At 41.5% G+C, this 143378-nt stretch overlaps 6 protein-coding genes, 7 long non-coding RNA genes and 1 pseudogene across 17 annotated transcripts; 7 read left to right on the top strand and 7 right to left on the bottom strand.

Moving 5' to 3' along the window:
* The first annotated feature begins 17111 nt into the window (after nucleotides 1-17111).
* Nucleotides 17112-19755, top strand: LOC116058727 (proteoglycan 4-like). Its single transcript, XM_036007695.1, has 2 exons — nucleotides 17112-17676; nucleotides 18868-19755. The coding sequence occupies exons 1-2, from the start codon at nucleotides 17112-17114 to the stop codon at nucleotides 19320-19322; spliced, it is 1020 nt and encodes a 339-aa protein (XP_035863588.1). The 3' UTR covers nucleotides 19323-19755.
* Nucleotides 19756-22386: 2631 nt separating this feature from the next.
* On the top strand, nucleotides 22387-23631 carry LOC118496320. The gene is made up of 2 exons (XR_004898882.1): nucleotides 22387-23006; nucleotides 23119-23631. It is a non-coding gene; the product is annotated as an uncharacterized LOC118496320 (long non-coding RNA).
* A 5496-nt stretch (nucleotides 23632-29127) lies between these two features.
* Nucleotides 29128-33672, bottom strand: LOC116058992. 2 transcript variants are annotated; one of them, XR_004107176.2, is made up of 6 exons: nucleotides 33557-33672; nucleotides 33262-33310; nucleotides 33010-33076; nucleotides 32535-32652; nucleotides 29319-29436; nucleotides 29128-29183 (listed from the first exon to the last, which is right to left on the bottom strand). It is a non-coding gene; the product is annotated as an uncharacterized LOC116058992 (long non-coding RNA). The 2 variants fall into 2 exon arrangements; XR_004107175.2 differs by having other exon boundaries at nucleotides 33561-33672.
* A 3118-nt stretch (nucleotides 33673-36790) lies between these two features.
* On the bottom strand, nucleotides 36791-61233 carry LOC118496264. The gene is made up of 4 exons (XR_004898809.1): nucleotides 61223-61233; nucleotides 50520-50528; nucleotides 40460-40466; nucleotides 36791-36920 (listed from the first exon to the last, which is right to left on the bottom strand). It is a non-coding gene; the product is annotated as an uncharacterized LOC118496264 (long non-coding RNA).
* Nucleotides 61234-67210: 5977 nt separating this feature from the next.
* LOC116058942 lies at nucleotides 67211-70035 on the bottom strand. Its single transcript, XM_031311933.2, has 12 exons — nucleotides 69997-70035; nucleotides 69850-69882; nucleotides 69711-69755; nucleotides 69467-69540; nucleotides 69292-69336; nucleotides 68980-69185; nucleotides 68698-68794; nucleotides 68266-68428; nucleotides 68047-68150; nucleotides 67841-67962; nucleotides 67621-67747; nucleotides 67211-67506 (listed from the first exon to the last, which is right to left on the bottom strand). The coding sequence occupies exons 2-10, from the start codon at nucleotides 69850-69852 to the stop codon at nucleotides 67845-67847; spliced, it is 855 nt and encodes a 284-aa protein (XP_031167793.1). The 5' UTR covers nucleotides 69853-69882; nucleotides 69997-70035; the 3' UTR covers nucleotides 67211-67506; nucleotides 67621-67747; nucleotides 67841-67844.
* A 1172-nt stretch (nucleotides 70036-71207) lies between these two features.
* LOC116058943 lies at nucleotides 71208-71869 on the bottom strand. The gene is made up of 3 exons (XR_004107160.2): nucleotides 71773-71869; nucleotides 71603-71660; nucleotides 71208-71249 (listed from the first exon to the last, which is right to left on the bottom strand). It is a non-coding gene; the product is annotated as an uncharacterized LOC116058943 (long non-coding RNA).
* Nucleotides 71870-74588: 2719 nt separating this feature from the next.
* LOC116058944 lies at nucleotides 74589-77064 on the top strand. The gene is made up of 3 exons (XR_004107161.2): nucleotides 74589-74598; nucleotides 76922-76928; nucleotides 76980-77064. It is a non-coding gene; the product is annotated as an uncharacterized LOC116058944 (long non-coding RNA).
* Nucleotides 76983-78190, bottom strand: LOC118496263. Its single transcript, XR_004898808.1, has 2 exons — nucleotides 77608-78190; nucleotides 76983-77495 (listed from the first exon to the last, which is right to left on the bottom strand). It is a non-coding gene; the product is annotated as an uncharacterized LOC118496263 (long non-coding RNA).
* Nucleotides 78191-79678: 1488 nt separating this feature from the next.
* On the bottom strand, nucleotides 79679-84249 carry LOC116058728 (proteoglycan 4-like). The gene is made up of 4 exons (XM_036007694.1): nucleotides 82792-84249; nucleotides 81975-82581; nucleotides 80363-80785; nucleotides 79679-79887 (listed from the first exon to the last, which is right to left on the bottom strand). Exons 1-4 carry the CDS (start codon nucleotides 84247-84249, stop codon nucleotides 79679-79681), a joined length of 2697 nt encoding a protein of 898 aa, XP_035863587.1.
* Nucleotides 84250-96171: 11922 nt separating this feature from the next.
* LOC116059006 lies at nucleotides 96172-100994 on the top strand (annotated as a pseudogene).
* dohh (deoxyhypusine hydroxylase/monooxygenase) lies at nucleotides 97484-111211 on the top strand. 4 transcript variants are annotated; one of them, XM_036007292.1, is made up of 7 exons: nucleotides 97484-97490; nucleotides 98630-98634; nucleotides 103021-103167; nucleotides 104049-104216; nucleotides 105370-105446; nucleotides 107254-107509; nucleotides 110411-111211. In XM_036007292.1, the coding sequence occupies exons 3-7, from the start codon at nucleotides 103062-103064 to the stop codon at nucleotides 110719-110721; spliced, it is 918 nt and encodes a 305-aa protein (XP_035863185.1). In that variant the 5' UTR covers nucleotides 97484-97490; nucleotides 98630-98634; nucleotides 103021-103061; the 3' UTR covers nucleotides 110722-111211. The 4 variants fall into 4 exon arrangements, with proteins under 4 accessions (XP_035863185.1, XP_031167741.1, XP_035863184.1 ...); XM_031311881.2 differs by lacking the exons at nucleotides 97484-97490; nucleotides 98630-98634 and adding an exon at nucleotides 102111-102232 and having other exon boundaries at nucleotides 103061-103167; XM_036007291.1 differs by lacking the exons at nucleotides 97484-97490; nucleotides 98630-98634 and adding an exon at nucleotides 102115-102232 and having other exon boundaries at nucleotides 103022-103167.
* Nucleotides 111212-112379: 1168 nt separating this feature from the next.
* Nucleotides 112380-120803, top strand: rsph4a (radial spoke head component 4A). Its single transcript, XM_031311989.2, has 7 exons — nucleotides 112380-112622; nucleotides 115235-115457; nucleotides 116101-116370; nucleotides 118133-118582; nucleotides 119511-119655; nucleotides 120276-120393; nucleotides 120502-120803. Exons 1-7 carry the CDS (start codon nucleotides 112534-112536, stop codon nucleotides 120731-120733), a joined length of 1527 nt encoding a protein of 508 aa, XP_031167849.1. The 5' UTR covers nucleotides 112380-112533; the 3' UTR covers nucleotides 120734-120803.
* Nucleotides 120804-122970: 2167 nt separating this feature from the next.
* lonp1 (lon peptidase 1, mitochondrial) lies at nucleotides 122971-142355 on the top strand. The gene is made up of 21 exons (XM_031311740.2): nucleotides 122971-123552; nucleotides 124491-124579; nucleotides 125450-125569; nucleotides 125662-125827; nucleotides 126881-126991; nucleotides 127111-127172; nucleotides 127727-127856; nucleotides 128025-128108; nucleotides 128190-128258; nucleotides 128699-128850; nucleotides 130832-130970; nucleotides 131084-131262; nucleotides 131720-131807; nucleotides 133451-133573; nucleotides 135315-135431; nucleotides 135620-135760; nucleotides 136077-136242; nucleotides 136742-136828; nucleotides 137186-137313; nucleotides 137542-137706; nucleotides 141720-142355. Exons 1-21 carry the CDS (start codon nucleotides 123031-123033, stop codon nucleotides 141873-141875), a joined length of 2994 nt encoding a protein of 997 aa, XP_031167600.1. The 5' UTR covers nucleotides 122971-123030; the 3' UTR covers nucleotides 141876-142355.
* Nucleotides 125637-133753, bottom strand: LOC118496291. The gene is made up of 3 exons (XR_004898835.1): nucleotides 133595-133753; nucleotides 130553-130558; nucleotides 125637-125647 (listed from the first exon to the last, which is right to left on the bottom strand). It is a non-coding gene; the product is annotated as an uncharacterized LOC118496291 (long non-coding RNA).
* Nucleotides 142356-143378: the final 1023 nt, after the last annotated feature.

Below are 143378 nucleotides of genomic sequence, written 5' to 3'. Positions count from 1 at the left end.
GAATATGAGACAAACAAAGCAAATGCTTTAAGGAAGCTAGAGAAACAGAGGAAAAGGAATATGAGACAAATGAAGCAAAGGCTTAAGGAAGTTAGAGAAACAGAGGAAAAGGAACTTTAAGTGAAGAAATGGAGAAAAGGGAGAAAAAGAGACTCTTTTTAGGAATTACATGCATGAATAATGTCGACTTCTGTGTGTATGAGAGAGAGTGTGTGTGAACAGCAGTGTGTGTGTGTGAACAAGGGTGTTTCTGCTGTGTGTGATAGGCTGTGCATGCGTGATAAGGATATCCTATATTAGATATATATGAAATATTCTGTTCATTATGGCTAAAAATATGAGTCTCTTTTTGAAGAGAACGTTTTCTAAAGTGTTAAAATATATGAGCCTTCTTTGGGAGGACTTTTGTTTAATAATCTTATGAGTCTTCTTTGAAGGAGAACGTTTTCAAAAACATATAAAAACTTATGAGCCCCTTTGGAGGACGTGAAAATAGATTAGGCTAACCTATAGTATAAATAAGAAGCTTCAAATTAGTATTTGTGTTTTATGTTTTGTGTTGGTTTGTTTTGTCCTGTGTCATTGTTGTTTTAATGTGGTCTGTTGAAGGGAAAAATGGAGAGACAATAAGTCTGTCTGTTGAGAGAATTTGTAAGAATCATTAAGTTTTCTTTGAGATTGTTTAAACTGCTTTATGATAGCATATTGCTATTTGCATTATCTGCTGCTTTGAAACTACTAAGATTAAGAAATTCTATGTTGAAGTAAGCTGAGTGATTCTTAGTTATTCTTTTGGTTGAGTGTGAGCCTAGGTTCCTTAACTCCAGTGGAGTTCCTCTCACTGTGGAATCACACTGCTGACTGATCTGCGCATGTCTAGGAATTTTAGGAATTCAAGTTTTCACAGAAAGTTTAGGCCACTCCTTACTGCACTAAAGGCAGAGACGGAGCGGCTAAAGGAAAAGGGGGATTAAATGTAGCTTAGTAAAACATTAAAGTGGCTGTTGCTTGACTATGAAACTATGCGATTAAGATCCATTAAATTTATAAATGAGAGTTATGTTGATAAAAAAGAGAGAGAAAATGTCATAAACACCTAGAGAAATGGCATTAGAATTTGAAATGTCCTTCTAATTAGGAAGCCTTAATTATGCTTGCTTCTGTAGCATGAAAAGAAAATTTGGGAGAAAGATTTGAGGATAAAAGTGGGATAATAAGTCTCAGGCCTGAAAGAAAAAGGAAAAAAGAGAGATTAATAGCTGGCATAGGTGATTTGCTGGAACTCAAATCAGTGATTGATCACCCTGGATTAAGAAAAGTCCAGCCTCTATACCTCTATTGAAAGTAAGAGATGAGAGGACTGATTGATGGGCTTCAGGATTGTCACCGCTGCCATTTTAAAATGTTGGACCACTTGTTTTGAGTGGCGAGGCATCTAAAATGATTTTACTTTGAATAAAACAATTCAAAATTTTATAATTCAATAAGGTTTTTGATTTTGCTTATGTTCTCCACTGTCACATGTGGTTATGTCATTGCACCAAGGAAATGAGTGACATTTGTGAAGGTGGAAAACAGAATGAATGAATCTGATTCCTGTGAAGAAACAGCGAGTAATTCAATCCTAATGAAACAGACAGAGTTAATAATGGGTAACCATTGTTACAAAAGATGGTCAGGAAAGCTGAGAGAAGATGTTAAGTGTATGCTGTAGAAAGGGAAAAGAAAGTTGTATGGGATAATGGAAAAAAGGCATGACTTTAAGAGAAAGTTAAGAGTACAATAAGGTACTAAGGTGGTTAAAGACAGAAAGAGAGTGTTGTGAAAGTGACAGAAAGATAAAGAAAGAGATAAATGTCCTTTTGAATTAGGATACTGGAGTTCTAATAATATATTATAAACTAATATTGTTGTTACAGAGACAACTGTAGCATTGGGGTTATAATCTACAGGAGGGTAAACGTTTAGATGAAAATAGTAAAAACTGCTATACCACAAGCACCAAAAACTTAGGAAAAAGAGATAAATTATGTAATTTTCAGGAATGACTAATGGTAATTTCCAAGACAAATTGCTTTTGGATATTACTGTAATCTAATATCATAAGAAATGAATTAGGATTTGTGTAGAACAAACATATGTTTATGGAATATGATGTTTTATTGTTGTTAGACTGTTCAACAAATATATAGGTCTATAAGTCCAGTTGAACTGATTAGCTGTTTAAATGCTTAGTTAGTTGACAGTACTGTTGGGATCATTTCTAGTTTCAGAAATGTGAGGATTTTTCTACATTGTTACTTTTAGTATTTGAAGTACATATTTTATGATACTTTTCTTACTTAGGTAATATTTTTGTAGCAACATTTTGAATCAATGATGTCATAGGTTAGAAGCAAGAAAACTAAAATGAGTATCCAACAAATGTGCATCCAGACAACATTTTGATTGAACCATTGGGACAAGAAGAAAATCCGAAAGCTTATGTGTCAAGAGCTTATCAAGTGTGGAGAAATATTACAGGAAATGATCCAGATGTGAGCCAACTGGAACAGTCAATTTTGCGAACCAAACTGCAGGAGGGGCTGCCCCTACCAGTAAGGAGTAAACTAGCAGAGGTGATTGGACTTGGAAGCATGGCAAAAGGTGCTTACACAGATCAAATAGCCCATCAAGTGAAGCTATATAGAAATGAGCAGAAAGAACAAGACCAAGAAACTCCCAGAACACTCAATCAAATACAACTGGTGGAGAATAAGAGGAAGAAGAAGAAGCAGGTTTTGGTTGTGCAGAATCAATGCCCACCAAATCAACATTCACCGCCACAACTTCAGCCGAGCCACGTCCAACCGCAGTTGCCCCAACCACCATTCGTGGTTCCAGTTGTTTTATATCCACATCCAGTTTTTGGACAGATACAGAACTGGAGAGGAAGAGGACGAGGAAGCTTAGGCAGAGGAAGAGGAAGAAGATTTGATTCATACTTTATGCAATCTCCACAAGCGTGTTTCAATTGTGGACAGGATGGACACTTTGCCCGTGATTGTAATAGACCAAGAGGTAATTTCAGAGGAAACTACAGAGGAGATTACAGGGTCCAGTCAAGGCCATATGGAGGACTGGTGAACCCATACAGGAGTCTGGAACCAAGATTCTAGAGATGCCCAGAAGATCTGAAAGGGGGTGTCAGCTGGTGTCATCAGGACCAGAAAGAGATCCAACAATTGAGGACAAGGACAGTCACAAGTTGATACAGATCTGCACAGATGAGCGTCTGACCAGAGAAAGAGGGAGGAGTGAGAGAGATCGGATTTGCTCTGACGCATCGACGCACCAACACATAAAAAGGAGGTAATGCACCGACAAACACACAATTTGAAAATACAATTACTCTAAAGAAGTAATTAATAGTAGTAAAGTAATTTTTGCTTTTAAAATAGAGTTACTCCTATGTGAACACACCTATGTGAAGGGTTAAGCCATACATCTAAATTAAACAACTTGGTATGAAAACTTTACATTTTGTCAGTACTGGTGAAATCTATTCTGTTAAATTTGGAATGATTTTCCTGTGACAGCTTCTAACAAGACTAGTGACAAATATGCTACTTTGGTTGCTGTGTCAGGAAATGTTAAAAGAACATTTCACTGTTTTATTTTTGTGCTCTAATGACATTTAGTTTACAACTTTTGAAGATGTTTCTATTATTTGAGTGTTGCCCAGATAATTTATTGGGAAGTAATCTCATGTATGAATTTGAATTGGATTGATGTAAAGTTGTTACAAACAGCAGATTGAGAGTGCTGCTCTCAGAATTTGGTTAAAAGTAAGCTTAGAACAATTGTGTAACTAAAAGTATAATAGGGATGCATAGAGAATGCATAAAAACATTAGCAGTGATAATGTGAGAAAAGATAAGACAACTCCCAATCATAGATATAGTCTACTCAAATTAAAAGTTTGTTTGCATTGGTTTATTTGTTGTTTATAGTGTACCAGTCATCTGTTCATGATTTCTCTCTAAGATTTGCGAATGGAAATCAGTTATTATAGCCCAATGATTGATCAGCATCTTTTGTTATTTATACAGAGGTTTAGAAATCTGATTTGAATTTCACTATTCTGCATAAGTTGCAGTGGTGTTACTTAAGGCTGTAGAGTTAAAGGGTAAAAACCAAATAATAATAACTTACAAAAACTCCAGAGTGAAGCTCTGTAGTTTATTGAATTTTGATAGTGATTACAATTTAATGGAATGGAACGATTATTCTGCATATTACATTAGCAAGCAGACTTGGTTTGTCTTGTGTCTAATTTAAACAGGAATGTCACATAGATGAGGTTGACAGAGTTGGACATGAGGAGATTTATTACACCCACTATCTGGTAACCAAACAGTGAAGAGAGACTTTTGTGTGGTACTTTGTAAAAAGCAAGTAATTACATGCTATAAAATGATTGGCTCTTAAAATAAATTTGGTCTTCTCTAATCCCCACTTGACTACACCAAGACGTGTTAAAAAGGGATGTTTATAATTTGTTTGATTTAATTTGTTGAAGGTGTGATTGATGCATCAGGATAAGAGTTATTTTTTTTTCAGAAATGATAACTTTTGTTGCTGACTATCAATGGTCGGCAAAGAGGGAATTAGACATGTCATTTAAAATGAGGGTTTGGTTTAATTTTTTGTTTTTTTACTGTAGCGAAGGGTCGACCTGCCTGAATTTGGACATTGTTTTGATTTTATTTCATTTTCTGAGGTTTTCACATGTATTTGCTTAAACCATAATTCTACATAAATTGATAAAGATTTATTCTCTAATTGATCTGGAGTATCAAGGTGGTCGCCTAGGCAGAGGGACCGTGGGAGAATTTTCCTATCTTGATTGATTGATGGTTACTTGAAAAGACAGCTGCCAGATGGGTTTTTCGCTCTCACACTCCAATGATTTCATTTTGTTACATTCTATAAGTTTGTTTACACCTCTAAAGTTATATTATAAGGAACATGTTATAATGAGAAATGTTATTCCTACTCTTTTTGTTTTTCGAGACTTTATTAAGTCTCGAAGGGGGGAAATATGTAGTATATGACCATTCTATAACTTTCTATAAACTTTGCTTAAATGTTTGTTATAAGGGAGTCCTATGAACTTTACTTTACACTTACTGAGAACATCTGGAAACTGTTAACATGAGCAGAGGTTCCCCCAAGACAGAAGAGACCTTTTTTGGAGTTGTGCCAGATAACAGGCTTGGATTGGCCAGTTCATATACTCACACATACACCCTCCCACTTTAGGTCATACAATGCATAGGATATATACGTGGCTCACACAAAGGAAAGGCAGAACGACTTTTGGAAGAATTTGGGTTGGTCGTTCTCCAAGCTTCCTGCAGGAGTTTGTAAAATTGATGCTGAATCTTTGCTTGTAATAAACCTTTTTATAATCAAGATCAGTGTCGGCGGATTCCTCTTCATACAGCATCACAGCACTACTATTTAAGACACCACAGTGATAAGTAATTTGATTCAGTATTATAGATTAAATCTTCCAACAGTATATAGAAACGTTTTGCATGGCTCTGTTATTTCATCACTTATTGTTTAATGATGTATGATACAACAGTGATAGTCATTTCGCCGCCCCAATCAGTACTTTTGACACGGAAAGTACTTTGTGTTTTTCTTTACTTGTAATTGAGTATTTGTACTCAGATAATTTGCTTCAGTAAAATAAGCAATGCAACAATGTTAAAGTATTCTGTTGCAACTTAAAATCCTGCATTCAAATTCATACTTCAGTAAAAGCACACAAGTATACATAACTGGTTTTGTACATAAGATGTCAAATTAAGATAAACACAGTGAAGTAATAACATACAGTAGCCTACATGACCTAACGGGGCGGCTGTGGCGCAGGTGGTAGCGGTCGTCGATTGGAAGGTTGGTGGTTCGATCCGAACCCCTACAGTCACATGTCGAAGTATCCTTGGACAAGACACTGAACCCCAAACTGCTTCCGATGCTGCGCCATCGATGTGTCAATGTGCGGGAATGTTTATCTGATGAGTAGGTGGCACCTTGTATGGCAGCCGCTGCCTCCCACCAGTATGGCGTCAGGATTATGTCATATCTCACGAGCGTGATAAAACATGTTCACAAGCAACCTATATTGTTTCTACATGTTTACAATCTATCACACTGAGTGAATTTGTCCATGTAGATAATAAACCTCAGTGTCCTATGACGCAGATTGAGTTCGTGAAAAAGCTTCTAGAATGAATAGCTGTGGATGTGCGGAGGGGCCCATAGAGAATGTCTTTCTACAGGGCCCAGAATTTTGTGCTATGCCCCTGTGTGCTTTAACAGCCATCACACATACTGCTGTAATTCTTAGCACCAGCCCAGGCCAGTGTGGTTTACTCCACGTCCTCCTGCTACAGCGTCACAACAATCACCATGTCCCTCCATTTCCACGAAACACACACATGACAGATTATACGTACCCACAGCTTATGTTATGCTTATGTCATGCTTATGAATGGGTGTTACCGTTAATAGGTGTCAATAAAAGGAAGGGGAACATTTGCTAGTTATAAATGCAATGCTTTTCCAAATTGACAGGAACGTCATGTTAACTGCTGCTCACTGCTGCTTCACAGTAGAGTTTAAACAACTGGGACTCAAAATGAGCCAAATCCCCTCTCTTTTCTGATGATTTTAAAGTCCAAATGACCCTTTGTTCCTCTAATGAAAGAAACATTGGTTGTCAATGTACTTTGGGAATGATGAGCTGCAGAATACATGCACCTGACCTTTTCTTTAGTTAGCTGTGGTATGATGAGCTGTTCACACTAACTCTGTGACAGGATAAGGTATTCCCTCAGTCAGGTCAATTTTTTTGCCCAATATCACAAATTGGCCTCAGATGGCTTTACACTGTACAGCATACAAGACTCTCTGTCCTTTGAACTATCCCAAAAAAAAAACATTGAACGGGGATAAATTGTAGAAACTTCAGGGTGAGCAACTGAGGAGGGATCCCTCTCCGAGGACAGACATACATGCAACAGAGTTGTGTGTACAGAACAGACCAGCATAATGAAATGACGGTAGCTTCCTCAGGGGAAATGAGAAATTAATTATAGCCTATTTATATGTAGAAACATATGGGCACGCGCCTCGGGCTTCATGTGCTGTAAATTTAGTGCTAACAGCCTAAATCTCGTGGTTAGTCTATGACAGGGTTCACCAACCTTTTAGAAACTGAGAGCTACTTCATGGGTACTGAGTCATACGAAGGGCTACCAGTTTGATACACTCTTCTGAAATAACATATTTGCTCAGTTTGCCTTTAGTTATATACGATTATTAATGATTAATGATAGTCATATATGTGAAGACACTGATCACGTTAATGATTTCTCATTATTAATAATTATCAACAATGACTTAACAAGGTGGGAAACAGATAATATCAATATTCAATTTTTATTTCAACATTTTTAGAACAGGCCTGAGGGCTACTCATGTGGTCCTTGGGGGCTACCTGGTGCCCGCGGGCACTGTGTTGGTGACCCCTGGTCTATGACCTACTCAGGCATCTTACTTTTACAGTGTTGAAAAAAAAACCAAGACAAAAATAGATATGTAACAGAGCCTTTCCTGTTTCTAAAATAGATGCAAGCAAAATTGGCTCAGCCTGGATGTAGTGTCATATGGATTGTTTATACAGTATATTGTAGTTCAGGTATTTAGGTAATGACATTAAAATCAATTAAATGTCTATCAATTAAATGTCTTGCCAGTTGGATCTTGTTTACCATGACCAGTTGAAACTGAGCTACATGAAATCCAATGGCCCACCTTCTTAATCATTAGTCAACCTCTTGGGGGGCCCAAGCCCCAGGGTTAGGGGACCACTACTCTTGATCCCTGGTGAGAATCAAATACCCGTACCCAAGTACTAATTAATAGCTAAGTAGAGTATTGTGTTTCTCATTTAAGGGGAGAATAGTTGATTGTAAAAGTCTCAAAGCTATTTATTCTTTTAATCATCTTTGTAATAACTTATCTATATTATTATTTACTGCTTTTTACACCCCACCCAGCCATAGAAAAGAGGCAAAATAAAAGTTTGCCAGAGTAGCAAATGCATGTCCGTACATGCCGAAATTGTCCCTAGACTCCCTACACATACTGGGGATGAGTGTCATTTTGAAAAAGTAATTGTACAGAGCCATGTTCAGAAGGCAGTGTCAGAAATTAAGGGGCTCAAAAATGCCCCATGAAACCTCAGAATTACCGTGGAAAAATGTGATAGAGGGACCAAAGAAAAATATATTTACCATTTTATTTTTATTCAATTTCCATCTCAGTGTCTAATGGACACTTGGGGTCCCTTTTATTGATTATATCAATAAGTCAAGTTACTCACTTAAACAGAGCAGTTACATATAAACAGCTAACTTTATGCACTAATGACGGTTTTTAAAGTGTCCCGAAGATTTTTTACATAGTCGGGGCAAAAGTTGTTCCCCGAATATTTTTAGATTTCATACACTGTCAGGACACAAATCCACGTACATAAAGTTGATTTGCCTTCTGATATAATCAATAAAAGGGACCCCAAATTTTAACAAATTTCCAATAAGAGTCAGATGAGGAATACCTAATCTCCTCTAAATTGGAGAATGGTTGAGTCAGGGTGTACAATTATCTCAATTCACACTAGTATCATCAATACCTGCAACAAGGTGAAACTATCAACTAGCAGGTATGACAGTTATAAAGTCAGACTGAGGTTATTGGCAAAAAAACCTTGGCTGGTTCAATAGTCAGTGTTCACAAATAATAAACACTAAATAAAGTAGTTTTGTGTAAACAGATATTTATTTTGAACATGTAATCAAAAAAATGCACAGCCAACAATGGAATTGAATATAATATGCTTACTACTTCATGTATTCCACATCATTTGCGACAAGCCAGTGGAAGGGTGCATTGTCACACTGGCCAAAAGGGACTAGCAGCTTTCCCAGGCACAGCTGACGCCACGGTGCAGGGATGCCCTCTGTTCGAAGGAGCTTCTCTGCGTGTGTCAGGGCGCTGTCCTGGAAGATAGCAACGGGCCTCTTCAGTCGCCATCACTGCGGCCTGTTGACGGTGTGCAGGAGCCTCTGGGTTAACGATGCGGATTACTGGGGTTGCCATCTTCACTCATAGATACTGAAATGCACTTAGACACAGTAACAGCACAGTATTAGTTTTATTTTAACGTATTCAGTGTCTAATATGACAATGCATGTTAGTGTACACAGCGAGGAGGAAGTGTCAGAGCAGGATGACAACTGCTCAACCCTGATTACAGCTCTTCAGATGAAGATAACTTTGAGGTAGAGTTCATATAACTTCTAAAGTTGACATGTTATCCACTTTTCAGCCCATTTCCCTCTGGCAAAGTTTGTATGCCATCTTTACATTCAAAATCGGTTAAAAATCCTTTGCCTCAAAAGTTGCCAGTAAAACATGTCTATCTGACAATTTCTATTTGATGAAATGCATTCCTGAGATGGCACATGCTGTCACAGCATGAACAGAAACATGAATTAGATTACTAATATGTAAAAAGTTAATGTTTTGTGACAGCAACAATAACTAAAATAATTACAGCAACAGTACCGGTAACTTTATTCTACAACATGATTTTTCAACCAGTAGTCATGGAATTTAATGACAACTAGGCTGACTAAAGCTTTGTCTGTCCTGACAGTACTATAATGAGGGATTCTTTCACTCTGACTGTCTTTACAGCCATCTGAAGGCAGCATTTATTTGGAGAGGAGGAGGGGAAGACGTCCTGGGCCACTATCCAAGTTTAGTAAATAGTGTTGTGGCAGCAACAACAACTTGACTCTACAACATGATTTTTCCACCGGTGATTATGGCATTAATGGAAACTCTGCAGACTATGCTTTGTCTGTCATGATGACAAGTTAGTAACGTTAGCGTTACTGTAACGGTAATGAATGATGAATGAAATCTGAAGGCAGCAGGTATCTGAGGAGGGTCGCCCCGGTCTACTGTAACGTTATTCGATAGAAATATTGTCGTAACGTTAGTGTTTAACAAATACAATAGCCTAATTTAAAAGGCCTCCGAGTAACGTTAACGTAGGCCGAGGACGGAGATTTGACCCGAGACACTGACATTTAGCTAACTAACGTTAGCAGTAACGTTAAGGTAACCGGCGTACGGTATAACAATATTCCGTAGTGGATACACAACAAATAAAATGTAATGTATTATTTAAAATGACTACGAATAGGCTGAGAATATTTTAATGAACGATTAGCGGTAACTTTAACGTTAACGTTATCTGTCAACATGACTTTGATCTAGCTAGCTAGTTAAGTTAGCTATAGCTAGCTTTAGTTGATACCATTAGCTTTTCCCAAAAGATCAAAAAAAATCAACTGGGAAGTACAAACAGTGAGTGTAATGAAGAATGAATTATTTCAGGCTTACTAAAAATATAAGCAGTGAGTGTTATAAAGAATTATTTCATTCAGACTTACCAGAAATACTGCAGGCTACGATCACCGGAGACCTCCGTTGACCGCAGCGGCAGGTTCAGCTTTCAATGTCGGCGTGTGATTGGTAGGCGGTCGGCGAATCCTACGTTTCCAATTGGTAGTCTGCAGTCAAACGGAGCGATTTAATTGGGGGAGACTACGGTCAGTCGACGAATCAGAACGCGTAACTGAACGTAGAATTTGCAGAACGGTAGACTCAACAACAGAACTAGAACAGTGGCACACAGAGTTCCTTCATTTCAACACAATCCTTTGGAGAGGTAAGTCGCACTTTACAGCAGAGCTAATGCTACTTTTTTACTCAACTCTTTCTGTTTAGTAGAGCCGTATTGTGTCGGGGAAGGAGTACATTTACTTTCCTCACATGTTTCTGTCAAATAAATATCTTTTATTATCAGTTATATTTATGAAGGTAAATATGGTGCAAAAAGGGAGAGCTTGTAGAATACAATATGAGAACTTGCAGAACAAAAAATCTGAACTTGTATGTTAAAATTTGCACTTGTAAAAATAAAATTTGCACTTGTAAAACATATTCACACTTGTATGTTAAAATTTGCACTTGTAAAAATTTAATTTGCACTTGTAAAAAATATTCACACACATGTGATCTGAATTTGAAGTCATACAAAGAAAAAAAACATGTAAGAGCTTGTAAAAAAAATCTGAACTTGTAAGTTGAAATTTGCACTTGTAGAAAATGTTCACACACCTGTATTCTGAATACACAAATGTGTATATTGATATTTACATGAACTCAATGACAGCTGCAAACTTATAATGCAACATTTACTCGTATACTTTTTTTTTAATTCTGGTTCATTTTCCATCACAACCACAACTCAGTGATTACAACCTCTCGAATCTGTCACTGCAACTTCACATATGTGCTCTCTCGCATCACAAAGTGGCCAATGTGCGCACCTCGACTTTCACAACACTCTTGACGATACATTTGGTGAAAAACTAATTTGTACCTGTGGACTTAGGCTGTGGAGCTCTGAGCTAACAGAACGGGAAAAGCCTTCTTATATACAGTCTATGGGAAAATCAGGGTTTCTATCGCCAGATGAGGGACAACTCTGTCTGGCTTATTTATGTAGCATGGGAACTTGGTGGAATAGCATGCTAGCGTTAGCTAACTAACTAGCAGCCAGCCCGCTTCTAAATAAATACATTTTAATTATCTAAACACTTTTTAACAGTCAAACTAAAACACTGGCGGTGAGCTCCACGGCCTGCAGCCGCAGACGGACCGTCATCAGTGGGTAACAGGTGCCAAGTTTCGCATCCCTGCCGAGAATTGCATCCACTAGGGAAAATAATGATTTTATAAGGCAAAGTACTGTTTAAAAACTAGGCAATAGTAAATCTCTGTCATGTTCATCAATAATGATTAGGATTTTAGAAGGTTTAGAGACATCAATGTTTTATCAGACTCTGTAGTAGCATTTCCTTGCTACCTAGATGCAATTTTCGGCAGCAATGAATTCTGCAGAAATTATTGTTTCTGCCCAAGCGGGTGCAATTCTTAGCAGGGATGCACATCAGCAAAGCAAGCTCTGGTCATGGCCGGGGGATGGGCCGCTGCTACCGGATGTGGGGCTCTCCGTGTCCCGCTGGAGCTCCGACTGCAGGTCGAGGTCGGCAGCGAAGCTTTCTGGCAAAAGCAATGTTGCTACGCTGGTCGATCTCCACTGATGACGGTCCGTCTGCGGCTGCAGGCCGTGGAGCTCACCGCCAGTGTTTTAGTTTGACTGTTAAAAAGTGTTTAGATAATTAAAAGGTATTTATTTAGAAGCGGGCTGGCTGCTAGTTAGCTAGCTAACGCTAGCATGCTATTCCACCAAGTTCCCATGCTACATAAATAAGCCAGACAGAGTTGTCCCTCATCTGGCGATAGAAACCCTGATTTTCCCATAGACTGTATATAAGAAGGCTTTTCCCGTTCTGTTAGCTCAGAGCTCCACAGCCTAAGTCCACAGGTACAAATTAGTTTTTCACCAAATGTATCGTCAAGAGTGTTGTGAAAGTCGAGGTGCAGATTGGCCACTTTGTGATGCGAGAGAGCACATATGTGAAGTTGCAGTGACAGATTCGAGAGGTTGTAATCACTGAGTTGTGGTTGTGATGGAAAATGAACCAGAATAAAAAAAAAAAAGTATACGAGTAAATGTTGCATTATAAGTTTGCAGCTGTCATTGTGTTCATGTAAATATCAATATACACATTTGTGTATTCAGAATACAGGTGTGTGAACATTTTCTACAAGTGCAAATTTCAACTTACAAGTTCAGATTTATTTTTACAAGCTCTCATGTTTTTTTTCTTTGTTTGACTTCAAATTCAGATCACATATTTTTTACAAGTGCAAATTTTATTTTTACAAGTGCAAATTTTATTTTTACAAGTGCAAATTTTAACATACAAGTTCAGATTTTTTGTTCTGCAAGTTCTCATATTGTATTCTACAAGCTCTCCCTTTTTGCACCATATTTACCTTCATACGAATCCATTATCACTGACCAGCACCACGATAAAAGACAATGAACCGCGGCACCAAACGACCAAAGGGGGGAGCCGAGAAAAAGAGAGAGAAAACAAAGAAAGTTGGCTTCGGGTGAAAAATATGCTAAATTAAGTGATTTATTTTCCAAACAAAAAGAGTGTGTTGCTTCAGATAATATATCCATTGACATACTATAGCTGCAACTAGTAGGCTACAGCAGTGACGGACTAGGATCAAAAAACGGCCTTTAATTGACATTTGCAACACAAGCCTATTTTCAAACCACACCAACCCGGCCATAGAAATAAAAACGTATCAGAAAGGTGTACCATTGCCATGTTAATGTAGGCAGAGAGCCAACCGCTAAATTAGTCAAGTTAACTTCATGTTCATGCCATTTTATTTCTATGCACCAACATCAGTGCACAAATGTCATAAAACATACCAAAAAACAACAACAACATAAAAAGCAAAAATGTGCCGACAACAGTTTAACATCTTAAAGCATCTGCAGACCACTAGCTAGGTGGTGGTGCTACGACATGACCCGCTCCACCACAAATACAACGGCTCCACGTTAAAGCACAGTAGCTAGTAATAATAAATAAATATATAACTACATAAATATATAAATAAATGTATAAATACATAAATAAATACATATAGAAATGCATAAATAAATACATGTAAAAAAATACAGAAATAGCCATTTATATTACCAAAATGTATTTATTTTCACTATATTTCTGCATTTTTTAAAATGTATTTCTACTTTCATTTATTTATTTATTTTTCCTTCTGTCATTTTTAGTCCTTCATACAATGCAGGGCCACAGTTCAAATTACAACAGTTTCACCAAAATATGCAGCTGCTAACGTTAATGGGTCAATGACGAATAAGGGTTGGCCAGATGAAAAAATTTTAAAAACTTTGAAAAAGCTTTTTTAAAGGCATCCTTGAGTTTCGTTAAAATGTATATTTTGTGTTATTGTACATTTTATTTCATTTGAAATAGGATTTTCACTTTTTTTTTTAATCAAAGTTAGGACCAAATGGACCTAAAATGTCAAGTGGTGTAACCACAAAGGAATGATTAATATTTATTATTTCATCCACTACATTGTTTGTGAGTGCACTCATACAAATATAACTCCTACTTCCAAATTTCACCCAAAAATAGATTTTATTAGGATTACTTCTAAATTTAAATTATATTTGTTATTGCAATATCAAGTGGTAACAACATTTGTTTTCTAAATAATCTTGGACAAATTGTGTAAAAAGTCTTAAACAATTGTTTCTACAGTGGAGTAGAGTATTACATTTTATCAAACATTAATTTACCTGCACATTATAATTTTTTCAAGAAAAATACTGGTTACCCCATTTGACACAAACCAGTTACACCACCTGACATGATGCTTGTAAGTGACACTAAACTCAAAGTAGTTTATTGAACTTGCCGTTTAATTTAATTTCAATGACAAATATTTACATATATTTAAAACTCATTAGATTAAATTAAACAACTAACATCTTTACAAATTTGTGTGTATGTGTGAACAGTATTTGTGTGTGAGAAAGAGGTAGATAGATCGGTAAAAGAGAGAGGGAGAAGCAAGTCTGTTTAGGGTTGTGCATGCTCTTTAACATGTTTACAGGTAAAGCGCTCATATTATGCTTTTTTGGATGTCATAGGTTTACAAAGTGAAAAAGCCCAAAGTCTTCCCCAAAGGGACTTACCATCTCCAACAGAAAACACTGTTCACAAACTGCTCCAAACAGCTCTATTGTAGTCCAGCCTTTACTTCAGAGACAAACGTGGTCACTTTGGAACACACGTTATAATGCTCGCATAGCTGCTAGCATGGCACACCCTAATACTCTGCTTCTGACTGGCTAGTAGTCCTTACCTAGGTACTGTCAGGACACGCCCTCATACTCTGCTTCTGACTGGCTAGTAGTCCTTACCTAGGTACTGCCAGGACACGCCCTCATACTCTGCTTCTGACTGGCTAGTAGTCCTTACCTACTGTCAGGGCACGCCCTCATACTCTGCTTCTGACTGGCTAGTAGTCTTACCTAGGTATTGTCAGGGCACGCCCTCATACTCTGCTTCTGACTGGCTAGTAGTCCTTACCTAGCTACTGCGCATGTGCGACTCCCAACAAAGATGGAACAGAAGTGAGATGCCTCACTCTGTAGCTAAAACAGAGAGCTCAACACACAGGGTGAAAACAGGAGCTGCAGCAATGTGCAGTACAACAAAAATATGGTGTTTTTTGAAAATTAAACCATGTAAAACTATTCTGGTACAACCTCTAAATGCAATTATTAACCTGAAAATGAGCATAATATGAGCTCTTTAACTTATTCTGGTGCAATTATCTGAATTCAATTTGATAAACTGCATTTTTTTCAATGGCATTTTTAATACTTAAGTAACTTTTATACTTAAATGTTTTAGGTATTTTAAAGCTGCTGTTCTTGTACCACATTAGGGGTCACAGTTCAACTGCCTCATTCTATGTTATTAAATTGTTAATAAATTATTGTAACATTGCAAAGGAATGATATGGAAATTTTAATTTAAGGGTAAAACCTTTTTTAAACACTAAGTCCTTGCACTATAATGATTTAGCCTAGCCTAGCTAAATAAGCTATCTTAATAAAGTGTTGGATGAATTACCTCCACTTTAAAAAAATACAAACAATGAACACATACAAATAGTTCTAAATAGTAATTAAGTTCATATAACCTCTTGGACCAGTAACTGAACTAGTTATATTTGAAAAGATTGGCCACAAATTGAGAGGCTTGTAATAGGAGTCAAATGGTGTAACCGGTTACACCATTTGACATTTCAATGTAAAATCAAATTTGTCAGGCATTATAATGGACACATATATCAGCATATGGCCTTGGTGTAAATAATCAAACATAATTTTTACACTAAATACAAATTTTTATTCAAAATGTTTTTCAATGTTTTACTTGGGTCATACCATTTGACATGTGAACCAAAGAACTGAACTTAACCTAAAAATGTCTTATTAACTTATATTTATCAGAGAGTTATTAACCTTGTGATGCAGCAGTTATGCTGATCAGGGGTCCTTTTCTCTGATGTAACTTCCTGTCATGTGGTCTTCTTGCTGATTTCAACAAAATGGCACCTTAAATGGTGGTTACACCACTTGACATTTCAGGAAGCTAGCATGACTGACAGGATTCCCTAAATTATTAAAATAAATAAGCATAATTTTAAAATATATTATAAATATGTATAATAACATTTAATTTAGGTTAATGCCCAAGTAGTTTATGGGATCTTTTATTAAGAAATTTGACGTTTTTAAGCTAGATCAAAATTTTGGTACAAAGTGTTGACGGTTACACCACTTAGACATTTTTGCCATTAATCGCCAATTATTCTCTTAAAATTAATTAAAACCAAACTCTTTGAAATATGGCCTCTAAAAAAGTATATATTAACGTAATTTTTTTTTTTTTTTAAATTTAATGTATTTAAATTTAATTTAACCTTATAGACACAAAAAATGGGCGTCACATTATTGACCCATGTACTGTTTATGTGTCTGACATACATTAATACTTGCTTGATTTATTTGAAAGTACATTATACTGTAGTCTGAAGTCTATATAAGTATAATTATTATTATTATTATTATACTAAGTGATATTTGTGGCAGACCTTTTGCATTTTTTTTATCAAGCACAGTGCAACAATGATGTGTGACCAGAGAAATATTTCTCAGTTTATTTAAGTTCAGTTAGTTAGTCAGGTTTAGTTAAGTGAAATAACTTGCTTAGTGCTTGAAACAATAATGTGATTATCAGTGAAGTAATTGCTGTGTGTGTTTGTGTGTTTGTACTTGCAGTTTCACAACGCCAGTATGCAAACGAGAAATCATCGAGAAAATGTTTAGATGCAATTTTGGACTAAATTTCTTTGCAAGACCTCGGTCTTCAAGAGATATGGACTCTTCTTCGAAGAAGTCCAAACAAAGGAGTGAGAGACCTTCATCTCCTGAAGACCTCAACCCTCCCACCATCATGAAGGAGCGCAGGCGAAAGGGTGAGAGCTTTTTGTCTTGTGCAGAAAACAAGCCCTCTACCACCAGGCAGCACGTACGAAGGTTTGAGAGCCCTTCCTCTTCATCTTCTGAAGACAAGCAGCCTTCTACTCCAAGGCGGAAGCAAGCATGGATAGGTGAGAGCCCTTCGTCTTCCTCTTCTGAAGATGATGAGCCCTCTACCACCAGGCAACGAGTACGAAGGTTTGAGAGCCCTTTCTCTTCATCCTCTGAAGACAAGCAGCCTTCTACTCCAAGGCGGAAGCAAGCATGGATAGGTGAGAGCCCTTCGTCTTCCTCTTCTGAAGATGAGCCCTCTACCCCCAGGCAGCGAGTACGAAGGTTTGAGAGCCCTTCGTCATCATCTTCTGAAGACGACCAGCGTTCTACCACCAGGCAGCAAGAACGAAAGGATGTGAGCTCTTTGTTCTTCGTAGGCACCAACATGAAGGAGCGCAGGCAAAAGGTTGAGAGCCCTTCGTCTTGTGCAGAAAACAGAGGACGAGAAATCATCAAGAAAATGTTTAGAACCATTTTTGGACTAAAATGCTTTGCAAGACCTCGGTCTTCAGGAGATATGGACTCTTCTTCGAAGAAGTCCAAACGAAGGAGTGAGAGACCTTCATCTCCTGAAGACCTCAACCCTCCCACCATCTTGAAAGAGCACAGACAAAAGGGTGAGAGTCCTTTGTCCTTTGCAGACATCAACCTTTCTACCACCTTTAGGCAGAATGGAGGAATTGATGAGAACCATTTGCCCTGCATTGACTCATTGATTGAGACGGAGATCATTGAAAGAGAAAAGCAGCGTTTGGAGGAGGGTTTAAAAAGAGAGAGAGAGAGCTGTGAAAAGATGACGAGAAAGAACCAGGAGAAGGAGAGGAAAACATTTGGTCTGCGTTCAAGATTGTACATTTGGTGGGTCAATCGGAAGATAGACAAAATTGCCAGGGACATCCAATCAACCTTTGTGGATGAGATCTACCTCCTGCGTCATGGTAAGAAAGTAAACTTACATTTTTTCACATAAAATGTCATACAGGTATATGTATAGCCTCCTTTTAGATCACAGTAGATCAGGGGTGGAACAAGTATTCAATTTCTTCACTAGTAAAAGTTCCAACAGCACTATGTAAAAAAAAAAGAAAAGAACTCCATTACAAGTGAAAGTCCTTCATTTAAAGTCCTAAAAAGTGAAATTATTATTCACTAAATTCATTGAAAGTAAGTAAAAGTAGTTGGAAAACCAGCCCATGTGACTAATATAGGCTAATTACATTACATTGAACCGTTACAATGAAACACACAAGGTGTGTTAATTAGAGGTGTTAGCTAAGATAGCTCTTATCTCACTTATGGCGCCAGGCCAACATATATTTTTAACAACTTGCGACAAAACAGATATGTTGACTATTTCCTTTTGGGAGGGGTGCGAGTGTACAACTGGACTCCAGACTTAACCTTTCATATGCTTTTGGTTACAGATCCCCTCAGAAATCCAGATAAAATGGCAAAAAAAGAATGGCTGCTTGACGTAAGGAGGGAGCTGGTCGTGTACAAACGCAGACAAGAATTTAAGGTGGAAAGGGAAGTGAGGAAGCAAAGACTGAAGGCAATGGAGCGCAGGCAAAATGGTGAGAGCCCTTTGTCTTGTGAAGAAAACACGCCCTCTACCACCAGGCAGCAAGAACAAAGGGCTGAGAGCCCGTCCTCTTCCTTTTCTGAAGATGACCAGCGTTCAACCACCAGGAGGCAGCAACAACAAAGTCCTTTGTCCTTTGTAGACATCAACCTTTCTACCACCTTTAGGCAGAATGGAGGAATTGGTGAGAGCCATTTGCCCTGCATTGACTCATTGATTGAGAGAGAGTTCTTTGAAAGAGAAAAGCAGCGTTTGGAAGAGGGTTTAAAAAGAGAAAGAGAGAGGTGTAAAAATATGAAGAGAAAGAACCAGGAGAAGGAGAGGAAAACATTTAGTCTGCGTTCAAGATTGTACACTTGGTGGCACATTGGCAAGGTAGACTACACTACCACGGACATCCAAGTGATCTCTCGGTATCTGAGCTACCTCCTGCGTTGTGGTAAGAAAGTAAACTTACATTTTGTCACATAAAATGTCATACAGGTACATGTGTAGCCTCCTTTTAGATCACAGTAGATCAGTGGTGGAATAAGTATTCAATTTCTTCACTAGTAAAAGTTCCAACAGCACTATGTAAAAAAAAAAAAAAAAAGAACTCCATTACAAGTAAAAGTCCTTCATTTAAAGTCCTAAAAAGTGAAATTAGTATTCACTAAATTCATTGAAAGTAAGTAAAAGTAGTCGGAAAACCAGCCCATGTGACTAATATAGGCTAATTACATTACATTGAACCGTTACAATGAAACACACAAGGTGTGTTAATTAGAGGTGTTAGCTAAGATAGCTCTTATCTCACTTATGGCGCCAGGCCAACATATATTTTTAACAACTTGCAACAAAACAAATATGTTGACTATTTCCTTTTGGGAGGGGTGCGAGTGTACAACTGGACTCCAGACTTAACCTTTCATATGCTTTTGGTTACAGGTCCCGAGAGAAAGCTGGATGCAGATACATGGGCTAACATAAGGAGGATGCTGATCATGTTCAAACGCAGAGAAGAATTTAAGGTGGCGATGGAAGTGAGTAAGCGAAGACTGAAGGTAGAGAGGAAGAAAATAAATGTAAAGAAGATGGAGAATATCCCTGTGTTATGCAGCAACTCAGAAAGCCCAGATATGTTAAATCTTCCCTAAGGGCCAATGCCAGTCAAGACACACAAACTCGGACTTGTTAACATATTGGTTAGGTTCTGGCAGAGACCTTAGGGTTAGGGTTAGACCCTAAAGACAGTAGAAAGAAGAAAGTAAGGCAAGAATAGGTTGGAAGTAGTAATAAAACGTATTAAAAAAAACACAGTACAAAGAAGGAAGGCAACACTAGGGCGACAAAAGTGAAAATTTCAAATAGCCTAAGCGACAAACTTCGGAAAAAAGCAGAATAAAACAAAAAAAAAATTTTTTTAAGAAGGGCGCCCGGATAGCTCAGTTGGTAGAGCGGGCACCCATATATAGAGGTTTACTCTTTGACGCAGCGGGCCCGGGTTCGACTCCGATCTGCAGCCCTTTGCTGCATTTCATTCCCCCTCTCTCTTCCCTTTCATGTCTTCAGCTGTCCTGTAGAAATAAAGGCTGAAAATGCCCCAAAGAATAATCTTTAAAAAAATAAATTTGAAGAAAAAAAGACGTAGAAAAAAGTAAGGAAGAAAAAAGTTAGGAAGACAAGAATAGGTCAGAACAAACGACAAAACCATCAAAAAAAGGTGAAAAACTTCAGAAACAGCGACAAAAACTTTGAAAAAGTGACAAAAAGAGTATAAGTAACTACAGTCTTATAACTGAAAAACATTTTGCAAAAAATGTCACGTACCCCCTGCAGTTCTCCAAAGTACCCCTAGGGGTACACGTACCCCCTTTTGAGAAACACTGGATTAGATCAGTGGATCACAGGTGGAGTGGGTCCTGAGTCCCGAGGAGACTTAATAATAGATTTAATAATATATTTTATTTGTAATGCACTTTACATTTGGAGCAAATCTCAAAGTGCTACAGTTAAGATTGTAAAAGCATGGTAAAAACATCAATATAAAATACAAATAGACGGAAAACTCAAGTTCTGCTAAATAGAAATGTTTTAGTCGTTTTTTAAAAGTCTCAATAGTTTGAGGTGCTCTCAGATGCCCTGCTCTGCCCTCCTACGTACCTCCGCTCAATTTTCATTTCCCTTCAGTACTACGTCTGGGTTTGCAGTATATTCTTGGGTTTTCTCCGATCAAATTTTAACGGGTCCAATCAGCGAACAGAGGGAGTGGCTGATAACGATGACGTTGAGGTTCGGTAACCTTCGGCGAGTTCCGTAATGGCGGCGGAGAAAGATGCGGTCCGTTGTGGCAACGCTGCGGAATATCCAGAAGTTAAAGCCCAAGCAAGAACAGTCTTTGCTGAGTTGTGTTGGTGGCCATGATGTTGTGGCCCTCCTCCCCACAGGGTTCGGGAAAAGTTAGATTTTCCAGCTCGCTCCGTCAGGGCTTAATTTGAGCCGGAACACGCCGGAACATGTTCCGGCACCTCCGACGTTGGATCCGGAACCTTTTTTATTGGATCCGGCCATGGATGTATTAAGAGAACGGATCCGGCACCTCCTGTGTCACTATGAAAAATGAATCGCCTAAATGAAAAAAAAATAAACTACTGTTTGTGTAGTGTTCAATGTTGTTATCTGTCTTGTTAGTCTTTATTCCCATTGGAGTTCCACAAAAGTCTTGTGTTTGCATTTTCGATGCGTTTTGAGGTGAATTTTCAGGGTAAGACAGAGGGGGGAGAGGGACGGAGGGAGGGGAGACAGAGGGGGGAGAGGAGACAGAGGGGGGAGAGGGACGGAGGGAGGGGAGACAGAGGGGGGAGAGGAGACAGAGGGGGGAGAGGGACGGAGGGAGGGGATCGGCACTTCAACAGCGTGGCGCTGCACTTGAATTGACACAGGCGGTTGTGCTGGTTGATTGCTGTTAGCCTCGTTTCACTCAGGGGGAAAAATGTCAAAAAGACAACAACGTTTGCTTAACTTTTTCAAATACGCTGGCCAGTCGGATCCCAAACAAGCAAAAATCGTTTCTGCCGATCAATAATGTGGAGACCACGGTGGGTTTTTTGTTTTAATTGTCCGATGGATAATTGCTGCTTGTGAAAACGATCGTTGCAGTGTACCTTTTCTTAATTTTTTTTAACATTTCGCACCTGTGCAGTGCACGTTCTGAAATAAAAAATAAACATTGCCCTGATGTACACACAGCGTTGTTTAGGCTTTTTTAGTCAGAGTCAGAGAAGCTACGTAGGCAGTGTAATATTTTTTTTTGGCTCCGTTACCTCCAACCCCCGTTTTGAGTCGCCGGATCCACCCCCCCTCTGCGCTCCGGGACCTTGCACTTTACAAAATAAGCACTGCGCTCCGTTAGTGGTGATGGAGTTGGCTAAGGCTAACGCTAGCGATGCTAATGCTAAACATAAGCCGATAGTTGTCGGTCTCCCCTCTTGTTGCACATGCGCGTGACATACGTCACGACCAAACGTTAGCGATTGGTTATGGCAGATCCAGAGTTAACACTTGTCAATGGAGAGAGGCCAGACTCTCTGTACAAATGAAATGTACCAGAGTCTGGTAGGACCAGGCTAGTCTCTGCAGGCTTTTCTTAGGGATCCCGATTAGAAGGGCGTTACAAAAATCCAGTGTGGAGGAGACAAAGGCATGGACCAGTTTTTCAGCATAAGGTGAGTGCCCTCCAGGAGGCGCTACAGGAGCCTCTGTTCCAGCCCACCTGCTTCTGCTGAATGTTCCTTTTTTTGGTTCATGCTTCATGATGATGATGATAACAGGTAAACAGACAAACCCTTTTATTGTTTCATTGCATTGATTTAGATGTAGATTGTATTAATCTTTTGTTTAAAGTTTTTGTTATCATAAGGAGCTTTTTATACTTATCTTTTAAGTTAAAGTAGCAATACCACAGTGTAAAAATACTCCATTAGAAGTAAAAGTACTCATTATAAAAAAATTGACAATATATGATAACTTATGAAAGTGAATTATTATTGCAGATGGTGAGTAAGCAGCATTGTATTGTTGTAGCTAGTCGACAGGTAGCTCATGTCACGCCCCCGCCTGCTGTGCACGGTGACAGTCTGACTTTCTTCTCCCTGCCGGATTGTTGCTTACCACTGAGTATGCTTTTTCACCAGCCTTCGAGAGTTATATCTAGTCTAGTTTCTTGTTTTTGTACTTAGCTGTCTGCTCCGCTCCCTGATGGTACTAACTAGAAGATCTATGTTCTCAGAAATAACCCACCTTCGGAATCCTCTGCTGCCAATAGCCACCCCACGCACTGGAACATCAAGTCTGCAGCCATACTGAGGAACACAGCCCAGCACCCCCTCTGCTAGCCCTGCATTCTTCGGACCCAGTACCCCCACTGCCAGTCCAGCCATCTTTGGACCCAGCACCCCCTCTGCTAGCCCTGCATTCTTCGGACCCAGCACCCCCACTGCCAGTCCAGCCATCTTTGGACCCAGCACCCCCTCTGCTAGCCCTGCATTCTTCGGACCCAGCACCCCCACTGCCAGTCCAGCCATCTTTGGACCCAGCACCCCCTCTGCTAGCCCTGCATTCTTCGGACCCAGCACCCCCACTGCCAGTCCAGCCATCTTTGGACCCAGCACCCCCTCTGCTAGCCCTGCATTCTTCGGACCCAGCACCCCCACTGCCAGTCCAGCCATCTTCGGACCCAGCACCCCCACTGCCAGCCCACACTCACAGCTTCAATAAAATAAGATTCTTTACCACCTACTCCAGTCTGCGCCTGAGTTCTGATCCTCCTTCCTGACAGCTTATTGTGTTTAACGACAAAAAGTCTGTTTCTATGGTAAAAGTCAACTGCAACTTTTTTGAAGTAACTATACCAACAACTGGGAATTGTATTCTGTGCTAAAACCAATTTTTGGGACACTATCATAAATAAGGTCCTTTTGGGAGCTCAGTAGTGAATATGGGACAAAAGAAACATCTGGAAAGTCTTCAAGATGATACCTGAAGCAGATGATGATGGAACAAAAGCAAGAAAAAAAAATCAACATTAAACAAATAAAGTAATAATCCAATGATGTGTTATGCATTTTGCATCACCTTGTGGTCACATCATTATTTGGTTCATGCTCAGTGTTTTTACAGATACATAATATGATGATTCTTCTGTATTTGTACTGGGTTGCATCCAGTTAACTCATATAAATAACAGTAGCAATGAAGCTGAATCACCTCAGAATTAAGTATAAGCAGCATTGTAGGCCTAATGTTGTAGCTAGATGGAACAAATGCTAATGAGTTATTATATTTGGTAGTTCTAAGCCATTTCCCCCCATCTTAGGTTCTCCCGGTCTCCCTCATGGATGAATGTATTAAGAGAACGGTCTCCCTGTGTACATCCCAGCATGTGGGTGAGGGCATGTATGACCTAAAAACAAGTCGAACACGTCGGACCAATCTCCAACAGGATGCATTTTGGTAGAAACTAACAGGTCTGAGGTCTTTAAAGTTGTTAATGTGTATAAATCTGTATTTTTTTTCCCACTGTTAGTCATTCAAGTTAGAGAAGACACACGCACGCGCGAGAAAGCAGGTTTGGCACAACAAGCCGCAACATGACCGGTAGTGAATTCATTCAGAGTGTGTGTGACTTGGCAACACAGTCTCACTCAAAAGCGTACAAATAACACGGGTTTACACTTTGAAAATACGTGCAATGTGTACGCCAAAGTCAAATTCTTCGTGCAGTAGATACGCAGAGCGCTCCAATAATAGTAAGGAGACCGGTGCGTTTTATATGCACGCGGCTCTTGCGACCTTGCTCACGCGTTCGGAAAGGCTCGGAGTTTCCGAAAATGGACGAGATATCCCCTACGACACGACGAGGAAGCTACAGGAGTTGCACTGTTACACGAGAGGTAAGAAAATGGGGAATGTGGCTCTTTTAATCTTTCCACAGGCTGTCTATAATGTTACAACCATACAGGAAAATACTTACAATACTATTACCAACTTTGACGTTAGAATATCAATGAACTTTGCTTTAGTTTTATGTCCGCTAAAGGAGGACGCTTGGCTAATGTTAGCTGACTTAGCTAGCTAGCTAACTGCTTTGCTCGGGGCAGTTTGTCTAGCTAATATGGGTTATGTACTAATTGCTTTGTTAAAACGGTACGGGATAACGTTATGTGTGTTCTGTAAGGATATGGGGAGCATATTTTGACACTTTATTATAATTTGTTTTATTGTGAACGTTTCGGTAACGTTAGACCAACTATGGTAGCATTACCCAGCTAATCTCCATTGACGTTTCATTAAGGCTGAAACCAAACCAACCAGCTCAGAGATGAATCGTAACCATAAAATATTTGATTCGGGGCCACATAACATTTTGAAAATGGCAAATATGGCAAAGATACAAATGTACATAGCTAGATATTGTTTTTGTGATTATGCTGGTGCAGTAACATTTCCAGGGAACGCCATCAATCAGAAACGTCGCTGTTACGCTTGGGATTGTGGGCAGTGTAGTACTTCTTCATGTAACATGACAACGCGAATAAAACCGGTTTTTCATATAAAAAACTTGATATACGGACTTGTTGCTTCTACAAGTGCAGACACGTTCGTTTCACAATCTCACAGCTCTTGGTCCAACCCAGTTAGACATTATACCTGTTAATCAAAATCCTTATGGAGAAAATAAATGGTATTTTTACTTCCGGAATCACACTGTTGAGCTGAATAATATGTTTACTGTATAAAATAGGCTACCACACGTGCAAAACCACAAAGCTGCACAACAAGACACAACACCTGCACTAGCGTTGGCTTTATTTGCTGCTACTTTGGGTTTGACTTAGGTCAGTTTCTGGGAGAAACAGTCTAGTGTGTGAGGCAGAAACCAGTTTAAGGAATGAAAAAATTACCTCATACCTGCATCAATTTTACTTTTTTGTACTTGTTTTCACTGACATATTGAAGTAAGGTAAAATATAAAAAAAAGATTGAATATTAATAGTCTCTTTTTGTTTTCATAGTCACAATGCCAGGTTCAACCTACCGCCAGTGCCCCCACTGCACAGAGAGGATTAACTGTGCAAATCGGAGATGCACTAAGGTAAAAATGTGCAGTGATTCATGACACTGTTTTTCTTTACCATCTCTATTCATTAATGCAATGGTCACCTTTGATCCAAGTTTTTGTGCATACCACGGTGTCCTTACAATGTAGTTATAACCCACCTGATAAGCATACTTAGAGACTTAACATTTTGGTATACAGTTTTTGTTTCATGTCATAATTGTCATGTCATGAGTGTGGCCATTACTGATTTATTGTTTGATTGTAGTAGAACATGCATCCACTTACTTGAGATAATCAGTTTTTCTAAATCTAAAACACACGGTAATGGCAACACGTTGAGTTTGCTTAGACATAATGCCTTATTTGGTGTTTTTAAGTGTGTTATGTCAAGTAGAACTTTATTTGTCCCCAAAGGGGCAATTGGTTTTGCAGCAGTGACAAGTACACAAAATCAATACAAATACAACAATACATAGCAAAATTGTAAAAACAAAACAAATTTAAGCTGATATTACCTTTTCCTATTTAAGTTTAGCAGTGAGATAGCTGAGGGTATGAATGAGTGTTATACATCTGTTGGTTTTGACTAGTGGGTATTTAAAGGGCGAACCAGAAGACAGGGTGCCCCACATACTGTATGTATTTGCATTTTACATATATCAGATACCCAGGGTTTGTATTTATGTTTTGTCTAATAAACAAGCAACATAAAATCATAAAAACAATTTCCCTGTTATGGGATTAATAAAGGATTTTAAAAATATTGAATAATGACAACTCATATATTATTGTGTTTTTGTTTTTTTTAAACCTTTTTTAGTGTGTAAAGCTGTTGGCTTTTAAAGCCAGACAAACAGCCCGCATGGGCAAATTCCGAGCGAATGCTCAGGATTGGGCAAAGAAATTACAGCGCTCAAGAAATCAAAGCAAAATCTTTGATAATAGTGCTCTAATGGTAAGTAACAGCATCTTATCTCCATGTTCAAACTCAGTCACATTCAACTGTATCCATGCCTGATTTCATTATTGTTAAAGAGAGGTGACCATTTTGATGATATTTGGACAGTATATGACAACAGCAACAACAAAACCAAAGTAATAAATTTGTTATGTGCACCTCACATTTAAGTAACAGTATTTCAATCAGAAGAGACCTCATTTGAGTGAACAATTATTTATTGACAAGTGCACAATAATGATAAATGATTGTCTTTGGCAATTAGACCCAAACGTGACGTCATATTTAAAGGGGGCCGTGAGTATGTAGGATACCCCCATAAAAAATTTAAATAGGAGCCAACTCAACACTATCTTGTTCTTACCATACCAGCAACAATTTAGTCTAATACAATAATTAAGCAGTAATGCATGGAGAATTACTACACTACAAATAATGTAAAGAGATCACGATAGGCTATGGTGCGCATGGGGTCATAGTGTATGAATGGGTCAGATAGACTGTGTGCAACTGTGTGAATCTTTGGCGATTAGACCGGTTATAGGTATGCTGTTGAGTAGTAGGGGGGCCCAACGTTTTTGAGGAATATTTTATACATCTTTACAGGTGCATGTAACTTACCTCACTGGCACCATAAGAAACCTAGCAAGAACTAGGGCTGGGAAAAAAAATCGATTTGATTTAAAAATCGAGTTGGCAGGTCAAATCGACTCATATTTTCAAAAAAAATCGATTTTTTTTAGATTTTTTTTCTCCCCCTGTTCAGTATAGCGTACATACATTTTGCATTCACCAAATCTTCCTTCAGGGTTTCCGTAGCACGCTCCCTGCGGCGCAGCCCTCTGCCCCTCCCCCCCCCCCCCCCCCCGAGGGCAGCGCATGCATACACAAACAACATGGCAGAAACAGCTGGCGAAAGAGAGCAGCTCCTTCCAAAGAAATGCTCTTCGACTTCAGTCGTGTGGAGTTGGTTTGGATTTACGGGATCTGATGAGGAACAGAAAACACCTCGATGCAAACTATGTCTTAAGGTTGTTGTTGTTGCTGGTAGCAGTATGACAAATCTGTTTCAGCAATTAAAGCGAAGACATGCGGCTGAGTGGGAGAAGTGTTGCCTTCTTCGAAAAGAAAACCACTCTAGTGGCGTGACGTTGCTCTTCCTCAGCTGTATAACACTCGGCACTACTTTGGATGTTTAACAATCTTTGTTGCACACTGCACAGTGACTTTTCAGTTAGAGAAAGGGTTTGCCTTTGCAATTTTGTTTGTTGATGCACTTTAATTAAATACAATAAATATATATTTTTAAAATATTTTGTTTTAAATGGAAGGGGGGGGGGATCGTAAATTGAGTTTTTTTTATAAAAAAAAAATCGCAGATTTTTTTAGGGAAAAAAATTGCCCAGCTCTAGCAAGAACAGAAGGTTAGACAAAAGAAATGCATGGCAAAATGAATTCATGTTATATTAATTAAGTTGATATGATAGGGAAGACATGTTAGAACATCAAACAATAAATTAGCACATGTGGACCATGATGCAATGAATGAAGTTACAATAGACTGATGCAATGCAGGAGGTCACGTGTGGACCATGAAAATGTATAAGGTCAATTGGTCCATGATACAGTGTAAAAGTCACGTTAGACTAGACCATGATGCAATGTGTGAAACCGCTTACCACAATAATATAAGTGACAAGTTACCAGATTGTAATGATAAACTCCCTTACCTGGGAGGAATAGGACACCACGACTAAAAGACATGAATGTGTAGTCATTGGTAGAATGCATTGTATATGAAGTATGTAAATCGGAAGCAAGGAAAATGTAGCATATAGGAGATTACGATGAATATGACAGCATTCATCTCATACCATTACATACTTACCATGATATGAGTAATATCTGAATACGATGATGCGAGGCAGTTGCTAAATGCATAAATATGATCAATAGTCAAAATGTAACAAATCGCTAGCAATGTCGGTAAAAATTATAAGACAGCGTACGTAAAAGATGCCAAGGTCGAACTCCTAAACCAGAAACTGACTACATATATGTAAGGAGTAGAGGCGTTTTGACTTTCTCTAATGTGGTTTGTGTTCACAATATGCATATGCGGGGGAAACGGGGGTGTTTTTATTTACAAAACAAATTTTTATTAAATGTTTAAAAAGGCAAAACAAATACATAAATATGGTAAAAAAAAGTTAGAACTTTATGCCACATGCAAATTCTTTGCCTGAAGAATTTGATTCCTTTCCAATAGGAACTCCTGAGAAAACAAAGAGGAGCATATTAACATACATTGAACCCATTTGCGTAGAACCCGATATGTAATCAGAGTAATGGAAAAGTGTAATGATCAACTCCTTTTGATGGCTTATTTTCCTTCTGAGGGTGTAACTACCTTTTCAGCAGTGACCTTGTGGAGCTCAATCTGTAGTTCTTTAGTCTTGTCTGATGATCAACATTTCTCAGCCCAAAGATTTGTTTGAGTTAATGACCTTAAAACACTGCTTTTTAATCTGCAAAACATGAAATACCTTAACAATCTGTATGAAGTGAAAGCTTTAGTTTCAACATTGACACATGCGACTAGTGCAAACCCCACTGAGACTCACTTATCATCAGGGGCGCCGCCAAGAATTTTGGGCCCCATGACAAAAAAACAAATTGGGCCCCCTCTGCGCAGCTGTTGTCACCACATCTCTAGGACCTAACTGGTTTGGATGGATCGCGGGAATGGGGGTGTTTGTTATTATTAGTGTTTTTGTTGTCGTTATTAATAATTGCTCAGACTTGCAGAAGAAAAGATTTGACACTTTGTTAGAGTCATGGATGTATTAAGAGAACTGGATACAGTGTTCGGCAGGAAGCCCCGTATGTTCCAGTGAGAGTGCTCAAAAGCGCATAAAGCAAACATGGAGCTCGGCTCTTCCGCATTGTTGGCCCATAACGCTGGTTGGCTCACGATGGGCATGCGCACTAGCAACAATTTGTTTGTGTTGTCGCAGCAACCGGTAGCAACATGCACGTTCATGAGCGTTTCTCTTGCGTCTCTTACAAGTGGTGAACTCATGAACTAGTCGTTTTCATTGTCTAAAATATTCACTAACGTTAAACACTGTTTTCGTTGTCCCCTATCGTTTACATGCTTAGCTAAATAAACGATAGATGCCTTTAGCTAGAAAACCAAGAAGATTTAATCATTATGTTGTGCTACTAGCTAGCTACTAACTAGCGCTAGCTAGCCGTTAGCCTGCAGTTTGGTGAACAAAGCTCATCCATGGCTTCATGGAATGCTAACGGGGGATGAGTGCTTATTAGCATCAAAATGGCACCATAGGAGGTTCGGGTTGTGAGGAGACGCTTACCACCTTGGTCTGAGTGCGCTACGGCAGGACCAAACCATTTCATGCAGATACAGGGGGGTGGTCGGTCTATATGGATGTTTACTTTTTTGTCAGTGGGGATATTTAACTTTTACTCCCAAAAACAAGTAAAAACAAAGAGATAATTAATTTTATTATTATATTTGAAATGTATATATACACACTGAATGATGATGGTTTAATAATTTTAGTCAAATTAGTTTTTACCTATTTTTTGGGGCCCCTGTCAGTCATGGGCCCTTGGAATTGTCCTAACTTTCCCCCCCTGTTGACCCTTTGCACGTGACGTCACGCTCCACTCGCGCGAATTATGAATGCCATGACGGACGGCGGAAGAGCTATGCTGTAGATGGATGGCAAGCTAAATTCGTACGTTTTCGTTCGTGTTTGTGTTCTCAAATGCACAATGTGCAGAGTAATCCTCACCAACACAAGCATGTGTATGTATTGCCTATCTGTTTCAAATGGAAATGAGTGATAAATAAAATGATCCTCAACCAGCTAGCTGCCGTGCTAACCAGCTAACAGGTTAAACCCGATGACCCACATAACTAGCTAACATCGGTTATTCACTGACCTAGCTACATATCCAAAAAAGAAAGCCGTTCCATTGATCATTTAACTTAACACACATACAAAAAATATTGGTTAAATTAAAGATGACATAGCATGGAAACTAGCTTCAAAAACGAGTTAAATGCGGGTCTGCGGAGCTCCTACCCCGGCTAGCTGACGAGCTAGCTGCAGCTAGTTTTGGACGGCTCGCTAGCTGCTGCCTATCGCGTCGTAATATCCACCGGTCAAATCTAAACATAGGCTACGCAGCAAAAATAATCACAGATAAGAAGATGGCTAGATGTTATAATTATGTGTGGTTACTACTGATCATAGACACTGTGATTTACTGCATGGATTAACGTGTGATAGATAATTAATGACTACACTTCTAAGAGCTGGGATGCGTTCAGGCATCCATTAGCTAGGAAGTTGCAGTGGCACACCCAGTGAACAACGGTATGGGTAGCCACGACCGACCATGTCCTCTAAAAACATGGGCTACGTGTTATATAAATCTTTAATTAAAAGGAGAATTCCGGTCAATATTTACGTTAGTCTTGATCGCTATGGTACGCGAGTACTTTCGATAGAAAAAAACCCGACCCGAATCAGTGCAGGTAACGCGGAGAAGCTGCAGCTACGTACTACAAGCATCCACTGAGCTAAAACGGCAGTGGTCGGGGCCTTTGTGCCTCTTAACAGACACAAAATGCAATTAATATGTCCGTGCCACATAGACAGGGCCCTTACGTGTCAACAAGATGCGTTTTCAACTCAGACTGTTTAAATTCACATAACTGGTCCCTGTCTCGATCCTGCTGGTAGCTAGCTTGCCCTGATAGCCGTTAGCTGCCGTCCGGTGAGTGCCGTCCAGCTACTACCACACTGTTTTTTTTTTAGGGGGGAATAAACTTCAAGACGTGACCCGTCCTCTGGAGGACATAGCCACACCACCGCCGCTCCACGGATTATTATTGGGATGATTATCACAGAAGCCTGTCTGAATACACTCACCGGACGGCAGCTAACGGCTATCAGCTGGACTGAGACAGGGACCAGGGTAGGTGAATTTAAACAATGTCTGAGTTGAAAACGCATCTTGTTGACACATAAGGGCCCTGTTCATGTGGCAGACATTAATTGCATTTTGTGTCTGTTAAGAGCCACAACGGCACTCTAAAACTTGAAGTCGGGCAGACTCAGTGATTTAAGGTCCGTGAAAACTGAGGGAGAACGAATTAAGGGTCGGTATCCAAACCTACCATCTCCAACTTCTCCAAATACTGCTCTTTGTGAGCACCTACCAGATGCCCTACCTCGACCGATAACGGCACGACAACTTGTTGTTCAATAGAATAAACCATATAAAGCCACAAATACAGTTTTAGTGTTATGTATTTCAAACTGATTGAAACTATGAAACTTTCCGCTCGTCCACTACTGTTTAGCCTGTGTTTCCGTCGTCCGTCATGGCGCCGTCACGTGGTCGTGTGACGTGTTTGCAAAGGGTCAATACTGCGCCCCTGCTTATCATCACTTGGTTTCACGAGAACTCTGCTCATGTTTAATCTTTTAAGGATTTACAAATTGCACATGACTGTTATTTCCAATCCCCTCATAAGTGAGAAAACAACAAGATGGAATTTAACATAACTTTGCATGTGTGCCATTACCTCAAATGACAGTAAACCATTTTCTTCTGAAAGTTTCTCGACTCGACGTTCAGTTAGATTGGTGTAATGTCCGAGGTCATTGAGGCGCCGATGAAGTTTTTCAAGATTTTGTTGTAATCTAAGACAAAAAAAAAAAAAAAAAAAAAAATTAGCAAAGCAGTTTCTTCTTACCCTTTTACATTAAATTAACGTTTTGGATGGGTTTAGGTATTAAATTTCACACAAATGGGTTATAGCTATGGCTAGGTTTAAGAAAGTAACAATTTATAATGTATAGGCCACGAGCTCAGCCTGTTCTGTTTCATTATTAAATGGACAGGGTCTGCTCAGAACAAAATTAGCAGGGGCGGTGTGCCACGGCATGTACAAGTACATTATTCACAAACTCCACTTGAAAACTGATTTAAAAAGGTGTTATTAGCGCTGTGTATGTATGCATTCATTAATGCAAACACATATCTGTCCTGGTACTTACATGTCATTATCAGAAGAATGTTTTTCTATTTCATTTATGAGAAACATCTCGTGCTCCAACCGGTCTTCTAAAGACAACAAAGTAAATATTGACCAGTTATTAAGTTTGCTATTGACCACTGAGTTTGAAGAAAAAAAAAAAAAAAAAAAAAGAGACAAACATAAATGAAAAGTTAAAAAGGTGTACTTATTGATCTTATCAACTTAACTAACATTGTTTTTATCCAAACACAAAAACACTGAAATGTGGTACCTCTCTGTCGTTCCATCTTCCTCTTAAGACATTCTTGTGCGTTAATAAGCTGCAGAGGAGAGTTGGAAATAAAAGCAGATCAGGCATGTTAAAGAATTACAATCAAATCATGAACATTCATGGATTTACATAAATAAAGGAATACATTACACAGAAGGGTATGTGATGATGTGGGGCTATTTTAATTCCAAAGGCCAAGGGAACTTTATCAGGATGCATTGTCATGATTCTCTAGGGCTGAACCCAGAAGCAGATCAGGACAAGGTGAGTTGAGAAAAGGTGAGTATTTATTTACAGACTTGTGGTTGCAGGAGAATCCAGGTGACGAAGCAGGCAGTGGAGGTGAGTAAGTGGAAGAGAATGAGCTGATCCAATCTTGTTACGGCAGAGGTGGAGTGAATCTTCCGGGAGAGTAACTGCTGACAGAAGAGACGGAGGTAAGTGAAGGGCACAAACAAATAACAAAGTAGCAAAACTGACTTTAAGCAAACTGAGGCTGAGACGCTGGCACAACATACTGTTGGTGGCTAACGATCCGGCAGGGAATGGATGTCAGGTCAGCGCTTAAGTAATGAGAGGTGGTGATCAGGACCAGGTGTGCAGGTAGCTGATGAGATGCAGGTGTGGGTAGTGGAGAGGTCTCCTGCCTAGCAATGTTGCCAGGCAACCGGACAGGGTGCGTTCAGGAAAACAGGCTCCAGGGCAGAATACAGGCAACTCAAGCAGAAAACAGACTCAAACAGCGGGATTCGTGACATGCATAGTATCCTGGATCGATGAAATAACTGGCCTTTAAAAATAATAATCTGCCTGCCTCTATGAGAATTTAACATAGGGGTGTACTTACTTATGCCCCCTGTATTTTAAGGAAGAACATTTATTTACGATACATTATTCAATCACAAAGAAAATCGGTGTCCTTCACGGTTAGATTTTTCCTCATTTTTTAATTAAGGCATTAAGATCAATTTACAAAAGATGATTTTTTTATTCCTCTTTTTAGTCAACTTTAGCATGGGTGTCCTAATTTTTTCACATGGAGGGAGAGGGGGGAGGGAGAGAGAGAGAGAGAGAGAGACAGATATAGATAGATAGATAGAGATCTCTCTCTCTCTCTCTCTCTCTCTCTCTCTCTCTCTCTATATATATATATATATATATATATATATATATATATATATATATATATAGAGAGAGAGAGAGAGAGAGATAATCATTTCACAATTGAGAGGCCCTGTGCCTTAATTTGAAGAGGTCTATCATGAGTTTTTGTCTGGCAATGCAGATAGAAAAGCTAAAATTCTCGTTAAGAAAGTTTGCATGATGTGCAACATTTATCTAGGCTACTAAGGACACATAATGCTCAGACTCACCCAGTGTTATGTGCAGGGGCTAAAGCAAGAAACCATTTGTGAGCCTGAAATGCTGTCCTGGAGGAAATGTGTACAATGTATTGAATTAGGTACAATATAAATTTAAAACTGCTCTATGCCTGAATTCCCTGACACTGCCTAAACGCACTACCCCCATTCAAAATGAATGGAAAGACCTGCGTTTTTGCTGGACCGTGGGACGGCCGACACAGGCTGTCTGAACACGCTCTTACCGTCTGGTGTCTGTCCTGCGCCTGTCTGATCTCGTCCTGCAGCTTGTCGTGTTCGACCTGCAGCGAGCTCAGTCTTTCCACAGCTTCTTCCAGCAGCCCGGCCAGCTCCTGTACCAAGCCGCCGAACGACACACCCAGCTCCTTCATCGCCTCCACCTGAGGGACACGGGAGGGAATGAAGGTGAGAAGGGTTTAGCACAATACAATTTCAGGTCATTCCTGTCATTGATTCTTTGGTAAAAGCTAGGGCTGTCACATGGGCCAAAAAGGACATTTGAATATTTGCTCTTAAAAAAAAAAAAAAAAAACACAGGTTGGAATATATTGAATATCTATTTTTGTGCATTATGTCCATAAGAGAGCAAACAATGCAATGGAGACATAACTTCTTGTGTAACGTTAGCTCTCTCTCTCTCTCTCTCTTCCTCCCTGTCTCCTTCTCTCTAAAGCAGGGTGTCAAACACAACTCCCCTAAGGGCCACACTAGAAAATGAGAATCACATCAAGGGTCAGACTTTGTTTATTGCTTTTGTCATGGGAAAAGTCAAATATCTTTGACTGTATTATTGCATGTTTTATATAGTCTTCTCACTTACAGTTTGGTCGACAAAAATGTCTAAGGAAATGCCAAAAACGTTTGGAAAAAGTGGCAAAAATGTCGGGAAAAAAAACGTGAAAAAGGGACAAAAAGTATTTGGGCCAAAATGTATATAGGGGCCGGATCAAAATTAGCAAGGGGCCCGATTTGGCCTGCGGGCCTTGAGTTTGACACATGTGCTCTAGACCGTGCAGGAGACAGGACATGACTCAGCAGATTAGACTGTCGTCAGAGCAATTCGTAATTTGGGCATAAACAACGATGATATTTTCTCGTTGTCTCTGCAGTTAAAGATTTAAGTTGGCGTCATTGTGCCGTCTTCTTTGCTCTCGTTGTTGGTTCACTTTTTAAAAATAATTTTGTTTACAGTCTGTTCGGTGTGTTCCGTGCCGTCGTCCGTTGGAGCCGTCGGCCTTCATTTTGGCCGACCCGACATGCTCAGTCGGAGACAGGGCAGTTGGGACTCACCCGGAAATGGCGAGCGGGATGAGTGACTAAGCCTCTCAAAATCTGACGAAAATCTTTCAAACTGACCTTTGTCGATCTGAAATGAAGACAGATTCAGCAACTGCATGGCCTATTTCGCTCTTAAAATGTTTTCAGAAACAAGTTTCAGTGAACTATTTTAGTCCAATATGAGATCGGATTCTGAATAAGTCGCCAGTAACGGCCGTTCGAAAAAATCCAAAATCCGGAAGCAGCGGCCAGATCATGTGACGCATTCATCCAATCAGCTGCCGGTTTTAATTTTTTGGGCGACAATACAGTCACGAATCCCACTGTTTGAGTCTGTTTTCTGCTTGAGTTGCCTGTATTCTGCCCTGGTGTCTGTTTTCCTGAACGCACCCTGTCCGGTTGCCTTGGCAACATTGCAAGGCGGGAGACCTCTCCACTACCCACACCTGCATCTCATCAGCTACCTGCACACCTGGTCCTGATCACCACCTCTCATTACTTAAGCGCTGACCTGACATCCATTCCCTGCCGGATCGTTAGCCACCAACAGTATGTTGTGCCAGCGTCTTAGCCTCAGTTTGCTTAAAGTCAGTTTTGCTGCTCTGTTATTTGTTTATGCTATTCACTTACCTCCGTCTCTTCTGTCAGCAGTTACTCTCCCGGAAGACTCACTCCACCTCTGCCGTGTCAAGATTGGATCATCTCAATCTTTTCCACCTACTCACCTCAACTGCCTGCTTCGTCACCTGGATTCTCCTGCAACAACATTTAAGTCTGTAAATAAATACTCACCTTTTCTCAACTCACCTTGTCCTGGTCTGCTTCTGGGTTCAGCCCTAGAGAATCGTGACAAATACAGATTAGCGCCGCCTGCTGTTATGGAGACATATTACGTCTCGTCTCTTCGGTGTGTTCTGAGGAACTTTTTGACCAACTCAGGGAGACTGATCAGTCCAACTGCCTATTCTGCCGAGGGTCAGCCGTCTGGTATGTCTGTAACTGATCGCGTGAGGCCGATAGCCGTGGTAGTGCCCTTTTCTTACTCTTATAATATTTGAATGTACATTTCTATATTCAAATTTAGAATATTTGTTGACAGCCCTAGTATAAACAGAAGACAGAACACAGATAGGGAGTCACCTCGTCGGCCAGAGCGTGCTGCGTCTCCACGGTGGCCCTCAGAGTGTCGTTGAGCTCCTTCACAGCCGGTCACAGGTCATCAGTGCACAAGGGGAAACAAGTGGATGTTAATAAGCGGTTTAATTTAAAATGTTAAATGTCTTATCGCGCTGATGTGAGCCCGACCCGAACATCATTTCTTAATATCTGTCCGAACCCGTCCTCGGTTCGGGTATCCATCCTCTAACCCCAACCTGATTAGAAGAAAAGTCTGAGGAAACCTGAACTTTGATTAAATAATTTGGGGATTATAATCCCAAAATTAGACATCAGCTTTAAACCAAAAAAGCTCCAGAAAACCTTCGTCTTCTCTGTTAAACTGAAGAAGTTGTCCTTGTCCCAGTCTGGATTCTCAAAAAATAAAATAAGTAAATAAATCACTGCAAGACAACAAATTTCAAGCTACCGAGCTGCCTGCTTGGTTCTTTCAGGGGATGATTGTAAAGATTTACAAAAGAATATGTTTAGGGCATTTCCTCTCTAACTGGGACATGTTGGGAGCGATTGGTGGGATTGCTGTGGACGAAGTAGATACACTGGTCAGAGCCAATGAGGTGTAACCATGTATCAGCTAATTTAAATAGCTGACGTTACTGTATAGTGCCAACAGTTAACGTCACTTAATATTGGATGAGGAGTTTTCTTTTGCAGGGTGCAAATGTTCCACCAATACATGTTCCTTCCTGAGACTATTTAGCAGAGCCACCATCGATGCGTCTGGAGCTTAGCGGCGCCAAAGACAATTGTGATTGGTTTAAAGAAATGCAAACAACCCAGAGTTTTTTTTCTCTCAGTCCCAGAATGCATTTGTGGCGAGACCTTCTCCAGACCAGACCTTCCTCCACAGCGCTGTGGAGATAAAGCTGGACATGCGAGACTATCCTTGTCCTCACCAGCAGCTGCCGCAGGCTCTCCTTGTCCTGCAGACACAGCGCCTCCTGTTGCTGCACTCTGTCCCGACAGCGAGACACGCCGTCGGCCACCAGCGTCCCGACGCCACCCACGAAGGACTCCACGGTGGTCGGAGGTCCTTTCAGAGCCGCCTCGTTAATCACGCACACGCCGTCTATATAGAGAAGCAGAGGAGGACTGAAATATTTAGCATGAAGGAAATTCTGTAAAAAAAAACCAGATTTTCTGAGAAAACACTTCACTAAATGTTCCTCCCGTCCGTTTCTCTGATCCCAAGTTGTTTTATTTCGTCACCGCCCAAACTAGCAGTCAGTCCGACCGGCGTCGCTGGTCTTCAGAGGAGGAACCCTTTAGATTTGATTGACCCTGTTAATTGCTCCCCTAGCGGGACACTACTGGTTACGATCCCTGCGGCTGTCTGGTCTCACCGATGGCCTGCGAGTAGCTGCTCAACATGTCGTGGTGTTTTTCTCCGTGCTGCTGAATGAGCCTGAAACCTTTTTTTGAGGGAAAAGTTTGGATCAATTTTTACTTCTTCCAACCATATGTTAAATTTAAGAATCAATGTAGATTTACATATTGCAATAATATCATAATCCTACAATGAATCTTTGTGAAAAACAAACTTTCTAGATGTTGTATTGTTACTTTGGCCAGGTCATCATCAAAAAAGACAATTAGTACATTCATGATTTTGTTTTGACATTGTTTGCTTCAACATACATTATTAAAAACGTTGCATTGTTTATCTTTTCATATATCTAGACGTCTAAACTTTGGGACAAGGCCGTGATGTTTAAATACCTGCCATGCTGATTCCAAACAGACAGCTTTGTCAAGGCAGTTTGGGCTTCAGACAGCTTTTACACAGTGGCCATCGTTCAAATCGTGTTCCTCTATGAACCTGCACACACATTGTTTGTATCACGGTCGGTCAGTGAAGGCGCAGTCGCAACGGTAGCCGTCGTAGCCGGTAACTTACTCCTATGACCGAGTGCACGGACCGAAGCTTTGTGACTCAGTCCCGGCGTTATGGGCGGGCTTTAGGGGGCTGGGCCCGCCCCCAGAGTCTGCTGTGCCCGCCCTGGACGGACCATGGATGTGACGAGCCCTTTTTTAACTGACAAGCTTGATTGGTTTGTCAAAACTGATGCGGTTCAAATGGAAATTGACATGCAGCCTGCATGTCAGGAAGCTATCGGGAATTTGTATGAGAGAATAGGTAGCTTAATGTAAACTAAAGAGATAATTTAGGCTATGGATATACGGCGTTTCCTTAATGTTAATCAACGAGCTCCAAGGTTGGTGGAAGAAAGTGACAAAGACGGCAAAAGTACAGGGAGTAACGTTAGTTCTGAAGTTGTCACTGCCGAAGCTAGCATTAGCCACGGTGCTGCTAGCCGACACTGTAACCCAAAGCAAGGGTTGTGTGCAATAGTTGTATGTTTAGTGTACATACTGCGCAGTGAAAATTAAGTCACTCTGCTGTTATAATACCAAATAAAATCTGTTAAACGTGTAGACCTGTATGCATTCATTCAATGCTCATTTGCAAGATAATTAAGATAATGTTACATGATGAGATTTATTTAATTTGTGCCCCCCCAAAAATAATGGCATGCCCGTCCGTGAATTTGTGTCTGGAGCCGGGTCTGTTGTGACTACCAGCACTTTCTTACCGCTGCTGCCGTGCGGTATCTTCCTTGAACATGTGCTGCTGTATGGCGTTATATATGTGTCACATTCCTGAGCGAGTAATTGTATGTTTTGAGCACAGAGAACTATATTTTGCAAGCGCATTACATTGCATTTTGAACAGAAATGTACACTCACAAAAAACAATTCAGTTTGAGTAAACAAAAACCTATTTCGTGCACAATAAATGTATTTGCATTTCTTTCTCTGCTCGCAGGTAGACGCTGCTGCACTCCGGTCATGTCTCCCTCGCTCTCAACCTCTTGTCTCTACGCGCTCAACTCTAGACATGCTCGATCAGATTTTCACAGCGTTACAAGTGTGCCACAAAACCAACCAATCGCAGAATCAAAAGGTCAATTCTTATGGCGTTATATATGTGTCACATTCCTGAGCGAGTAATTGTATGTTTTGAGCACAGAGAACTATATTTTGCAAGCGCATTACATTGCATTTTGAACAGAAATGTACACTCGCAAAAAACAATTCAGTTTGAGTAAACAAAAACCTATTTCATGCACAATAAATGTATTTGCATGTCTTTCTCTGCTCGCAGGTAGACGCTGCTGCGCTCCGGTCATGTCTCCCTCGCTCTCAACCTCTTCTCTCTACGCGCTCAACTCTAGACACGCTCGCTCAGATTTTCACATCGTTACAAGTGTGCCACAAAACCAACCAATCGCAGAATCAAAAGGTCAATTCTGATTGGCTGTTCATCTCCAATTAGATCGCAAGTAGCAGGAAAGACATACGGTGGCTCTGAAGGGCAAATCACCACAGCAATTAGAGAAACGCAACAACAAATCATAAAACACAACGGCAAATAGGAAAACACAACAGAAAAAATGAAAACACGACAGCAAATATGAAAACACGACGGCAAATAAGAAAACACGACAGCAAATAGGAAAACACGACAGCAAATAGGAAAACACGACAGCAAATAGAAAAACACGACGGCAAATAGAAAAACACGACGGCAAATAGGAAAACACGACGGCAAATAGAAAAACACGACAGCAAATATGAAAACACGACGGCAAATAGGAAAACACGACAGCAAATATGAAAACACGACGGCAAATATGAAAACAAAACGGCAAATATGAAAACACAACAGCAAATAGAAAAACACGACGGCAAATACGAAAACACGACGGCAAATATGAAAACACGACGGCAAATAGAAAAACACGACAGCAAATATGAAAACACGACGGCAAATATGAAAACAAAACGGCAAATATGAAAACACAACAGCAAATAGAAAAACACGACGGCAAATACGAAAACACGACGGCAAATATGAAAACACGACGGCAAATAGAAAAACACGACGGCAAATAGAAAAACACGACGGCAAATAGAAAAACACGACGGCAAATATGAAAACACGACGGCAAATAGGAAAACACGACGGCAAATAGAAAAACACGACGGCAAATAGAAAAACACGACGGCAAATAGAAAAACACGACGGCAAATAGGAAAACACGACGGCAAATATGAAAACACGACGGCAAATAGAAAAACACGACAGCAAATATGAAAACACGACGGCAAATATGAAAACACGACGGCAATTATGAAAACACGACGGCAAATATGAAAACACGACGGCAAATAGAAAAACACGACGGCAAATAGAAAAACACGACAGCAAATATGAAAACACGACGGCAAATATGAAAACACGACAACACGACGGCAAATAGAAAAACACAACGGCAAATAGAAAAACACGACGGCAAATAGAAAAACACTTCAACAAATCACAAAACACAACGGCATTAACTTCTACCGGAAAAGGTAGGGCCTATCTAGCAGAGGACGGACCCTCCTGATTGGACAGACGCACTGTCTGTCTTTTGACAGGAAGGAGAGGTGAAAAAATAAAAGTGCCTCACTGTCTATGCTTTTAACAGACGGACTAGCCGTTTCTCATTTCAAAACACTGGACGAAATGGATGTGGAACTGTGAACTGTGCTGTTGGTGAATCGGCGTCAGTCTGCTTGCAGGAGGAGAATATTCTGTCAGGAACTTTGCTCGCAATGTGCAAAGGTAGGTAACGTTACCGACACCGATAGGCTTTAATGTAAGCAATAGTCGTTTTGTCTTATTTATCCCATGTCAATAAATTAAAAACTCGTGGGAGTTCATGTTTGTACAGTAGTCATAACACTTACCGGTAAGGAGAATTGCAGTAGCTAACCGTTTACATTAGCTTGTAGTTTACTGCATGTATGCAACATTAGCTCATTGTCCAGTAGCTTCTAGCTTTCAGACAAATGCAGTGCAAAATATGTCTCAGCAACTACAAGGTAAACGCTACCAGCTAATGAGCTACCACAGGCAGTATGATATGCATTAAACTGCAAGTGAGAAAGGGTAAATAGTACTGTAAACACACAAGCTACAAGGCTACAACCAACATATGAAAAGTCATAATACCTCCATTGATAAACACCCACTAATACAGTAAAGGTAGGTGTAAGTGTGTTAAATGGTCAACAGTTGTCAGTTAAGACCATGATGAAGAAACGACACCACTACACAGTTACATGAAGTACCTTCATGTTTCAGTATGCTTAAATATACTTATGATACAATTCTAATCTTACCAGGACAGGTTGGATAACTACTGGACTAACCTAATCTTTCTCCTTCTGTCTGCAGTCCGGAAGCAACACCATCATCGGGAGCTGAGTCTGATCGCCGCTTCATGTTGAATATACTTGTGTACAGTATATAGTAATGTTTGAATAAATGTTATAATAAAGATACACGTTTCATTAATGTCTTTTTAGAGGTTGTATACCTAACTAGTTATTAAAACAGGTAGCATCTGAATATAATTACTCAGTTAGAAGTTTCCTGTGTCCAGGTCATAATTTGATGGAAAAATAAACATTGAAAAACAGTTTATATTATATACACATCCAAAAACTTAAAAGTCACAGACAAACTAGTTAATTTAATGCATTTATTTTTTGAATGGCAATCTCTAATATAGCAAATAATCTATTCAACATCTCTTTTTGGCCTCTGTCTCCCTGCTTGTCTTTTGCTTTCCCTCTCCTCCTCATCTCTCCCTTCTGGTGACGCTAGTGCAGCCACGACGCTGAAGTTGGCATCCGATTCGCAGCTTCTGATTTGGCAGTTAAGGAGAACTTAAAACTGTTTTTTTAACCTCTTACTGTATTGAATGAGTGTTAGTCATTAAGGTAAATTTATAATTATGTCTAAAACACACTTTTAGATTTGTGAAAGCTTTATTGTCTTTATGAGAACACAAAGTTTTTTTTTCACATATAAACCACATTAGACTAGGTCTAGATCCACCTAGACTTGTCAAATCTGGACTACATTATCCCAGAGAGTAAGGAGTCTTAAAAACACAGTTTGGGATGTGTGAAAGCTTTATTCTATTTGTGAAAATGTCATCAAGGGAGATTTTACTGTTTTTTGCATATGTAGACCACATTGGACCAAGTCCACATCCAAAACCACAATACCTAAACTTGTCAAAACTGGACAAGAATTAACTCACTCTCTCCATGTCATTTATTATATCCATGAGCAGGTCTTCCCCTGTACTTGTGTAAACACGGTAACGCAAACTTGGTAATCTACAGTGGGCAATACAGCACCGTAAAGAAAAGACCTTTACGACAGCAGGTGTGGTGAAAATACTACCACTTTTGTCCAAAGTGGCCGCTAGAATTAACACAAACTGAAAGTTACATATAGCCACTTTAAGTCATAGAAAAAAATGTCTTCATGAATATAATGTGGAACTGCTGTGGACCTATCTCTGACAGCAACACATTTAGGATGTATTTGATCCTGTCAGAAGACACCATGGTGCACACTTTATCAGAGAGTGTGTCACAGCTGTCGAGGAAGTTTGACAGGTATTTCACAATCCTGTCCAGCTGGGTTTCATCATCAAAGAAGATCGGGACCCAGCGTTCCCCAGAAGTGGGGTTGCTCCTCACCTGAGACAATGGCCTATGATTAAAATGAATTAAAAAAAATCTTAATACTCAGTCCTGCCTCTTTTTCTGAGGAAAGGTGAGAAAACAACACTTATGTTGAAGGAGAAGGATTTGAAGAGTAAATTAAACCACTGGCAAATCTTTGACGATATTTGGATTGATTTCCAAAAGGTAAAAATAACTTTTTCTACTTTTCTTTTGAAGTGAGAAGGAAGACCTGCTCATGGATATAAGAAATGACATGGAGAGACGTGGACTTGTACGTTGAATGTCAATTAGCAAAGGCCATGCTGTGGCAATAAAATAAAACAGTTTATTTAGCCTCTCTGGGATAATTTAGTCCTGATTTGACAAGTCTTAAGTATTGTGTTTTGGATCTGGACCTGGTCCAATGTAGTCTATATGTGAAAAATACAGTAAAATCTCCCTTTATTGCATTTTCACAAATAGAATAAAGCTTTCACAAATCTCAAACTGTGTTTTTAAGACTCCTTAGACTCTCTGGGATAATTTAGTCCTGATTTGACAAGTTTAGAAAAACGGTGAATTCTCCCTTTATTGTGTTCTCATAAAGACAAAGCTTTCACAAATCTAAAAGTGTGTTTTAGACATAATTAATAATTTACCTTAATGACTAACACTCATTCAATACAGTAAGAGGTTCAAAAAACGGAGGATCAGTCACTTAGCAATGTAAATTATGTTTCCCTGCTGAATCGGACAGTTTTAAGTTCCCCTTAAATTTCCCCTTAACTGCCGAATCGGAAGCTGCGAATCGGATGCCAACTTCAGCGTTGTAGTGCAGCCTCCATTTGTTCCTTAGTCCCTGTTAAAAGACAGCAAACACAAGAAAAATATATTTATCATTATAAATGCTATAACGGAATGTTATACTTGTTACATGGGAAACTACTCATACATTTTAGCTTTCATTTAACGTTGCTAGTGAAGATAACAAGGTGCAGCTTTACCTCCAATCCTGCAGCTACAACTGATAAACACACCAATTTCTAAATCTCTGCTAACATTACGCATATACAGTAACGGCTTACAAAAAGAGATGAAAATGCCACCGGACATTAAACTTTACGAACACAAATGGCATAAAAGACAGCAACACAGCTAGCTAGCTAACAGCCTAATGTTAAATGATAGGTTCAGTTAGCTTAACGTTAGCTCGGGGTGTATCTACCTAATTATAATAGCAATTTGTACCAGCATTAATGCGTAACGCTTGACATTGATGTAACACATTAACGGTGATAACAAATGTACGGCAAACACTAAATATACTTACATTTAAATGTTAATTGTGCCATCAGCGATGCCGCTCCCACTCCCACTTAGGTCCGCCATTGTTGTTGTTTTTTTAACGAGCCGGCAAAGCCGCGCGCATAGGATTGTGGGTGATTTGGGAGCGCGAAAGACAGACAGTGCGTCTGTCCAATCAGGAGGGTCCGTCCACTGCTAGATAGGCCCTACCTTTTCCGGTAGAAGTTAATGCCGTTGTGTTTTGTGATTTGTTGAAGTGTTTTTCTATTTGCCGTCGTGTTTTCATATTTGCTGTCGTGTTTTTCTATTTGCTGTCGTGTTTTTCTATTTGCCGTCGTGTTTTCCTATTTGCCGTCGTGTTTTTCTATTTGCCGTCGTGTTTTTCTATTTGCCGTCGTGTTTTCCTATTTGCCGTCGTGTTTTCATATTTGCCGTCGTGTTTTCATATTTGCCGTCGTGTTTTTCTATTTGCCGTCGTGTTTTTCTATTTGCCGTCGTGTTTTCCTATTTGCCGTCGTGTTTTCATATTTGCCGTCGTGTTTTTCTATTTGCCGTCGTGTTTTTCTATTTGCCGTCGTGTTTTTCTATTTGCTGTCGTGTTTTCCTATTTGCCGTCGTGTTTTTCTATTTGCCGTCGTGTTTTCCTATTTGCCGTCGTGTTTTCATATTTGCTGTCGTGTTTTTCTATTTGCCGTCGTGTTTTTCTATTTGCCGTCGTGTTTTCATATTTGCCGTCGTGTTTTTCTATTTGCCGTCGTGTTTTTCTATTTGCCGTCGTGTTTTTCTATTTGCCGTCGTGTTTTCCTATTTGCCGTCGTGTTTTCATATTTGCCGTCGTGTTTTTCTATTTGCCGTCGTGTTTTTCTATTTGCCGTCGTGTTTTTCTATTTGCTGTCGTGTTTTCCTATTTGCCGTCGTGTTTTTCTATTTGCCGTCGTGTTTTCCTATTTGCCGTCGTGTTTTCATATTTGCTGTCGTGTTTTCCTATTTGCCGTCGTGTTTTTCTATTTGCCGTCGTGTTTTCATATTTGCCGTCGTGTTTTTCTATTTGCCGTCGTGTTTTCCTATTTGCCGTCGTGTTTTTCTATTTGCCGTCGTGTTTTTCTATTTGCCGTCGTGTTTTCCTATTTGCCGTCGTGTTTTCCTATTTGCCGTCGTGATTTGCCCTTCAGAGCCACCGTAAAGACATCTACAGGGAAACAGTCTTTGACGCAACACCTGCCGTGATGCCCCAGCAAGGGTATCTCTGCTGTAGCCAGTGGGTACTTGGAAAGATTGTGGAGCAGCTTAACTAATTAAAATAATTGAATTATGATTGATTTAAAACAATATATCAGCTAAAACAGCTCAACATATGTTTAAACATATAGCGAAGTAATCAATGGTAGAAATAAACAGCTAAAAGTGGCCTACTGACTTAGCTAACAGTTGAAATGATTAGCTAAAAGTAATGGATGAATTTTGAAACATTAACCACACTTCAAGTAAAAGGCCTAGCTACCTAGTAGAATTTCTGACCAAACCAACCTAAATGTTTACAGTTCAATTGCATGAATATAAGAATATTCACTTTAATATGATAAATAGTGTGAATACATTGGGAATTGATAGGGCGGGGTATGTGAGTTTATATGACAGGGCTGTGGGGGAACCTCAGACCAGAAGGGTTGGAAAGCACTGATCTACAGTATTTTATATTATTGACCGACCGGTATATTACAGACATGCCTTAATAGTTGTGTTAATCACAATACCATTGTTTGAATTACATATCTCCATGTGTGACTAACGTCATCCTTCACAAGCAATCTAACATTAGCCCAGCATGGATAAAGTCTATGCATCCAACGTATTCATCCGAACACACCTAAAATGTCACAATCCAGCCACTTGTAAGAAGTTTGTAATACTGGTTACATAGTTATCGTGTTTTATTAACCTTAATTCTGTTAGCCAAAGTAGCTATCCGTTGCTAACGCTAACGTTAGCTAGCTAATTTATGTCAAAAAGCAGTAGCTAACTAATGTTACTGCCAAGATATGGTTTCATTGTAAGACAGCGTAAACACATGACAACACTTGACGAGTCTTACAACACCTCTCTGGTCTCTAGTGAAATCATATCTTGGCAGTAGTTAGCTAACGTTTCTGCTTTTTGAGATAAATTAGCGTTAGCAACGGATAGCTCCTTCGCAAGCTAATATAGCAACATAATTCAGGTTAATAAAATACGGTAATGTAACCAAAGTATTAAAAACTACTTAGCTACATGTGGCTATAGTGTGACAGGTCTACTGCTGTTCAGTCTCGCATTGTGAGACCTAGCTAACTTAGCTAGTTACAGTGCTGCGAGGTCTGTTCAGATGACATGTCGGCTGCGGTGTGTGAGCTAGCTAGATTGCTTGTGAAGGATGAGTCAAACTAACGTTAAACACACAAGGAGATATAAGTCAAAGAAAACAACGGCATTATAGTACACACAAATATTAAGACATTTCTGTGATATAAGTCAATAATACAAAATACTGACCGAAATGTGTTTTAATCCAGTAACATTAGTCGAACAGCTCCACTATAGTCAGTATTTGCTGTACCAACAGGTTTAAACTGAAAAAGACGGTTCCTCCTAGATTTTTGTTTCCTGCTACTTGTGATCTAATTGGAGACGAACAGCCAATCAGAATTGACCTTTTGATTCTGCGATTGGTTGGTTTTGTGGCACACTTGTAACGCTGTGAAAATCTGAGCAAGCGTGTCTAGAGTTGAGCGCGTAGAGAGAAGAGGTTGAGAGCGAGGGAGACATGACCGGAGCGCAGCAGCGTCTACCTGCGAGCAGAGAAAGACATGCAAATACATGTATTGTGCACTGTGATGTCACGAGAGGCTGTGTCCTGGAGGGACGTTACATTCCGTTGAAGTGGCTGCAATCACAAGCTGCTATGGCTCCATCTGCTGGTGCAGTCGGGAACTCCTCCAAGACACTACATTCCCACACACAGCTGAGACTGATCAGATCCTGATGAGCAGAAGAGCTTTTTAAAGCCTAGAGACACACCCAGTTGGGGAGAGACAACTACAAGCTGTGCTCGCTGCAGAGGAATAGAAAAAGGTGGAGAATCATTACCAGACGTCGGAAGGACTTACAGGCTGGATTGAAGTAAGGCTGGAAAGATTGTTTTACCTGAGGGAGTGAAGATTATGATTTAACAACCAAAAGAGACATTATTTAAAGTTTTGACCCGTGACGATTAACTGGGTCCCACCTGTGAAGTCCCTGGGACTGTAATAAAATCCTTATTTTGTTTGAACATTGTGTCCTCGCACTGCTTGAGCTGTCCCCGGAGAGCGGTGTAGCCTCTCATGACGTCACAGCACGAAATAGGTTTTTGTTTACTCAAACTGAATTATTTTTTGCGAGTGTACATTTCTGTTCAAAATGCAATGTAATGCGCTTGCAAAATATAGTTCTCTGTGCTCAAAACATACAATTACTCGCTCAGGAATGTGACACATATATAACGCCATAAATTCTGATTGGCTGTTCATCTCCAATTAGATCGCAAGTAGCAGGAAACAAAAATCTAGGAGGAACAGTCTTTTTCAGTTTACACCTGTTGGTACAGCAAATACTGACTATAGTGGAGCTGTTCGACTAATGTTACTGGATTAAAACACAATTCGGTCAGTATTTTGTATTATTGACTTATATCACAGAAATGTCTTAATATTTGTGTGTACTATAATGCCGTTGTTTTCTTTGACTTATATTTCCTTGTCTTCTTCGGGAACCATCACCTTATCGTGGTGGAGAGGTTTGTGTGTCCCTATGAACCTGAGGGCTGTGTTGTCTGGAGCTTTGTGCTCCTGGTAGGGTCTCCCAAGGCAAAGTGGTCTCAGGTGAGGGGCCAGACAAAGAATGGTTCAAAAAGCCTATGAAAAAACGAGGTAGAGATGATGTGACCCTGCCCGGAGGAAGCCCGGGGCCCCCGTCTGGAGCCAGGCCCAGATGGAGGGCCCGTCAGCGAGCGCCTGGTGGCCGGGTTTGCCACGGAGCCCGGCCGGGCACAGCCCGAAAAAGCTACGTGGCACCTCTCTCTCCAACCCATGGGCCCACCACCTGTGGGAGGAACCGCTGGGGTCGGGTGCGCTGTCACATGGGTGGCAGTGAAGGTCAGGGGCCTCGACGGACCAGACCCGGGCAGCAGACGCTGGCTCTGGGGACGTGGAACGTCACCTCTCTGTGGGGGAAGGAACCGGAACTTGTGCGGGAGGTGGAGCGCTACCAGTTGGATCTGGTGGGGCTTACCTCTACGCACAGTCTCGGTTCTGGAACCATCCTCCTGGATAGGGGTTGGACTCTCTTCTTCTCCGGAGTTGCCCAGGGTGTGAGGCGCCGGGCGGGTGTGGGGATACTCACAAGCCCCCGGCTGAGCGCCACTACATTGGAGTTTAACCCGGTGGACGAGAGGGTCGCCTCCCTACGCCTGCGGGTTGTGGGGGGGAAAACTCTGACTGTTGTTTGTGCGTATGCACCAAACAAGAGCTCGGAGTATTCGGCCTTCTTGGAGACCTTGAATGGAGTCCTGTATGGGGCTCCAGTAGGGGACTCCATAGTTCTGCTGGGGGACTTCAACGCGCACGTGGGCAATGATGGAGACACATGGAGAGGCGTGATTGGGAGGAACGGCCTCCCTGATCTAAACCAGAGTGGTTGTTTGTTGTTGGACTTCTGTGCTAGTCATGGATTGTCTATAACGAACACCATGTTCGAACATAGGGATGCTCATAAGTGTACTTGGTACCAGAGCACCCTAGGCCAAAGGTCAATGATCGATTTTATAATCGTTTCATCTGATCTGAGGCCGTATGTTTTGGACACTCGGGTGAAGAGAGGGGCAGAGCTGTCAACTGATCACCATCTGGTGGTGAGTTGGGTCAGAGGGTGGGGGAAGACTCTGGACAGACCTGGTAAACCCAAACGGGTAGTGCGGGTGAACTGGGAACGTCTGGAGGAGGCCCCTGTCCGACAGACTTTCAACTCACACCTCCGGCGGAGCTTTTCGTGCATCCCTGTGGAGGCTGGGGGCATTGAACCCGAGTGGACAATGTTCAAAGTTTCCATTGCTGAAGCTGCGGCGGGGAGCTGTGGTCTTAGGGTCTTAGGTGCCTCAAGGGGCGGCAACCCTCGAACACCGTGGTGGACACCGGTGGTCAGGGAAGCCGTCCGACTGAAGAAGGAGTCTTTCTGGGATATGTTATCCCAGAGGACTCCGGAGGCAGTTGCAAGGTACCGAAGGGCCCGAAGGGCTGCAGCCTCTGCCGTGAAAGAGGCAAAGCAGCGGGTGTGGGAGAAGTTCGGAGAAGACATGGAGAAGGACTTTCGGTCGGCACCAAGGTGCTTCTGGAAAACCGTTCGCCACCTCAGGAGGGGGAAGCGGGGAAACATCCAAGCTGTGTACAGTAAGGATGGGACGCTGTTGACCTCAACTGAGGAGGTAATAGGGCGGTGGAAGGAGCACTTTGAGGAACTCCTAAATCCGACTAATACGCCCTCCATGGTAGAGGCAGAGCTGGAGGATGATGGGGGATTGTCGTCAATTTCCCTGGTGGAAGTTGCTGAGGTAGTTAAACAACTCCACAGTGGCAAAGCCCCAGGGATTGATGAGATCCGTCCAGAAATGCTTAAAGCTCTGGGTGTGGAGGGGTTGTCTTGGTTGACACGCCTCTTCAACATTGCGTGGAAGTCAGGGACGGTGCCTAAGGAGTGGCAGACCGGGGTGGTGGTTCCCCTTTTCAAAAAGGGGGACCAGAGGGTTTGTGCCAATTACAGGGGTATCACACTTCTCAGCCTCCCCGGTAAAGTCTACTCCAAGGTGCTGGTAAGGAGGGTTCGGTCGATAGTCGAACCTCAGGTTGAAGAGGAACAATGCGGATTCCGTCCTGGTCGTGGAACAACGGACCAGATCTTTACTCTCGCAAGGATCCTGGAGGGAGCCTGGGAGTATGCCCAACCGGTCTACATATGCTTTGTGGATCTGGAGAAGGCGTATGACCGGGTCCCCCGGGAGACACTGTGGGAGGTGCTGCGGGAGTATGGGGTGAGGGGGTCCCTTCTCAGGGCCATCCAATCTCTGTACGACCAAAGCGAGAGCTGTGTCCGGGTTCTCAGCAGTAAGTCGGACTCGTTTCAGGTGAGAGTTGGCCTCCGCCAGGGCTGCGCTTTGTCACCAATCCTGTTTGTAGTATTTATGGACAGGATATCGAGGCGTAGTCGGGGTGGAGAGGGGTTGCAGTTTGGTGAGCTGGGGATCTCATCGCTGCTTTTTGCAGATGATGTGGTCCTGATGGCATCGTCGGCCTGTGACCTTCAGCACTCACTGGATCGGTTCGCAGCCGAGTGTGAAGCGGCTGGGATGAGGATCAGCACCTCTAAATCTGAGGCCATGGTTCTCAGCAGGAAACCGATGGAGTGCCTTCTCCAGGTAGGGAATGAGTCTTTACCCCAAGTGAAGGAGTTCAAGTACCTTGGAGTCTTGTTCGCGAGTGAGGGAACAATGGAGCGGGAGATTGGTCGGAGAATCGGTGCAGCGGGTGCGGTATTACACTCAATTTATTGCACCGTTGTGACGAAAAGAGAGCTGAGCCAGAAGGCAAAGCTCTCAATCTACCGGTCAGTTTTCGTTCCTACCCTCACCTATGGTCATGAAGGTTGGGTCATGACCGAAAGAACGAGATCCAGGGTACAAGCGGCCGAAATGGGTTTCCTCAGGAGGGTGGCTGGCGTCTCCCTTAGAGATAGGGTGAGAAGCTCAGTCATCCGTGAGGAGCTCGGAGTAGAGCCGCTGCTCCTTCGCGTCGAAAGGAGCCAGTTGAGGTGGTTCGGGCATCTGGTAAGGATGCCCCCTGGGCGCCTCCCTAGGGAGGTTTTCCAGGCACGTCCAGCTGGGAGGAGGCCTCGGGGAAGACCCAGGACTAGGTGGAGGGATTATATTTCCAACCTGGCCTGGGAACGCCTCGGGATCCCCCAGTCGGAGCTGGTTAATGTGGCTCGGGAAAGGGAAGTTTGGGGTCCCCTGCTGGAGCTGCTACCCCCGCGACCCGTTACCGGATAAGCGGAAGAAGATGGATGGATGGATATATTTCCTTGTGTGTTTAACGTTAGTTTGACTCATCCTTCACAAGCAATCTAGCTAGCTCACACACTGCAGCCATAGACTGTATATAAGAGACTGCAGCCGACATGTCCTCTGAACAGGCCTCGCAGCACTGTAACTAGCTAAGTTAGCTAGGTCTCGCAATGCGAGACTGAACAGCAGTAGACCTGTCACATTATAGCCACATGTAGCTAAGTAGTTTTTAATACTTTTGTTACATTACCGTATTTTATTAACCTGAATTATGTTGCTATATTAGCTTGCGAAGGAGCTATCCGTTGCTAACGCTAATTTATCTCAAAAAGCAGAAACGTTAGCTAACTACTGCCAAGATATGATTTCACTAGAGACCAGAGAGGTGTTGTAAGACTCGTCAAGTGTTGTCATGTGTTTACGCTGTCTTACAATGAAACCATATCTTGGCAGTAACATTAGTTAGCTACTGCTTTTTGACATACATTAGCTAGCTAACGTTAGCGTTAGCAACGGATAGCTACTTTGCAAGCCAATAAAATATATAGCCTTGGCGAACAGAATTAAGGTTAATAATACACGATAACTATGTAACCAGTATTACAAACTTCTTACAAGTGGCTGGATTGTGACATTTTAGGTGTGTTCTGATGAATACGTTGGATGCATAGCTGGACTTTATCCATGCTGGGCTAATGTTAGATTGCTTGTGAAGGATGACGTTAGTCACACACGGAGATATGTAATTCAAACAACGGTATTGTGATTAACACAACTATTAAGGCATGTCTGTAATATACCGGTAATAATAATAATATAATAATAAACTCACATACCCCGCCCTATCAATTCCCAATGTATTCACACTATTTATCATATTAAAGTGAATATTCTTACATTTTCATGCAATTGAACTGTAAACATTTAGGTTGGTTTGGTCAGACATTCTACTAGCTAGCTAGGCCTTTTACTTGAAGTGTGGTTAATGTTTCAAAATTCATCCATTACTTTTAGCTAATCATTTCAACTGTTAGCTAAGTCAGTAGGCCACTGTTAGCTGTTTATTTCTACCATTGATTACTTCGCTATATGTTTAAACATATGCATTGAGCTGTTTTAGCTGATATATTGTTTTAAATCAATCATAATTCAATTATTTTAATTAGTTAAGCTGCTCCACAATCTTTCCAAGTACCCACTGGCTACAGCAGAGATACCCCTTGCTGGGGCATCACGGCAGGTGTTGCGTCCAAGACTGTTTCCCTGTAGATGTCTTTCCTGCTACTTGCGATCTAATTGGAGACGAACAGCCAATCAGAATTGACCTTTTGATTCTGCGATTGGTTGGTTTTGTGGCACACTTGTAACGCTGTGAAAATCTGAGCGAGCGTGTCTAGAGTTGAGCGCGTAGAGAGAAGAGGTTGAGAGCGAGGGAGACATGACCGGAGCGCAGCAGCGTCTACCTGCGAGCAGAGAAAGACATGCAAATACATTTATTGTGCACGAAATAGGTTTTTGTTTACTCAACCTGAATTATTTTTTGCGAGTGTACATTTCTGTTCAAAATGCAATGTAATGCGCTTGCAAAATATAGTTCTCTGTGCTCAAAACATACAATTACTCGCTCAGGAATGTGACACATATATAACGCCATACATCTGCAGCAAAATATGAATGATGATTGAGTAGAAATGATGAGCAAAACAGAAATTCTACAGAAAACAAAAGAAGGCATACATGGTTCTAAAAAACAATTATTTGGTTAGTTTATGGCCAAAGCCATGTACAACACCAAGCCTTCCCTCAGCCCTACTATAGTATATTCATGTTCAATCTTAGCTGTTCTGCTGTCAGATTTCTCCAAAATTTAAAACAATTCTCACAGTTGGAAATTTTTATCTAGTAAAAATGGAAAAAATATATTGGATGAACTGTATGTATTCTGTGAATACCTATGCAAGTAGACACCATTTTTACATTTCTTCATGCCAGTTATACAAATAATTTTGATACTCCCCAACTGATCATCAGGACTAACTCTGTGTGAGAAACAGCAGTGTGTACAAAAAAATGTGAATCCTCAATGCATCTATTCTTATTGATGTGTTTGTATATTTTACTCAGTCTTTTTCAAAGCATATTGTAAATTATATCAAAGATAGCTCACTTTAACAATATTTTCAAATTCTCATGCAATAAGACGAGTAATTCGAGGTGACACAGGACATGTCAGAGCCAAGCACTAACTTGACAATCTTAGGAGACAAGAAGGGAGCAGGTGTGAACATGGGAGAAGAAAAAGTGATCAAAAAGTCAGAGGTGGTGAACTAGCAGAGCTGTAAAGAATAAGGAGGTTGTGTGTTGTTGTTTTTTTAAACGTGATAAGGGTCATTTCTGGTTTGCTGACTCAGTGTGTTTACGAATTGTTGGAAGAGGCAAATGGAAAGTGTTCAGGAGGATCAAATATGCCTTATTTTACTCTCAACATGAGACAGTAAGTGACAAAGCAGCTTGGGCCTCAGCAAGTGGAGTGATTTTATGAGATTTTTCGGTTTTGATGGAGGATGTAGGGTTAAATATGGAGCCAGGTTATCATCTATCTATGATGAAAAGACGACGTTCTGGATTTAGGGGTCTAGCATTTGCTGCTATTTTGTACCAAATGCTCGTCTATTTAATTTCCCATCAAAATATAACCTGCCGTAGTTTCGTATTTTTTGTGTCACAACAATCTAAATCGATTTATTTTTATAACTGGCACAGAAATTCTCCGTACGCTCCCTGATTTGGTTTACACCTCTAGATAACCTAAAACTGAAATCTTTAGAAGCAATGAATTGCTGGTATAATTAATAACGTATTTTATTCAGATAGTTATTTTGTGTATAAGAGACAAATTTTAAATCTTATTTCAGACACTGGTTGCAGAGACAAATAGGAAAGCTACTCATTAATTAACAGTCATAAGCTACAAGTGAGGTTTTAGTTGTAACTCTGGCACTCTGAGGCTTTTTATTTGTCCCACATATTCACAATCATTTTATAAGTATATGGTGTTTAATGCAGTAATGGTACTCAACCATTATGCGAAAATGACCATATTGCCCTATGGAAGACTGTTCTTCCCTATAGGTACACTGTAAATATCAACTTAATTTTGGCCTTAATGATACTCCATACTAATGCAGTGTCATATAACAGGGTACACAATGGGTTATGTCTATGTACCTTCATTCCAACTTTTTTTCCTTTCTTTTTTTTGCACTGATGAAGTGATGTTTGTGAAGTTTCATCTGTCTCTTGCTGTACCTGGAGATATTTATAGACCTTTACATGCAGCTGTTTGACTTTCCTTGAATAATATCCACACTCTGAGTACACTTTCGGAGTGGAGTAGATGCTTCTGCCAAAGGCTAGAACGTGCACGTTTTTCTCTTCTCGTTTACTTGACTGAAACAAAACCGAAACTAAAGAAGAATTACAGCGTAACTTATGGTACTAGATGCATTTTGGACTTCAGATCAACCGCTGTAGGTATCAGCTTTGTATTTTTTTTGTACAAATTTGTAAATACAATAACTTTTGGAATTGTCACAAAGGTTGTTGAATTGTTTCTTATGTAAAAACAAAAATGTTTTCAAAGTTTACATTGATTTCAAACCTTTGTATATTTTTGAGCTGTGGAACACTTTGTCTTGTATTTATTTTTTAGCAAAGCATTGTGAAAATCCCATAGTAAATCCTATCAAAGCCAAGTGCTAGCACCACAGGCTGCTCAGCAAATGTGTATAAGAAGACAAATAAATGTGACTGCCTTGAAAATGGACCTTTGGCTCAGGTGTGATGTTAATTGTTCTTATTTTAAAGGTGTTATACTATAATTTACATAACAGGTAAATGAGGACAATATGTCATGATTTACTGTAACAGAAGATACTACGTTTAGCTACGGTTCAAGTGGTGTAATTAAAAAAAAAAAAAAAACTAAGTACATTTACTTACTTTCATGCCATAAAACAAATCAGCACTTTATGGAATGTGATGCATTGTCCTTCATTAAACTACCCAACTCGACCAATTACAACAGTATTTGCTAATAATCTAATAATATACTCACGGGGCCATTTCTTTACATTGAGTACTATTACTTTTGGTACATTTGCAGATAATACTTGCATACTTAAGGAGAAAAAAATATTTTGTTGCTTAAATTAAATACAGGCTTCCTATGGCTTTTGTCATGTTACGATGTCACGTCTTGTCCTCACATCTGGTTTCCATTCTGTCACAAAAACAGACCTTTTTTACAGAGCTGATGTTCTCTACTGGACTGCAGTGTCAGTGTTGTCGTCACAAGATGGCGCCATATCTTACATCAAAAAGACTATAGAAGACTAGTTTTCACGTGACGGTAGAATTAGAAAAAGACGATATACAGTAAATCAAGTGGATAAAACATTCTGTGAATGAAGAATTGAAGAAGTGGTCAAAAAGCACTATAACACGGTCCCATACTGTACATTCATATCCAGACCATATTTTTCTTTTGCATCAATCAAATGCAGAGTATTTTCACAATACATGACTTTCTTAACCAGACTGTGGCAAGATTTAAACACCTGGAGTTTTTTTTTTTTTTTAGCAATATTCTAAACCACAAAAAAATGCCACAGTAGCCACTAATTTAGGATAAACACTAGAGGGTGTTCGTCAGACGAATCCACAGGAGAATGCTGGGTAATTTGATGCAAATTGAGTGTAAATTAAAATTAGGCCTCTTTGTGTCCTGGCCAGAGAAATAACACAGCTGAGATATTTTTTAAAACATTTTAACAAGTCTGAACTGGTTCCTCTCAACATAACAGACTCAGGGCTTAGCTGTAGTTATTAACATGTCATTTGTGCATGTGTTGTGTCACTTTCATGGTCATGCTCCAGCAGGGGCGCCGCCAAGAATTTTGGGCCCCATGACAAAAAAACAAATTGGGCCCCCTCTGCGCAGCTGTTGTCACCACATCTCTAGGACCTAACTGGTTTGGATGGATCGCGGGAATGGGGGTGTTTGTTATTATTAGTGTTTTTGTTGTCGTTATTAATAATTGCTCAGACTTGCAGAAGAAAAGATTTGACACATGTTAGAGTCATGGATGTATTAAGAGAACTGGATACAGTGTTTGGCAAGAAGCCCCGTACGTTCCAGTGAGAGTGCTCAAAAGCGCATAAAGCAAACATGGAGCTCGGCTCTTCCGCATTGTTGACCCATAACGCTGGTTGGCTCACGATGGGCATGCGCACTAGCAACAATTTGTTTGTGTTGTCGTAGCAACCGGTAGCAACATGCGCGTTCATGAGCTTCTCTCTCGTGTCTCTTACTGGCGAACTCATGAACTAGTCGTTTTCATTGTCTAAAATATTCACTAACGTTAAACACTGTTTTCGTTGTCCCCTATCGTTTACATGCTTAGCTAAATAAACGATAGATGCCTTTAGCTAGACAACCAAGAAGATTTAATCATTATGTTGTGCTACTAGCTAGCTACTAACTAGCACTAGCTAGCTGTTTGCCTGCAGTTTCGTGAACAAATCTCATCCATGGCTTCATCCTTCATCCACGTTACAAGCTTTACAGCATACAGCCCTCAGATGTATCATAAGAGAGAACCAAGGCGATGTAATCACTGTCTGTAGTAACGTTATGTAGGCATATAACTAGCTATGTATAGATCTTAATACAGTCATGCTAGCTACCCCTGATGTTAGCAACTAGCTAGCTAGCCGATAGCCCGCCAGTTTGGGAAACGCTAATGACGTTACATCCACGTAGCTAACAGGCTTTACAGCATAGCTACATACATCCCTCGGATGTATCATAACTTCATAAGATAATACCATGGACGTATTAATAGAACACATTGTGAATTACAACCATTAGCGATATCCATTATTACAGCTAGCTACATGAGCTCGGGTCATGTGAGTGGGCGGGCGCAGTCCCGCGGCTCTGCTCGCGTCCACTACGCGCATTCGTCATGCCAAATTTAATAATTCTGGATTCGCTTCTAGTGAATGTTAAAAATGTTAAAAACGTGACGTTTTAAACAAGGACCCTTTCAGTGTTCAGGCTGGTAAGTTGATATACCCAGAAACAAATTATCCGCTGAAATATAGACGCTTCTTCCGCCATGCAAAGTCTATGTGAAAAGTCTTTCTGGGCCATGGGGTGCAGTACCACCGTTATCCGCTAAGCCCATGGTGGCTTTTAGATTTGTTGCTCTTCCTGGGGGCTTGTGGACATTAAGCCAACAGGTTAATACCACTCACAGACTATAAGCTACCCACCTTTCTTGGTGAAAAACTGGGTTACAGTTTGACACCCTTTCATTTGTCTTTCCTCTCTCTTTTCTCCCTTTCCTTTTTTGAAAACCAGATTATGATTTAACGTTACTTGACAACACTGTAGTCACTGTAGCTAGTTCTGCTGCATCTGCAACTAAACACCGTCACTGAGTCTGAGTCATAAACCGTATATAAGAGTGGACCAACAGATCCCGTGTCTCTGGACGGAGACCAGTGAAGGATATTAGAAGCACTTTTCCGGTGATGGCTGAGCGTTACTGCGCAGCCTCCAACTGAGAGAGACGACGTAAATGTGCCGTGAGCAACGCATCTGAAAGTTGGAAGTCTTCTGGTAGCTGTGCCAAGAGAAATCTCAATAATTCCCAATCTTGCAGAGACGGAGAGCGTAGGTATATGTAAGGAGATAACATGGACACAGAGTAATCACTGCTAACTAAGATGCTAGTTAACATTAGTAATTAAACTTAAACAGCAAATGCAAGTCGAAGCGGTCTGCGAGCTTCTCCTGTACTATACGATAATTCCTCATACGGTAATTCCTCAACTATGAGACCGTAAGACCATATGTCTGTGTGGATTTCCGGGAGAGGTAGTCACATCTAAAGTGGATGAAGATGGTCATTGGATAGCTGTAGTAGTTAAATTAGAAGGGACATTTGCAATCTTAATTAATATCTATGGGTTCAATACGATTAGCCAAAACAAAAGAATTCTGGGAATGCTGACTGAAATTATTGCAGATTATAACAAAATGTATGGTATAAGGTTTACACTAATAGGTGGGGATTTTAATATGATACCGGATGAGTGGTCAGATAGGAGTCCTTGAATTTACAATGACTTCCACTATAATACTGTTCTGAAGGAATTCATACAGGTTAATTCACTCATTGACATCTGGAGGGAAAAAACCCTTTTATGAGACAGATAAAACCTAATGGGAGATCAAGATCGAGAATAGATCTTTGGTGGGTCACTTCAGAAATAATAAGTGCTGTGACAGATGTTTCAATATCTGCTGCTCCTTTAACAGATCATTGTGTAATTGGCATTACAATGAAACCAGGAAGTGATCATAAATTTAGGAAGAATTATTGGAAGTTTAATGCAGACTTATTGAATGTAGAAGAATATGTTGAGGAAGTAAAGGCTTTAATAGGGGAAATTAAGGGCGATGTGGAGGTAGATACATGCTGTAAGAAATGGGAATACTTTAAATACAAGGTTAGATGTCTGTTGTTAAAGTATAATAAAATTAGAGGGCAACAACAAAGGGAAAATGAATGGAAACAAAGTTAGTTCAAGAAATTAATGAATTTAGTAGAAAAGCTGATTTATCAGAAGAAGATACAGCAATGTTAGTAGGTTTACAAGCCAGGTTAGATAAGGTATTTGTCCAGAGAGCAGAAGGGGCTTATGTCAGATCCAGGCTAAATGGATAGAACAAGGGGAAAAGAATACTTCTTATTTTTTCGGTCTTGAAAGAAGGAGACAAGAAATAAATAAAAATAAATGTTTTGATGATCAATAATACAGAATGCTCTGACACAAAAGCAATATATGAAAATATTTATGATTTCTTCTCTAAACTGTACTCTTCATCCTATTCAGAGGAGGAGTCATTATCATTTCTGGAAAGCGTTAAACAACATATACCTCAAATTGAGGAGGGGTTCAAAGCACGATGTGACGCTGAGATTAATTTGAAAGAATTGGATATAGCATTAAAGCAAATGTCAGTGGGAAAATCTCCGGGTCAGGATGGATTAACTTCAAATTTTTATACATTTTTCTGGGACGATATAAAAGAATTATTATTTACTGCCCTAAAGGAATGTATTAAAAACAACAATTTATTAGCAACTATGAAACAAGGTATTATTATTCTATTACCTAAAGCTGGCAAGGACAAAAGATACATTGATAACCTGAGACCAATTACTTTATTAAATGTGGATTACAAATTACTTACTAAGGTTATGGATAATAGGTTGAAAGATGGTATAGAACAGATAATAAGCACAACTCAATCGGGGTTTCTCAAAGAAAGATCCATTCACAATAACATTAGACTGGTCCTTGACCTACGTGATTATAACAACTGGATTGACGACAGGGGTCTTATTCTATTTTTAGATTTTTACAAAGCTTTTGATTCAGTGGAACATGCATTTATTCTGAGACTCTTTAGAGTATTTTGGTTTTGGCTCAGAATTTATTGAGGTCATAAATATGTTATATAAGGACAGTAATAGCTCAGTTTCTCTCCACCAGGGAACAACTAGAAGGTTTGAGGTTAAAAGAGGCAAAGCAAAGCTATAGGCTACTTAATTCTTGGTTACAGAGGGATCTGTCTATTTTTGGTCGAGTTTTAATTACTAAAATTGAATCACTATCTAGAGTTATGTACCCTGCATTCTCTCTTGCCATCCCTGATAATCTAATTAAATAATGAATCAAACTAATTTCAAATTTATTTGGAAAAACAGTCATCATTATCTGAGAAAAGGTGATGTAGTGAAAACCTCAGAAGAAGGGGGTTTAAATGTGATTGACTATGAAGCAATGAATGGAGTGATAAAACTGAGGTGGCTTCAAAAATTTATTCAAGATAGTGATGATTCCTTCTAAGATTTTTGACAAATGTGGTGGGATAGACTTTCTTTTAAGATGTGATTTTAATGTTACCAAACTACCTGTCAAGCTGTCTAGATTCCATGAGCAGGTCCTCTTATACTGGAAAATGATTTATAAACACAACTTTACTCCACATAGTTCCCCAATATGGAATAATCGGTGCATCCTTTACAAAGGAAAATCGTTATGTTATGGTGATTGGGTTGAGCCCGCGGGCACCGTGTTGGTGACCCCTGTGTTAGATGTTTGTTATATATGTCAACGTTTATTTTCAAGTTTTATTTTGAGGGTCTTTTAAAGTTATTACATGCTGTCTCAGCTAGCAGTTAGCCGAATTAGCTGTTAGCTAAACTAACGTTAGCTTGCCTGTGGAGGCTAACGGCAGACCGCTACAATCAGCTAGCGGTTAGCCGAATTAGCTGTTAGCTAAACTAACGTTAGCTTGGCTGTCGACCGGAAGCGTGGAACAGATCGTGCAGTGTCGTAAATCCTCGTACAACCGCGCATGTGCGAACATTTTGCAGAACGGATCGTGTACCGACAGTCTTAATACACCCAGTGTTATGTGCCTTCTGGTTTTTCCACCTACTGGTTTCCGAGCTTGTCCAGATGCCGTGTGAATCTATCAAGGAGCCCGCGTCGACAGATTCGCTATACATTCATAAACATTTTACTGGCCTTTGCATGTCGCACCTCAATATAAACTGTACTGAACTTACCTTGCTAATTTTGATCCGGCCCCTATATACATTTAGGTTCACAATACATTTTGGCCCAAATACTTTTTGTCCCTCTTTCACAACGTTTTTTTTTCCGACATTTTTGCCGCTTTTTCCAAACGTTTGCATTTTCTTAGACATTTTTGTCGACCAAACTGTAAGTGAGAAGACTATATAAAACATGCAATAATACAGTCAAAGATATTTGACTTTTCCCATGACAAAAGCAATAAACAAAGTCTGACCCTTGATGTGATTCTCATTTTCTAGTGTGGCCCTTAGGGGAGTTGTGTTTGACACCCTGCTTTAGAGAGAAGGAGAGAGGGAGGAAGAGAGAGAGAGAGAGAGCTAACGTTACACAAGAAGTTATGTCTCCCGTTGCATTGTTTGCCCTCTTATGGACATAATGCACAAAAATAGATATTCAATATATTCCAACCTGTGTTTTTTTTTTTTTTTTTTTTAAGAGCAAATATTCAAATGTCCTTTGTGGCCCATGTGACAGCCCTAGCTTTTACCAAAGAATCAATGACAGGAATGACCTGAAATTGTATTGTGCTAAACCCTTCTCACCTTCATTCCCTCCCGTGTCCCTCAGGTGGAGGCGATGAAGGAGCTGGGTGTGTCGTTCGGCGGCTTGGTACAGGAGCTGGCCGGGCTGCTGGAAAAAGCTGTGGAAAGACTGAGCTCGCTGCAGGTCGAACACGACAAGCTGCAGGACGAGATCAGACAGGCGCAGGACAGACACCAGACGGTAAGAGCGTGTTCAGACAGCCTGCGTCGGCCATCCCACGGTCCAGCAAAAACGCAGGTCTTTCCATTCATTTTGAATGGGGGTAGTGCGTTTAGGCAGTGTCAGGGAATTCAGGCATAGAGCAGTTTTAAATTTATATTGTACCTAATTCAATACATTGTACACATTTCCTCCAGGACAGCATTTCAGGCTCACAAATGGTTTCTTGCTTTAGCCCCTGCACATAACACTGGGTGAGTCTGAGCATTATGTGTCCTTAGTAGCCTAGATAAATGTTGCACATCATGCAAACTTTCTTAACGAGAATTTTAGCTTTTCTATCTGCATTGCCAGACAAAAACTCATGATAGACCTCTTCAAATTAAGGCACAGGGCCTCTCAATTGTGAAATGATTATCTCTCTCTCTCTCTCTCTCTACATATATATATAATTAATATTTTTATTATTTTTATTAATTAATTAATGACTTTGGGCAGCAGCCTCAGGACAGTTGTGCGGTAAGGTTTTTTTTATATAAGTTACTTTCAGCGTATTGTGGGCATTATACATTGAGTCCTCTGACTCGAACCTTTGTACATACTTATACCATACATACTTTATTTGAAAACCTATGAAAATACTTCACTGAAAATGTTAGCATATGCCGCATATTAAGTTGATTTAAACGTGAGTTTTTCTAATTTTTTTTTTTTTCTGTCTCAACAGGACACTCTCAGAAGGCAGGTCTTGTTGAGGCTGCTTTCCAAATTTGAAATGGGACTCGCCAGACAGCCCATAGACCTTGATTATTTTGAGTTTACATGTAGGCAAGAGCTATATCTCTGCAATGCATTGTCACGCCATTTCAATGTACCTGCAGAGATACTGCAGGCCCTGGATGAGTTTTTTAAAGCAGTAAAGGAGCGCCTGGAGTTGACCAATGTACATATTACACCAAACACAGTACCTGGAGCAATGGGGCGTCCCATGCTTGATGTCGACAGGGACAGCATTGAGGAGCTCCTGGAATTGGACCTGCCTGTGCCCTGCATCTCAAAGATGCTGGGTGTGTCGAGGAGAACCTTATTTAGGAGGTTGAAGGAATTTTACCTTTCAGCTAGGAGATACAGTGTTATAGATGATGATGACTTGGACAATGTTGTGCAACAGATCAAAGATGAAATGCCAACTGCAGGCTACCGCATGGTCAAGGGGAGGCTACGATCTATTGGGATCAATGTCCAGTGGAGGAGAGTGGCTGCATCATTGCACCGTGTGGACTCTGTGGGCATCCTCTCAAGACTTGCTGGGTTAGGCTGCATCATACGCAGGACCTATTCTGTCAGAGGACCCCTTTCTCTGTGGCATGTGGACACAAACCACAAATTAATCAGGTTAGTGATTATAAATAGACCTCTGAAGTTCGCCTACAAAAAGGAACCAAAGCTGCCATATTTGCCCATATAAGGATATCTGAGTGTTAATTGAAGCTAACTACCTATGGCAAGTTGCATTGCAAGTTCCTTCTGGGGTAGCAAAAATCTAAGTTTGCCGTCTTAATGTACCAAAGATCACAGTACCCACTCAAAGGCAGAAGACAAAAGTGTGTTGCGCAAAACGTCTGCATTTTAGACTTCGTCGTCCCCGCGAGAGTTTAACAGCTGCGATAATTCAAATTCCCCATGTTGTTTTCCCATAGGAAAAATCACAAGATACCGGATCTCAAAGAACTTCAGAGGTCTATAGTGATAAACATCAATAGGCTGTACATTTTAGTTTTACTGTAATTACATTGTGTTAATTGAACTCATGTTTGCTCCAAAGGTACAACATTGTACTGTTTGGTGCAGTGGACGGGTACTCCAGGAAGGTTAGTTATTATTTGGTTTGATTGCATTTACATTGGTTCAATTTCAATTCTGGTAATGCATCAGACTAGACTTAAAACTTGAGGAGCCCCTTTCCATAACTTGTCATGCACAGCACACCATAATGTGAACTAGCTAGTGACACTTGTTTATTTAAAAGGACTGTTTGTTGTAATTTCATAATACAGGTGATGTGCCTGAATGCCGCCACCAACAACCTGGCATCCACAGCATTTTCTGCCTTCAAGAAGGCTACTGAGCGGCATGGCATTCCCTCAAGGTAAAACATTTTGCAATTTGTTTTTACACATTGCTACACAATGTATTATGATAGTCACTTTACATTACATTGTGTTTTGTTTGTGCATTAGAGTCAGAGGTGATCAAGGCGTTGAGAATGTTGACATTGCCAGATTTATGTTCAGTGTTCGGGGAACTGACAGGGGAAGCTTCATGTCAGGGAAAAGTGTTCATAATCAAAGGTTCGTCATGTTTTCACAGGCATTTGAAGGCTATTTTGTCATTACTCAAACTGTCATCGCATTTGTGTTCAAGAAAAAGAAACCAATACATACCCTGTGTTGGGTGACATTACTTTGAAAATTGATTCAGATTAAAACTATTCTGCATTATAAGGATTGAACGTCTGTGGCGGGATGTCAGGACCTGTGTCACCTCAAAGTATTACAACACGCTTCGGAGTCTGGAGTGGGATCAGCTACTTGACGTTTCCTCCACAGGTTAGAACTCAAATCACTATAACTGAAGGCTATTGAGAATGGGGGAAATTAACCTTTCAATATAAATTTAGCATGATTTTAATATGACTAAAATTCATATTAAATAGCAATAAATCAGTACGCATTAGGTTAGTCTATTCTTTGCTGAACTCTTACCCATACCTCTTTACACTTGACAGAAGACCTTTTCTGCGTCCACATGGTATTCCTCCCAAAATTGGAGATGGACCTTGAACATTTTGTGGAAGGTTGGAACCACCATCCAATCCGGACAGAAAATAACAGGACTCCCGAGCAGTTATGGCAGTTGGGTTTGATGAACACCGATATTGAACAGCCTGAAAATATTGAGGTATGTTCTCCTAATACCACCCTACTGAACTCTTGTTTTGCATCCCGGTGACAATTTAACCTACCGACGCAAACTGCATTAAGTTGAATCTAAAGGATTGTGTAATTCATTAATCTTTGGATATTGTTCTGTGCTAGGACATTGAGGAGCCAGACATTGCCACAGACCACGATGGTGAGATGGAAGGGGCGATTGTGGTTCCTGAAATTGAGTGTCCTTTGAGTGAGGAACAAAGGGAAGGTGTTCAGTCACTCATTCAAGACAATGACCGAGTTACACCTGCAAGGGAACTGTACTTGCTATGCCGTGAATATTTGTTTGGCACAGGTTAATACTTTAAGATCCCATATTATGCTCATTTTCAGGTTCATAATTGTATTTAAGGTTGTACTAGAATAGGTTTACATGGTTTAATTTTCCAAAAAAAAAAAACATTTTTGTTGTACTGCACAGCTCTCACTGCTGCAGCTCCTCTTTTCACCTTGTGTTCAGGTTTCAGTTTTAGCTAGAGAATGAGGCATCTTTTCTTCTGTACTATCTTTGATTCCACTTGCACATGCCCAGTAGCTCAGATTGTAGATCATGTCAGCTAGCTAGCTCCATAGACAGTAAAAGAAAGGTTGTTTCTCCAACTTTGGTCAGTTACAAGGCAGGATTAGCCAGGAGATTTCTTCTAAACGAGGGCGCACATGTAAGTTCTTTTGTAGATTATGGTGAACTTGTGTGTGTTGTAGCAGTGCTTTGCCATTGAGAACGAGGTAGGTTGTGGGTAGTTACGTAAAAAGCCTTGCCGATTTTGACCAGCTCACCCAGAGACTGAAGGCAGGACACATTCAGAAACCGTATCTCACTCTAAACAGCATGGATAGATTTTTTTTCAAAGTTTGTATATTTGTGGAAGCACCAGAGACACAACATAACACCCCAAATCCCAGAAAAAGTGATTTTGTAATAATATGGGCACTTTAAAAGGTTTGTAAATAAAGACAATCATGGATACATCAAAGTTGGTTATTTGTGGATTGTGACATTGTTATACTAAGCTTGATAATATTATTACAATCATTATTATAGTTAACCCTCAGAACTCCAGCAGCACGCCTTTAAAAACCTGAGTTTTGCTTTAAGACAATTAAGAGCGGAAAAAAAGATTTTTTTGCGCATTTGCGTATATAGTTGGTTAAAATGAAATGACAATACTTTTAATATTGCATAGGTTGTCCTGAAAAAAGGACACAAGAGTCAGTATTGCACTCTCCTGAGACTTAAGTCATTAAAACATAATGCAAAAACCTGCAAAAAATGGCTGGAGTTCAAAGGGTTAAGCATAACTTGAATATAACATTAGAATAATGACCCAGAACCATTTACACTCACCGTGAGGACGTTATTTTATTTCAGTCAGCATTCTTCTGACAAGTAGCATCACATCATTCAAATATTGAAAATAACAAACTGCATTCTGTTGGAAATAAATATTTCCATGCCAAACACATTGTGACAGAACTGATGGCAAAAAACATTCAACGGGACAATTACTGGGCACTGAGTCAAAAGCTCTGACTGGACAGACAATGCCAATACAAGATGTTCAATTTGACAACAAATTTCAATTAATGCTACTAAAACATGTCTTTAATCTGGACTTCAATATCATCCAACAGTTATTCAGCTGCGGCCAAAGTCATAGCCATGTTATAGCTTGAGCAATAACCCTTCTGAACTCCTCCTGTGTGGTGAGATGGGCTACAGGAAACGTTACTGAGCACGAGCAGGCATTCACAATTGGGTAACAGATGCTATGGGTCCCAAAACGCACCTGACAATCATGATCAAATTCTATTGTAATACTGAAACCCTCCCGGTCTGTGTGACTGAGGGGTATGTGTGCTTGCCCTGTCAGCCACTGACAGAACTTGCCCACATTAATTAGCACTGCCTTGTCACCTTCACCCTCGGCAACGCTTTCAGGCAAGACCGTGTTGATTCCTTCTTCTGAGAAAACAGATGGAAATGAAGTATAAATTGAGTGGTATAATTGAGTAAACAAAATTGCCCACATAAGTTATTACCTACTCTGTTATACGTTAACAATTACTACAAATTTACCTTCGTCCTCCATGTCCTGTATGAAGTCCTGCAGAAAATTGACTACTCTGCACTCTCTCTGACGCCTCATTGTACCCTTCTCACTGAAGACAGGCGATAGTGACTTCACCAAGAAATCAGCATCCACCTTAATTTCACCAAAAAGAACAAACACAATTAGTCTTAATCTAGAATTCTTGGACAATATTCAGTGTAGAATTCTTCAATATGTATTGCTTACCTTGCTAAACGATCCAAGGACAAAGAGCTGTCTGCAGATGTCCTTTTCTTTCTGGACCAAGCTGAGGAGGCCATACAGCTTCATACCGGAGCAGATTTGCTGGAGCATAGGAAGTAACCTCACTGTTGAGTATAGGACAAGTAGTAAAACAAGTCCAATTATATTCTGAAATTTGACCTTACATTAAACTTTAGGAAATATCCTACCGCAAAATGTCTTCCTTTTTTTCAACGGATACTGGTCCTGTATATCCACATGACAAAATCCTGTCTGTGCACTCCATCAGGGATGTGTTGTCAGCTGCCCGAATCTTAGAGGGAAAAAAAAATGAAATTAAGCATCCTAATGGTCAGAAAAGTGTGCAATTAATAATAATGACAACACTTCAACGATTTACACCACCCACACATAAAAGACATGCTTACCTCTTGTATTAAATCAATGAGTTCTGGATCTGTAACAGCTGTCTCAGTGATCGCTTCCTGGTCCAGTTCTCCAGTGGACATGTAGTTGTAACACCAGTCCATGAAGAAATTTGGTGGTGGTCCACCTTGAGCAATGCTCACTGCCAATATCTCTCCAACAGTCCTACATTCCATCCAGAAAACAAATAATAAAATAAGTATTCATACACCTCTGTGTGTGTGTGTGTGTGTGTGTGTGTGTGTATATATATATATATATATACACACACACATATACATATATACACACACACATATGTACACACACACACACACATATATATATATATATATATATACACACACACACACACACACACACACACACACACACACACACACACACATATATATATATATACATACATACATACATATATATATCTCTCCTACTTGAAGTGGTGTTTGTCCATGTCGGTCATTGAATACTTGGGGGTTTTGCCATTGTCCCCTCCCACGAAGAATCTGCTCTGTATACCTGCCACCATTTCTTTTTCAAATACAAAATTACAGACATGTAATCTACCATCTGAAGACATGACCAATTTGAACAGCACTTATGTAACTCAATACACATTAAGTTAATAGAACACAATGTATTTCCTTAATTCTTAAGGAATGAATTATTTAATGGAAAGAATGGAGAGAAAAAAAATTAAAAAGTAAAAAAATTACCAGTTAAAAACTCCTTCCTCAGAGCCCCTTTGTCAATCCCGGTCTCTCCAAGGAATGTTACCCTGAGAGGGTTTTTGGGGGACGCTTTCTTCTGGCGCTGCCACTGCTTCATCCCCCTTTCAAGCATGTCCTCCCTCGTCACATAGATGCTGAATATAGCTGTGTTGTCCACCCTTTCATGGAGTACTCTGATGACATCAGAAATGCTGAAAATGTTGGAAAAAGAGAGAAACGAAACACTGATCAGTCAAGATAATTCTAATTCATGTGAACTTTATCATATCTTCAGAGGGAATATTTATTTGTATGTACCTTTCAGTCGGATGTGTCTGGCTCTCCTCAGTTTCATTACAAACTCTGTGTAAACATATGCAACACATTGTGGTTATACTAAAGGCAAAGACTTAGTCAACTGCATAGCAAGATGAAAGAACAGTGCAATACAGAAATTGTACTTCAGAAAATGTCCAGGCAAATTGAGAAATACCTTTCACCACATATGCTTGCGTGGATTTCCACAATGTCAGAGGAAATCCACTCCTGACATATTGGACATGTTGTCTGATATAAACAAAATATGATTAACATTGCTTCTCATAACTGCTAATGAAACACAATGTAACAATTTAAAATTAAGTAAAATAGACCGACATGACAAACAGCAATTTTGAAGAACAGAATTACTACAGGAAGGAAAATTGCATTCAAGGTTTGTAGAGTTTTGTTCTTACTTTAACATCAGGAACTTGGGAACAGGATGGAAGCTCTGTGGAATCCTGAAAAGAAAGGATACATGTTAGAAACTTAGTGTAGCCCTTAATGCGAATACGCAAGGGGGGGTTGGTGAAGAGGAGATTGTAGTCTGCTCACCATACTCTCCAAATTAGATTGCTGCAGTATAGCCTGTAAAACATCATTGTGTCGTTCACATCATATTTCCGAAATGTAATAATCAATCTGTCTCTCAATAACAGCCATGTATGACCTTGATTGAAGACAAAGATTTTGATAGCTTACCCTTTCATCAACATCATCATTGTCAGAGTGGATCTATTAAATACACATGAACACAGAGGAATTACATTTTTTTCTTTCAATAATTAACAGTTTTAAAGATAATACCAACTTGTACACTGAATAGAGAAGGCTGAATATGGTTTATATAAGGAATAAGCACTACACCTTTTGAATCAGAATGTCATACCTCATCAACTTCTGGCGTCGTACAGGTCTCCACATGCAGACTTAATAGCTGCAACGGCACATGTTCACTGCACGACACACACCGGGCTTTTGGCATTGCCTCAAACTCCCGTGCCGTGTAAGGCAGGGGAGACATGTCCAGTCGGTGTTGTATAGGCATTACATATAGACAGCCCTTGCCTCCCCAGGACTTGAACAGCCCAGCCCCTGTGTAACCCATCTCATCTGGGGAGACTAAGGTCAACCGCCTCTGACCAGACCAGAAGTTATCTGTGAATTCAAAGCAAGCATTCAAGTAAAACTAGCCAAAAGGTCTTCAAATTAGACTGCAGGATTCATAAAAGATTGATTGTAGAACATGTTTTCTTTTACAACGTATTAGCCTGCTTCCTACAGCAGTGTAAAATCAGGTCACATAGAGTACCTCCTTGTGGCAAGCACCCTCAGGGACCTGAATGGTCCTTCTCCCCATCCCGGCCTGTAAAAGGGCGAGCTCTTCAGACTGTTTGGGGGTTTTATCACGTGGACGGTCCAACAAGAAAAAATGCACAGGGTTTATTTTGCTGGCAGGCCTTTTTTTTGTTGTCCGTACGACACAGGAATTCTGTCTCTCTCTAAAAAAAATGGGAAAGACCTGCGAGAAAGTGTGTAGATGAAAGTTAAATCTATTTAAGATCTCCGCTATAAAACTGTGTGAGGAGGTGTGCAGGGCTCTTGCTGAATGTCTGTATTAGTTTTTGTCCCCATTTTTTTCTTTTTTTGGGATGAGCACAAAACAGTTGGAAAAGTGTAGTTCGACAGACACATTCATTTCATTTAAACATTTAGAGGGTTTAGGCCAAATACATATATATCCGGGCTGAAAGGCACCTTTACCCTCGCTGGAGACTGGCCTTGTAATAATTGATATATGTTAGTTGCTTTGTAAAAATATTGTCAGCCAAAATGAATTAATAAATATCCAAACCTGGACATGTTCTGCTGCACAGAAGAACCTGAACCTGCATGTACACTGGCCGTCCCTGGTGGTCTCTGCTCCTCACTACCTGACCTTGGCTGTCCCTGAACTTCAGTTACAATACATTTTACTTAATTCACTGACTTCACATCACTGTTATGCATATCGGTATATGTGCAGTTCAGTGTCAGAAATACATTTTTTAATTTGTCATTCATTTAACATATAATTAGCTAGCCACAATATTTTCTGGAGAATGTGGTCGTTTTTTTTCGCATGGGGGACTTGGGACATTAAACTGCACGTACACTGTATATATATACACTAATGAATAGATGTGCTGTATGACAGCGCATGATTACAAGAATAGCTAATATGCTACACAATGCAAATATGTTGCCCGACTAAACATCCAAGTTCACTGATGCCTTGACCACACGTAGCCAGGTTATGTTAACTTACTGCCCAAGGTGGTCCTTAACATGGCCACTATATTGTTGGCCATCTTGTGTAAATTGTCCTGGAGGATTAGGGAGAAATTAGAACATCTCATTAGAAACAAACAACGCCACAAACTAATGATTAAAACAAATGAAAAACTACATTTTGAACATTGAGAATAAGGTTCTCACCTCATTTTGGTCCCCCATTTTCTGACGTTACCTTCAACTTGTGGCTAACATTAACAAAAAGTAATGTAACGTTAATACTTACAATATACGTACAAAGTCTAGCAATGTTGCTTTATTCTGTGTCGTAGCTAGACTATTCACGCTAACCTAACAATGCTGCAGTTTAAAACTTAGCTAATATAACGTTAACGTTAGGTTAACTTAGCTACTAGCCAGCAGACATAGGGAGCTAGCTAGCTAACATTAAAGGCAATTAACGTTAACGTTACTTAAACACTGATGTTAACGTTTGACTGCCTGCTAACGTTAGCTAACTAAAGTTAATATTACGTTAAGCTAAAAAATAAGTAACGTTGCCGTCACCTACATTAACATATTTTAGAAATGTAGCTATACTTTGATACGAATTAAGATGCAGTTTACTTTATAATGACGGTAACGTTAATGGTAGCTAGCTAGCTAGCGCATGCTAAAAACATAACGTCGTTGTCACCTGCACTAAAATATCTCCTAAATATAGCTACACTTTGATACGAATTGTGTTTTTTCCGCAGATATGACCAGCTTTAGCCAACAGCGACTTACCTCATAAACCGTCTTGTCTTGGTCAAGGTCTCTTCTTCCCTGGCTTTCTATGGTCAAGACCAAGGCTCATCCCTTCCTGGGCTTCCGTGTGGGAAATGACCAATCACAAGAGGGTCAGCGTTTGTTCCCTCCCACAACCTGTCAAAATTGGAGGTCGACTAAAGCGAGCGAGCAAAACTGTCACGAATCCCGCTCTCTGAGTCTGTTTCCTGCTTGAGTTGCCTGTATTCTGCCCTAGAGCCTGTTTTCCTGTTTTCCTGAACGCACCATGTCCGGTTGCCTGGCAACATTGCTTGGCAGGAGACCTTCAACTAACCACACCTGCATCTCATCAGTTACCTGCACACCTGGTCCTGATCACCACCTCTCACTACTTAAGCGCTGACCTGACATCCATTCCCTGCCGGATCGTTAGCCACTAACAGTATGTTGTGCCAGCGTAACAGCCTCAGTTTGCTTAGAGTCAGTTTTGCTACCTTGATATTTGTTTGTGCTCTTCACTCACCTCCGTCTCTTCTGTCAGCAGTTACTCTCCCGGAAGATTCACTCCACCCCTGCCGTTTCCAGATTGGATCAACTCATTCTCTTCCACCTACTCACCTCCACTGCCTGCTTCGTTACCTGGATTCTCCTGCAACCACATTCAAACCTGTAAATAAATATTCATCTTACCTCAACTCACCTTGTCCTTGTCTGCTTCTGGGTTCAGCCCTAGTGAATCGTGACAAAAACACCATTCCGAGCGAGCAGAACAAAAGCACAGGAGCAGAACTCACTTTCGAGAGCGCGTATGCCCCCCAGTGGTTATGTGCACTCGCAGCTGTTTGTTCCTCTCTCGCAGCTGTTTGTTCCTCTCTCGCTGCTGTTTTTTCCTCTCTCGCTGCTGTGTCTGCGCGTGTGAATTAATATTATTTGCTCGTGAAGATGTTTCACTGAGCTCTCGAGATTTGGCACTAATATAACGCCATAGTATGGTAAGTAGTGTTGAGTTGGCTCCTATTTAAATTCTTTATGGGGGTATCCTACATACTCACGGCCCCCTTTAAATATGATGACGTCACGTTTGGGTCTAATTGCCAAAGACAATCATTTATCATTATTGTGCACTTGTCAATAAATAATTGTTCACTCAAATGAGGTCTCTTCTGATTGAAATACTGTTACTTAAATGTGAGGTGCACATAACAAATTTATTACTTTGGTTTTGTTGTTGCTGTTGTCATATACTGTCCAAATATCATCAAAATGGTCACCTCTCTTTAACAATAATGAAATCAGGCATGGATACAGTTGAATGTGACTGAGTTTGAATATGGAGATAAGATGCTGTTACTTACCATTAGAGCACTATTATCAAAGATTTTGCTTTGATTTCTTGAGCGCTGTAATTTCTTTGCCCAATCCTGAGCATTCGCTCGGAATTTGCCCATGCGGGCTGTTTGTCTGGCTTTAAAAGCCAACAGCTTTCCACACTAAAAAAGGTTTAAAAAAAACAAAAACACAATAATATGTGAGTTGTCATTATTCAATATTTTTAAAATCCTTTATTAATCCCATAACAGGGAAATTGTTTTTATGATTTTATGTTGCTTGTTTATTAGACAAAACATAAATACAAACCCTGGGTATCTGATATATGTAAAATGCAAATACATACAGTATGTGGGGCACCCTGTCTTCTGGTTCGCCCTTTAAATACCCACTAGTCAAAACCAACGGATGTATAACACTCATTCATACCGTCAGCTATCTCACTGCTAAACTTAAATAGGAAAAGGTAATATCAGCTTAAATTTGTTTTGTTTTTACAATTTTGCTATGTATTGTTGTATTTGTATTGATCTTGTGTACTTGTCACTGCTGCAAAACCAATTGCCCCTTTGGGGACAAATAAAGTTCTACTTAACATAACACACTTAAAAACACCAAATAAGGCATTATGTCTAAGCAAACTCAACGTGTTGCCATTACCGTGTGTTTTAGATTTAGAAAAACTGATTATCTCAAGTAAGTGGATGCATGTTCTACTACAATCAAACAATAAATCAGTAATGGCCACACTCATGACATGACAATTATGATATGAAACAAAAACTGTATACCAAAATGTTAAGTCTCTAAGTATGCTTAGTCAATCAGGTGGGTTATAACTACATTGTAAGGACACTTCGTGGTATGCACAAAAACTTGGATCAAAGGTGACCATTGCATTAATGAATAGAGATGGTAAAGAAAAACAGTGTCATGAATCACTGCACATTTTTACCTTAGTGCATCTCCGATTTGCACAGTTAATCCTCTCTGTGCAGTGGGGGCACTGGCGGTAGGTTGAACCTGGCATTGTGACTATGAAAACAAAAAGAGACCATTAATATTCAATCTTTTTTTTTTTTTATATTTTACCTTACTTCAATATGTCAGTGAAAACAAGTACAAAAAAGTAAAATTGATGCAGGTATGAGGTAATTTTTTCATTCCTTAAACTGGTTTCTGCCTCACACACTAGACTGTTTCTCCCAGAAACTGACCTAAGTCAAACCCAAAGTAGCAGCAAATAAAGCCAACGCTAGTGCAGGTGTTGTGTCTTGTTGTGCAGCTTTGTGGTTTTGCACGTGTGGTAGCCTATTTTATACAGTAAACATATTATTCAGCTCAACAGTGTGATTCCGGAAGTAAAAATACCATTTATTTTCTCCATAAGGATTTTGATTAACAGGTATAATGTCTAACTGGGTTGGACCAAGAGCTGTGAGATTGTGAAACGAACGTGTCTGCACTTGTAGAAGCAACAAGTCCGTATATCAAGTTTTTTATATGAAATCCGGTTTTATTCGCGTTGTCATGTTACATGAAGAAGTACTACACTGCCCACAATCCCAAGCGTAACAGCGACGTTTCTGATTGATGGCGTTCCCTGGAAATGTTACTGCACCAGCATAATCACAAAAACAATATCTAGCTATGTACATTTGTATCTTTGCCATATTTGCCATTTTCAAAATGTTATGTGGCCCCGAATCAAATATTTTATGGTTACGATTCATCTCTGAGCTGGTTGGTTTGGTTTCAGCCTTAATGAAACGTCAATGGAGATTAGCTGGGTAATGCTACCATAGTTGGTCTAACGTTACCGAAACGTTCACAATAAAACAAATTATAATAAAGTGTCAAAATATGCTCCCCATATCCTTACAGAACACACATAACGTTATACCGTACCGTTTTAACAAAGCAATTAGTACATAACCCATATTAGCTAGACAAACTGCCCCGAGCAAAGCCGTTAGCTAGCTAGCTAAGTCAGCTAACATTAGCCAAGCGTCCTCCTTTAGCGGACATAAAACTAAAGCAAAGTTCATTGATATTCTAACGTCAAAGTTGGTAATAGTATTGTAGGTATTTTCCTGTATGGTTGTAACATTATATACAGCCTGTGGAAAGATTAAAAGAGCCACATTCCCCATTTTCTTACCTCTCGTGTAACAGTGCAACTCCTGTAGCTTCCTCGTCGTGTCGTAGGGGATATCTCGTCCATTTTCGGAAACTCCGAGCCTTTCCGAACGTGTGAGCAAGGTCGCAAGAGCCGCGTGCATATACTGTAAAACGCACCGGTCTCCTTACTATTATTGGAGCGCTCTGCGTATCTACTGCACGAAGAATTTGACTTTGGCGTACACATTGAACGTATTTTCAAAGTGTAAACCCGTGTTATTTGTACGCTTTTGAGTGAGACTGTGTTGCCAAGTCACACACACTCTGAATGAATTCACTACCGGTCATGTTGCAGCTTGTTGTGCCAAACCTGCTTTCTCGCGCGTGCGTGTGTCTTCTCTAACTTGAATGACTAACAGTGGGAAAAAAAATACAGATTTATACACATTAACAACTTTAAAGACCTCAGACCTGTTAGTTTCTACCAAAATGCATCCTGTTGGAGATTGGTCCGACGTGTTCGACTTGTTTTTAGGTCATACATGCCCTCACCCACATGCTGGGATGTACACAGGGAGACCGTTCTCTTAATACATTCATCCATGAGGGAGACCGGGAGAACCAAAGATGGGGGGAAATGGCTTAGAACTACCAAATATAATAACTCATTAGCATTTGTTCCATCTAGCTACAACATTAGGCCTACAATGCTGCTTATACTTAATTCTGAGGTGATTCAGCTTCATTGCTACTGTTATTTATATGAGTTAACTGGATGCAACTCAGTACAAATACAGAAGAATCATCATATTATGTATCTGTAAAAACACTGAGCATGAACCAAATAATGATGTGACCACAAGGTGATGCAAAATGCATAACATCATTGGATTATTACTTTATTTGTTTAATGTTGATTTTTTTTTCTTGCTTTTGTTCCATCATCATCCGCTTCAGGTATCATCTTGAAGACTTTCCAGATGTTTCTTTTGTCCCATATTCACTACTGAGCTCCCAAAAAGACCTTATTTATGATAGTGTCCCAAAAATTGGTTTTAGCACAGAATACAATTCCCAGTTGTTGGTATAGTTACTTCAAAAAAGTTGCAGTTGACTTTTACCATAGAAACAGACTTTTTGTCGTTAAACACAATAAGCTGTCAGGAAGGAGGATCAGAACTCAGGCGCAGACTGGAGTAGGTGGTAAAGAATCTTATTTTATTGAAGCTGTGAGTGTGGGCTGGCAGTGGGGGTGCTGGGTCCGAAGATGGCTGGACTGGCAGTGGGGGTGCTGGGTCCGAAGAATGCAGGGCTAGCAGAGGGGGTGCTGGGTCCAAAGATGGCTGGACTGGCAGTGGGGGTGCTGGGTCCGAAGAATGCAGGGCTAGCAGAGGGGGTGCTGGGTCCAAAGATGGCTGGACTGGCAGTGGGGGTGCTGGGTCCGAAGAATGCAGGGCTAGCAGAGGGGGTGCTGGGTCCAAAGATGGCTGGACTGGCAGTGGGGGTGCTGGGTCCGAAGAATGCAGGGCTAGCAGAGGGGGTGCTGGGTCCAAAGATGGCTGGACTGGCAGTGGGGGTGCTGGGTCCGAAGAATGCAGGGCTAGCAGAGGGGGTGCTGGGCTGTGTTCCTCAGTGTGGCTGCAGACTTGATGTTCCAGTGCGTGGCGTGGCTATTGGCAGCAGAGGATTCCGAAGGTGGGTTATTTCTGAGAACATAGATCTTCTAGTTAGTACCATCAGGGAGCGGAGCAGACAGCTAAGTACAAAAACAAGAAACTAGACTAGATATAACTCTCGAAGGCTGGTGAAAAAGCATACTCAGTGGTAAGCAACAATCCGGCAGGGAGAAGAAAGTCAGACTGTCACCGTGCACAGCAGGCGGGGGCGTGACATGAGCTACCTGTCGACTAGCTACAACAATACAATGCTGCTTACTCACCATCTGCAATAATAATTCACTTTCATAAGTTATCATATATTGTCAATTTTTTTATAATGAGTACTTTTACTTCTAATGGAGTATTTTTACACTGTGGTATTGCTACTTTAACTTAAAAGATAAGTATAAAAAGCTCCTTATGATAACAAAAACTTTAAACAAAAGATGAATACAATCTACATCTAAATCAATGCAATGAAACAATAAAAGGGTTTGTCTGTTTACCTGTTATCATCATCATCATCATGAAGCATAAACCAAAAAAGGAACATTCAGCAGCAGCAGGTGGGCTGGAACAGAGGCTCCTGAAAAACTGGTCCATGCCTTTGTCTCCTCCACACTGGATTTTTGTAACGCCCTTCTAATCGGGATCCCTAAGAAAAGCCTGCAGAGACTAGCCTGGTCCTACCAGACTCTGGTACATTTCATTTGTACAGAGAGTCTGGCCTCTCTCCATTTACAAGTGTTAACTCTGGATCTGCCATAACCAATCGCTAACGTTTGGTCGTGACGTATGTCACGCGCATGTGCAACAAGAGGGGAGACCGACAACTATCGGCTTATGTTTAGCATTAGCATCGCTAGCGTTAGCCTTAGCCAACTCCATCACCACTAACGGAGCGAGCTGGAAAATCTAACTTTTCCCGAACCCTGTGGGGAGGAGGGCCACAACATCATGGCCACCAACACAACTCAGCAAAGATTGTTCTTGCTCGGGCTTTAACTTCTGGATATTCCGCAGCGTTGCCACAACGGACCGCATCTTTCTCTGCCGCCATTACGGAACTCGCCGAAGGTTACCGAACCTCAACGTCATCGTTATCAGCCACTCCCTCTGTTCGCTGATTGGACCCGTTAAAATTTGATCGGAGAAAACCCAAGAATATACTGCAAACCCAGACGTAGTACTGAAGGGAAATGAAAATTGAGCGGAGGTACGTAGGAGGGCAGAGCAGGGCATCTGAGAGCACCTCAAACTATTGAGACTTTTAAAAAACGACTAAAACATTTCTATTTAGCAGAACTTGAGTTTTCCGTCTATTTGTATTTTATATTGATGTTTTTACCATGCTTTTACAATCTTAACTGTAGCACTTTGAGATTTGCTCCAAATGTAAAGTGCATTACAAATAAAATATATTATTAAATCTATTATTAAGTCTCCTCGGGACTCAGGACCCACTCCACCTGTGATCCACTGATCTAATCCAGTGTTTCTCAAAAGGGGGTACGTGTACCCCTAGGGGTACTTTGGAGAACTGCAGGGGGTACGTGACATTTTTTGCAAAATGTTTTTCAGTTATAAGACTGTAGTTACTTATACTCTTTTTGTCACTTTTTCAAAGTTTTTGTCGCTGTTTCTGAAGTTTTTCACCTTTTTTTTGATGGTTTTGTCGTTTGTTCTGACCTATTCTTGTCTTCCTAACTTTTTTCTTCCTTACTTTTTTCTACGTCTTTTTTTCTTCAAAGTTATTTTTTTAAAGATTATTCTTTGGGGCATTTTCAGCCTTTATTTCTACAGGACAGCTGAAGACATGAAAGGGAAGAGAGAGGGGGAATGACATGAAGCAAAGGGCTGCAGATCGGAGTCAAACCCGGGCCCGCTGCGTCAAAGAGTAAACCTCTATATATGGGTGCCCGCTCTACCAACTGAGCTATCCGGGCGCCCTTCTTAAAAAATTTTGTCTCTTTTTTCAAAGTTTTATTCTGCTTTTTTCCGAAGTTTGTCGCTTAGGCTATTTGAAATTTTCACTTTTGTCGCCCTAGTGTTGCCTTCCTTCTTTGTACTGTGTTTTTTTTAATACGTTTTATTACTACTTCCAACCTATTCTTGCCTTACTTTCTTCTTTCTACTGTCTTTAGGGTCTAACCCTAACCCTAAGGTCTCTGCCAGAACCTAACCAATATGTTAACAAGTCCGAGTTTGTGTGTCTTGACTGGCATTGGCCCTTAGGGAAGATTTAACATATCTGGGCTTTCTGAGTTGCTGCATAACACAGGGATATTCTCCATCTTCTTTACATTTATTTTCTTCCTCTCTACCTTCAGTCTTCGCTTACTCACTTCCATCGCCACCTTAAATTCTTCACTGCGTTTGAACATGATCAGCATCCTCCTTATGTTAGCCCATTTATCTGCATCCAGCTTTCTCTCGGGACCTGTAACCAAAAGCATATGAAAGGTTAAGTCTGGAGTCCAGTTGTACACTCGCACCCCTCCCAACATATTTGTTTTGTTGCAAGTTGTTAAAAATATATGTTGGCCTGGCACCATAAGTGAGATAAGAGCTATCTTAGCTAACACCTCTAATTAACACACCTTGTGTGTTTCATTGTAACGGTTCAATGTAATGTAATTAGCCTATATTAGTCACATGGGCTGGTTTTCCGACTACTTTTACTTACTTTCAATGAATTTAGTGAATAATAATTTCACTTTTTAGGACTTTAAATGAAGGACTTTTACTTGTAATGGAGTTCTTTTTTTTTTTTTTTTTTACATAGTGCTGTTGGAACTTTTACTAGTGAAGAAATTGAATACTTATTCCACCACTGATCTACTGTGATCTAAAAGGAGGCTATACATATACCTGTATGACATTTTATGTGACAAAATGTAAGTTTACTTTCTTACCACAACGCAGGAGGTAGCTCAGATACCGAGAGATCACTTGGATGTCCGTGGTAGTGTAGTCTACCGTGTTAAGGTGCCACCAAGTGTACAATCTTGAACGCAGACCAAATGTTTTCCTCTCCTTCTCCTGGTTCTTTCTCTTCATCTTTTTACACCTCTCTCTTTCTCTTTTTAAACCCTCCTCCAAACGCTGCTTTTCTCTTTCAAAGAACTCTCTCTCAATCAATGAGTCAATGCAGGGCAAATGGCTCTCACCAATTCCTCCATTCTGCCTAAAGGTGGTAGAAAGGTTGATGTCTACAAAGGACAAAGGACTTTGTTGTTGCTGCCTCCTGGTGGTTGAACGCTGGTCATCTTCAGAAAAGGAAGAGGACGGGCTCTCAGCCCTTTGTTCTTGCTGCCTGGTGGTAGAGGGCGTGTTTTCTTCACAAGACAAAGGGCTCTCACCATTTTGCCTGCGTTCCATTGCCTTCAGTCTTTGCTTCCTCACTTCCCTTTCCACCTTAAATTCTTGTCTGCGTTTGTACACGACCAGCTCCCTCCTTACGTCAAGCAGCCATTCTTTTTTTGCCATTTTATCTGGATTTCTGAGGGGATCTGTAACCAAAAGCATATGAAAGGTTAAGTCTGGAGTCCAGTTGTACACTCGCACCCCTCCCAAAAGGAAATAGTCAACATATTTGTTTTGTTGCAAGTTGTTAAAAATATATGTTGGCCTGGCGCCATAAGTGAGATAAGAGCTATCTTAGCTAACACCTCTAATTAACACACCTTGTGTGTTTCATTGTAACGGTTCAATGTAATGTAATTAGCCTATATTAGTCACATGGGCTGGTTTTCCAACTACTTTTACTTACTTTCAATGAATTTAGTGAATAATAATTTCACTTTTTAGGACTTTAAATGAAGGACTTTCACTTGTAATGGAGTTCTTTTCTTTTTTTTACATAGTGCTGTTGGAACTTTTACTAGTGAAGAAATTGAATACTTGTTCCACCCCTGATCTACTGTGATCTAAAAGGAGGCTATACATATACCTGTATGACATTTTATGTGAAAAAATGTAAGTTTACTTTCTTACCATGACGCAGGAGGTAGATCTCATCCACAAAGGTTGATTGGATGTCCCTGGCAATTTTGTCTATCTTCCGATTGACCCACCAAATGTACAATCTTGAACGCAGACCAAATGTTTTCCTCTCCTTCTCCTGGTTCTTTCTCGTCATCTTTTCACAGCTCTCTCTTTCTCGTTTTAAACCCTCCTCCAAACGCTGCTTTTCTCTTTCAATGATCTCCGTCTCAATCAATGAGTCAATGCAGGGCAAATGGTTCTTATCAATTCCTCCATTCTGCCTAAAGGTGGTAGAAAGGTTGATGTCTGCAAAGGACAAAGGACTCTCACCCTTTCGTCTGTGCTCTTTCAAGATGGTGGGAGAGTTGAGGTCTTCAGGAGATGAAGGTCTCTCACTCCTTCGTTTGGACTTCTTCGAAGAAGAGTCCATATCTCCTGAAGACCGAGGTCTTGCAAAGCATTTTAGTCCAAAAATGGTTCTAAACATTTTCTTGATGATTTCTCGTCCTCTGTTTTCTGCACAAGACGAAGGGCTCTCAACCTTTTGCCTGCGCTCCTTCATGTTGGTGCCTACGAAGAACAAAGAGCTCACATCCTTTCGTTCTTGCTGCCTGGTGGTAGAACGCTGGTCGTCTTCAGAAGATGATGACGAAGGGCTCTCAAACCTTCGTACTCGCTGCCTGGGGGTAGAGGGCTCATCTTCAGAAGAGGAAGACGAAGGGCTCTCACCTATCCATGCTTGCTTCCGCCTTGGAGTAGAAGGCTGCTTGTCTTCAGAGGATGAAGAGGAAGGGCTCTCAAACCTTCGTACTCGCTGCCTGGTGGTAGAGGGCTCATCATCTTCAGAAGAGGAAGACGAAGGGCTCTCACATATCCATGCTTGCTTCCGTCTTGAAGTAGAAGGCTGCTTGTCTTCAGAGGATGAAGAGGAAGGGCTCTCAAACCTTCGTACTCGCTGCCTGGTGGTAGAGGGCTCATCATCTTCAGAAGAGGAAGACGAAGGGCTCTCACCTATCCATGCTTGCTTCCGTCTTGGAGTAGAAGGCTGCTGGTCTTCAGAGGATGAAGAGGAAGGGCTCTCAGCCCATCGTACTCGCTGCCTGGTGGTAGAGGGCTGGTTTTCTGCACAAGACAAAGGGCTCTCACCCTTTCGTCTGTGCTCCCTCAAGATGGTGGGAGGGTTGAGGTCTTCAGGAGATGAAGGTCTCTCACTCCTTCGTTTGGACTTCTTCGAAGAAGAGTCCATATCTCCTGAAGACTGAGGTCTTGCAAAGCATTTTAGTCCAAAAATGGATCTAAACATTTTCTTGATGATTTCTCGTCCTCTGTTTTCTGCACAAGACGAAGGGCTCTCAACCTTTCGCCTGCGCTCCTTCATGTTGGTGCCTACGAAGAACAAAGAGCTCACATCCTTTCGTTCTTGCTGCCTGGTGGTAGAACGCTGGTCGTCTTCAGAAGAGGAAGACGAAGGGCTCTCACCTATCCATGCTTGCTTCCGCCTTGGAGTAGAAGGCCGCTTGTCTTCAGAGGATGAAGAGAAAGGGCTCTCAAACCTTCGTACTCGTTGCCTGGTGGTAGAGGGCTCATCATCTTCAGAAGAGGAAGACGAAGGGCTCTCACCTATCCATGCTTGCTTCCGCCTTGGAGTAGAAGGCTGCTTGTCTTCAGAGGATGAAGAGGAAGGGCTCTCAAACCTTCGTACTCGTTGCCTGGTGGTAGAGGGCTCATCATCTTCAGAAGAGGAAGACGAAGGGCTCTCACCTATCCATGCTTGCTTCCGTCTTGGAGTAGAAGGCTGCTGGTCTTCAGAGGATGAAGAGGAAGGGCTCTCAGCCCATTGTACTCGCTGCCTGGTGGTAGAGGGCTGGTTTTCTGCACAAGACAAAGGGCTCTCACCCTTTCGTCTGTGCTCCCTCAAGATGGTGGGAGGGTTGAGGTCTTCAGGAGATGAAGGTCTCTCACTCCTTCGTTTGGACTTCTTCGAAGAAGAGTCCATATCTCCTGAAGACCGAGGTCTTGCAAAGCATTTTAGTCCAAAAATGGATCTAAACATTTTCTTGATGATTTCTCGTCCTCTGTTTTCTGCACAAGACGAAGGGCTCTCAACCGTTCGCCTGCGCTCCTTCATGTTGGTGCCTACGAAGAACAAAGAGCTCACATCCTTTCGTTCTTGCTGCCTGGTGGTAGAACGCTGGTCGTCTTCAGAAGATGATGACGAAGGGTTCTCAAACCTTCGTACTCGTTGCCTGGTGGTAGAGGGCTCATCATCTTCAGAAGAGGAAGACGAAGGGCTCTCACCTATCCATGCTTGCTTCCGCCTTGGAGTAGAAGGCTGCTTGTCTTCAGAGGATGAAGAGAAAGGGCTCTTAAACCTTTGTACTCGCTGCCTGGTGGAAGAAGGCTGGTCATCTTCAGAAGAGGAAGACGAAGGGCTCTCACCTATCCATGCTTGCTTCCGCCTTGGAGTAGAAGGCTGCTTGTCTTCAGAGGATGAAGAGAAAGGGCTCTCAAACCTTCGTACTCGTTGCCTGGTGGTAGAGGGCTCATCATCTTCAGAAGAGGAAGACGAAGGGCTCTCACCTATCCATGCTTGCTTCCGCCTTGGAGTAGAAGGCTGCTTGTCTTCAGAAGATGAAGAGGAAGGGCTCTCAAACCTTCGTACGTGCTGCCTGGTGGTAGAGGGCTTGTTTTCTGCACAAGACAAAAAGCTCTCACCCTTTCGCCTGCGCTCCTTCATGATGGTGGGAGGGTTGAGGTCTTCAGGAGATGAAGGTCTCTCACTCCTTTGTTTGGACTTCTTCGAAGAAGAGTCCATATCTCTTGAAGACCGAGGTCTTGCAAAGAAATTTAGTCCAAAATTGCATCTAAACATTTTCTCGATGATTTCTCGTTTGCATACTGGCGTTGTGAAACTGCAAGTACAAACACACAAACACACACAGCAATTACTTCACTGATAATCACATTATTGTTTCAAGCACTAAGCAAGTTATTTCACTTAACTAAACCTGACTAACTAACTGAACTTAAATAATCAGAATTTTTTCTCTGGTCACACATCATTATTGCACTGTGCTTGATAAAAAAAAATGCAAAAGGTCTGCCACAAATATCACTTAGAATAACAATAATAATAATAATAATAATAATTATTATTATTATTATTTTTATAATACTTATATAGACTTCAGACTACAGTATAATGTACTTTCAAATAAATCAATCAAGTATTAATGTATGTCAGACACATAAACAGTACATGGGTCAATAATGTGACGCCCATTTTTTGTGTCTATAAGGTTAAATTAAATTTAAATACATTAAATTTAAAAAAAAAAAAAAATTACGTTAATATATACTTTTTTAGAGGCCATATTTCAAAGAGTTTGGTTTTAATTAATTTTAAGAGAATAATTGGCGATTAATGGCAAAAATGTCTAAGTGGTGTAACCGTCAACACTTTGTACCAAAATTTTGATCTAGCTTAAAAACGTCAAATTTCTTAATAAAAGATCCCATAAACTACTTGGGCATTAACCTAAATTAAATGTTATTATACATATTTATAATATATTTTAAAATTATGCTTATTTATTTTAATAATTTAGGGAATCCTGTCAGTCATGCTAGCTTCCTGAAATGTCAAGTGGTGTAACCACCATTTAAGGTGCCATTTTGTTGAAATCAGCAAGAAGACCACATGACAGGAAGTTACATCAGAGAAAAGGACCCCTGATCAGCATAACTGCTGCATCACAAGGTTAATAACTCTCTGATAAATATAAGTTAATAAGACATTTTTAGGTTAAGTTCAGTTCTTTGGTTCACATGTCAAATGGTATGACCCAAGTAAAACATTGAAAAACATTTTGAATAAAAATTTGTATTTAGTGTAAAAATTATGTTTGATTATTTACACCAAGGCCATATGCTGATATATGTGTCCATTATAATGCCTGACAAATTTGATTTTACATTGAAATGTCAAATGGTGTAACCGGTTACACCATTTGACTCCTATTACAAGCCTCTCAATTTGTGGCCAATCTTTTCAAATATAACTAGTTCAGTTACTGGTCCAAGAGGTTATATGAACTTAATTACTATTTAGAACTATTTGTATGTGTTCATTGTTTGTATTTTTTTAAAGTGGAGGTAATTCATCCAACACTTTATTAAGATAGCTTATTTAGCTAGGCTAGGCTAAATCATTATAGTGCAAGGACTTAGTGTTTAAAAAAGGTTTTACCCTTAAATTAAAATTTCCATATCATTCCTTTGCAATGTTACAATAATTTATTAACAATTTAATAACATAGAATGAGGCAGTTGAACTGTGACCCCTAATGTGGTACAAGAACAGCAGCTTTAAAATACCTAAAACATTTAAGTATAAAAAGTTACTTAAGTATTAAAAATGCCATTGAAAAAAATGCAGTTTATCAAATTGAATTCAGATAATTGCACCAGAATAAGTTAAAGAGCTCATATTATGCTCATTTTCAGGTTAATAATTGCATTTAGAGGTTGTACCAGAATAGTTTTACATGGTTTAATTTTCAAAAAACACCATATTTTTGTTGTACTGCACATTGCTGCAGCTCCTGTTTTCACCCTGTGTGTTGAGCTCTCTGTTTTAGCTACAGAGTGAGACATCTCACTTCTGTTCCATCTTTGTTGGGAGTCGCACATGCGCAGTAGCTAGGTAAGGACTACTAGCCAGTCAGAAGCAGAGTATGAGGGCGTGCCCTGACAATACCTAGGTAAGACTACTAGCCAGTCAGAAGCAGAGTATGAGGGCGTGCCCTGACAGTAGGTAAGGACTACTAGCCAGTCAGAAGCAGAGTATGAGGGCGTGTCCTGGCAGTACCTAGGTAAGGACTACTAGCCAGTCAGAAGCAGAGTATGAGGGCGTGTCCTGACAGTACCTAGGTAAGGACTACTAGCCAGTCAGAAGCAGAGTATTAGGGTGTGCCATGCTAGCAGCTATGCGAGCATTATAACGTGTGTTCCAAAGTGACCACGTTTGTCTCTGAAGTAAAGGCTGGACTACAATAGAGCTGTTTGGAGCAGTTTGTGAACAGTGTTTTCTGTTGGAGATGGTAAGTCCCTTTGGGGAAGACTTTGGGCTTTTTCACTTTGTAAACCTATGACATCCAAAAAAGCATAATATGAGCGCTTTACCTGTAAACATGTTAAAGAGCATGCACAACCCTAAACAGACTTGCTTCTCCCTCTCTCTTTTACCGATCTATCTACCTCTTTCTCACACACAAATACTGTTCACACATACACACAAATTTGTAAAGATGTTAGTTGTTTAATTTAATCTAATGAGTTTTAAATATATGTAAATATTTGTCATTGAAATTAAATTAAACGGCAAGTTCAATAAACTACTTTGAGTTTAGTGTCACTTACAAGCATCATGTCAGGTGGTGTAACTGGTTTGTGTCAAATGGGGTAACCAGTATTTTTCTTGAAAAAATTATAATGTGCAGGTAAATTAATGTTTGATAAAATGTAATACTCTACTCCACTGTAGAAACAATTGTTTAAGACTTTTTACACAATTTGTCCAAGATTATTTAGAAAACAAATGTTGTTACCACTTGATATTGCAATAACAAATATAATTTAAATTTAGAAGTAATCCTAATAAAATCTATTTTTGGGTGAAATTTGGAAGTAGGAGTTATATTTGTATGAGTGCACTCACAAACAATGTAGTGGATGAAATAATAAATATTAATCATTCCTTTGTGGTTACACCACTTGACATTTTAGGTCCATTTGGTCCTAACTTTGATTAAAAAAAAAAGTGAAAATCCTATTTCAAATGAAATAAAATGTACAATAACACAAAATATACATTTTAACGAAACTCAAGGATGCCTTTAAAAAAGCTTTTTCAAAGTTTTTAAAATTTTTTCATCTGGCCAACCCTTATTCGTCATTGACCCATTAACGTTAGCAGCTGCATATTTTGGTGAAACTGTTGTAATTTGAACTGTGGCCCTGCATTGTATGAAGGACTAAAAATGACAGAAGGAAAAATAAATAAATAAATAAATAAATGAAAGTAGAAATACATTTTAAAAAATGCAGAAATATAGTGAAAATAAATACATTTTGGTAATATAAATGGCTATTTCTGTATTTTTTTACATGTATTTATTTATGCATTTCTATATGTATTTATTTATGTATTTATACATTTATTTATATATTTATGTAGTTATATATTTATTTATTATTACTAGCTACTGTGCTTTAACGTGGAGCCGTTGTATTTGTGGTGGAGCGGGTCATGTCGTAGCACCGCCACCTAGCTAGTGGTCTGCAGATGCTTTAAGATGTTAAACTGTTGTCGGCACATTTTTGCTTTTTATGTTGTTGTTGTTTTTTGGTATGTTTTATGACATTTGTGCACTGATGTTGGTGCATAGAAATAAAATGGCATGAACATGAAGTTAACTTGACTAATTTAGCGGTTGGCTCTCTGCCTACATTAACATGGCAATGGTACACCTTTCTGATACGTTTTTATTTCTATGGCCGGGTTGGTGTGGTTTGAAAATAGGCTTGTGTTGCAAATGTCAATTAAAGGCCGTTTTTTGATCCTAGTCCGTCACTGCTGTAGCCTACTAGTTGCAGCTATAGTATGTCAATGGATATATTATCTGAAGCAACACACTCTTTTTGTTTGGAAAATAAATCACTTAATTTAGCATATTTTTCACCCGAAGCCAACTTTCTTTGTTTTCTCTCTCTTTTTCTCGGCTCCCCCCTTTGGTCGTTTGGTGCCGCGGTTCATTGTCTTTTATCGTGGTGCTGGTCAGTGATAATGGATTCGGTGCTAAAAAAACATTTTGAAACTATCATAGACTTCTATTGTAGTTGCTCGCTCTCGCCGTTCACGGGTACATGGTACTGTAAACATTCCCATGGAAACAGCGACTTGGACCAAACAATGACGTGGTTGCAACGCTTAGGATTGTGGGTAGTGTTGTTTTTCTACGTACGATAGCGACTAAAAAAATAACTTTTTGAAAAATAACTTAGACAAATTATTGATATTATTTTATTATTATTATATATATTTTGTATCAGTAGCGACCCATAATGGACCATAGAGGATGGCCAGTCCGTCACTGGGCTACAGTGAGAATGATAATATTAGACAATATTTCTACTATTAAGTAGGAATAATACAAATAATAAAAACACTACGATGAAAGCAGTGTTTTCTACGACTAGCTATCTCAAAAGACACCTTCACTGTAACACAACAAGACATTTGTTTTAGATCAACAACCCACAGATAATTTTAAAACAGGACGTATTTAGTCATACGTTTGAGAAATAATCATTAATTCACATGTGATCTGTGATAGAAGCTGCAGAATGTCACAAGTGCAGGGACTGCAAACCTCTCAGTCAATTTAAAGTGTCCTCGAGTGCAAGGAAACACTACACATGCAGTCAATTTTGTGCACATGCAATTTAGGCAACACGTAATGCAACATTTAATAATTAAAATTGTTTTGTGCAAGAGACAAAATGCATTTGCATCTCCTGATCACAGACAGCACATCTGATAGCTGGAATATATATGAAGGTAAATATGGTGCAAAAAGGGAGAGCTTGTAGAATACAATGTGAGAACTTGCAGAACAAAAAATCTGAACTTGTATGTTAAAATTTGTACTTGTAAAAATTTAATTTGCACTTGTAAAAATAAAATTTGCACTTGTAAAACATATTCACACTTGTATGTTAAAATTTGCACTTGTAAAAATAAAATTTGCACTTGTAAAACATATTCACACTTGTATGTTAAAATTTGCACTTGTAAAAAATATTCACACATGTGATCTGAATTTGAAGTCATACAAAGAAAAAAAACATGAGAGCTTGTAAAAAAAATCTGAACTTGTAAGTTGAAATTTGCACTTGTAGAAAATGTTCACACACCTGTATTCTGAATACACAAATGTGTATATTGATATTTACATGAACACAATGACAGCTGCAAACTTATAATGCAACATTTACTCGTATACTTTTTTTTTTTTTTTTTAATTCTGGTTCATTTTCCATCACAACCACAACTCAGTGATTACAACCTCTCGAATCTGTCACTGCAACTTCACATATGTGCTCTCTCGCATCACAAAGTGGCCAATCTGCGCACCTCGACTTTCACAACACTCTTGACGATACATTTGGTGCAAAACTAATTTGTACCTGTGGACTTAGGCTGTGGAGCTCTGAGCTAACAGAACGGGAAAAGCCTTCTTATATACAGTCTATGGGAAAATCAGGGTTTCTATCGCCAGATGAGGGACAACTCTGTCTGGCTTATTTATGTAGCATGGAAACTTGGTGGAATAGCATGCTAGCGTTAGCTAGCTAACTAGCAGCCAGCCCGCTTCTAAATAAATACCTTTTAATTATCTAAACACTTTTTAACAGTCAAACTAAAACACTGGCGGTGAGCTCCACGGCCTGCAGCCGCAGACGGACCGTCATCAGTGGGGATCGACCAGCGTAGCAACACTGCTTTTGCCAGAAAGCTTCGCTGCCGACCTCGACCTGCAGTCGGAGCTCCAGCGGGACACGGAGAGCCCCACATCCGGTAGCAGCGGCCCATCCCCCGGCCATGACCAGAGCTTGCTTTGCTGATGTGCATCCCTGCTAAGAATTGCACCCGCTTGGGCAGAAACAATAATTTCTGCAGAATTCATTGCTGCCGAAAATTGCATCTAGGTAGCAAGGAAATGCTACTACAGAGTCTGATAAAACATTGATGTCTCTAAACCTTCTAAAATCCTAATCATTATTGATGAACATGACAGAGATTTACTATTGCCTAGTTTTTAAACAGTACTTTGCCTTATAAAATCATTATTTTCCCTAGTGGATGCAATTCTCGGCAGGGATGCGAAACTTGGCATCTGTTACCCACTGATGACGGTCCGTCTGCGGCTGCAGGCCGTGGAGCTCACCGCCAGTGTTTTAGTTTGACTGTTAAAAAGTGTTTAGATAATTAAAATGTATTTATTTAGAAGCGGGCTGGCTGCTAGTTAGTTAGCTAACGCTAGCATGCTATTCCACCAAGTTCCCATGCTACATAAATAAGCCAGACAGAGTTGTCCCTCATCTGGCGATAGAAACCCTGATTTTCCCATAGACTGTATATAAGAAGGCTTTTCCCGTTCTGTTAGCTCAGAGCTCCACAGCCTAAGTCCACAGGTACAAATTAGTTTTTCACCAAATGTATCGTCAAGAGTGTTGTGAAAGTCGAGGTGCGCACATTGGCCACTTTGTGATGCGAGAGAGCACATATGTGAAGTTGCAGTGACAGATTCGAGAGGTTGTAATCACTGAGTTGTGGTTGTGATGGAAAATGAACCAGAATAAAAAAAAAAGTATACGAGTAAATGTTGCATTATAAGTTTGCAGCTGTCATTGAGTTCATGTAAATATCAATATACACATTTGTGTATTCAGAATACAGGTGTGTGAACATTTTCTACAAGTGCAAATTTCAACTTACAAGTTCAGATTTTTTTTACAAGCTCTTACATGTTTTTTTTCTTTGTATGACTTCAAATTCAGATAACATGTGTGTGAATATTTTTTACAAGTGCAAATTAAATTTTTACAAGTGCAAATTTTAACATACAAGTTCAGATTTTTTGTTCTGCAAGTTCTCATATTGTATTCTACAAGCTCTCCCTTTTTGCACCATATTTACCTTCATAAATATAACTGATAATAAAAGATATTTATTTGACAGAAACATGTGAGGAAAGTAAATGTACTCCTTCCCCGACACAATACGGCTCTACTAAACAGAAAGAGTTGAGTAAAAAAGTAGCATTAGCTCTGCTGTAAAGTGCGACTTACCTCTCCGAAGGATTGTGTTGAAATGAAGGAACTCTGTGTGCCACTGTTCTAGTTCTGTTGTTGAGTCTACCGTTCTGCAAATTCTACGTTCAGTTACGCGTTCTGATTCGTCGACTGACCGTAGTCTCCCCCAATTAAATCGCTCCGTTTGACTGCAGACTACCAATTGGAAACGTAGGATTCGCCGACCGCCTACCAATCACACGCCGACATTGAAAGCTGAACCTGCCGCTGCGGTCAACGGAGGTCTCCGGTGATCGTAGCCTGCAGTATTTCTGGTAAGCCTGAATGAAATAATTCTTTATAACACTCACTGCTTATATTTTTAGTAAGCCTGAAATAATTCATTCTTCATTACACTCACTGTTTGTACTTCCCAGTTGATTTTTTTGATCTTTTGGGAAAAGCTAATGGTATCAACTAAAGCTAGCTATAGCTAACTTAACTAGCTAGCTAGATCAAAGTCATGTTGACAGGTAACGTTAACGTTAAAGTTACCGCTAATCGTTCATTAAAATATTCTCAGCCTATTCGTAGTCATTTTAAATAATACATTACATTTTATTTGTTGTGTATCCACTACGGAATATTGTTATACCGTACGCCGGTTACCTTAACGTTACTGCTAACGTTAGTTAGCTAAATGTCAGTGTCTCGGGTCAAATCTCCGTCCTCGGCCTACGTTAACGTTACTCGGAGGCCTTTTAAATTAGGCTATTGTATTTGTTAAACACTAACGTTACGACAATATTTCTATCGAATAACGTTACAGTAGACCGGGGCGACCCTCCTCAGATACCTGCTGCCTTCAGATTTCATTCATCATTCATTACCGTTACAGTAACGCTAACGTTACTAACTTGTCATCATGACAGACAAAGCATAGTCTGCAGAGTTTCCATTAATGCCATAATCACCGGTGGAAAAATCATGTTGTAGAGTCAAGTTGTTGTTGCTGCCACAACACTATTTACTAAACTTGGATAGTGGCCCAGGACGTCTTCCCCTCCTCCTCTCCAAATAAATGCTGCCTTCAGATGGCTGTAAAGACAGTCAGAGTGAAAGAATCCCTCATTATAGTACTGTCAGGACAGACAAAGCTTTAGTCAGCCTAGTTGTCATTAAATTCCATGACTACTGGTTGAAAAATCATGTTGTAGAATAAAGTTACCGGTACTGTGGCTGTAATTATTTTAGTTATTGTTGCTGTCACAAAACATTAACTTTTTACATATTAGTAATCTAATTCATGTTTCTGTTCATGCTGTGACAGCATGTGCCATCTCAGGAATGCATTTCATCAAATAGAAATTGTCAGATAGACATGTTTTACTGGCAACTTTTGAGGCAAAGGATTTTTAACCGATTTTGAATGTAAAGATGGCATACAAACTTTGCCAGAGGGAAATGGGCTGAAAAGTGGATAACATGTCAACTTTAGAAGTTATATGAACTCTACCTCAAAGTTATCTTCATCTGAAGAGCTGTAATCAGGGTTGAGCAGTTGTCATCCTGATCTGACACTTCCTCCTCGCTGTGTACACTAACATGCATTGTCATATTAGAAACTGAATACGTTAAAATAAAACTAATACTGTGCTGTTACTGTGTCTAAGTGCATTTCAGTATCTATGAGTGAAGATGGCAACCCCAGTAATCCGCATCGTTAACCCAGAGGCTCCTGCACACCGTCAACAGGCCGCAGTGATGGCGACTGAAGAGGCCCGTTGCTATCTTCCAGGACAGCGCCCTGACACACGCAGAGAAGCTCCTTCGAACAGAGGGCATCCCTGCACCGTGGCGTCAGCTGTGCCTGGGAAAGCTGCTAGTCCCTTTTGGCCAGTGTGACAATGCACCCTTCCACTGGCTTGTCGCAAATGATGTGGAATACATGAAGTAGTAAGCATATTATATTCAATTCCATTGTTGGCTGTGCATTTTTTTGATTACATGTTTAAAATAAATATCTGTTTACACAAAACTACTTTATTTAGTGTTTATTATTTGTGAACACTGACTATTGAACCAGCCAAGGTTTTTTTTGCCAATAACCTCAGTCTGACTTTATAACTGTCATACCTGCTAGTTGATAGTTTCACCTTGTTGCAGGTATTGATGATACTAGTGTGAATTGAGATAATTGTACACCCTGACTCAACCATTCTCCAATTTAGAGGAGATTAGGTATTCCTCATCTGACTCTTATTGGAAATTTGTTAAAATTTGGGGTCCCTTTTATTGATTATATCAGAAGGCAAATCAACTTTATGTACGTGGATTTGTGTCCTGACAGTGTATGAAATCTAAAAATATTCGGGGAACAACTTTTGCCCCGACTATGTAAAAAATCTTCGGGACACTTTAAAAACCGTCATTAGTGCATAAAGTTAGCTGTTTATATGTAACTGCTCTGTTTAAGTGAGTAAATTAACTTATTGATATAATCAATAAAAGGGACCCCAAGTGTCCATTAGACACTGAGATGGAAATTGAATAAAAATAAAATGGTAAATATATTTTTCTTTGGTCCCTCTATCACATTTTTCCACGGTAATTCTGAGGTTTCATGGGGCATTTTTGAGCCCCTTAATTTCTGACACTGCCTTCTGAACATGGCTCTGTACAATTACTTTTTCAAAATGACACTCATCCCCAGTATGTGTAGGGAGTCTAGGGACAATTTCAGCATGTACGGACATGCATTTGCTACTCTGGCAAACTTTTATTTTGCCTCTTTTCTATGGCTGGGTGGGGTGTAAAAAGCAGTAAATAATAATATAGATAAGTTATTACAAAGATGATTAAAAGAATAAATAGCTTTGAGACTTTTACAATCAACTATTCTCCCCTTAAATGAGAAACACAATACTCTACTTAGCTATTAATTAGTACTTGGGTACGGGTATTTGATTCTCACCAGGGATCAAGAGTAGTGGTCCCCTAACCCTGGGGCTTGGGCCCCCCAAGAGGTTGACTAATGATTAAGAAGGTGGGCCATTGGATTTCATGTAGCTCAGTTTCAACTGGTCATGGTAAACAAGATCCAACTGGCAAGACATTTAATTGATAGACATTTAATTGATTTTAATGTCATTACCTAAATACCTGAACTACAGTATACTGTATAAACAATCCATATGACACTACATCCAGGCTGAGCCAATTTTGCTTGCATCTATTTTAGAAACAGGAAAGGCTCTGTTACATATCTATTTTTGTCTTGGTTTTTTTTTCAACACTGTAAAAGTAAGATGCCTGAGTAGGTCATAGACCAGGGGTCACCAACACAGTGCCCGCGGGCACCAGGTAGCCCCCAAGGACCACATGAGTAGCCCTCAGGCCTGTTCTAAAAATGTTGAAATAAAAATTGAATATTGATATTATCTGTTTCCCACCTTGTTAAGTCATTGTTGATAATTATTAATAATGAGAAATCATTAACGTGATCAGTGTCTTCACATATATGACTATCATTAATCATTAATAATCGTATATAACTAAAGGCAAACTGAGCAAATTTGTTATTTCAGAAGAGTGTATCAAACTGGTAGCCCTTCGTATGACTCAGTACCCATGAAGTAGCTCTCAGTTTCTAAAAGGTTGGTGAACCCTGTCATAGACTAACCACGAGATTTAGGCTGTTAGCACTAAATTTACAGCACATGAAGCCCGAGGCGCGTGCCCATATGTTTCTACATATAAATAGGCTATAATAATTTCTCATTTCCCCTGAGGAAGCTACCGTCATTTCATTATGCTGGTCTGTTCTGTACACACAACTCTGTTGCATGTATGTCTGTCCTCGGAGAGGGATCCCTCCTCAGTTGCTCACCCTGAAGTTTCTACAATTTATCCCCGTTCAATGTTTTTTTTTTGGGATAGTTCAAAGGACAGAGAGTCTTGTATGCTGTACAGTCTGTAAAGCCATCTGAGGCCAATTTGTGATATTGGGCAAAAAAATTGACCTGACTGAGGGAATACCTTATCCTGTCACAGAGTTAGTGTGAACAGCTCATCATACCACAGCTAACTAAAGAAAAGGTCAGGTGCATGTATTCTGCAGCTCATCATTCCCAAAGTACATTGACAACCAATGTTTCTTTCATTAGAGGAACAAAGGGTCATTTGGACTTTAAAATCATCAGAAAAGAGAGGGGATTTGGCTCATTTTGAGTCCCAGTTGTTTAAACTCTACTGTGAAGCAGCAGTGAGCAGCAGTTAACATGACGTTCCTGTCAATTTGGAAAAGCATTGCATTTATAACTAGCAAATGTTCCCCTTCCTTTTATTGACACCTATTAACGGTAACACCCATTCATAAGCATGACATAAGCATAACATAAGCTGTGGGTACGTATAATCTGTCATGTGTGTGTTTCGTGGAAATGGAGGGACATGGTGATTGTTGTGACGCTGTAGCAGGAGGACGTGGAGTAAACCACACTGGCCTGGGCTGGTGCTAAGAATTACAGCAGTATGTGTGATGGCTGTTAAAGCACACAGGGGCATAGCACAAAATTCTGGGCCCTGTAGAAAGACATTCTCTATGGGCCCCTCCGCACATCCACAGCTATTCATTCTAGAAGCTTTTTCACGAACTCAATCTGCGTCATAGGACACTGAGGTTTATTATCTACATGGACAAATTCACTCAGTGTGATAGATTGTAAACATGTAGACACAATATAGGTTGCTTGTGAACATGTTTTATCACGCTCGTGAGATATGACATAATCCTGACGCCATACTGGTGGGAGGCAGCGGCTGCCATACAAGGTGCCACCTACTCATCAGATAAACATTCCCGCACATTGACACATCGATGGCGCAGCATCGGAAGCAGTTTGGGGTTCAGTGTCTTGTCCAAGGATACTTCGACATGTGACTGTAGGGGTTCGGATCGAACCACCAACCTTCCAATCGACGACCGCTACCACCTGCGCCACAGCCGCCCCGTTAGGTCATGTAGGCTACTGTATGTTATTACTTCACTGTATTTATCTTAATTTTATATCTTATGTACAAAACCAGTTGTAGGGACCCTTGCTACTCGAAAACGTAATTTAAGTATTTAAGACGTGTGCACTATGTGAGCCAATGCCAAACATCGCCAGTAAGCATTTATTTTAAAACTTAGGCCATTTCCCATACATAGAGTCCATTCATATGTGTAAACATAAAACAAAACACATTAATTCCACTTTCCTTCTCGTAACATACTGCACGGTCAAAAAACTGTTTGCTCCCTTCTCTTCCCAACACCTGTGCCCAATTGGACATTGATTAAATCACCTCTGTCCCAGCCAAATGGACAGCGCCCTGGCTACCCCCGGTGGCGGGAGGATTAACAGCAACAAATAATAAACAAACCCAAATGGCTCTCACACTAGTTATGTATACTTGTGTGCTTTTACTGAAGTACGAATTTGAATGCAGGATTTTAAGTTGCAACAGAAAACTTCAACATTGTTGCATTGCTTATTTTACTGAAGCAAATTATCTGAGTACAAATACTCAATTACAAGTAAAGAAAAACACAAAGTACTTTCCGTGTCAAAAGTACTGATTGGGGCGGCGAAATGACTATCACTGTTGTATCATACATCATTAAATAATAAGTGATGAAATAACAGAGCCATGCAAAACGTTTCTATATACTGTTGGAAGATTTAATCTATAATACTGAATCAAATTACTTATCACATAGGGCAGGTTTTCCATTATTTGCAAGTTTGGTATTTGGACCCCCGGCTCCTCCTGTCTTCTTGTCAAAGTGTCCTTGAGCATGACTCTGAAGCTCAACACAGAGGCAGTCCATTTACCATTCAACATTTATTTTACAAACTGATCGGATGTTTTGTATTAAAATCTTAATCCACAAAGTAACCATGGCTGGCAAAATGCAGCAAAGTATAAAGTAAAATATTTCCTTCTGAAATGGTACAATTCTTCTTAAGTAGTGACTTTTTCTTCACTCTACCCATTACATTTCCAGGTTATATCTGGGAAACAAACAGGCCTCTATCTGTATCTTTAAGCTAATAAGCAACTTTGATGGAAACTAAAGCCAGTGTTCATTTATGGTGTCCGTCACGTTGGACGTTTTAAATAGTGTGTCAAGGAGTTAGGGACAGAGGAGTGTCACTGGCTGAAAGATCTTAAGTGTTTACACTGTGAGAGACCACCCACATAGCCAATTATGTAATAATTGTTACAGACCCAATCTGAATGTGTAAAGCTTCGTCCAAACGCAGTTACACTGCTGGTTTTGTGACATTGCAATAAAAAGGATGTAGCAACATATACACGATAGTCTTTTTATCATTTTGACGATATATCGTTATACCACCCGGCCGTAGTAGTTAGCACTATTTGCTTATTGTACAATTTATTCTGTGGAAAATCATGTATTTTTAAATTCATGAGAAATTCATGACAACAGAGATTGGAAGCTTGGCTTTGGTGTCACGTGATACTTTTGCAAGCTTACATTGGTACATGTACACAGACCCCATCGAGCAGGTCCTGCAGTTAAAGATAAGGGTTTCAGCAGAAAGAGACTCCCTGAGTTGTTCTTAAAGCTGACTGCTGTGTAGTCTCGGTACTCGGTGTACTACGAGTGACTGTCAAGCATGCTGCAGATACAGTATATAGATAAGAGACGGTATAAGCAGTTGCATAACTATGCTCCTTTTTCACTAGTTTGGTTGAAAACGTGTATCATCATTGATGGCCTTGTTCATCTCCTCTCTAGGCCCCTGCTGGAAGTTTTTGACAAGAGCTATTACATCACGGTTTCCTATGAGCAGTGCAAGAGAAGGAGAAGGTGAGTGGACACAAAACTTGTATTGTTAATGTTTACCCTTTATTTTTTTAATAAATACATTCTCACATTTACCCTTTTTGTAGTCATTGACTTCAGCTGATTTCTCCCCATATTCCTATTATGGCAAGAGCACATTTTCTAACGGTGTGTTATTATCTTCAGTACAAGACAGTACACTGTTCCCGACCCTCCCGGCCTGTTTGATGGCCATGGGAGTCACAGGACAGTGTCTGACTGTCCCGGGACACTCCTCAGGACACTACTAACAGGACAGGACAGTTTTTGCTGCTACTGCTGCTGGAGAATCACTCACTTTACTGCTTTGTGTGCAGCTGAGCTGATGATGGCTGACGCTGTGGGGCTTGTGAACACTTTGGACAACTGGAGAGTTGTGGACAAGATCATCATGTCCACCAAAACACCAGAGAAGAAGAGGATATTTGGCAAAGGCAACTTCCAGTCTCTGACAGGTATTATCTCCATGATGTGTCCAGCTGTGCACCTGTGCCGTGAGTGTGTCTTAATACGACTCTGTGCTTCTTTGACCCCTTCAGAGAAAATCAGGCAGACAGCAGGGATCACTGCAGTGTTTGTGAATGTGGAGCGTCTGTCTCCTTTGTCTGAGGTAGGTTTATTTGAAAATCACTCTCGGGCTGGCTGCATACAGGAAGGGTTTACACACTGACGGCCATGTTTTCCTCCACACAGAGGGAGTTTGAGGAGGCCTGGGGGGTTAAAGTCTTTGACAGATACTCAGTGGTGCTCCACATCTTCCGTTGCAACGCCAGGACGAAAGAGGCCAAGTATGGCCATGTATGGATGTATGTATGTGTGTGTGTGTGTGTGTGTGTGTGTGTCTATGTATGTGTGTGTGTGTGTGTGTGTGTGTGTGTATGTATTTATGGATGTATGTGTGTATGTATGGATGGATGGATGGATGTTAGGCATTGCTTCAGCTTGGTGATTGGTGCTTACAGGTGAGACACTGATAGAGGTGCAGCAGAGACTGCTGAAGGAGCGGGAGATGAAGATTCGCTCAGCGCTGGAAAAACTGCGGAGAAAGAGGCACCTGCTGCGATCCCAGCGGAAACACAAGGAGTTCCCCATCATCTCTGTGTTAGGATACACAAACTGTGGTGAGAGACCGGAAACAGTGCTGGAACTCATGTTTTATTGAAACATCACAAAACCAAACATACACCGTAATGTTGCCATATTCACATGCTTTTCCTTTCAACAGTCCTTACTTATGACATGTTCTTCAGCTGTAACAATAATTGCATAATTGCATTTTTGCAGATACAGTACATCTTACGAAACCAATACAGAAATAACTGCCATGAAATCATACTAATAAAAAAAATGACTTGGCCTTGATCATATTAGATTAAAATATAATATGCACTCTACCATAATATTATCATTGCAGTAGCAGAGGCATTACAGACATCCACCTCTTTAACCCTTGTGTTGTCTTCTTTGTGGCAACTTTGTGTTTTTCTGGGTCAAAATTTCAACATTTTGTTGTTATTTTTCTCCACTTTCCTCCACGTTTTTGTCACTTTTTCTCCAATTATTTCGTTTTTTTAATTACGTTTTTTTTTTTTTTTTTTCTCACTTTTTCCGATGTTTTGTTCTCACTTTTTTCCAATTTTTTTAACAAGTTTTTGTCACCTTTGGCGATGTTTTTGATGTTTTTTTAGTCACTTTTTACAGCATTTAAAAAAAAAAAATGTGGACGATTTTTTTCCTGCAGTTTTGTAGCTTTTTCCAACATTTGTCAAGTTTTTGTAAACAGGACAAATTTGACCCAAGGACAAAAGGAGGGTTAAGAATTTTGGCTTCTGAAGCCATAAGGCATATGTGATTATATTTCCAGTTGGTACAGTTTTGAACATTGTTTTGATAATGCCATGTTTAGCAGTTTGTGAGAATGTTGGCCACACTTTTGTTTTGTTTCTCTCCATCATCTGTCCAGGAAAAAACACCCTGATCAAAGCACTGACTGGCGACAATGGACTTCAACCCAGAAACCAACTGTTTGCCACGCTGGATGTCACCGTCCACGCCGGCCAGTTGCCCAGTCACATGACATGATGTTCTGTACGTGGACACCGTCGGCTTCCTGTCCCAGCTGCCCCACCAGCTCATCGACTCCTTCTCTGCCACGCTGGAAGATATTAAACACTCTGTGTGTACATGTACCTGGTGCTCATGTCAAGGGTGTTTGTGATGAAATGCAGATCCAAAGTTTTCAGTGCGACTAGTTTTAGAAGAGAGCAAGAGTTGTTGACTCGTCTATCCCGCCCTTCCAGGACCTGTTGGTTCACGTCAGAGACATCAGCCATCCAGAGACGGTGAATCAGAAGGTAAACGTACTGAGTGTACTGAAGAACATGCAAATCCCCGACCGGCTGATGAGCTCCATGATAGAAGTCCACAATAAAATTGACCTCATTGACAAGTAAGAGAAAACAAAAATCCACAAACAGATTCTAAGACTTTCAAAGATCTTTTAGAATGCAAAATAAGACCAAGTTTATCCTTAAAGGTCCCATATTGTAAAAAGTAAGGTTTCCATGTCTTTTTAGATAATAAAGCAGGTCGAGGTACTATGTAAATATTGTGAAAGTATCAAAACGCTAAATTCACAGATGTACACAGCACGTATTCAGAAACTGGGCCTTTAAAACGTGCCGTTAGGACTTCCGTACGGTTGTGACGTCACAACTACACTATAGATAGGTAGAAGGTGCCAATGGTGGTGCAGAGACTCAGAGAGTGAAGATGCAGAAGATCTGGGGTGGATCCCAAGTCTTTTATTTGATAGCTCCTCGCTTAAACAAGAAGATGTTCTGGTCCGTCTTCTTGAAGGCTGTCTCAGAGCGCTTATTCCTGCCCCGAGGAGCGAGGAGGGATCTCCGAAAGCTAAAAGCCGTCGATAACTCCGCTCATACAGCTGACAAATTTCATGTGAAGTCTTATCCCTCTAAAACACATTTCCTCGTTTCCTCTCTCCTCGCATCTCTCCTCCTCGTGTCTCACCCATGCTTCCTCAGTGGAATGGATTAATACGCGAGGAATTGAAGCAAGTGAAGGAACCGTGGATGCAATTTAAGAAAAGTGAGATTCAGCCCAAGAGTGCAGATGCGGAAGAGACAAAACGCTGACCAATCAGAGGAGACTGGGCTTTTTGCCATAGTGGGCCATAAAGAGACAGGCGCTAAAACGGAGCGTTTTCAGACAGGTATATTCAGACAGACTGTCTGTCTGAGAAAAATAATGTGTTTTTGAACATTAAAGCATGTGTGCTTTAAAGTGTAGAAAATAATAATACAAGTATTAACATAGGGCTGAGGAAATGAAATTAGAGTTGCCTGTCTAACTCATGTTTATTGAGCATGAACATGGCTTACAATAGAACTTGTCCCTCACTTTTAAGAATTTAAAATGGTCATTATATTGTCTTTAGTCTGTCATCTTCTAACCCATCCTTCTATATACTGTCTATGAACCCATCCTTAGTCAGATGAACTGATGCTGTGATGCATTCTGGGTAGTTTTCCCTATCTCCTTGTTTAATAGATGACTAGAACATGAGGTATTTCATTTTATGTTGGCTGGTAAACAACAACGAACTGGTATACGTGCAGTTTAGTGTCCCAAATTCCCCATACAATGTCCTTAATTAATTATGAACCTGCTAAACCAGCTGTGCTACCCTAACCCTACCCCTAACCTTAACCATAACCTTAACCTGTCTCAAATGAGACCCTCATCATTTGGGACACTCAGTTTTTGGAAAATAATTTGTGACACTAAACTGCACGTAAGCCCAACGAGCTTTTTTTTTTAGAAACCACGGTCCTCTTATTTATTTGTTTATTTTTAAATGTATTGTGTGTTTTCGGTATTTTATTCTGAAAGGTCATTCCGGAACCTGGTCCTGCCAGCGGAAGTTGCAACAGGACGCATACGTGCAGCCGCGGCACCGAACACACCGAACACACTCGTGGTTCCGCAGCAGCTGTTTCAAACCTCACCTGTGGACCCAAAGGTTAGCCAGAGCGCGCGCTCGCGCGCGCGCGCGTGTGTGTGTGTGTGTGTGTGTGTGTGTGTGTGTGTGTTACGTCAGCTAGCTGTGAGGGAGGGTTAGGAAGTTAGGAGACGGGAGCTAACAGTTAGCTTCACCCGGGCTACCGTTTTCTGGATTAATAAACTCTATTAGCGGTTCTGCACATGCGCACATACGCTTACAGTACACATGGATTGAGTCTTGGTGCAGCATAAATGATTTGGTGTCTCAGCGTTCTGTAACCACGGTTGTTGACGTCACGACCCCTGTGACGTCAGCCTGAAACGTGGCTGGTAGCCCAGATCGATGACAGTCGGCCTGTGTGGCTCTCCCATCAATAGATCTGGATCAGTAGTTTGATGAACTAGGTGATGATTTCATATTATCTCTGAGCAACTTTTTGTCTGATGACATTTCAGAGAAAATATGTGTAAGTTTGAATTGGTGTTAGTCCTTCAAATGTTTCAGCAGTTGTCTGTCAGCTTAGTTTATAAGCTCACTTCATCAAATTCTACTGTGGTCTCTCAGCTGGATAACCACGCAGACCTGCCACTTAACCCACCTAGTTCCAAATGGAGTTAAACTGTGATTCCTAGTGATGTCATCAAATGTATGTTTCTGATCAACAGTCCAAAACCCACCTATTATCAATAATTATATATAATAATAACAATATTAATGTAATGTTAGGACGAGGAAAAGCAGCACAACAAGATAATGTTTTGGACCTTTTTTCATTTGATCCATTCGACTGTCTGCAGTCTTCAGAGGACCGAAGACAACCCAGCTGTGGGTCTCCCTGTGCGGCAGAATGGCCAGTGTGGACCAGGTGGCGGCGGTGGGACAGGTTCTGGTGGACCCTGGAGTGGACCTGACCCGGCGCTTCAGAGCCTTATTCACCCTGAAGAACCTGGGAGGTAACACGTGTCCAACAATCCAACACACATCCATGAACAGGCTGAGCATTTCAAAATAAGAAATAGAATGAAGGCAGTCAAATTAGAGCTGGGCAATATATTGATATTATATCGATATCATGATATGAGACTAGATATCGTCTTAGATTTTGGATATTGTAATATGGCACAAGTGGTGTCTTTTCCTAGTTTTAAAGGCTGCATCACAGTAAAGTGATGTCATTTTCTTAACCCACCAGACTGTTGTAACTGTTCTATTATTTGCCTTTACCCACTTAGTCATTATATCCACATTACTGATGATTATTTATCAAAAATCTCATTGTGTAAATATTTTGTGAAAGCACCAATAGTCAACACTACAATATCGTTGCGGTATCGATATCGAGGTATTTGGTCAAAAATATCGTGATATTTGATTTTCTCCATATCGCCCAGCCCTAAGTCCAGTCAGAGTCCTCAGATCATTTATAGGGGTCCCCCTACTTTATACGACCCCTGGGAGCCAGGGTTGAAATGTTGAATATCCTGTAAGCAAAAAAATGTCACTCAAATGTAGATTTGTAGGATCACCTGCTTCTAAAGCATTTGTCCTGAGACGTATTATTAGTGAAAGTTTATTAATTATTTTACCTCTTAATTTCGAGCTATTTGCTTTTATCAGGATCTGTGGAAGTCATTACTGAAACGCACACACACACACACACACACACACACACTGTTCTGTGAAAACACATTTAACGTGACGCACGTGTGGTCAAATCAACCAAACCGAGAACGGGAAGAGTGTGTGTGATGCGTTGTGTGTTGTGTGAGCTGATTGGTGCTGTAGCCTCTGTTGGCTGACTGCTGCGAGCTGATTGGTGTAACCTGTGACTCAGGAGCTGAAGCTGTCGACTGGATCAGTAAAGCCTTCACTGATGACTCGGCCCTGCTGAAGCACGAGCTGGCTTACTGCCTGGGACAGATGCAGGACGTCCGGGCCATACCCCCTTTGACTGCAGTCCTCAGAGACACACAGCAGGAACCCATGGTCCGCCACGAAGCAGGTAAACATGTGCACTAATGGTGTTTTTCCACAACATGGTACCTGCTCGGCTCGGCTCGACTCGACCGCGGTGCCCCGTCCTCCTTTTTCCCATTGCAGATTTAGTACCGCCTCATGCGTGAGGCGAGCGTGGCTGGTCGTTATAGCGACAACGCGATACACACACACACACAGAACGTCGAAAGTGTGTTGTTTTTGATTCTCGGCATGTGGCTGTTGCCGCAGCCAGAAGACACATTTTGTTTCAAAAGAAAAAAAACACCGCTGGCTAAACTATTTAAAAATGGCGTGTTTGTTCACTACACCCCCGTCTGTCGCTAGCAATGATGACGCAGTGATTAGTGACGATTCTCTCCGACCAATCAGCGGTCTGCAGGTTTTCACGTCACCTTTTGGTATCGGCTCAGCTCGCTTAGAACCTCGACGGAGGTGATACTAAAAAAAGTACCAGGGACTTTTTTTCATAATGGAAAACCAAAAAAGGCGAGTAAACAATCTGAACACACTAACACGTGTATGCAGAAACGTGTGGCTGAATATTCAGATCAGGAGGTTGGCGGTTTGATTCCCGCGCAGCCTGTTATTATTCATAGAACGGTTTGATTCAAGCTCAATGCATCATCATGTCTGCACGGTGATAAATGGCCTATAGTCGGGAGAACTAGCTGATAGTGTGTGTGTGTGTGTGTGTGTGTGTGTGTGTGTGTGTGTGTGTGTGTGTGTGTGTGTGGTTGGGAGAGAGAAATGAGCAGCTAGGTGGTAGTAAATAGTGTTTAGCGTTTCCTGTTGCTGAGGCTGAGCAAATAATAACCGTGTTTCTAGTATTTATCATGTGAATGAGCTGATTTCTCTGTGCTCATGGAAACACCACAGCCAGAATGGGACAGAGACGGGAGGCAGATTATACTCTTTCTCCTCCTGGAAGTCATAACTCTGAACACACAGACATGAAACGCACATTGATGTCCTTCAGCGTGTGCGAGTAGACTGTAATGTTCCTCAAATTAAGAGGTACACACTCAGTGTGTGTGTTTGGTAATGTTCAGACTCTTCATACGCACCGTCACATCTCATTACAGAACACATATTTTACTCCTCAGTGATTGACAGGATACTAACCAGGTTACTTCTGATCTGTGTGTGTGTCTCTGCAGGGGAGGCTCTGGGAGCGATCGGTGATCCTGTGGTTCTGGACCTACTGAAAGAGTACAGTCAGGATCCTGTTATAGAGGTAGGACATCATACTGAGCCTGGAACTAGCGAGGCAGCGTTGTCAGCCAATAAAGCCCTCAATAAAACCTTTTGAGTGTGGGCGCAGAATGACTCTGGATTTAACAGCGAGCTCAGAACGTGTCCTAGGGAAAAGGGTTAACTTTTGTGTGCCCTCGGTCGGAACTTTAATGGGTAAAGATAGAAACAATCTTGAAGGCCATGAAAAGTTTTAAAGCTTCAGACTTCATTCAAACTAGAGGGAAACTGTATGGCCGGCACCAAAATATGTGTGATTATCAATGTCAAAAAATATTATTTCTGGGGCGGCCTCTAGCTCACCCAGTAGGAGCGTGGGTGAGCTCTAACCTCACCCACGCTCTAACCAAACAACCATACAAGTTTAATGTGTCTGTATGTTAAAAGTATCCTACTTTGAAAATGAACACTTGTTGAAATGATATGGAAATGCACCTTGTGGATTTTATTTGATAGACCTAATAATGTCAAGACTGTGTCCTATATATATATATATATATATATATATATATATATATATATATATATATATATATATATATATATATATATATATATATATATATATATATATATATATCTTTGGCTATAGGACACGAATTAGACGTCATGAGGCTGGGACCCTTGCTGGGAGGACATTCCAGTTACTGGACCTCTTCCCATTTTAATTGAATACAGAGGGAAACTGTATGGCTGGCACCAAATGATTAAAGTGATTATCAATGTCAAAAAATATTATTTCTGGGGCGGCCTCTAGCTCACCCAGTAAGAGCGTGCGCCCCATGTAGGCTGAGTCCTTTGCAGCAGCGCGGGTTCGAATCCGACACGCAGCCCTTTGCTGCGTGTCGTCCCCCATCTCTTTCCCACCTTTCCTGTCTATCCACTGTCACTATCAAATAAAGGGAAAAACCCTCCCCAAAAAAATAAATAAAAATAAAATATATATATATATTATTTCTGTCACATAGGATTTATGACTTATTGAGCAAATGGAAAAGTGGCTGTTTGAGCGCCACCAGGCTTTTTTTGTTACCCGAGTAGTGGGGAGACTTCTGACGTGTCTGTAGGCGTTTCTGGGTTTCTGATGGAGCTGCACAATTAATCGCAATTATATCGAAATCGCAATATGGACTAGTGCAATATCCTAATCGCAGGGGCGGTGCAATATTTGTTAAAGGCAAAATGTGTGTCAAACCATTCTGAATGAAGTATTGTGGTGCTGCAGGGACGTCCCGGCCTACAAATCCTATCCTACGGACTAAAGCTTTTTGAGAGGATCCTCTCAAAAGTCACACTATAATCATTTTAATTTGAATATTTTTTTAATGAAAATGAGAATAATGAAACAAAAATGATCATTCCCTCCAATATCGTGAATCATATCGCAATTGCAATATTAGTCCAAAATAATCGCAATTAGATATTTTCCTCATGTCGTGCAGCCCTAGCGTGCGTGCTTGTTTTACTATATTCGTGGGGTCCAAAAACCGGGGAATACAGTATACTTGTGGGGTCTGCACAGCCTTGTGGGGCCCAAAATGCTGGACCCCACAAGGTTAAAGGGCTGTTTGAGGGTTAATACTTGGTTTTAGGATTAGGGTTAGAATTAGGTTATGGTTAGGGTGAGGGTAAGGGTTAAGGTTAGGCATTTAGTTGTGATGGTTAAGGTTAGGGTAAGAGGCTAGGGAATGCATTATGTCAACGACGGGTCCCCACAAAGATAGTGAAACAAACTGTGTGTGTGTGTGTGTGTGTGTGTGTGTGTGTGTGTGTGTTTTTTCTCTCTGCAGGTGGCGGAGACATGTCAGCTGGCTGTGCGGCGGCTGGAGTGGCTGCAGGCTGGAGGAGACACACAGTTGGACGATGGCAGCACCGATAACAACCCGTACTGCTCCGTGGACCCGGCCCCTCCAGCCCTGAGGAGGAGTGTGCCCGAGCTGCGCTCCATCCTGCTGGATGAAAGTCTGCCATTGTTTGAACGCTACCGTGCCATGTTTGCCCTGCGTAACCTAGGCAACGAGGAGGCGGTGCTGGCACTGGGAGACGGTAGGATACAGCACCATCCATGCAGCACACAATGTAACTTCAGCTCTCTCTCTCAGTTTGAAGCCAGTTTCACGTTTAACTGTTTTTTACAGTGACAATTCATTTCATGATCACACTATGAATTATAATCCTGGGCCACCATTTCAAGGAGCTCAGTCATTTCAGTTACTGAGCAGCTCATGGCTTTATTGGAAGGGAATTTTTCATGGTCTGAAATAAATGTTTCCGTGTTACTTTGCACACGTCTGACAAAGCTGGTGCCGTCCTTAACTACGACCAGCGCCCAACCACCTACCTCCAAATTCAACTTTCCCTGAGTCTTTCCTCATGAATGTGACCATGATCAATAGTGGTCCAGGGGCCCATTTTACAAAAGCCATATGTGAGCACTACTTAAAAATGTTACTCATGAAATGCATATCAATGTGAGAACTTTCCAGCAGGCTTTAATGTTTGTCTGTATTCAATTAAAATGGGAAGAGGTCCAGTAACTGTAATGTCCTCCCAGCAAGGGTCCCAGCTTCATGATGTCTAATGTGTGTCCTATAGCCGAAGAGATAGGCTATAGGACACAGTCTTGACATTATTAGGTCTATCAAATAAAATCCACAATGTGCATTTCCATATCATTTCAACGAAGTGCTAATTTTCAAAGTAGGATACTTTTAACATACAGACACATTAAACTTGTACGACACTCTTATGAATAAAATGAGTCCTAGCGTATTTTAAGTAAACCGAATCTTCAGAATAAAATGAATAAAAAGTGAGCAGCCACATGTTTTCCCAGTGAGAGAAATGTCCTGCCAGTAGTTTGAATCTGGGCTTGACTGGAGTTCTATAAAATAGTGTTGAAAGCAGAGAAAGCTGAGCGCTGTACAAGAATCCAGACAAGGTCGGAGTGGGTGGTGCAGCTTTGGTTAGAGCGGGTCACTTACTCCATGCTGTCCTCTCTCTCACGTCTCTCTGAGAGGCTGTTCTCTCCAGCCAACTGTCTACTTAGCAGCGCCCATTGCTGTAAAACATGTCAGAATGAGCAGGAGAGGAAAGGATCTCATGCTGCAAATCACAGCTTGCGTGTTGCGAATATGACGAAAACGAGAAATGAGGGCACAGAGCGACACAGAAGAAAAGAGACTAATAAGCAGGCGTTAGATTTCCGATTTTAAAAAAAAACAAAAAAACGTGAGGGTAGGGCTGGGCGATATGACCTAAAAATAAAATCCCCGATTTTTTCCAAAAAAATCCGATTTAAGATTTAAATCGATTTTTTCTCCCCCTACTTAAAATCAATCTGCAGATGACAAAGAAATTGTTCAAAACAAGTTTTAACTTTATTTTGTTTTGACTCACACACGCGCCCACACATGGGGCATGTATACCATTATGATTATTCATGCCAATTTTGTGGAAATATAAATTGGGTTGAGTGTTGTCCCTTTTTTTGGATGGGGGGTGTTATATATTCAACAACAAACAAACGGATGCGTGAGATAAAGCTGTTTTCACACATACAGGTAATTCACTTCTTGTTCCTCGCTAAAAGTTCAAATCATTTTAATGTTGTTGCACAACCTTGCCCCTATTTTCACCTGTTACTGAGTAACGTACATTAACATCCCATGGTCTCTTGAATGTAGCATACCTGTAGCAAGCTCCTAGTAGTAACTAGCGGTAGAAACAAACGTTGAAGAGGAGCTCCGTGCTACAGAGCAGCGACTGCTAGTTGTTTAAGCCGCTACAGACCTCCATCACAGCTCGGTCGTATCAGCGGCATTTAGTAGATGTGTTGAGCCGCAAAAGAGTTCCTCAACACCGCCTCTGGTGCCCCGCATGGTGGTCCTTCAGGTCAGCGGTAGCTGGTGGTTCAGTTATCCGAGAATAGGTGACTCTCAGCCGGGGACAGAGCATCGCGAGCTGCCGGTCATTTCGGCGGAGATTACGGATAAGTAAGTAATGAAACTACTAGTTAAGAAAAGAATTAATGTTAGTCCCTGTCGCTGCCATGTTGTTTGTGTATCTCTATGGCAAACGCGCGGGGCGAGGGCTGAGCCCGTTCGGAGCTATGGGAGCCCAGAGGGGAGCGTCGGCGGATGTTAAGGAGAAAATCGATTTTCATTTAAACAAATCGACGTTAACTACACATTCAAGTTAATCGATAAAATCAATTTATCGCCCAGCCCTACGTGAGGGATTATATGGGTGGGGCTATCATTAGGTGTCATCCACTGACTGTTACTGACGAACATTTGGACTGATGAATCTCGTGTCTGATCATTTCAAGAGGGCCTGACAGTGTCAGCATGAGTGTGATTCAGGCAAGCTAATGAGTAAACATATTTTTTTTTTCATATTTTAGTTCCAAAAATGTGAAAGTGAATGAATTAGCAGGTGTACTCTGGAATGATAAAGTCATGTGACAGTCCTACATGTCATACATGCAGTGAAGCCTACAGTTGTCCTGTAACTGTCTCTGTGTCTGTCTGTGTGTCTCTTGTCTCTGTTCCTCTGTGTTTCTCTGTGTCTGTCTCTCTGTTGCTCTATGTCTGTGTCTCTGTCTCTCTGTTGCTCTGTGTGTCTGTGTCCTCTGTGTCTCTCTGTGTGTCTGTCTCTCTGTTGCTCTATGTCTGTGTCTCTGTCTCTCTGTTCCTCTGTCTCTCTGTGTGTCTGTCTCTGTGTCTGTCTCTCTGTTCCTCTGTGTATCTGTGTCCTGTGTCTCTGTGTGTGTCTGTGTCTCTGTGTGTCTGTATCCTCTGTATCTCTGTGTGTCTGTGTCTCTGTGTGTCTGTGTCCTCTGTGTGTCTGTATCCTCTGTATCTCTGTGTGTCTGTGTCTCTGTGTGTCTGTGTCCTCTGTGTCTCTGTGTCTGTGTCCTCTGTGTCTCTATCTGTCTGTGTCCAGGCCTGCAGTGCTCCAGCGCTCTGTTCCGTCATGAAATCGGCTACGTCCTGGGGCAGATGCAGCACCCGGCGGCCGTCCCGGCCCTGCGCGCCGCTCTGGAGCGCTCCGGGGAGAACCCCATGGTCCGACACGAGGCGGCAGAGGCTCTCGGCTCCATCGGTCGAGAGGAGTGTCTGGCTGTGCTGCAGCGTTACCGTGGAGACGGAGAACGCGTGGTCAAGGAGAGCTGCGAGGTCGCTCTGGATATGCTGGAGTACGAAAACAGCGAGCAGTTCCAGTATGCAGACGGACTGGTCCGGTTACAGGGTTAAAGGCTCCGTCAACACGGCTGCTACCCCAGCCAGCAGAGAGAAGAGCTTTGCGGTATGAAAGATACTCTGCACACAAACGTGCAGCAGGCGGTGAGAGCGTAGCACCTACGCTCAGATTCAGGCTGGAGGTAGGAGAAGTGACGGATCCATTCACAGGCTTTTCCTCTGAAGGCGTGTTTCTGTCTTGTGTTTGTGTCTGAGCTGAGTGACAGTCCTACAGAGTGGACTCAGAGAGAACTAAAGGTTCTGATCCAGGCAGCTGATCACTTCTTTCTGCTCTCACACACACAGATAAAAGCCAAAGATCTATCTGGATGTTGGTCCATTCTAAACTTGTAACTGCTACAGAGATCAACAGCGTAAACCATTAGTAAAACCTCATTCCCTCATGCTCCTCCGATTGCTCGGTTACTAGATCACTGCAGGTTTTTGTATCTTGTATTCAAATTGATCCTGTTTGTCGAATTAAAAACGATGCTGTATATATTCATTTTATCGTCAAGTCTTTTTATCTCTTCAGTCCCGTAGCTGCGGTTCTCTTTGTAGCGTGATGTGACAATCTCTGAGGGAGCTGATTCTCTGTTTGTCCCAGTTAACGACTGCGTACATATGCTCGGAGATATTTTCCATACAGGACATGAGGGCTCGCTGAATGGTTTGATGCTACCTGATCTCAGCTGAACACTATGGAGGAGTTTGGAGCCAGCATCAGCACTGAATGAGGGAACATCTCTAGGAAGCCGTGTTTGCCCCCACACAGTTAGACTGACCATTATCTAATATTATTCTAGAATAATAATGCTGCTATTCTCTGATCAGTGACAAAGGGTTTACAGTTTGGGACAGTTAGATTTATCTTCAAACAGCTACAAACACATGGTATGCCCCCCCCCCCCATATCTGTCCTGTTTCATTCACATGTTTTTTCAAAAGAACACCAGATACTATTATTTAATAACAGCAGTAATAAATGTATCCACATACTTACTTACATTTCCAGTTTTCTTTTTTTTTCTTTTTTTTTACCAATATTTTATTTTCAAGAATATTTCTTTTCCCCGGCTGGTGAAGGCATGTCCCGCCCTACTCTGCCTCTGATTGGCTTGGCCTGGTCTCTTACCCTAACCCTAACCAATCCAACTAACAAAGGTTTTGAGTACTGGCCAATCAGAGGCAGAGTAGGGCGGGACATTCCTCTAGGCAGAGGAAAAGGCTTGTGGGACAGTCTTGGACAGTAGTTTTTAACCTTAAAGATACGTCTGTTTGTAATCCAGAAAATAATGCTTATTTCTATAATTTCATTATTCACACACACGTCATATGCTAGATTTTATATTCACAAACAGACATTTTCTGCCTAAAGTACATTTCCTCATAGAACAAAATTCTTTTCTAAAGTCCCACAGTTTGTAAAACAACAAAAAAATATTTTGGAAACTGCAGCGCTTCTCCCCAGAATCTGGATATGATTTTATTTGTGTATAGGCTACATGTTAGTTAATCTTATTCTACTGTGTATTTACATAATTTATCCTTTATATTCATCAATTTGTTTGTATGAATTATTTTTTGATTTGTATATGTGTTAATGTTTATTTTTATCCTAAAAACAAAAACCCTCCAGGCAGGGGCTCCATGGGCTCGCGGTGCTCTTGCAGCCTAGCAACGGTTGTGTTCCCGTGACCATAGCAACGGTGCATTTGGCGTGCTAACAGAAGTTGTTGTGGCTGCCGTTAGCCGGTGTGTGTGTGTGTGTGTATCGAAGCTGCTGGAAGACGAGACGAGAAGAGAAAGAAACGGAGGAGAAGAAAGATGGAGTCCGAGGACAGCCGGCGGCTGCAGTCAGCGGCCTCGCTCAAGGCCTTCCTGCTGAAGAGCAGCACGGAGAGCCACCTGAACCTGTGAGTAGCTGGGTTAGCTCTACTCAGCTAACGCTAGCTCACTCGGCTGGCTTCGGGACATTCCGTGATCCCCGCTGTAGACTGCGGTCAAGCCGACAGTTGGGTTTCGTTGCGCGTCTACTCAAGAAATTACGGTACCGGTGCCGGCGCATGTATATAAAGAACCTCAAACCGCAACATGTCCCAGACCGACCTAATGAAACCATGTCATACGATATATAGAGTTAGAACAGGATTACTTTCACATCTGTTTAAATACATTTTACTGCAAAATAAGTAGAAAGTCACCTCCATTTTATATGGAGTGAGAATTAAACCTAGTGTTTTTTTTTTACCTAGCTAGGTTATAACAAAACAATTATTAAACAATTCCATAAGAAGTTTGCTGAGAATCCCACTAAATGAGATTCTAAATTATTTGCGGTGGTCACTGACCTGGGGAGGGGGGGGTCGATGGACGGGAAGAAGTGCAGAATTCTTATATTAATTGTGGGCAGCTTAAATAGACAATCTGCCCACAGTCCCATCCTCAAGTCTATAAGGGTGCAGGGGCAGTTACAGCACACAATGTAATCTTTCAACAAACAAAAAAGACAAACGTACATTTTCTCTTTGACAAAACAAAAGATACCACAAGTTGTAATTCTGTTTAACAGTCAGACGCTGTTCACCTCTTTTGTGACCTTCTGCATGCAAGACAAAAAAAACAAACTTAAATGTTACTGTATATGTTGTTGACTTGAACATGAACAAAATGTTTGCAACTTACCAAATTTCCCTAGTGGGGATTGTTTTGTGTCTCTTACACATAAGTCGATATTGACTAGATAGATAGATAGATAGACACTTTATTCATCCTGAAGGAAATTTAAGGCATCCAGTAGCTTAGACAACCATAACACAACAAACACATATACACACACATATCACACATACATACAAAATAAAAATAAAAATCACTCATAGAAATGCAATGACCATGATAAGGTGCTATGGTAGACTGTGTGCAATGGTGGTAGCGCAACAGTGAACAGTGCAAGGATTGAGCAGTGCAGTAGATTATTATTAAATATTAACTATGAAATATTAACATAACATATTAACTGACTGATTAAGTAAGAATAAGAACAATATATAACAGGGAATAAGTTATAAGATGTAGATGTTATGACCACAGTCCAGATTGTGTAGGAGGGCTAATATAGCCTATAAGACAGTTGTACAGCAGAAAAAGTGATATAATTTTAGGGGCTGAAAGCGACAGGCTCATGCTGAAAAGTCCATTTCTCCCCTCCCCCTTTGTGTGGTGGTAGCAGGTAATGTTAACGTTAAAGCATTGTAACCTCGACAACGCAGCTGATAACGTGCTAATGTTATATCCTTACTAGCTAACTTTAGGCTTCTTGCATTACTAATAACAGGCTAATAACTTCTTTGAATTTCTACGAGATTAAAAGCGTGTTAAGAACATAATACATTAACCTTAACTTGAATGCATCCGTGTTGGAGAAATTGTTCTGAGGTGTTCATAATACCAGGGTTTTTCCTGGCTCAGAATAGGCCTTACACATATGAAGCGGGGGGTCTGTGGGTCCTCCCCCAGGAAATTCTGAGCATCAAAAACCTAAAGAGCATATACGTCAGTATGTGGCGGTCAACATTGATTGTGCGGCGGGCCGCCACAAGTATATCAATGTATGGGAAACAGTGCACATGGACTTCTGCTTAGAATATATTCTCAACTGTGCTAAAATAAAATCTGAAAACATTTGATGCCATCACTGTTTTGGAGGACAAGATCAAATTGTGTAATTTAACATATTGAATATAATTCCTGTTGAAATTGTCTTAAAAAATATTATAATATTTATTTAATAAAATAAGTTGTTAAAGGTGCTCTTAGCGATGTCACGCGTTTTTTAGGTTACAACATTTTTTGTCACATACAGCAAACATCTCCTCCTCACTATCCGCTAGCTGCCTGTACCCTGAACACACTGTAAAAAAACGCGGTCTCTGTAGACAGCCCAGGCTCCACAAACGGCAACAAAAACAAACTGCGCCAACCTGCACCACCAAACATAACAAACAGCATTCCAGCCAATAACCGACAAGAAGGAGTTGGGGGTGGGGGTTGGGGGGGTTAGTGCGCGGAAGCAAGGAAGGGAGGGGGAGGGGACGGGATGAGGAGGAGGGAGGGGCGAGCTAGCCTCCGTTTTGTTTGACAATATTTTGAACGTCAACAAGAAGTAACGTCACCCAACATCGCTTAGAGCACCTAGGTTTGCTGAAATGTTCAAAGGATTCTTGTTGACCGTGACTTATCAATGAATTGACTAAGCTAATCATTTCATGTAAAAAGCAGGAAACCTGATGATTGTTATCAGTGAGGGAGAACGTTTCAGTTCCATGTGTCTGTGAAGAAAGCTCTCAGTGGGTCTCAGGTTTATACTGAAACCAGAGAAGAGTCCTAAACAGGAGCAAGCCATGCTGCCGCTCAGTAAGGAGAGTCATATTTGTATATTTGTATACGTGTTTATGGGTTATGTTATGTTTATGTATCAGCATCTGAGATGATGGATGGTCCAGACGTTCTTCTTCCTGCTTTCCAGCTATGACCACCTGACCGGGCTGCTGCTGAAGGTGATGGATGAGCATCCTCCCAACGTGGTGGATGTGATTGAGGACATGAGCCGCGATGTGAAGCGGGCCGTGTTGGAGGAGCAACAGAGCAGCCTGAGAGAGCTCCCAGAGACCAGCGCTGCCGAGCTGCTGGCGGAGCAGCAGCGCTCGCTCTTCAGCCGGCCGGAGGACGCCGACCAGGAGGACGAACTGGTACTGTCGCACGCACACACATGCACAAGCGCACAAACACAAACATGCACTAGGGGTGCAGCACAGGTCTGACCGTTAGCATCACATGCCTCATTAACGAACATGTACCGAACCAACATGGTGTGGCTATTCAGGGTTCATACGTTTTGAAAAAACCTGGAAAAGTTATGGAATTTGAAAAATGGCAGTTCCAGGCCTGGAAAGGTTTTGGAAACATAAAAAGACCCAGAAAGTTTTGGAAAAGTCATGGAATTTTTTTTTTAACACAGTATAATAATATGTGATTAATAAATGTATTTCACGTCGTCCTAACCTCACCGTTCTATTCGGGGCGCGATATTACGACTCCCACTATGAACCACATAAATTGTCATTTATTTTATTGTTAAACCTCTGAGGGTAAACTTTAACACAGATTTTTATTCTTATTGTATAATGTCGACTGACATTTTCAGGAATACATAGTCATGGAAATTTGCCAAAAAGTCATGGAAAAGGTCATGGAAAACATTGGTTAAAATGCGTATAACCCTGGCTATTACTTATAGTGAATATGAATAATACTCATAGAGAATATGAATAAGAGTGTTAGCTCATAGAGAATATGAATAATACTCATAAGACTGTTGCTTGGTGTGGTCAGATGGAGACGCCCCTCCCTAATGTGAGCGAGCTGGGCTTCTACCTGGAGCAGGCGGGGGTGGGGCTGGGCCGCGAGGAGACACAGAGGCTCTTCCTGGCTCTCAAGCAGCTGGTGGAGTCGCAGGTGCTGCTGCACTGCCGCCTGTGGGGCAAGATTCTGGGCACAGAGAGCAGCTACATCGTAGCTGAGGCAGAGTACAGAGAGGGGGAGGAAGAGGAGGAGCCCAGCCTCGATGAAGACGAGGCAGAGCCGGAGACGGAAGACACCGAGGTGAGGACACAGTTCATCTGCTTTATTTCCCCTCCAGCTTCAGACGCACCCAGGCTCCTGCTCTAAAGACACGCCTCCCTGCTCTCTGATTGGCTCCTGTTTTAATGAGAAAACCCAGCACTTCCTCAGGGCCTTTCTCCTTTCCCAAATTTGTACCTCCTTGACTCCTTGACTCCTCGACTCCTCGATCTTCCGGCTTGTGACCCGGAAATTATTCTCAGGCTGCTTAAATGTCCGCTGATGATATAATGATAATGATAATGATATCAGCTGTAGTGACATTACTGCATCATGGAAACGTTTAAGTAAATTGTTATAGAAAACACTCATACATCATTACAATACATCATTTAAAAAGCAACGCAGCCTTACAGGGAGTGTAGAGAAGTATCCATGCGGGTCTCTGAATCGGAAAAAAAAAATTCATTCAGGTGGGGGGAGGGGGGGGTGGTTTTAAGTCTTCACGCAGATTCGGATGAAGAGCTGTTCCACGCATCAATAATAGATCGATAGAGTGAGTTTTTGTAGCTATATAATACTGCATATATTTGTAATTCTTTTCATACAAACATTTGTATAGCCATACTTTATAAGTAGGCTTTATAAATGTATAAATGTGTGTATGTGTGTGTGTGCGTGTGTGTGTTTTAAATACAACAAATAATAATTTACAACATCCCTACATTTTTATTACACTATGTCACGTTGTGAACTGAATTCAACGTAAATATAGAAGTTGTCATGAACACTGTTCTTCTCATCTGACAGAAATCATAAAATACAGTTAATGACAAAACAATAACAGCCGATGCAGCTGTGCTGCACGTCATATTTAATAGCCTGTGGGCGGGACTAATGCTGCGTTCCAGGCAACTCGTAACTCGTGTTTTCACAACCTTCTACCCGTGAAAGTGCCCTGGAACGGTAGTCAAACCCGTAACTTTTTAGCTACTACTCGTGAACTCGTACCAGATGGTTGTACTCCCAGTTACAGTTTTTGACGTCACACACACATTAACAACAATGGTGACCCCTGTTGATGCTGTACAGACGCTGGTGACTAACAGTGAGAAATAGAAATAAATAGACATAAATAGGCAACGTAAAGTCATTCCACACATTGTAATCAAAACAATACACAAACGATTATGTACTACTACAGGTTATGTTTATTAAATGAAGCCCAAAATATGTCTCTGACTAGAAATCGCTAGTATCAGCTAGCGCAAGCAAACGTCAACGTTAGGTAGCCGCTAACGCTAGCTAGAAGGGTTTGTGGTGACTTTGCCTGGAACGCTAACAAGTTGTGAGTCGTGACTTGAAGTCGTAACTTACGGGCTAAAAATTGGGTCTGGAACGCAGCATAAGACGCCAGGAGAGGAATCGAGGGGAGGAATTGAGGGGAGGAATTGAGGAGAGGAATCAAGGATGTACAATTTGGGAAATGAAAAAGGCCTTCAGTCTGATGTTCATGTCTACTGCATTACTGCCATCAGTGTGACACAACACTGTTCTCACCCAATCAAGTGCTGTTAGCTACCGTCAATGAAACCCAGCACTTCCTGTGGTTGTTTCACATTAAAAGCTTAAATAGTGCTCCTCTTTCCTGGGGGGCTTTTAATGTGAACTATTTATTTAACTGTCCCTTGTGATTTGTATTTCCTGTCCTGTAATTTGATCATCCCAGAGTGTCCCTTAATCTCTTGGAGGGACAGAAGTGACATTAATTAAGTTTCTGGTCTTGTGCTGGCTTTGCTTTCAGACGGACCCTCTCCCTCAGTCGACCTATAAACCCCTCCCAGAAGTGCCGAAGGAGGCCCTGGGCACAGGGGCTAACAAGTATGTTTATTATGTGTGCAAAGAGCCGGGTCTTCCCTGGGTGAAGCTCCCGTCAGTCAGTCCTGCGCAGATCACCGCTGCTCGCCAAATCCGTAAATTCTTCACGGGGAGGCTGGACAACCCGGTGGTCAGCTACCCGCCTTTCCCCGGGAATGAAGCCAACTACCTGAGAGCACAGATCGCTCGCATCTCCGCCGGAACACAGGTCAGCCCCCAGGGCTTCTTCCAGGCCGGGGAGGAGGAGGGCGATGAGGAAGACACGTCTCCCCGGGACAGCTACGAAGCCAATCCTGACTTTGAGGGCCTTCCGGTTGCTGAGATGGCGGAGACTCTGTCCAGCTGGGTGCATCATGTTCAGCACATCCTACAGCAGGTACGGTCTGATGGAAGCATGCAGCCATCTCTCAACTCAGGGCTTTGTTACAGGGGCGCTATGCAAGTTTGGCAATTTCTTCGCTGTTTTCTCGCTTTTTGCTCGCAGGTTTCTCTATAGAGCTCCCCCTATAGACAAACATATTGGTCTGATTATTTCTAAAGGAGTTTGGGTCATGCAAATTACGGGAGTTTCCCGGGCGAAATAACAAACCAGGAGGGGTCCGGGAGATAGGGCTAAAAAACGGAAAAACGTGAGTGTTGGCAGGTAAGGTAGACAGCTAGCTAGCTAGTAAGCCCGTAACAGACAGCGAAAAACCTTTACAGACAATAGCAAACATCCTGAGGTCACAATAACAAGAAATACAAAGATTAAACAGAGTTTATCCCAAAGATACTTACAAGTGCAACAGCAAGAACGCCAGGTCAGCATCGGATTAGCAGGCTTCTGTTTGTCTCAGTTCTCGCCATTCTGAAAATGCAAGTCCGATGTTTACTCGTGTCTGATTCCTCGCTCGGTCAGTCTGCCGTTTTCCTCTTTCTCTGTTCCTCCGACAATGCTTTCCTAGCTTTCTGGTTCTTTTTTGCCGGCTCAGCCATGACAATAGTGTGAAAAACTCCATCGCTACCTTGTTCTTATAGCTAGCCGGTTCCTGGATGTGTGCAGTGCCGTGAAGCAATTTGTTACATCGGCAGACCTGATATCACGCGATACTTCCTGACGCTGAGGCCGGCGGACTGCCGGCCCAAAGTTGCAAGGGTGGTTTTTCCGCTCACAGGCACTAGGGAGGAAGCAGGACGAACACCATTCAACCCGACAAAAGTCATATATAACCATTCCAATGACTCCTAAGCTGTTCGGTTAAGGTAAATTAAGTTAAAAAAAACTGCATAGTTCCCCTTTAATGTGTGAATGTGGACTGCTTTAGGGCCGCTGTACCTGGGTGAACCTGGCTGCGAAACCAGGAGAAGACCCTAATGAGGAAGGAGAGGCAGAGGAGAAGGAAGAGGAGCCTGATGAGCCCGAGCCAGAAGTCGGACCCCCTCTGCTCACCCCCCTCTCCCAGGATGCAGGTCAGTCTTTGACTTTACAAACCAGTGACGGCTTCCAGCTGCCAAAATCCAGCTAAGAGTCAGGAGGTGATAAAAATGTTGATAGGCTATAGTCAAGATTTTAGAATTGAACAACAATCAAGGCGGTTCAGGTTCTTTCAGGCGCCATGTTCGCCCATCGCCCTCACCTGTCTGATCCTCCACAGGCCTACATGCTGTGATATGTTCGGATATAATTTATCTTAATATCATAAACATTGTTTATTGGCCTGGACCGGATAATCAAACTTTGAAGCTGATCTGAGCCCAGAGATCATTATTCTTTAATGATCTGTCTGTTCTCTGCTCGTCCACAATTCTTTTCATCAGCTGCTGGTTTCCCTCCATGTCGTTTCTATGATTACCTGCGCACAAAGCGCAAAGAGATAGGGCTCTTTGTAAGAAAGATACAGTTGTGTTAGTGCACCAAAACAACAATACAACAGTTGACATGATCTCATTTGTTTTTGGAAAGCATGATAACTAATTATTGATATAAACCTATACGTATCTAAATGAAATAGCATATACCAGAGTTAGTTTTTTGGTCCATAGAGCCATGACTTTATGTCCTTGAAGTCTTTTTAACGTGTGTGTCTCAGAAATGTTTAGCACTCCTCCCTGGACCTCCAAGGTGTCCTCCACTCTCACCTCCCAGCATGCAGTAGCTGTGCTGCGCTCTAACCTCTGGCCAGGCTCATGTGCATATGCTTGTGGAAAGTAAGTCAACAGATCAGAATACTCTTGACTTCTTCTGTTGGATCTCTCACAGTATCTTGAAGGCAATGTTGCAATTTACAAACAACCATTCCCTGTCTCTTCATTCAGGAAGTTTGAGAACATTTATGTTGGCTGGGGTCTGAAGTATGCAGGGGAAGGCTACAGCCCGCCTGTCCCCCCGCTGCCACAGAAAGAATACCCCAGCGGGCCCGAAATCACAGAGGCCCTGGACCCGTCGCTGGAGGAGGAGCAGGTGCTGAAAGAAGCTTTGGAGGAGCAGCAAGCTGCCCAGGAAGAGCTGCAGGACTCGGGAGACGAGGCTGAGGAAGATGACGACTGAGAAAACACATTTTATATTTCAAGTATTTATTTGTGAGTCAGTGGCCAATAAATCAGTTTACTCAGCAACATGGCTTGGTGTTGTAAGCACAGGTAAATGTACTTCTGTATGTCTGGACAGGCTGCAGTGCAAAGATGAGGCAGTGCTTGTTCTCTAAAAGGTGTCCTGTGGAGTTTCAGACCACGAGCAGCACCATGGAACCGTGTTTTACGTTTGTTTTGCTCACTGATCTGCAGCTGCTGTTCATGTTCAACACACACAGTGAAGAAGAAGACTGCTAGCAAGTTCACATAGACATTAAAGGTCCCATGGCATGAAAATTTCAAGTTATGAGTTTTTTTTAACATTAATATGAGTTCCCCCAGCCTGCCTCTGGTCCCCCAGTGGCTAGAAATGGCGATAGGTGTAAACCGAGCCCTGGGTATCCTGCTCTGCCTTTGAGAAAATGAAAGCTCAGATGGGCCGATCTGGAATCTCCTCCTTATGAGGTCATAAGGAGAAAGGTTACCTCCCCTTTCTCTGCTTTGCCCGCCCAGAGAATTTGGCCCACCCATGAGAGAGAGAGAGACATCATGGCTTGCAAAGTGGCAGTTGGTCAAGGCCACACCCCCACCCTCCACCTTGCCCCCCTCTCTCATCTTCAATAGCATTTAAAGCTACAGACACAGAAATGGCACATACTAAGTAAAGCTCATTGTGGGACTGGCTCTAGTGGCTGTAATTCTGCAACAAGGCTGAATTTCGGGAAAGAGACTTCAGATACAGTATTAGGGAACCACTAAGGCCTATATAAAAGAGACTTCAGATACAATATTAGGGGACCACTAAGGTCTATATAAAAGAGACTTCAGGTACAGTATTAGGGGACCACTAAGGCCTGTATAAAAGAGACTTCAGATACAATATTAGGGGACCACTAAGGCCTATATAAAAGAGACTTCAGATACAGTATTAGGGGACCACTAAGGCTTATATAAAAGCATCCAAAAAGCAGCATGTCATAGGACCTTTAATAATGCAGGGTTCAAACTTTTAAGACAATGTTTCATGAGGAGGGAAATGCACTCATGCACATCACACACAACGCTGGCTGTAACCAGAAGGACATCTGTGACATCACAGAAAGAGATGTGAGGTACACGAGTCTCAACAACATAACACAATACTTTAGAATTAGATTAGAAGCTTTTCTGATCACAATGAAAAGATTTTGGTTCAACATGCACACCAAATATGCGTCAACTTTTGCAGAACAGTGTCTTGGACGACTTTCCTCAGTCCTTATTGTGTGACGTCTGATACTTGAAAATGACAGTTGTAGCAACAGCCCTTACGGATATACAAACTCAGCAGAGAACTACAGTAAGTATGAGTTAGGCTTAAATCTAAGAGACCAAGACAATAACATCTGCACAAACATGCACGCACACAATTTGTCGTGTCCAATAAATGTATGTATTATTGCTTTTTTTTAGTGATTGCTAGGAGTTTACATGCGGATAAAAACGTTATGTTTATAACATAGATGATATGTTTTCATTATGAGAAATAGAATTAGGATTTAAACATTCAATGGATAAAGGAACAACATGAAACGTAGAAAGAAAAACTTTCATGTCATGTAACACGAAGAAGCAGGTAAACAGCAGAACATTTGATTTCTGTGGTTCTTTGCAGAATATTCAGTTCACTACACTGCGTTTATGTATTTATTGTGAGGAACCAGAAAGACTTTATTAAGTGTTAAATAGGAGAAAGGACAGAAGAAAATAAATGGAATAAAATATGGTAAATAAAAAAAGAAGAGAAGAAAGTATTTTCAGCCTAATAACGTTTATTGTGCATACTTTACATACATTTTTTTTTTTTATGTTAGTTAAAATATCACATTAAAATAAAATCAGTCTGCAGAATATATGACGACATTTCTAACAGAAGGTTCATAATGTTGGAAAGATTCTCCAACCTTAACCAAAGATAGCTTAAGGTTAAACCGTATCTGCCCCAACCTCTGGGGCATGTGTTATAATGGATCCCACGTAACTTCTAGGCAAGACCCGCCCTACGAAGCAGCTCGATTGGTTGGGGTTAGGCATTGACCTCGAGTGGTTAAGGTTAGGATAGCCGACTGGTCAGGTGATAGGACCTGAACAAATTGGGTTACGATGCCTGGCCAATAGTAGTGTGTGAATGCTATTGAAGGGCGGGTCTTGCCTAGAAGTTGCGTGGGTTCCTTAGTACGTCATCAGACGTTGACGGAAGAAGGTCGGTCACGCTGTAGAAAGCTCCAGATCAACATGGCGACCTGCGTGAAGATGCTCTTCGCTGCTCGGCAGCTGCACAGAAACTCGGCTCTGCTAGTGAAAGTGAAGTGTTCCTCCATGGTGCTGAGGACCGGCAGCAGCCGGGCCCTCCTGCCCGACACAGCGGCGCTGAGCCGCCTCCAGACGCCACGCTTCTACACCAGCACCGCGATGACAGCTGGCTGCCGACTGCCCGCCAGACCTCACCGCTGGATGCGGGTCGGAGCCGCCGCTCTCCGGGGCCAAACCGAGCTCCTTACACCGACCTCTCGACCCTACATGGTTCAGGAAAGGATGTTCGGGAACCGGGCCAGCGGTGCGGGCTTCTCCGGGGAGGACGGCGGGGACAGTGCAGGCTCTGGGGGAGAAGAGTCTGGGGGAGATGGGGGTGCCCCGTACAGTGGACCCCAGATGACGGCTCTCACCCCCATGATGGTTCCGGAGGTGTTCCCCAATGTGCCGCTGATCGCTGTGAGCAGGAACCCGGTGTTCCCCCGCTTCATCAAGATCATAGAGGTGAGGAGGATGAAGGACACGGGATGATGCAATCACACAGCAACACTGTGTTGTCTCTTTAGACACTAAGATACACTAGTGTCCCTTTAGAGAGACACTGCTGTCTCTTTAGAGACACTCTGAGAGACACTACTGTCCCTTTGGACTCTCTGAGAGACATTACTGTCCCTTTAGAGACACTCTGAGAGACACTACTTTCCTTTTAGAGACACTCTGAGAGAAACTACTGTCCCTTTAGAAACACTCTGAGAGACACTACTGTCCCTTTGGACACTCTGAGAGACAGTGAGAGACACTACTGTCCCTTTGGACACTGAGAGACATTACTGTCCCTTTAGAGACACTCTGAGAGACATTACTGTCCTTTTAGAAACACTCTGAGAGACACTACTGTCCCTTTGGACACTCTGAGAGACAGTGAGAAACACTACTGTCCCTTTGGACACTCTGAGAGACACTACTGTCCCTTTAGAGACACTGTGGAGCTGCGTTAGCGCTAGAGCTGCTCTAACACATGTTGTCCTCTGTGTCTCTGGACGAGCTGGTCAATAGCCCTGATGATGTCACAGTGATGTCACCAGGGTTAACTTAGCTCACGCTCACGTTCCAAAGTCAGAATGTTTTTAAATTCCACACAGAGTTTCCTTAAATATGGAAACTGACAGCAGATAAAATATAACTGTGTATTAGGTAACATACCCATTGTCTTTAATCTGGACTGTTCTAGAAGCCTCTACAGATGTGTAACATCTGTCCCCACATCCTCTGCTGCACTGATAGCCGATTGGTGAAGTGTACAAAACTCTATTTCTATTTCTCCTTCCTTTTTGGAGTGCCCTTGCAGGGAAGGAATGATTCCGGGACATTTTCTAGCAGGGTGAATGTGATATTTCAGGACAAAGAGCAGAGCTCATCGTGTCTGTCCTTGTTCCTGTCAGGTGAAGAACAAAGCGCTGATGGAGCTGTTGAGGAGGAAGGTTCGTCTGGCTCAGCCGTACGCCGGAGTCTTCCTGAAGAGAGATGATAAGTGAGTGGTTTCCATGCCTGAGGTCTAACACTGCATGCTCTCCTTCACTGCATGGAACACAAACTCCAACGTTGGTTGTTTGCTGCTGCTACTTCACATTAAAAGCCTTCCACCGGCCAATGGGAGACTTTTATTTTGAAACAGCTTCAGGAAATGAATGTAATTGTCACTGAGATTGGTGGGGCTTTATTAGACAGTCCTTCCAGAAAAATGCAAGTTTTTTTTGTGATTGTTGCGGGCAGAAATCCTTGATTATGTGGCACGTTTTCTTAAAAAATGCGATGGAATATGCGGGATATTTATGCAATTTTATGCGATGAAATTGCAGGAACTTGCAGAAATTGCGGGAACTTGCAAAAACTGCGGTTTCATCATGGCTTCATCGCGGGGTTTGCAGCTTTTCGATGACGTTCACGTCGCGTAATTATGTCACTTCATAACGTTCCCATGGCAACAGGGGAAAATGGCTGCTCTTGTGTGAAGTAAACTCAACATTTTTCAACTTTCTGCTAAGATATGTGTGACTTTTTTTCAACAAAAATGCGGGGATTATGAAATCATGCAAGCCCCGCATATTTTGCGCGGAAATCAGCAATTTATGCGGCGAAAGTGCGGCGTATTTGAAAAAAATGCAGCCCCCACATAAATATGTGGACTTTGGCTGATTATGCATTGAATTATGCGATCGCATAATCACGTTTTTCTGGAGGGACTGATTAGAGGTCTTATTTTTCCCTTGACGTGGGTCTACACACAACAGAATGTGGATGGATGAGTTTAAACTCTGTCAGCCGTCACGTGTATTTGCCGATATATATGCGTGCAGTCATCTGGAAGTGACCTGCTGCCTGCCGTCCCTGTCTCCTGCAGTAATGAGTCCGACGTGGTGGAGTCTCTGGATGCCGTCTACTCTACAGGGACCTTTGTCCAGATCCATGAGATGCAGGACCTGGGGGACAAGCTGAGGATGATCGTCATGGGACACCGCAGGTTAGAGACGCCGAGAGAAAGAAGAAGACGCTGCTGTCCGTGCTGCCCTGCGGCCTGCTGTTACCTCTGCTCTGTGTTCTCTGCTCTGTCAGGATCCGGATCACCAGACAGCTGGAGGTGGAGCCTGAGGAGGCAGCGACGTCCCCCTCGTGGTCCGAGTCGGAGTCCGAGTCCCAACACAAACCGCCACAGAGACGCAAAGCCAAACGCAGCCGCAAGGACCAGCCGGGGTCAGTGACGGAGCAGCTGGAGGACAAGGTGTGTTACATGTCATGTAGACCATTACACACACACACACACACACACACACACACACACACACACACACACACACACACACATGCAGACGTGCAGACGTGCAGCACACGCACACACGTACACATGTAAACACAAGCACTCTAAATGGCCCCAAGTTGATTTCCTGCTGCAGTGTATGTGAATGACATCAACTGACTGGAAGTTAACAAGGGGCCAGGCTGGTGCCTAGCAATGGCATTCTGTTGAAAAGGTCTATATCGCTCTCAGACAAACAAACACACACACACACACACACACCCCGTTCATACGGCCAAGCAACACTCACACCTTCTTCTAGGCTGTGTGGTCGTTATTCTCCTTTTCTGGGCTGGTAGTGAGTCAGCACACACTGATACTGCTTAACTATATTTATTCAAACACTGGAAATGCAACACAGCTCTTAGGCAGAACAGGAACCCTAACCCACCGGAGCCTCAGATCCCCAGGAAAAGAACCAGGTCCACTGATCAGCTGCTTTCGGTAAGCTGAAAGATAGCTGAAAAGTTTCACCACTGAAGTACATTAAGTGTGGCCAGGCCCTGCATGGTTAGCTGATGCTGTGGCCCCGTCCTATAGAGGGGCCCATGTGCTCACATGGAGGATATTTCTAAGTGAAGTTGTGTGTAAAGTGACTCGGAACACCTGCAGCCAGGTAGAACTGCTGGGCTCAGAGTCAAAAAACGAAGCTGCACAGCTGTGTGTATTTACAGCTACCTGCAAAATGCATTGGGGGGGTGGGTGGTAGGTGGGGCCGGGCCGGTTAATCCAGATCTGGCTGAATCCAGTTATCAGATGTGCCCTGAGTATTTGAGCTCACAGTAAAGACAAATGATGAAGAACAAACAAGAGAAGTTGATGATGTTTGCTCTGACCTCCTTCACTTTGGTACCACTGTGCTTCTCATGTGAATTACAGATATAAGAGAAGAATAATTTATTTATCCAATAGTTGAACTGTTATTGATGAGCAGTTTATAGACATGGTGATGTGACGTGTGTTGTTGCTGTTGGTCAGGTGTCAGAAGCAGACCTGAGTCCAGAGCTGCAGCCTCTGTCCTCCAACATCCTGATGGTGGAAGTGGACAACATCCAGCATGAACAGTTCACTGTCACAGAGGAGGTCAAGGTACAAACACCCAGCACTGAAGGAACAGTAGGGGGCAGTAGAACGCTGCATTTCATTCACAACACAGAAAGCTCTAAAGAGTGTGTGTGTGTGTGTGTGTGTGTGTGTGTGGAGAGCAGGCGCTGACAGCAGAGATAGTGAAGACCATCAGAGACATCATCGCTCTGAACCCCCTCTACAGGTCAGTCCCAGTCCGTCCTCCCCCTCGTCCCATCATCCCGCACTGCTTCTGCTCTTTACGATGCAGCATGCAGCGCACACAGAGCTTTTAGGCCTGCATTAACAGTCAGATGACTGCTCGCTCTGTGTTACAACCAGGTCCCCTGCAATATTTTACATTGTGTTCTGTAGTGTTGACATCCTTAATCTCGCTTTAATTTCAAGGATTTGAGCTCCTTTTTTGTCTTCAAGTAATTGAGCGTTCAGGAAGCAGTATCGCTATATATATATATATATATATATATATATATATATATATAAAAAATTAGGAGTGTTGTAGAAATTTACAGTGGAAAAAATTCTCCTTGTTCTCTTAAAAATCACAAAGTCACTGGTGTGAAGAATCAAGTCTTTATAGCTCGCTGCATGGAGGGGAGGCATCTGAATGCAGTCCTCTCTAGACTTTCAAAATCTTTTGCCTTAAATATCCTCAAGTAAATAATCATAAATCTACAGCCTAAATGTTCATTTGTGTGTGTCTGTGTCTATGTGTGTGTCTGTCTGTGTGTCTCTCAGAGAGTCGGTCCTCCAGATGATGCAGGCTGGTCAGAGAGTGGTTGATAATCCCATCTACCTCAGTGACATGGGAGCAGCCCTGACAGGAGCAGAGTCGCAGGAACTACAGGACGTCCTGGAGGAGACCAATGTGAGCAGCCTGTATGGGATGGTGGGGGGGTGGTAATTTGGCAAATGGACGTCTGGTCCCGTGATGAAGATGGGCACACAGACGCCATATATGTCGTCATATGAAGGTGGTGGCAGCGATGAGTTGAAAGTGTTGAGGCCTTTGAAACACGCCGCTGTCTCTCCGCAGATCCCGAAGCGTCTCTACAAGGCTCTGTCTCTGCTGAAGAAGGAGTACGAGCTCAGCAAGCTGCAGCAGCGACTGGGCCGAGAGGTCAGAGGTCATCTCCACACGTAGTAGCTTTCGCCACTCACCACGCTCCGTCACTGATTCCTGTCCCTGCTCTGCTCACAGGTGGAAGAGAAGATCAAGCAGACCCACAGGAAGTACCTGCTGCAGGAGCAGCTCAAGATCATCAAGAAGGTACGACAGATACACACACACACACACACACACACACACACACACACACACACACTGACAGACACACACACACACAGGCAGACATACACACAGGCAGACATACACAGACTGACAGACAAACGCTGCCTGTCGGTCACTGTCTGTCAGTGTGCGTTGTGTCTGCATTGTGTCTGTCGTTTCTGTTGTTGTGTGTGTGTGTGTGTCTGTCACACCAGTGTGACCCCCACAGCAGACGTGGAGCTTTTATTCATCGCAGCCTGGCTGTCGTACTGGATTAGCACGATGTATCCAGCAGCTGCAGCATATCACAGAATATCAGTATTATACAGCATACAGTGTGAGATAGTATCTTTACAGGAGCTGTGCTTCTGTGTCCATCACTGACTGTCTGTGTGTGTGTGTGTGTGTGTGTGTGTGTGTGTGTGTGTGTGTTGTTTCAGGAGCTGGGTCTGGAAAAAGAGGACAAAGACGCTATCGAGGAGAAGTTTAGAGAGCGTCTGAAAGAGAGGACTGTCCCGCAGCACATCATGGACGTCATCAACGAAGAACTGAACAAACTGGGACTGCTGGACAACCATTCGTCAGAGTTCAAGTTGGTCTTGTGTATTTCCTGTCCCACTAGCCTGAGAAGGCCTTTGAGTTATGATCCCTTGACAAATACTAAACACAGTGGCACGACATCCATAATATGTACACGTACAGTATATACAATTTAATATTCAGCATCTGTGGGAAATGATTCCTATTGTCATAATGAACCCTGAGCTTTTTCTTTATAGTGCTATATTCAAGATCTAATGCAACACCATTTAGGACATTAATGCCTTCCATTGTGGATACGTAGCAGCTCTAGTTAAAGAGACAGTTGAGCTGTTCGGTGCGCTTGTATGAGCTACAGTAGATGGCGTTCGGCACGCCCCCAGTAGTACCCACACAGAAGTCAAGCAACGTCCTGCTGTGGACGGGGCAGCAGTAATGTAACAACATCTGCTGACCGCCATCTGCTGTAGCTAATACACTGACAACAACCTTATTGCTCAACTTCTGAACTGTCCCTTTTAATTGCAACACTCATTGCCTGCAGGTGGCACTATTGTCAGGATGGCAGCAGCGTGTGCTTTCTCTGCCTGTAGATTAGAGTGCGGATCGGGCCGCATTTTTCTGTCCGAGCCTGGCCCGCGTCCGACAGAGCAGTAACCGAGCCCGGCCCGAGCGCGACAGGCATTAAGATATTTCTGTCCGAGCCCGACAAAATTAAAATTAAAATTAGAGATGGCCCGATACCATTTTTTGCTTCCCGATACCGATTCTGATACCTGAACTTGCGTATCTGCCTTACCGAGTACCGATCCGATACCAGTGTGTCATATATTTTATTATGTTTTAACAACTGTATACTACTATCCCTGTATGGATGTGATATTATTTCTATCTTTATTGTCAGTCTGGCTCAGGTTAAACTCTTTGTGAAACATGAACGCCCCAGAACTTTCTTTTATTATCCAGTTTGACAGTCAGTTATAACGGAAAAAGAACATAAATAAACTACTTTTAATGTAGATTTTCTTTAGGGCTTTATTACGTGGTATCAGATTGGTGCATAAGCTCCAGTACTTCCCGATACCGATACCAGCGTTTTAGGCAGTATCGGAACATCTCTAGTTAAAATCTCATTTTTTTCTCATACTAATGACACATGTACGTTTGTTTGTGTGGAAAGCCCGCTTTTATTAAGCAACTGTAGGAAGGCATTCAGAAATGTCAACAGATGAGCGCATCAGCGCACACGGGGCAACAAGCGCACGTTAACACAGGCGCGCACCTACATCATAAGCTTTTTTAAATTTGAATTTGATAAAATGTTCAATACCTTTTCGCGCTGATGTGACCGAGCCCGACCCAAACCCGAATATAATTTCTAAATATCTGTCTGAACCCCGCCCGGCCCGTCGGGTCCCGCTGGATCCCGACGGGGTCGGTTCGGGTATTCATCCTCTACTGTAGATGGAGCATATCATGTGTTAAAGCTGCAGGCGTGTTGCAGTGAGATGACTGTGAGTCAGGTGGTTGCACTCTGTGTCAGGTACCCAGTTGATCTCGTGTCTGCTTTGGGCAATGGCCTAACTGTCCTTACTGAAAGGTGGAGTTTTGGACCTCTGGTAGCAATGTGTTTAGTGGGTCATTGTTCTGTTGGTGACCAGACAATGGTTTCACACTGTTCAGTGGTTGACAATTGGTGGTGCCATGCCAAGAAAAGTAACAATATGCCAGCAAACCGCAGGGAAGAGGAAGACTTCTAGCTGGCACGATGTATAATAGTCCAAAAGATTTGGGTTTCACGAGAAAAGAAATGAACTGAGCAGGTTTGGAGCGTACATACAATGTGTGTGTGAACCGAACCTGAGTGAACGTAAAGAGACTTTTCTTCTGTGGAGAAGAAAGCTCCACAGGAATGCTGTGATGGTCATCTTTCTGTAGCCAAGCTAGTTCTGTTGATATATCAGACCCATTTCACACTGAGGATACTGAAATCATTTGTTTTATACTGCAACAAACACCTGTGTGTGTTTCAGTGTGACCCGTAACTACCTGGACTGGCTAACCAGCATGCCCTGGGGCGTCAACAGTGAAGAGAACCTGCTGCTGGACAGAGCCAAAGAGGTTCTGGAAGAAGACCATTATGGGATGGATGATGTTAAGAAGCGCATATTGGTTAGCACGCACGCACGCACACACACACACACACACACACACACACACACACACACACACACACACACACACACACATAATTACTGTATCCTTGACTTCCTCTGTCTCTGCAGGAGTTCATCGCAGTGAGCCAGCTGCGTGGCTCTACCCAGGGGAAGATCCTGTGTTTCTACGGTCCTCCGGGCGTAGGGAAGACCTCCATCGCCCGCTCCATCGCCAGAGCCCTCAACAGAGAGTACTTCAGGTTTAGCGTGGGAGGCATGACCGACGTGGCGGAGATTAAAGGACACAGGTGTGGAAGTGTATACTGCCATTATCACAGAGGAGCCTTATGATAGTTCCCAGTGTCAGTAGCACATCCAGGGCTCTGTCTCTGGGCCATGGAGGGAATCTGGATAGTACTAGAATCAACTGCACCCCGGTGTGCTGGGTTACAGCTGCACAGGCACTCGTATTGAATTTCAGGGCTGATAACTGATCCATTATAACCAATGTGAACAGAACAAGTAAGGTTTATACTTTTGTTTTTCAAATTTAGAGAGACTTGGCCATCCCTATAATAAAGAATACATTTAATTATTGTTAACTTATTTGTAATAACCTTATTCTATGTTTCAGTATATAGACTAATGAACACCAGACTTTGCATGTATAGGCTCAGAAACCCATAAAATGTGGGATAAATGTGCATCACACAATCAATCAATCAATCAATGTCTGTGTGTCTGTCTCTCTTGCTCTCTCTCCAGGAGAACGTATGTTGGTGCGATGCCGGGGAAGATTATCCAGTGTCTGAAGAAAACCAAGACGGAGAACCCTCTGGTGCTGATCGACGAGGTCAGTACGGTGCTAGTCTCGTATTGCCAGACCTTCCTCCACAGCGCTGCAGAGGAAGATCTGGCTAGTCCACACCGCATACCTGGATGGGAGAAAAACGTGCTCTCGTTTATTGGCATTTCATTAAACCAATCACAATCGTCTTGAGCGGCGCTAGGCGCCGGAGGGAGCCACGGTGCCGCTGCAAAACAGTGTTGGGAAGGAACTTGTTTTGGTGGAACATGTTTACGTTCAAAAGTAGTTTTAGTCGTGTGAGAGAAAACTCAGATTGGACAGATAGTCTAGCTAGCTGTCTGGATTTACCCTGCAGAGATCTGAGGAGCAGTTAACCATAGTCATCAGAAATCCACCAGAATTCAGAACGCCAACACAAAGAAAAAGGAAGGTGACGGACATCCGGTGGAATTTCTGGCGGCACCTGAGCAATCCTGAAATGAAACGTTGATATAGACTAGTATGGTGCTAACATGCTCACATTAGCATGTTAACAAGCTAGCATGTTGATGTTTAGGAGGTACAATGTTTACCGTGTTAGTTTAGCCCAGGGGTGTCAAACTCAATTTCGCTAAAGCCCACACTGGAAAAAGAGAATCGCATCAAGGGCCAGACATGTATAGTTTATTGACATGCTTTTATTTCATCGAAAAAGTAAAATATCTTTGACTCAATTATTGCATGTCTCATATAATCTTCTCACTTACGGTTTGGGCCACATAAAGCCCTGAAAAAGTGAGCAAACAAGTTCCAAAGCCATCCCAGAATTTAGCAAATCAAGCAAAACAGTGATTATATTTTCTAAGTAGGCTACCACACAGCTGACTCACAACAAGCTCTTTCACAGCTGGAATATGCAAACTCTGGTTCTGGGGGAATTTCTGAGTCTCATAGTCGGAAAATTTGCCAAATTCTGCTTTTGAGTGTCACGTAATTGCAAGTTGAAAAACAGTTTCCCATGTTTTTGGTTTGGCGCACCACTAGGTGGGCCAAAATATATTGTGAACCTAGATTGATATGCGGGCTGGATCAGAATTTGCGAGGGGCCGGATTTGGCCCGCGGGCCTTGAGTTTGACACATGTGGTTTAGCCTGTTAGCATGCTAACATTTGCCAAGCAATAAACAGAAAGTACAGCTGAGGAAATATTTTCTGAATGAAATGATTTCAAACTTCATTCATTGGATGTCCCCACAGTGTTGCATGCTGGGAGAATTAGTTTTCCAGTCCGGAACCGCGCCAGTGAGCCTGGATCATTATGTTGGGTTAGGGTTAGTTAGGTTGTTGCCCCGTGCAGTCTCCTCAGTGGTCAGATGAAGAGGTATAAACTGGGATGTGTCAGTCCACAGTATGTTCAGCAGATATTCCAACAGTGCTAACCCTAGACTATCCTGTTTCTGTTGTGAAGAAGCTAAATGTTAATTCCAGCTTGTTAGATGCTGACCTTACACTGAAACAGCTTCCAGTTTGTTTACCAGTGACTGCTGATTGCTTCTCTTCTTCCTCGACTGTTGCTCAGAGGGATCTCTGTCTGGACACAGTCAAGCTCTGTGGCAGCAGATTGCAAACTTTTCAACATGAGTTTATGTATAGGTGTGTATATATTTAAATATGATTCTAATGTGTCTTTCTGTAACCTGCCATTACCAGGTAGATAAGATGGGTCGCGGTTACCAGGGCGATCCATCGTCCGCTCTGCTAGAGCTTCTGGACCCTGAACAGAACGCCAACTTCCTGGACCACTACCTGGACGTTCCGGTGGATCTGTCAAAGGTGCGTTATTATTGATCCCACTAGGGATTGACCGATATGGATTTTTTAGTGCCCATACCGATTTTTTTTTTTTGGGTAAGGCTATTTGCACCCCTGGTACAATTAGCAATGTATGCTATTCGTACCCTTGTGCAATTAGAAGTGAATGCTATTCGTACCCCAGTACACACAGCAATGTGTTCTATTTGCACCCCTGGTACAAATATCAATGTATGCTATTTGCACCCCTGTGCATTTACAGTACCGTGGCATATATTTACACACAGTTATCCATACTACTCATGTATTACACCTTTTTGGAATATTATCGCCCTGACATTCTTACCCTAACCATAACCAGTCCCACTCCTCTTGCCTAAACCTAACCAACCCAACCAGAGCAGGCATATTCATGAGTCTTCTCCTACCACCCTGCAAAAAATTTCACATTCGCGGGCCCTGACTTGCGCAAATGCATGCAAATTATCCAATCCAAAATGAAAAAAACAAGATCACCTCACTGGGGAATCGAACTCCAGACTCCCAGACCAAAGCTCAGTGTTCTAACCACTCACCTAGCAGTTCTTACAGAATGTTATGTAATTGTTTACCACTTGGTATCTCCAAGCCTCGGTTGCTAGGTAACCATACTGTACATAAAAAAATAGGTACTAACTAACAAACTAACGGTTGTATGCTTTCACTGAAGACGGAAAGCGCAACTGTAGTATCCATTTTCCGCTAGAAATTCAATTGTTACAAAACTTTCCTAATATGCCAGTTTCTGCGGTCATGGAAGATAAACGTCCGCCATGATTTCGGTGCACGCAAGCAACGTGTTTTTGTTGTTGCATCACAGGGTGTGAATAGCTCAGCTGTGTGGCCGAGGCTATTCGTACCAGGGGTGCAAATAGACACTTGTCACTATTTGGAGCCGATACTGCTTTTGCTCCCTCAATTTACATCATAAAAATGTAAACCCTGCCACAATGGATTTGTTTTCGGAATGTGTTCTGCCATTTCTTTAAAAATAATAAACAGAAACACAGATCAGTGTCACTTCTGCAATCATCTTACATTTATATCACCCAAATTATGTGTACAATGTGCATCATATGGATGGGTGCACTGCATATGGATAACTGTGCAAGGGTAAAAGGCTTTCATCAACAACACAGCCTTGGTGATGCATTGCTTGCTGACATATTATAAGACAGATATAATCAGGTCATCACAAAATGTCCTTTGTCAACACATTTTAAATAATTTAAGAAAACAATAAACCTGAAAAGTAGCCACTGAAATAAAGTGCTTGATTTGTAATTTAAGACTGCCATGGTGCTGGAAGCCTGGCAGGCTTTCAGCACCAGCACTCTGCTAGTAGGGGAGGGGCAGTGCATGGTCTGCACGTGAACTGCAGCGTCTCCAGCAAAACAGAGCTACCTGTGGACGCCTGTCTGTAAATAATCCCAGGAACGAACGCAGCAGTTAAAACGCAAATATCGGTCCGATATATCGGCTGGCTGATAAAATCGGTCTATCACTAGATCCCACATAACTTCTAGGCAAGTCCCGCCCTACGAAGCAGGCCGATTGGTTGGGGTTAGGCATTTGACCTCGAGTGGAGAGTGAGTGTGCTCTTTATGAACATTTCCACAGGCCTCTACCGCTTCCTGTGGCGTTCTCGTCTAAACAAAGTGAACATTGACATGTAAACTGCAGTGTATTTAAGCCCCGCCCATCTCCGTCTGCTCCAATAAAGGTTTTGTTTATCTGCACGGCCAATGTGATTGACACGATCCCAGAGCCTCTCCGGGACAGGATGGAGATGATTAATGTGTCTGGATATGTGGCCCAGGAGAAACTGGCTATCGCTCAGGTAACGCCACGTCTACCTCTGCACTTCTTACATCATATCCTGAAAAACCTTAATATGTGTTGTTTATTTTGCATAGTTTTTGAAATTGTGTTGTAGAAGTGTTGTTTTTATGAATATTGTTGCATATTTGTAATGCTAGTTTTTTTTTCAAACTGAATGTGCCCTGCTCTCCATGGTCTGCGTGTCAGAATTACCTGGTCCCTCAGCTGCGCTCCCGCTGTGGTCTGACGGAGGAGAAGGCCTCTATCTCCTCTGACGCCCTCAGTCTGCTCATCAGGCAGTACTGCAGGGAGTCTGGAGTCAGGAACCTGCAGAAACAAGTGGAGAAGGTAAAATACTACACACACACACGCTGAGGTGAACTAGTATCTCTCGGGCTGTTTGTTAGTCAGAGGCGCGTGCAGCCGTTCCTGGCCCAGACTCTGATGATGATGATGAGAGCCGTGTGGGGACAGTCCCAGCACAGACTGAAATGTTTTCAGTATTTCAGTACAGCTCCTTTTTAAAGTCACTTTATTCATTTGGAAACCAATAACTCTGATGAAAACAATGCTATTTCTCATTTGGATGGCACGCTGCAGCAGAAAGCAGCACATCCTCCGCAGTTTGTTTTTGGGCGTAATCCCTTTTCCATCTGTCGTTCAGGTTTTTCGCAAGGTGGCGTTCTCTATCGTCAGCGGCGAACAAACCGCAGTGACTGTTACGCCTGACAACCTGCAGCTCTATGTGGGTAAACCTATTTTCACAGTGGATCGAATGTATGATGTCACCCCTCCAGGAGTGGTTATGGGGCTGGCATGGACTTCTATGGGTAAGGCACGCACGCACACACACACACACACACACACACACACACACACACACACACACACACACACACACACACACACACACACACACACACACACACACACGTTTGTTTCACTATCTTTGTGGGGACCCGTCATTGACATAATGCATTCCCTAGTCCCTTACCCTAACCTTAACCATCACAACTAAATGCCTAACCTTAACCCTTACCCTCACCCTAACCATAACCTAATTCTAACGCTAATCCTAAAACCAAGTCTTAACCCTCAAACAGCCCTTTAACCTTGTGGGGTCCAGCATTTTGGGCCCCACAAGGCTGTGCAGACCCCACAAATATACTGTATTCCCCGGTTTTTTGACCCCACGAATATAGTAAAACACACACACACACACACACACACACACACACACACACACACACACACACACACACACACACAAACTAGTATGGATAAAAGATGCAACATGCTGAAGGCCTGTCTGCATTGTGTCCTCTGTAGGAGGGTCCACGCTGTTTATCGAGACTTCACTGCGGCGTCCTACTGGAGGAGCAGAGACTAAAGGAGAGGGCTCACTGGAGGTGACAGGTTAGTCTGATATCTTCTCCAGATAGTGAACACAGAGCGTGGTCAAGGTGTTGGTGTAGTTGGTCTGATATCTTCTCCAGTTAGTGAACACAGAGCGTGGTAAAGGTGTTGGTGTAGTTGGTCTGATATCTTCTCCAGATAGTGAACACAGAGCGTGGTCAAGGTGTTGGTGTAGTTGGTCTGATATCTTCTCCAGATAGTGAACACAGAGCGTGGTAAAGGTGTTGGTGTAGTTGATCTGATATCTTCTCCAGATAGTGAACACAGAGCGTGGTAAAGGTGTTGGTGTAGTTGGTCTGATATCTTCTCCAGATAGTGAACACAGAGCGTGGTAAAGGTGTTGGTGCTCCTCTGCAGGTCAGCTCGGCGATGTGATGAAGGAAAGTGCAAAGATCGCGTCAACCTTTGCCAAAACCTTCCTGATGACCCAGGAACCAGATAATCACCTACTGGTCAACTCCCACCTGCACCTGCATGTCCCTGAGGTAACCATGGTGATACAGTGCTGTATCTTAATGACATACCACTTACCATTGCGTCATCCTTTTTTTAAATCCTTTTTACTTATTCTTCACTAGCTACTACACGGTATGCAAGAGAAAGTACGTTTTCATTTGTGTAGCATTTTTCCAAACGGAACAGCTCAGAGCCACTCTGCGTAGATCTGAAATTGTCCCGCTTGCTTTGTCGTCTATAACGCTGCTTGTTTCTAGGGGGCGACTCCCAAGGACGGACCAAGCGCTGGCTGCACCATTGTCACAGCACTGTTGTCCCTGGCAACCAACCGACCGGTGCGCCAGAACGTAGCCATGACTGGAGAAGTGTCACTGACAGGCAAAATACTGCCAGTAGGAGGAATCAAAGAGAAAACCATTGCTGTAAGTACAAGACACACACACACACACACACACACACACACACACACACACACACACACACACACACACACACACACACACACACACACGCACACACGTACGTACGTCAGGGATGATGTAGAGCGAGTGTAGAGGGTGATGCAGGACCTGGAGGTGTTAGGATGATTTAGTAATTCTGTTGATGTGGCTTTTGAAATTTAAAGCAACACTATGTAACTTTTCCAGCTTCGCCCCCCCCTACAGGTTGGAAGTGGAATTGTCCATTACATTACATTGTCCAGTTCATTCAAACTACAGATCCGCTACCCGATCTGGCAAACTTGCATAATGTAATGTAATGGACAATTCCGCTTCCAACCTGTAGGGGGACCGAAGAGGGAAAAATTACATAGTGTTGCTTTAAGTCTAGTCCAGAAATACACCAAGATTCCTGACATGGTTTAACGTGTTAATGGCACCTTGAGCAGTTGGGGATTCAGTGCCTTGCTTAAGGGCGCTGGAGGTGAACTTGCACCTCTCCAGCTACCAGGCCACACTCCGTACTTTGGTCTATAGGGGGACTTGAACCAATGACCCTCCGGTTTCCAAGCCAAGTCCCCATGGACTGGGTAAGGTCTCAGACTTTTGACACGTGGCAGCTCTGAAATTGCAGTCCTAACCCTAAATCAGAAAAGCTACAGGTAAAGAATCTGGGTTCAGAAGGTGGCATTGGAGCTGATAACACTTTCAAATGTGCCATCTCTTAATAAAGCTAAAAAATGTGAAGTTTGTCTTTAGAGGAAAGGCCATGGAGTAACTACAAGTATAAGTGTGTATGCTCAACAGTTGTCATTTTAGGTTGCCTGTTAAATCTTCATATTTTGTTTGCCCAAAGATCTTTTTTATACATGATTACCTTCATATAGTAGCTAGCTGGTGTTGGTTTGATAGTTTAGGCTGAGGATAGGTTTTCATAATGTCAAGCTAAGAAAAATATTGAAAATATTAGTGTAGTCATTTGTTGAAGTAAAACGTTACGTTGCTCTGGAGTTAAGTTATTGGAAATGTTTGGATCAGATCAGCTGTGCCGGTGACTCGGTGCTATGCTAAAAAATAGCTGCTAGCACTTGCGTGTCAATTTCACAGACATACGGGAAGTAACTCTCTCGATAGAAAAATTTGCAGCAGATATCTAAGTTATAGCAATATTGAGCTAGCTAAGCAGTTTGTGGTTTATATGTGCGGGATTTATTGAGTTCGTCAAATCCCACGATCTCTACAAAGCTAACGTTAGCTCAATTAACTGACTGACTAACGTTAAAAAGGGACAGGAAATCGTCTCTGTTGCTTGAAATTTGCGGATGTATTAGCTAAATCTATCCATTTAAAAAAATATTTTTTTAAGCAGTTACCTGAGTAACAACTAGATTGAGCTAGCAAAGCAGTTTTGTGTTTAGAAGTGTTGTATTTATTGAGGTTGGGAAATACTATGACCTCTACAAAGCTAACGTTAGCTTAAGGCCCTGACAGGCAGAAAAGGCAGTCGGACTGATCAGTCGGCTCCCCGAGGTCCAAAAAGTGCCTCGGAACACACCGAAGCGACGCCGACTTGAGCGTACGTTCTGCACGTGCGCGAGACATAATACAAAAAATTAAAACCGGAAATGATGAACGCGTCACGTGGGTCTGGCTTCTCCAGCTGACCGATAATGGGGCTTGTTCGAAATACGGTCTCGTATTTTACAAAAATAGTTCACTGAAACATTTTAAGCGAGAAATAGGCCGTGCAGTTGCTGAATCTGTCTTCATTTCAGATCGACAAAGGTCAGTTTAAAAGATTTTCGTTAGATTTTGAGAGGCGTTTGTCACTCATCCCGCTCACCATTTCCGGGTTTAGCACTCCACCAATCAGATTGGTCATTGAGTCCGACTGCCCGCCCTCCGACCCAGCAAGTCAGGTCGGCCAAAATGAAGGCCGACGGCCCCTCCGACGGACCACGGCACGGAACACACCGAACAGACTCGAGTCACTGATCTCACCAGACTGTCCGACGGCCGATTATCGGGTTGGTGTGTCAGGGCCATAAGTTAGCTTCCTGACTAAACAGGGACCAGAAACCATAGTCTCTGTTGCTTGAAGTTGGTAGGCAAACTTTCTCCTTTGGGATGGAATAAGATTTTAGTCCAGGTTTTCTTACAACCCCAAATCAGAAAAAGTTGGGACAGTATGGAAAACACAAAGAAAAAAAGAAAGTAGTGATTTCTAAATGTACTTTGACTTGCATTGCTGACAATACAACAGCACATAATTTAATGTGTTCCTCATGATTTTTATTGTTTTTTTTTTTTTCAAATAATCAAAATTCCTATTTTGGTTCTTGCAACACATTTCAAAAAAAGTTGGAACAGTAAAGCATTTACCACTTTGTAATGTTGCCATTCCTTTTCACAACACTAAAAAGACGTTTAGGGACTGAAGACACCAAGTGATGAAGTGTTTCAGGTGTAATTTTGTCCCATTCTTGCTGCAAACAAGTCTTAAGGTGGGCAACAGTACGGGGTCTTCGTTGTCGCATTTTGCGCTTCAAAACGCACCACACATTCTCTATTGGAGACAGGTCGGGACTGCAGGCAGGCCAGTCAAGTATCCGTATCCTCTTCCTCCGCAGCCAGGACTTTGTAATGTGTGCAGAATGTGGTTTTGCATTATCTTGTTGAAATATGCATGGACGTCCCTGGAAAAGATGTCTTCTTGAAGGCAGCATATTGTGCTCCAAAATCTCTATGTACTTTTCAGCATTAATGGTGCCATCACAGAAGTGCAAGTTGCCTTTGCCAAGGGCACTGACACAACCCCATACCATGACAGACCCTGGCTTTTGGACTTGTTGCTGGTAACAGTCTGGATGATCCTTTTCTTCTTTGGTCCGGAGCACACGGCGTCCATTTCTCCCAAAAATACCTGAAATACTGATTCATCTGACCACAGTACACGTTTCCACTGTGTGATGGTCCATCCCAGATGCCTCCGAGCCCAGAGAAGTCGACGGCGCTTCTGGACACTGTTAACATAGGGCTTCCTTTTGGCACAGTACAGTTTTAACTGGCATTTGTGGATGTAACTACGTATTGTGGTACTTGACAAAGGTTTGCCAAAATAGTCCTGAGCCCATGTGGTGATATCGCTTATAGATGAATGACGATTCTTGATGTAGTGCCGCCTGAGGGATCGGAGATCGCGGTTGTTCAGCTTAGGCTTGCACCCTTGTCCTTTTACACACTGAAATTCCTCCACATTCCTTGAATCTTTTAATTATGTTATGCACTGTTGAAGGTGAAATAAGCAAATGTCTTCCTATCTTTCTTTGAGGAACATTGTTTTTAAACATTTCAATAATTTTCTCACGTATTTGTTGGCAAACTGGCGATCCTCGGCCCATCTTTGCTCCTAAAGGACTAGACCTTTCTTGGATGCTGCGTTTGTACCAAATCATAATTACAATCACCTGTTGACATCACCTGTTTCAAATCACATCATTATTTAACCAATTTACCTGATTACTAGCCCTAAATTGCTCCTGTCCCAACCTTTTTTGGAATGTGTTGCAGGTCTGAATGACAGGAAAGGATGTATATTTACAAATGAAATTAAGTTGAGCAGACAAAACATGAAATATTTTGTGTTCACATTGTCTGCAATGAAATACAAGTCAAAGTACATTTAGAAATCACTACTTTCTTTTTTTCTTTGTGTTTTCCATACTGTCCCAACTTTTTCTGATTTGGGGTTGTATACAACTGTTACTACGGCCAAATGCACAGCATAACGGGATGCCAGGCAGATTGTACTAGTGTGTTTTGCGAATCTTCTCGTGTGTATCGCGTATCAGTCTTATGGGTTGCTATGCTGTGACCGGACACAAACACGGAGGCGCCAAGGTACCGTGACCCCAGGTGGTCCCTATGAATAGTTGTTTTTGTAGAAGTCCTTGTGAAATAAATGTCTAATTAATGGATTTTCTTGTGTCCATTAGGCCCGTCGTGCTGGTGTGACGTGCATCATCCTGCCCAATGAGAACAGGAAGGACTTCTCTGACCTGCCCGACTATATCACCGAAGGCCTGGAGGTCCACTTTGTGGATCACTACAGACAAATGTACCCCATCGTCTTCCCACAGGACCAGTCTTAACAAGCTTTAACTACAGCGCTAAAACCAAGGCAAGGTGGACCAAGACTTGTTTTTACACTACTTCAGAACCTGTTTAGTTACCACATTCTGTTGTAACATGCACTTTGGACTCCAAGGTCCTGCTGTGGAGATTGGCGCCTACATTATCTGTTCCAAAATCCTCCCGAGGAACAGCTGGACATAGAACGCAGTTTCAGCCGCTGTAGGAGGACCGACGTGTGACAGAAGACAACTGAAACCACACAGTCGACTGTGCCAATGATGTCATACATAATGAAGTCAGGTGATGATGAACACTGGCCGCTCGTCACAGGATAAGACGTCATGGATGAGCAGAGGTAGAGGCGGCAGCTCTCTTTTATAAAGGGCTGTGGACGGACTCTTTCACAGTTTTCTTATATTATTATATATTGTTATTGGCCAGATGTGATGATGATGTCGAAATACATTAAATAATAAACACAACTCTACCTTTACTAATCAAGGGTTCTCAACCTGGCAACCCCCGTGAACCTGGAGTCTGGGGGGGGAGGTGGGGGGGCTGTGTTTTGAATTTGGACTGCAGTAACCATTGTAAACGCTAGCTGTGTCGGTATTATATATTGCATCTTAACAAAGTTGTATAATACCTAAAGTAAACTAAACCTAAATAGAAGAAAAGGTCAGTAGGCTATATCCAGCGCTCAAAAATACACTGTGAAATATGAAGTTATTAATTTCCAAATACACAACACGCTTGACTGAAAGCAAAAAGCCCTAAAGCCCCGCCCCTTGAGGCTGACAACTTAAACTTTTTCAACTTGTATTGTGCAGTAGTTTAGTTTTATAACATGCACTGTTAATGTTTCACTGTGAGTCGGAGACAAGAGTTAAGTTCTCGCATGAACCGGTTGATTAAACCACTCAAACAGTGCCATATTATTAGTAGTAGTAGTAGTAGTAGTAGTAGTAGTGTTTCAATGTCTCACAGAAAATCAAATGTGCGCACGCTGTGTACAGGATTACTGGGGAATGAACCACAGGGCCAGAGTTTGCATTGGCTACTTGCTGGTGCAGTGTAAACCCCTGAGCCACCGTGCCACAATATAAAGTTAGTTTAAAAAGTCATAGTATAGTATGTCGTAAAAAGTCAGTATAACATGATGTCAAAGAAGTCATAGTATAGTATGTTTAAAAAAAGTGATAAAAAAAAAGTCATGGTATAGCATGTCGAAAGAAGACTTAGTACAGCATGTTGAAAAAAGTGATGAAAATGGCATTGTATAGTATGTCAAAAAAGTCATAGTATGTTAAAAATCGTAAAAAGTGCTAAAAAAGTAATAGCATAGTATGTCAAATAGTCATCATACTGTATAATATTTCGTAAAAAGTGATAAAGTCATAGTATAGTATGTCGAAAATAGTATGTAAAAAGTCTGGATAAACATACAAACTCCACACAAAAGTCCCAGCCCAGACAGGGGAATCTGGGAAGAGTCTGCACTGGCTACTTGCTGGTGCAGT

This window comes from Sander lucioperca, chromosome 11 (assembly GCF_008315115.2).
Source record: "Sander lucioperca isolate FBNREF2018 chromosome 11, SLUC_FBN_1.2, whole genome shotgun sequence".
Classification (NCBI taxonomy): Eukaryota; Metazoa; Chordata; class Actinopteri; order Perciformes; family Percidae; genus Sander; species Sander lucioperca.
This window is presented reverse-complemented; position numbering and strand designations above follow the sequence as displayed.

Excerpts from the sequence above, each read along its gene's own strand:
- LOC116058727 (XM_036007695.1), top strand. The coding sequence starts at position 17,112 with ATGGACTCTTCTTCGAAGAAGTCCAAACAAAGGAGTGAGAGACCTTCA. Across the intron at positions 17,677-18,867 it reads GAAGGAGCGCAGGCAAAAGG|AAAACACGCCCTCTACCACC; the intron begins TTGAGAGCCCTT and ends TGTCTTGTGAAG.
- LOC116058942 (XM_031311933.2), bottom strand. Across the intron at positions 69,186-69,291 it reads CAGACACATCCGACTGAAAG|CATTTCTGATGTCATCAGAG; the intron begins GTACATACAAAT and ends CAACATTTTCAG. Across the intron at positions 68,795-68,979 it reads GAGGAAGGAGTTTTTAACTG|AAATGGTGGCAGGTATACAG; the intron begins GTAATTTTTTTA and ends TATTTGAAAAAG.
- LOC116058728 (XM_036007694.1), bottom strand. The coding sequence starts at position 84,249 with ATGGACTCTTCTTCGAAGAAGTCCAAACAAAGGAGTGAGAGACCTTCA. Across the intron at positions 80,786-81,974 it reads GAAGGAGCGCAGGCAAAAGG|AAAACACGCCCTCTACCACC; the intron begins TTGAGAGCCCTT and ends TGTCTTGTGAAG. Across the intron at positions 79,888-80,362 it reads GAGCTACCTCCTGCGTTGTG|GTCCCGAGAGAAAGCTGGAT; the intron begins GTAAGAAAGTAA and ends TTTTGGTTACAG.
- dohh (XM_036007292.1), top strand. The coding sequence starts at position 103,062 with ATGGCCAGTGTGGACCAGGTGGCGGCGGTGGGACAGGTTCTGGTGGAC. Across the intron at positions 103,168-104,048 it reads CACCCTGAAGAACCTGGGAG|GAGCTGAAGCTGTCGACTGG; the intron begins GTAACACGTGTC and ends CCTGTGACTCAG. Across the intron at positions 107,510-110,410 it reads GGTGCTGGCACTGGGAGACG|GCCTGCAGTGCTCCAGCGCT; the intron begins GTAGGATACAGC and ends GTCTGTGTCCAG.
- rsph4a (XM_031311989.2), top strand. The coding sequence starts at position 112,534 with ATGGAGTCCGAGGACAGCCGGCGGCTGCAGTCAGCGGCCTCGCTCAAG. Across the intron at positions 116,371-118,132 it reads CGGAGACGGAAGACACCGAG|ACGGACCCTCTCCCTCAGTC; the intron begins GTGAGGACACAG and ends CTTTGCTTTCAG. Across the intron at positions 120,394-120,501 it reads TGTGCATATGCTTGTGGAAA|GAAGTTTGAGAACATTTATG; the intron begins GTAAGTCAACAG and ends CTCTTCATTCAG.
- lonp1 (XM_031311740.2), top strand. The coding sequence starts at position 123,031 with ATGGCGACCTGCGTGAAGATGCTCTTCGCTGCTCGGCAGCTGCACAGA. Across the intron at positions 133,574-135,314 it reads TTCCGGTGGATCTGTCAAAG|GTTTTGTTTATCTGCACGGC; the intron begins GTGCGTTATTAT and ends GCTCCAATAAAG. Across the intron at positions 135,761-136,076 it reads TGCAGAAACAAGTGGAGAAG|GTTTTTCGCAAGGTGGCGTT; the intron begins GTAAAATACTAC and ends TCTGTCGTTCAG.